The sequence below is a fragment of the Syngnathus floridae genome, chromosome 11 (genome assembly GCF_059516105.1).
Source record: "Syngnathus floridae isolate MCC-2025c chromosome 11, RoL_Sflo_1.0, whole genome shotgun sequence".
Lineage (NCBI taxonomy): Eukaryota > Metazoa > Chordata > Actinopteri > Syngnathiformes > Syngnathidae > Syngnathus > Syngnathus floridae.
Window position 1 is genome coordinate 784,769 of NC_142423.1, and position 141,449 is coordinate 926,217.

General features: G+C 46.0%; 6 protein-coding genes across 32 annotated transcripts; 5 read left to right on the plus strand and 1 right to left on the minus strand.

The window, feature by feature from the left end:
- Nucleotides 1–29,182: 29,182 nt before the first annotated feature.
- LOC148390239 (dedicator of cytokinesis protein 3-like) lies at nt 29,183–63,845 on the minus strand. 20 transcript variants are annotated; one of them, XM_088388816.1, is made up of 53 exons: nt 63,054–63,574; nt 62,891–62,987; nt 51,084–51,238; nt 50,906–50,961; nt 48,570–48,666; nt 48,128–48,276; nt 47,962–48,046; nt 47,844–47,882; nt 47,110–47,252; nt 46,960–47,041; nt 46,828–46,888; nt 46,592–46,739; nt 46,425–46,513; nt 46,005–46,124; nt 45,810–45,934; nt 45,185–45,347; nt 44,992–45,098; nt 44,766–44,931; nt 44,577–44,674; nt 44,290–44,373; nt 44,037–44,137; nt 43,879–43,960; nt 43,475–43,645; nt 42,837–43,032; nt 42,623–42,750; nt 42,304–42,408; nt 41,294–41,392; nt 40,854–40,948; nt 40,704–40,779; nt 40,525–40,625; nt 39,876–39,934; nt 39,660–39,808; nt 39,394–39,479; nt 39,236–39,262; nt 38,948–39,043; nt 37,999–38,059; nt 37,837–37,930; nt 37,602–37,750; nt 37,381–37,467; nt 37,159–37,263; nt 36,915–37,056; nt 36,667–36,833; nt 35,633–35,719; nt 35,236–35,436; nt 35,060–35,143; nt 34,885–35,001; nt 34,656–34,732; nt 33,953–34,016; nt 33,384–33,465; nt 33,224–33,315; nt 33,024–33,099; nt 32,844–32,963; nt 31,185–32,271 (listed from the first exon to the last, which is right to left on the minus strand). In XM_088388816.1, exons 2-53 carry the CDS (start codon nt 62,925–62,927, stop codon nt 32,183–32,185), a joined length of 5,469 nt encoding a protein of 1,822 aa, XP_088244942.1. In that variant the 5' UTR covers nt 62,928–62,987; nt 63,054–63,574; the 3' UTR covers nt 31,185–32,182. The 20 variants fall into 20 exon arrangements, 17 of the variants coding, with proteins under 17 accessions (XP_088244933.1, XP_088244938.1, XP_088244943.1 ...); XR_015861178.1 differs by lacking the exon at nt 31,185–32,271 and adding exons at nt 29,183–30,362; nt 30,990–31,162 and having other exon boundaries at nt 44,766–45,098; nt 46,005–46,513; nt 63,054–63,575; XM_088388806.1 differs by having other exon boundaries at nt 31,184–32,271; nt 46,005–46,513; nt 63,054–63,575.
- A 435-nt stretch (nt 63,846–64,280) lies between these two features.
- LOC148390240 (uncharacterized) lies at nt 64,281–65,930 on the plus strand. Its single transcript, XM_088388820.1, has 2 exons — nt 64,281–65,325; nt 65,680–65,930. The coding sequence occupies exons 1-2, from the start codon at nt 64,781–64,783 to the stop codon at nt 65,834–65,836; spliced, it is 702 nt and encodes a 233-aa protein (XP_088244946.1). The 5' UTR covers nt 64,281–64,780; the 3' UTR covers nt 65,837–65,930.
- A 5,360-nt stretch (nt 65,931–71,290) lies between these two features.
- snrpb (small nuclear ribonucleoprotein polypeptides B and B1) lies at nt 71,291–74,693 on the plus strand. Its single transcript, XM_088390791.1, has 7 exons — nt 71,291–71,451; nt 73,244–73,395; nt 73,462–73,573; nt 73,697–73,849; nt 73,916–74,045; nt 74,362–74,487; nt 74,557–74,693. Exons 1-7 carry the CDS (start codon nt 71,449–71,451, stop codon nt 74,595–74,597), a joined length of 717 nt encoding a protein of 238 aa, XP_088246917.1. The 5' UTR covers nt 71,291–71,448; the 3' UTR covers nt 74,598–74,693.
- Nucleotides 74,694–75,312: 619 nt separating this feature from the next.
- Nucleotides 75,313–80,717, plus strand: ctsa (cathepsin A). 2 transcript variants are annotated; one of them, XM_088390552.1, is made up of 14 exons: nt 75,313–75,437; nt 77,188–77,348; nt 77,414–77,525; nt 77,701–77,751; nt 77,994–78,080; nt 78,178–78,333; nt 78,452–78,628; nt 78,698–78,789; nt 78,887–78,965; nt 79,563–79,711; nt 79,944–80,019; nt 80,101–80,190; nt 80,300–80,401; nt 80,467–80,717. In XM_088390552.1, the coding sequence occupies exons 1-14, from the start codon at nt 75,327–75,329 to the stop codon at nt 80,548–80,550; spliced, it is 1,527 nt and encodes a 508-aa protein (XP_088246678.1). In that variant the 5' UTR covers nt 75,313–75,326; the 3' UTR covers nt 80,551–80,717. The 2 variants fall into 2 exon arrangements, with proteins under 2 accessions (XP_088246678.1, XP_088246680.1); XM_088390554.1 differs by lacking the exon at nt 75,313–75,437 and adding an exon at nt 75,468–75,760.
- Nucleotides 80,718–87,898: 7,181 nt separating this feature from the next.
- Nucleotides 87,899–105,674, plus strand: smpd4 (sphingomyelin phosphodiesterase 4). Of its 6 annotated transcripts, XM_088389669.1 has the most exons (20): nt 87,899–88,059; nt 88,660–88,746; nt 88,821–88,907; nt 90,715–90,851; nt 90,935–91,010; nt 99,551–99,659; nt 99,728–99,780; nt 99,901–100,052; nt 100,131–100,263; nt 100,344–100,415; nt 101,360–101,449; nt 102,068–102,219; nt 102,507–102,597; nt 102,664–102,764; nt 102,861–103,024; nt 104,178–104,383; nt 104,456–104,686; nt 104,854–104,985; nt 105,061–105,189; nt 105,267–105,674. In XM_088389669.1, exons 2-20 carry the CDS (start codon nt 88,708–88,710, stop codon nt 105,582–105,584), a joined length of 2,472 nt encoding a protein of 823 aa, XP_088245795.1. In that variant the 5' UTR covers nt 87,899–88,059; nt 88,660–88,707; the 3' UTR covers nt 105,585–105,674. The 6 variants fall into 6 exon arrangements, with proteins under 6 accessions (XP_088245795.1, XP_088245793.1, XP_088245797.1 ...); XM_088389667.1 differs by having other exon boundaries at nt 99,901–100,263; XM_088389671.1 differs by lacking the exon at nt 101,360–101,449.
- Nucleotides 105,675–130,962: 25,288 nt separating this feature from the next.
- Nucleotides 130,963–134,965, plus strand: LOC148390244 (E3 ubiquitin-protein ligase RNF182). Of its 2 annotated transcripts, XM_088390728.1 has the most exons (6): nt 130,968–131,196; nt 132,128–132,444; nt 133,060–133,127; nt 133,288–133,390; nt 133,478–133,695; nt 134,080–134,965. In XM_088390728.1, the coding sequence occupies exons 2-6, from the start codon at nt 132,204–132,206 to the stop codon at nt 134,290–134,292; spliced, it is 843 nt and encodes a 280-aa protein (XP_088246854.1). In that variant the 5' UTR covers nt 130,968–131,196; nt 132,128–132,203; the 3' UTR covers nt 134,293–134,965. The 2 variants fall into 2 exon arrangements, with proteins under 2 accessions (XP_088246853.1, XP_088246854.1); XM_088390727.1 differs by having other exon boundaries at nt 130,963–131,196; nt 133,288–133,695.
- Nucleotides 134,966–141,449: the final 6,484 nt, after the last annotated feature.

Here is a 141,449-nt window from a genome sequence, read left to right on the forward strand (position 1 = left end):
ACTCTGTTCCTCCTAATAAATATGCCCTTGCAGGAAGGAGGGTTCAGACCACCATTCGAACATCGCTGCACGCACAGCGACGAATGGACTCTCCACCTGCAGGTGTCTAACAGGACTTACTTGTCTCCCGTGTGGTTCTTGCAAAGTAAGTTGGAGTGAGCAAATCTCTAACAGTACTGTCCTTACGGCACGTGACTGGGTGCTGCTAGACACCCAGCGAACCAATACAGAAAAACTCCACTCTTAAGGCTTACTTTTCTTGATTTTCCTTCCATCAAGGATACGGCAACGCAAAGAGAACACCTGTCAACACTTATACACAAATGCTTCAGTTTGCTTGTTTTATTTCTGGTTTGGGTTGTATATGAGTGAGATGAGATGAAATTAATGCACTGAAATAGAATGGAGTGAAATGAAATGGTAACTGTAACAAAGACAAGAAAAATGCATAGAGTATTAACATCTAAACATGACAGACATGCTTATAGTACGAAGCCTACGAAAGCTGCATGCATAATACACACGAGATAAACATGAAGTAAACATGAGGTAGATTCACACACAGCAGCAGCTGGCGAAGACACACATTTCACACTAAAATCACTATGAAAGTCAAATCAAATAAAAAATATTTACAAAGACGAATGCTTCTTAAGACTTAAGTGTTATGAAGCACAAACTGCATATTATGAAGTTTGTTTACACTGCAACGTTCGAGGTTTCCCTTTTCCTCCCAGTTGCGTCCAAGACCCGCTATTACAAAAACGATGCTCTTGCCTTGCTGAAAACCTACGCGAACTATAGGGCAGAGGTCTCCCTCCGATTAATTTTTATTTATATGTATAAAACACACTGAGAACGTCACACTAACAGACATGCGCCTTAATAAATTCTATTGTACAACAAATTTGTAAAATATAAACTTCGCATTTTCAGGCTGCGCTGAGCACCATGGACAACTCCGCACAGTGTGCGGATCACGACCGCGGAAAGATCTGCGCTGTATATAGTGCAGCACCATGGACAACGCCACAACGTGTGCGACTCAATGCCATTGATAGACCTGTGCCGTAGATAGTGCAGCATCGTGGATAGCTCTCACACGCTTTCGGCTATAGGGAAGTGTTCTCGCAATACAGCACCGTACAGCGCTCATGAACTTTTTGATTGTATCATTGCGCTATGATAAATTAAAAATATTACAAAATATCAAACGCTACAAACATATATTCCACCCTCCTGCGTTTTGACTTAGTTCCGAGTCTGACCCTTTTTCAGTGACTGACCAGCTAAAACAACGACAAACTCATACCAATCTGCTTCATCACAGCGCTGGGTTAAATCTTTGTAAGTTTTTTTCATATCAGCATAACTTTAGTGTGTGGTGTATTTGTTTTTGTTTCATTACAATTTACCACATTTTTGACTATACTTATTTTTACGAGTGAAACTCGCGGTGAATACTGTTCATCTTGCCGACGCAATATTCAGTTTGCCCAGTTTGCTGTAGAGCTATACTATAGAATCCAGGTTGATACATATTCATGTGTGTATGACTCTACGTATAACTTTATGTTTTATTTTTGTAAAGAGACAACAAATCGTTACATTTTATAATGCTTATTTTTATTTTGCCATCACTGATTATCTTGCAAATGGACGTTTGTCTTGAACTGGGAAGGGGCGGAGGAGACGTGCTCGCAACTGATCATGAAAGCTGGGTCATGTGCGCGTTTCCGTTAGGATGTGTTTCATTTCTGCAGCTCACTGTGGGACGTGCAGGTCCCCGTGACAGTGCCAGTTTTATGACACAATGCTTCGGGACAATTTCAATGTAGACGCGGGCCAATTTAGACATGAGCATTCCGACAACGCGGCCCAGCGAATCAAGGCAAGTTGTTTTTTTCTGCAGCTGACGGATGGCATCCTCAAACTGACACACTGCCTTCTTCATAAAAAGCAGCATGCTCCCAGGTACCACCAGGTTTTCTGTATAAAATAAGATAAACTCATCATTAACATCAGAGTTTAAGTGAAACAATCATTCCAATGTGTTTTTGCACTAAAACACACCGAATGTATGCTGTTTATAAGCCATTCTCTGTTTGGCAATTTGCAATTATTTCACCAGTTGCCAAAGCATTAAACTGGTTTTTACTGGACCACAGTTCATAATTTTAAATGGCATTATAACAATGTATAAACCTTTGATGTCTATTGTTATGCAAATGTATATGCCAATGAGTTTGGTGCCAGTCTCGAGACGGCGCCATCTTGGCTGACGCCATCTTGGATGGGGTATTGTTATGCTAATGTATATGCTAATGTCAGCCGAGGCGGCGCCATCTTGGTTGGCTGGCGCCATTTTGGCTTGCCGGCGCCATCTTGGATGGGGACATGTATGGAGCCTGTATTATAGTAGCCGGATGTTGGTGCACCTAATTTGACATTCAATAGTGAGTGGGGTCCGTTCAATAGTTTGAGTTTGCGGGGTCTTAGTCGTCTCCGAGAGTCGAGTCATTAAAGTGCCGTCAAAATCATTAGCTATAGCAGAGCGAGGCGGTGCCATCTTGGCTGGCTGGCACCATTATGGCTTGCTGGCGCCATCTTTGATGGGATCATGTATGGGGCATGTATTATAGCAGCCGGATGTTGGTGCATCTAATTTGACATTCAATAGTTAGTGGGGTCCGTTCAATAGTTTGAGTTTGCGTTTTACTATTCCGTGTTGCTTCTGTTATGTTTTGTAAAAAAGAAATATAATGGGTCATTCTAACCTCTCGTCAGCGGAGTCAGATTTCCTAACAAACATTGATGAAATAGATTTGCAACCATTTTTGTGAAACGGTTACAAACCAAAGAAGTGATACATCTGAGCTAGATTTTCTATCAACCAATGCGTCTAGGGGTCAAGGGGGGAGAAAAACCGGGGTCGTAGTCATCTCCAGGAGTCGAGTCGAGTCGTTAAAGAGCCAGCATTTATTGCCTCCGAGGCGTCTGTGTAATTTTTGTTGAAAAAACAAAGCATCTGAAGGAGATAGGCAAGGTATTGGTGCACCTAATTTGACATACAATAGTTTGAGCTGAGGTCGTAGCCGTCTCCGAGAGTCGAGTAGTTAAAACGTCGTCAATATGCTGATGAAGTTATCTGAAAGAAAGAGACTAGGTGTTGGGGGCATTTAATTTTGGAGGGAGACAGAAGAAGGCCTCTGAAGGCCTTATATTTCAGTATATTTGATGTGCCTCCAGCATATTTTGTATGTTACAATTTGTTTAGATAGTTTTATGAAAGTTCCCGTTAAGTGTTAAGTTAAAAACATGTCCTGACTAAAAACACGTGATACACAGAGGTGTGGTTTGAGAGAGGGGCTGGACCTGCTCCGGCTATATTACGGCAGAGTGTCGAGCGGCTAGTTCACAGAAAAGAGCTAAGCGAAAGCTTTGGTGTTAAACTGCAAACCTGAAGCTGAAATCATGATAGCGGAAACACCGGTCAGTATTCATCTTTGCCGTAAAGGCCCTGATGGGTTGTTAGATGCGCCTAGGAAAATACATATGTATCTTAAGCGTATGCAACAGCATCCTACAGAAAAACTTGAGCAAAACTGGTATCTAACACCGGAGACTCTGTGGGGATTTAAATTTTTTTATGAGGTCAGCGAGCTATCTTTCTTCATAAGAAACGAAGGGGACCGTGAGGCAGCCAGCACGTATGGTTCGTTGAACTCAAATGACTGGGGTGTTTTACATCAACTCCTACCCGAGGTTTTGACTGAATATCTCGATGAACACGGATTACAAGGTGAGCCGAACATAACGTGGGTTTCAAGAATTACAGCGAGCGGGAGATGTTTTTTCCGGCTTAAAGTTTCTCCTCAAACTGTTGATGGAACAGAAGATGGAGAGCTAATCGCTCTCCTGATCTGACGCTAGAAGTGTTTAATAGTGAATGTGGAGTTTTTCAAACAATAGTGAATGTACCGCTTCAGAATGGTATAAATGGATGCAAGCATTTGGTGACAGTATTACGGGACTCTTTCTATCTAGCCGTGTCTGGACAAACATCATCGGAGTGAAACGTAAATTGACTTTAGATTAACCCTTACTAAAAAAATAACTTTAAACTCCCCCCACCCTGCCCTCCTCACACCTCAACAGTACAACCATTCTTAGCCCCCCTCCTTTTACCTAGTGTCACAGAAAGGTGGGGTTGTAGTCATTAGCATACCCATTTAACTGTACAAGAGTGGGCTTTCGGACCCCTGACAACTCTGGCACAGAGCCAAACCTGGGCGACACAGCTTTCATCGCATCTCCACGACCAAACGCGCCGGCTGAGGGGTCGAGATCCGCCTTATCATCGGCTGCAACAGAATCACCACCACCACCACCAGCGGCGGCTACAACGTGGTCATCATCAGCGACAGCGTGGTCACCACCCCCGGCGATAACAGCGTGGTCAGCACCAGAGGGGTTTGACATCTTACCGACGCCTACAGCCGGACCGAGCGTCACGACGTCACAGACAGCTGAGGGTGTGAGCGCCCTTTTATAACCGATGCTACAGCTACCATTACTGTGCTTCGACGATCAGCGGTTCGACCGTCTCTTCAGAGGTTCGTCTCAACGTTTGAGGTGTTTGAGAGTCCTGCAACCCTTCCTGTGTGCCCAGGGTATGGCGGAGAGAGCTGCTTAGCAACCGGGATGGAGAAGCATGAACATTGGTCCTCGTCTCCTGCCATCGATGCCATCGAGCCGTTTGACGGCGCATGCGCGCCATACCCTGAAAACGGTATGGACTTGCCACCATTAACGCTCGATGACGTTGCTCACATGCTCAATCCAGAGCCAGAGCCAGAGGTCATGGCAACCGGTGACTGGATCTGTTGATGACACTATCCTAGAAGGCTACCCGAATCTCGTTGTCAACTATCCCACACCGACCGCTGAAAACAACATTCCAATGCAGGACTCCCCGCTGATTGACATGGATTTTGAACTAATACCGCCGCTGACATCAACGCCTGCGAGAGTCGACGCTGATCAAGATGAATACGCTATGAAAGTAGAGTCGCTATCATGGCTAGTGGTCGAAGATTACATACGTGTAAAACTAATGGTCGTTCATCTTTTGTACGATGCACTAATTAAACATGCAAAAATGACACGTGACGGATGTACCCTTGACGACCTTAGCCAGTTGCATCACACATGCCTGTTTTTTGAGGACCGCTGCTTTTATTTTTATGCAAATTATGAAGCAGTAATGGCTGAGTTGTGCAATGCTAACTTCCTCCACACTTTATCAACCATGCTTTTCTATTTTAAGACATCCACCTCTCTTGAAAACATCCGCAACACGGCTGCTGCCATTTTGTACGAACTCGCTCACGAATGCAAGGTCTTTGCTCGTCTCAGGTCTATCAAACAAGAATTTAGTGATATTGTGGTGTTGAGCAACATTGAAATCGATCTATTTAGAACTTTTGGAAAGAAACAATGGGAAATATTGTGAGAAAAATGTAGGCCCAAATTGGTGTCAGCCAATTGGCGACTGTTCTAACATTAAATACCATTTGCCAATCAATATAACTGGGGAGCTAAAGAGATTTAAAACCCTAATTGAGTCTAAAGTAGCACCGTCTGTGTTATATTCACTGATGTGTTATGTTAAATCTTAGGAGTTGTAGAAAAACATTGTTTTTTACCATGTTGAATTTCTTTTTCACCATGTTTTTTAGTTTGATTTTTACTGCTGCGTGTTTTATACTGATTTTTTCTACTCATTAGTAATGTTTTTAATGTGTATCTTGTTTTTTTCTACTCAGTAGTGTTTTTAAGAACTAGCTGAATTTTCTTTTTTATAAACTATTGTGACCAACGAAGTGATTGTTTTTCTATGTTCATTCAATTAAAAAAAAATCACAAAATCTCATACCTGTATGCTTCATTAACCGCGCCACACTCCGATATGCACCAGACCACATCTAACAAGGGGTGGGGAGAGATGTCTTGAAAAGCTCTATTATCATGCTAAAAATCCAGCGAGTTTTGGGGGAGAGGCATGCTTACACAGACCTGTAAGCTGTTAGCTGTAAAAACACTAATATTAAAAAAGTGAAGGAGTTTCTGTCAGAACAAGACGCTTATAGTTTACACACACCAGCCAAAATATTTTTTCCTAGAAATAAAGATTTTGTTCGAGGTCCTATGAGATAATTTCAAGCAGATTTACGTGATATGCAATCATTAGCACACTACAATGACGTTTATAAATATCTTCTGACCGTGATTGATATTTTCACAAAACGTGTATATGCACGAGTTTTGAAAGCTAAAACAGGTATGCAGGTTACCAAAGCATTTGAAGATGTCTTATCAGTTAGAGGTGCTCCATTACGGCTCCAGACAGATAAGGGGAAAGAATTTTTTAACAAACATTTCCAGAAATTAATGAGGCAGCACAATATTTGCAATATTTAACAATAATATTTGCATTTTTCAACGTCTTCCGATACAAAGACGCAGACTGTTGAGCGATTCAACAAAACATTGAAGTCACGCATGTGGAGGTATTTTACAGCTAAGAACACAGATGGATACGTCGACGTAATTCAGGATTTTATTGTCAGCTATAATGACAGTTTTCATGCTAGTATAAAAATGACACCAAATGCCGTAAACGAGGATAATAAAGACATTGTTTTCACCAACCTGTATGCAAGCAATGCTTTCCACCGGGGGAACGAGTTCCGTTTCGCTCCAGGTGAAACTGTGCGGATTTCTAAACTAAGAGGAGTTTTTGAGAAGGTTTTTTTGCAAAGCTATACGGATGAAGTATTCAGAATAACACAACGTCTCCATCATGTTCCACCCGTTTACAAAATATCGGACTAGGACGGTATGCCTATAGAAGACAGCTTTTACGAAGCGGAATTACAGAAAGTAAAAATTAAAAAAATAAAAATTTTCTGCATACAAAAAATTCTTAAATCACGCACCGTGTCAGGCAGACGCAAGTTCCTCGTCCACTGGGTCGGCTGGCCGGCCAAATTCGACAGCTGGGTATCCGAGTGTTAAAAGCATTTAAAGTTTGGTAGAATGGTCATTCTGTGAAAATTACAAGACGGGTGAAGTCCAGAGAGAATTCTACGTCAAATGCTAGTATGCACATTTTCAGTGAAAATACCCTTTCAGAATTCAAGGTGGAATTTTAAGCATCGACTTAAAAGGTTCATTGGAGGTCGGATGATGTGAAATTTAATACATCAACTCAATTCTTGACGTGCTTGAGAAAAAACAGAATTTCTATCTCAAACAGCCGAAGGTTTCTGCCAACAGAGGGGACGTCATATATATATATGTTAAAGGCAGAAGTCATATTGAGATATTAGGATCAGTCTACGGACAGACCAGAACACCCCTGTATATTTTGAATACGGGAAAGTTATTCTCATTCTGCATTTTAGATCGAAATAATAAAAATAATGGTGAACCACGCATCCTGACCTGTATCATTTTGTCAATTATTATGAAACACAAGTAGAGGGGTCATTTCTGGGGTTCCAAGGAAGCCCCGTTCAAAATGGGCGCGGTCTGGGCTCTATTTTCACAAAACTCTTCCGCTTCGTGGCGCTGATGTTCAAAAACGGCTTTAACTTGGTGAAGCCACACCTTCAAGCCACTGCTAAAAACATAGCAACGGATGTAGCAGGGCAGGTCATAGAGAGGATTCAGCGGAAACCGGAAACCACTCAAGAAGGTTCGGGACTTGTAGTTTTATCACGCAGAGGGCTGCAGCCTGGTGGGCGGAGAAAAACGGGGCGTTAAAAGGAAAAGGCACTCGGCCAATCTCAGATCAGTTGTCAAGAAAAGACGGAGGAGATGGAAGACAGATATTTTCTCTTGAAATGGCCCTTCTACATTTTAAAAGTCAAGAGTGCGTCTTAACAAGTTTAAACTTGTTTTGCGCTCCCTTGACGCAACTCTCCATCGAAGACAGTTCTTATGTGAAATTTCTCCCTTTATCCGCCATTTTGGATCAGGGTCCAATTGAATTTTTTGTACCCAGGGACAGCTGAAAATATTTAGATTTATCCACCTGCATTTAAAAGTAACACGTAGAGATGGAAGTAATCTATCGCCACACGAGCAAGTTGGTATTATAAATTTTCCAATAAACACAATTTTTAGTCAATTAGCTGTTTTGCTGGGCGGGCGGCTAATCTCACAATTTAGCACCACGCACGCCTATCGGTCCATAATTGAGTTATTGTTAAACTTTTCAAACGATTCTTTGGAGTCACAATTCACAGCAGGAATGTTTGCTAAGGATACAAGAGGTCGTATGGATTCCATAACATTCGAAGGGGCGGAGGTCAATGAGGGTTTACTTAGACGCGCGCAGCTGATAGCAGGGTCACGTGAATTCCATCTAACGGGTCCACTTAATGGAGATATTTTTTTTTCTGAACGCCATCTATTGAATAATGTGGATCTGCGCCTGAAGTTAACTAGAGCTCCTGATGATTTTTGTCTCATGAGCGCTCCAGACAGTGATTCGTGTCTCAAGATACTCGGAGCATCACTGTTTGTGAAAAAAGTAACAGTCTCACCAGCCGTAGCAATAGGCCACGCCGCAGCTTTACAGAAAGGTAACACATTGTATCCATTAACCAGAATCAATATGAAGACATTCTCCATATCTCAAAACTCGCGGATTTGTCATCAAGACAATCTCTTTCTAGAACATATCCCTAAACAAATTGTATTAGCTTTGGTAAATCATAACAGCTTCATGGGACGGAGAGATTTAAATCCGTTTAATTTTTTTCATCATAACAGAGTACTTAGCTCTTAGCCACGAAGGTCGACAAATACCTGCCAAAGCTTTTCAGCCCCATTTCAAAGCTGGGATATGTACACGTGAATTTCATAATTTATACAGGGCGTTTTTAGAAAGATTTACCTCGATGTATTGATCAACAAGACTTTAATCACGGCTACTCACTTTTTGTTTTCAATCTAAGTCAGGCAGGCCCCCGCACACAGCCACGCTTATTGTATATGCAGCATATGATTCCCTTATTGATATTAATGCCAAGAGGGAAGTATTGATGGAGTATTATGAACGCTATGAACGGCCGTGAATTGGATTTGATTATGACTGGGATGCAAAGAGCATTGTTTGGAGGTGTTTTTGCATCATACAAGGTCGCTGACGTCAAAGACACACCCCCTAGACACTACATTGTAAACACGCATCCGAGGCACCTAGAAGAGGACGGTTCGGCCACATTCTTTGACCCTTTTGGTCTGCCACCGGACAATCTATATTACTCATCAAGTACTATATACAGATTTCTGAAGAAGCATTCTCGTTGGGTAGAATACCAGAACAGCCAGCTGCAACACGAGCTACGGTCAGCACTGCGTGTATTATTTGTGCTAACGTGGAAGGGGGTCTTACTTACCAAGAATTGTTGATTACACTCTTGATCCTCTGAATAACGACGCAATGGTTAGTGAGTTTGTCAAAAAATGTCGGAGGCCAGACCAGATCTGTGGCGAACAAACATCATGTTCATTGCATAAATTTTAGAAAATGTCATTGTCTGAAACCGTGTTAATGTTTAAATCTCTTTTATTCAATAAACATTGTTAAAGAGAGTTAGAGTCATGTTTTTTTTTCAGTAACAGGAGCAACAATAGTATCTAACATCTAATAACTAACCCACTTTACCACCAGCGAGGTCTTCTTTCTTTTTCTTTTATTTATCACGCTTACATCTTTTGCGTAGGAAACATCCTCATCTTCATCACTAGCATATTTTAAATGTTTAAAATCAGCACGAGCCAAGGGATTCGAGACACTTGATTCAGGTAGATTAAGCTGTGCTAATGTACGCAGAAATTCGGTCCATCCTACCGGTTGACCGGCTAGTTTTTTTCCACTCACGACTAGATGTTTTAACAAATCGCTCCTATGTGAACCTTTGACAGTTTTTCCTTTAAAAATAAATTCACTTAGTGGTGTCCAACTTACATTCTTTGCCGATAATCTTTTCAACACATAGATGGCGTTGCAGCGATAACGTGGTCCGACGGCATCCAAAATATCCCCCCATTCTTCACCGGTCACCTTATCTGTCGTCTTTCTTTCACCCGCCTCATTGCCTTCATCGCGAATCACGATAGGGATTTGTTCGGAGTCTTTTTGTTTGACCAACCCTATGTAACATTGCATCAGGGCTTGATAAATTTTGATCTTTTCATATTGATTTAAATTTTTATTTTCCAAAACCTGCTTCATCTCTTCATCCAAAGAATACTCGGCTGTATCGCGAATGGTCGAGGCAGGCTGATAAGGGGAGACCAGGTGCATATTCTGCACCGTTTTCAAACTCATTTTATTATTTGTTCATAAAACCACTAACAATGTTTCCCAGAACAGGTGCGAATGCGGCTAGTAAAGGCAATATAAAACTTTCTGAACTAACACAGCACTTTTCTTCTTCAAAGTATTTTTCTTATCAGCCAAAAAGCGGATATTTTTCTTTTGCTTTTTAAGTTTCTTGTAGAGTTTTGATTTTAGGGGCACATATCCTTTAAGAAGATTTAGAGCAATCTCACACAATGCTTTCACTAAACTAGTAGGACCTCTGAGTAGTAAATGTGTTTGGCCGGTTTGGATGTAAACAAAGACTTGAGTAACGGAGCATTTGTTTTAAAAAGCTTCGTCATCGTTTTATTGTTTGGGGATATAAACTACAGGCCACTGGTTATGTAGTACACCTGTACGTAGTCTATATTGTTCTGGGCACGAAGGTGTCAAATCTATCACTAAATCACTAAATACACGTGCGGCTACCTTGTAGCATCCTCAAAACACTCCAGGAAAAACTTCTGGTTGTTGGGAGAAATTTGATTCGCCAAAAGATTCACTTGCAATTTATCTGGGGTTTTTGAACAAAATCAAATATCTATGTATGTGTATTGATATTTTTGACGCGGGTATCTCATTGTTTATGTTGAAACAATACTGTACGTTCGAACGCTTTTGGCTAATGAGGTGGAAGAATTTCACATCGCACAGACCTGAAAACAGAAGTTAAAAAAATTCTTCAGATTTTGTCACAATTTTTGTGTTTGTCATGTTCTCACGCTGCGCGAGTTTCCCCCATAGATTGTTAAGACAGAGTTTTGAAACTTGTCTTTTTCCCTGGTTTACAGCAATTTTAGAAGGGTCTAGTTGGATATCATTGTATCCATCACTTGCGAGGCATTTTCGATGGTCAAATCATCAACTTTTTGTAAAACATGCTCGGCTAAACAGCATCTACGCAATCTACGTTTCGCAACACATTATAGTCATCACATGCGTCATGTGTGAGAAGTTGTATTTGCAATTGTGCTACGATAGAAGACACAACCCTCGTCACAGCAGACTTCAAACATGGGATAACACAACAAGCACAACAATACCAGCACAACAAGCACAGGAACCACAAGTTTCAACAGCAGTTGCCAGAGAATAGCCATGAAAAGAAATCCCATTGATGTGGGAATTTGTCGTTTGACATGGCCTGCTGTAAATTCCTCAGTGAGTTCATGGCATCCTTGATGTGCGTGTCGTTATCTCCTGGAATGTATGTGCAACAGGAAGTCCCAATGATGTGGCACACACCACCTTGTGCTGCCGTCATCAAATCCAGAACCATCCTGTTTTGCAAGACCATCAGTCTAATAGCCTGAATCTCTCTATTTTGTCCATCGTTAACTTGCAGTGAGCGATTCACAAAGGATTGAAAATGATAGTTCAGTGTCTCGATGAAGAGTGATTGTTTTCCAACTCCAATCCAAGGAAAAGGCGCATGAACAATTTTGTCAGACGGACACTTTTTGCCCCACATGGGATCATGTGGTTCAAAGGTCGCAACAGCCCTGCGTCGACATCCAGAAGAGTTGTGTGCTGTCGTCAGCTGATGATGTTGTATCCTGTAGGTGTGGTCGGTCACCCACACAGGTGCACACACCGCTGTCCAGTTCGCGGGCAGCATTGGATAAACCTTGTGACCACAAAGCCACAAGCTATTCTGTATGAAGTATGTTCCGTTTGATGGTGAAGCCATGTTGGTCGGAGAGCCCTCACCACTTGAAATGGCTCTCTTATCCTTACACTCAACGGTGATGTCCAAAGCTCCCATCCAGTTTCTTCCTGAAGAGCAGTCGCCGTCAATTTGTGGGTCTTATTTCCTTGGATGTAACACATATAGTTCACTCCAGGTGGCTTCTGTGTAGGCCACCTGCGGCAATGTTCGTCCTTGAACAGTCACATTGAGATTTGTCCAGAAAAGCCGATCACAGGTACTTCCTGCAAGTCCAGGCCTGAAAGGGTTGGCTTCACTGACTGTGACAGCACGGTGTTGATATCGAACTCGACCCGTGGAGACCATGCATTTTGCTCTGGCCTCCAGGTGAACTTGTGTGGAGGAAGGGGGACGTGTGGAACACGCATAGCAACCCTCCTGTGTGTATGATCTCACAGTGAACTTAACGTACCGGTACCAAGTGTTAGTTTCGCATGGGTTTCTGGGGTCCCATGACCAGTCCTCAAAGTTCTCATCATGTGACCATCTTTTTCCACAGTCAACATTGTCACTTGGTCTGTTCAGATGAGTCCATAGACGATAGCACGGTCCAACCACAACGCAGCAGAGGATCCACCTGGCATGTGGAGCCCCATTGCTACTAGGATGACAGGGACACCGAGACATACCCTCGCCTAGCGGAGTGGGGATCGTTGTTCGCTTTATCAACATTGAGACGCCCCACCCTAAACGATGAGGCCCCTTTGTAGTGAGACTTCCCCACCACTCCGAAATGAGGGCTCCAGCACTCCCTGCAGCTTGCAGTGGCTGAGGTGAATCCAGCTGGGCCGTTCAGCAATTTTCACTGTGGTAAGGGTAGTCAGCAAGACTTGGAATGGTCCCTCCCACCGTGGACTGGCCCAGTTCTTTCTTTAGATGACTTTGATGTAGACCCAGTCAAAGTCAAAGTCAAAGTCTCCTTTATTGTCAATTCCTCCGCATGTCAAGACACACAAAGAGATCGAAATTACGTTTCCCACTATCCCAGGGTGACAAGACAGAGTTCACAACGCACATACAAGTAAACAACACAGGAAAAATAAAACAAGAAGATGAACATATAAGAGTGATAGCACGCTAGCCGCTCCCGATGCACAGCAGAGTCCAGAAAGATGACAGTCAACCACGCTACTGTGAACAGGAGCACACAGCAGGCACGCACTGTCCGGTTCGTGGATCCTATCAGGCGAACGCAACCCATCTTGTCATCCCACGAACGAACGTACGCCAGGAGAATGGAAGGCACGGCTGGGCAAGCTGGGTTGGCCGCAAGCCTGGCCCGACGTCTTCGCGCTGGCCCCTCTTCCGCTGCCTCGCAGACCCGCTGCCGACGCATCCCAACAATGCTCCAGGACGGAGCAGTCCGAGCTCACAACGCAGTCCAACCGGGGGAGGAAGAGCAGGCCAGTCCGGCGTCGCTCCATGACGAAGCAGTCCGAGCGCCCTTAATCTCTCCGCACCAAAGTCCAGAACGCCATAAAACCCACTTCCGCCGATGTTGAGCAGAACATGCCCGCCGCACTAGTAGCACGACGTATCACACGAGACGAACACACACAAAACTGCCGGACAAAGACTCAGTAAACACTCACAAAACACCGAACGGGACAGAGAGTGGCCGCTGCGTGTGCACGCGCTGCCATCCTGAACTCAAGTCTTCTGGCTTGATGGGGTTGTCGACCTGTGAGGATGAAAGATCAGGCGGCAGTAAATTTGCATTTGACACATCTGTCAGTCTGAGTGTTCTGATCATGTAATCTGCTAAGGACTGTTCTTATCTGCCTTTTGTAAATCTGCAGGGAACACAGGTAGTCTATATGGTCTCCCGTGGATGATTTCAAAAGGTGTTAACCCTTCTGAAGTGGGAGTGATTCTCATATAGAGCTTCACGAAGTCTATACACTCTGGCCAAGATCTGCCTGTTGTTTCCATTCATTTTTTCAACCTGCTTTTGATAGTGGCGTTCGCGCGTTCAACCAAGCCAGCACTCGAAGGGTGCCAAGCGCAGTCGTTTTTTAATGTTATCCCAAGGTGTACAGCCATGTTCTGTACAACTTGCTTCACAAAGTGTTGTCACTGTAAATGATTTGGGGGATGCCATGAGTCGGTATGATGGCTTTGCAGATGGCTTTTGCCACTGTTAACGCATCTTCACGTTTAGATGTAACTATTTTCACCCATTTGGGAAATGCATCAATCATCACTAGGCAGTATTTGTGAGGTGCACTTTGTGTGAGTTCAATATAATCCATATGCATGATTTGAAATGGGTAAGAGAGTTTTGGAAATGAGCCTCTCTTGGGTCTCATGTTTCCCCGTGGATTATGTTTCACACAAACAGGACATGCTTTACAAAAAAATTTCAAGTAAGCATCTAAACCAAAGGTAGTGAATTGTTGATGTACGATGGACCTCATCCCTCCTGTCGACACATGGCAAGGTCCATGTGTCGCAATTGCTGCTGCCTTAAAAAGTGGTTTTGGTAAAACAGTTTGTCATTGATGTGGTGGATATTATCTATATCCAGTATTGCACCTTTTGTTGTCCACATTCGTTTTTCCACCATTGGAGCATTGCTTTGCATGTCTGTCAGTATAGTTTCATCTATGAACTGCATGTCCTCTGAATCTATTTTTAAAAATCATGGCCATGTTTCCCTGCTGCTGCTTCTTTAGCTATTTTGTCTTCTAATCTGTTTCCACTTGAGACTTCATCTGTGCCTGTGGTGTGAGCAGCACTTTTACACACAGCTAGTTTAGCAGGTAAAAGGATGGCCTGCAACAAGTCTTTTAACAAGGAGGCATGGGTAACCGGCTTACCGGTTGATGTCATCCCTCTGCGCTCCCGTTGTTTTACAAAATAGAACAAGAGTAGAGAACGCATACTGACTCTGTGTATACAGTGACTTCTTTATCTTCTGCCAATTGACAAGCAGATTAGCTTGTTAGTGCAATTAGCTCAGCAGCCTGTGCTGACCTGTTGTATGGAAGCTTCTCTGCTTCAACAATCTGGTCTGGCAATTTCACAATTGCATAACCATTTTGATTGTTTCCTTTAGGATCCTTTGAACATGATCCATCCACAAACCACTTTTCCCCCTCGTCAAGCGGTGTGTCACCTAAATCTTGTCTGGGCAGCTGTAGATGTTCTGTAGCATCTAAAATGTTATGTGGGGTTCCATCCCCTGGCAACGGGATCAATGTTGCTGGGTTAAGAACTGTGCACCTCTATATCACAATGTGCGGTTGCGACAGAAGTGTAGCAGTGTAGGATAGGTGTCTGGCAGGTGACAAAAAGTTCATTTTGCTTTGCAGTAGCAACACGTCTACAGCATGTGGAACTAGCAGCTCCATTTTGTGAAAGAGGACCACATCTGCAGATTGTCTCACTGCAAGAGCTGCCGTGCATACTACTTGGACACAGTCTGGTAAGAATTGAGCCACTGGATCCAGTTTTTTTGAATAAAATGCAATTGGTCTTAGTTTACTGCCATGACTCTGCAGCAACACTGAGGTCATAAAACCATTCTTGCAGTCTGCTGTTTGAACAAAGGTTTTATTGTAGTCTGGCAAGATAAGAGTTGTAGTTTCCATCAGAGCCTGTTTCAGTACTACAAAAGCATCATCCGCTACTGGTGTCCACATTATTTTTTCTATCATTGCCATGGGGACTCCATGCACAATATTCAGCAGCGGTTGCGTCTTTTCTGCATAATGTGGGATCCATGCTCTGCAGAGCCCCAAATATGACATTTGTTTTTTTGTCCCCGGTTTTGGTGCATCTAGAACAGTGGTTCCCAAAGTGGGCGGTGGAAAGATCTGGGGGGGCGGTGAGGACGAAGGGGGCGGTAGGGGGGCGGTGAGGACGCAGGGGGCGGTAGGGGGCGGTAGTCCAAAGTCAGAAGTTGAAGGGGGCGGTAGGGGGTGGCAGTCAGAAGTCAGAAGTTCGAACGTTTGTTTGACGACACATGTGCAGTAGGACGAGTCAGTCGACGGGGGGGGGGGGGGGGGGGGGGGGTTGACGGACGACGATTTGTACACAACATGTGCGGTAGGACGAGTCAGTTGATGGGGGGGGCGCTAGGAATTCACTGGGGAGCCAAGTGAATTCAGCTAGTCTGAAAAAGTTTGGGAACCACTGATCTAGAATGATTTGCTTTCTGGTTTTCTGTATCAGTCTTCCAGAAGCTGTCAACGTGTGACCTAAATAGTTCACTTCCTGTCTGACCCATTGTAGTTTGTTCTTGCTTACTTTATTCCCTGTTTTGCAGAGATAGTGTAACAATTCTAACGAGTCTTCCTTGCAAGCAGCTTCAGTTTCAGAGGCTATCAGGAGATCATCTACATAACTAGAAGTAGGCTTTTGTTTGACATCAGAAAATCAGCCAAACAGGCCATGATAGCTTGAATGAAAATGGTTGGACTATCAGCAAATCCCTGTAGCAATCTGGTGTACGTATAACTCTGTCCTTTAAAGGTAAACGCAAACCAAAACTGTGAATCTGGGTGAATTGGCACTGAGAAAACTGCATTGCTAAGATCAATTACTGTGAAAAACTTCTGGTTAGGTTTCAAAGTGTTCAGAAGTGTGTGTGGGTCAGGCACATTAGGTGCTCTTGTCTGCACTGCATCATTCACTGCTCGTAAATCTTGTATCCTTCGCCAATCAATTTTATTGGCCTTTCAAACTGGAAAAATAGGAGTGTTACAAGGAGAATCCGAGCACTTCCTAATGATTATTCCTGACAAAAGATCATTTATAACAGGGGCAATACCATTTATTGCCTCCTGTTTTAAAGGATATCGCTTAACTCTTGGACGCCACTCTGATCTTGGTTTGATCTGCAATGGACGTTAAAAGTCCTCCATCACAACTGGTACTGTAGCTCCACCCATCACCTTTGTCCTCATAATCAGTGACAGATCTAGCAAGTTTTATTCGGCAACCCACATCTGCCCATGTTACACTGTGAGGTTTAAATAATGAAATGTGGGGTACAGGCGACAACTTGTATTTGTCTTTCTGAGGAGCGGGCAGGAGCACAGCAGCAGCTGCAAATGACCTGCGATCAGTGTACAGAGTAGTGATTGTTAAAGTGACTTCTGTGTCACTGAGAAAACTTTCAATATATTCATCTTGTGGATCACTGAGAATATTCATGGTGACATGTAATTCATTCCAAGTCATTTCTGATTCAGATCGTGACAATTGTTTTCGGGCTTCATTCAGTAAATTGTTTGGTAGCTTGGGATTCTGTTCAGCATAAGAACAGCAAACCTGCTCCCCTGCTTGTGCAGTATATGAGTCAACATCTCTCACTCTACATGCTCGGATGCCATGCTTTTTCTGGAATTATTGCTATTCCCAATCTAGTCATCAGATCTCGTCCCAGCAGGGCCATTTTGGGGATAGGACAATCGAGACTGAAGCCATGTTTCCAGTTTCATCATCTCTTACTTCAACTGGACTGGAGATACTCTCCTTGTGTACCTTCCCATCAGCGGATTTCACCCAAATAGTATTTTGGGAGGCCTTTAGATTTGGGACTTTAGTTTTTATTACGGTTTTACAAGCCCCGGTATCACACAAAAACTCTACTTCACTTCCTCCAATGTTTAAGGTGACATATGGTTTTTCTTTTAATGCATTCAAAATGTCCCATGCTGCATGGACATCTACTATTTCTTCCTCTGTAGGAGCACAAGAGATCAAAGGGGAGGAATCTAGTCATGCTGAGAATTTGCCTTTTCCTCTGCCTCTTCCTCCGCCCCTTGATTTTTTTTTTATTTTTATAACACTCTTTTGACCAGTGACCACGTTTCCCACAGTTCTAACAGTTGTCTGAATCGGATGGGGATTTTGAATTGTATGGCGGCCCGCGACCTTATTAGCCTCTACCTTTTCCTCTGCCCTGTTGGGACCGTTGGAAGTAGACTGTTGTATCTTCATCTAGTTCATCATCATCATCATTGTCTAGACGAAATACATCATAACTTTTGCCTTTTTTGATCACTTTTTCAGCATGTCCGGCCCACTGCATGGTTGTTGTAACACTAGTAGTGTCCACTTTCACCAAGTGTTTCCTCACCCAGTTGCCTATTTCAGGGCGGAAACCAGTGAGGAGCGCATTTTTAAGCTGTTTCTGATAAGCACTCTCAGCTGCATCATTGAATGGGATGCCACTATGCACCCTGAATTCTTTTTCAAATCTTAAGCTAAAATCATCAGTACCTTCCTCAGGCTTCTGTTTTATTCCTGCCAAATGACCATAATTCGCTCGTCTTTGAAATATAGTTCTCACTCTTTGCACAAGATCATTCCATTGTGCTGCATGTTCTCCTCCCAGTTGATTTCCCTCAACGAGATAGGGGAAAGGCCCTTGGTTATTTCTACCTGTATAATTCCCTCTAACCTTTGCCCAGTCTTTTCCCAAAGAAAACATTGCAGCTTCTCCTGCCTCATGCCCATTTAGTCTGTAGGAATGTATGATTCCATCCATGTCTTCTGCCCATTTATCTGGGTCTTCAGCAACAGGGGGAACCCCTTCAACTGCTTTTCTTGCCTCCTCCAAAGTCCATGGCCGAAAAACATATGTATGTGGAGGGTGGCCTTCCCCTACAATAGGGTTTGGCACCTGTGTCATTGGGCACATATCAACATTGTCTAAATTTTGGGAAAATCTAGCAACAGTGGTCAAACCTCTTGTTTGTACAGGACTTCTAATAATGTGACACTGACCTTTTTTGCTATTGTATGGGGGAGGGTGTAGGTCTGTTAAATTTGAATACAAGTTTTGCATAGGAGCGGAAGGCCCCTCTTGCTCCTCTGTTTGAGCTGCGCCTTGAGCTGCGCCTTGAGCTGCGCCTTGAGCTGCGCCTTGAGCTGCGCCTTGAGCTGCGCCTTGAGCTGCGCCTTGAGCTGCGCCTTGAGCTGCGCCTTGAGCTGCGCCTTGAGCTGCGCCTTGAGCTGCGCCTTGAGCGCCTGCGCACTGTTGCCTCATTGTCTTCTGGCCTGACAGACATACTCGCGGCCTCATCACTTTTCACCTTTCTATCTATTGTCTTTTGGATTTGTTCTCTTCTCTCTTTTGTCGCTTTCAACCACACTCTAGCACAATTCAATTCTCTCTCTTTTCTTTCCTTTTTCAGTCCCTTTGTCTTCCTACCCACACTCTCCTCCAAAACTTCAACCACTATCTTCCACATTTCAACTTTCAACTTCCCTTCGACTCCATACTTTTTCTTCCACTTCGGCATGTATCGCATACAATTAAGAAATCGACTCGCCATGTACTTCTCCTCTCGAGCTAGAGATTTACCCTTTTTATTTCCCATCTTAATTTGGTATTTTAGGTTTATAAAATGTTTTCAAAATGTTTCTTTCTTTGAGGATCCTCAAGGCAGGTTTAAATTGACCTTTCAACAAATTCTCTTTGTAGTCAATTTATCCTACCAGTCACACTCTCAACCACACAAGTTTCTTATCCCTGCCTACGCGAGGTCCTCTTTTCTTTTTAAATAAAAAAAGAGCTGCTTCATCCAGAGGGGCGACTCTACAAGACCCCCTCCTTCCCCGGGAACTAAAGACAACAGTCCTGTTACCCAGCCCTGCCAACGTGAAGTAGTACTATTTAGAACAGTGGTTGTCAAATGGGGGTACACGGAGGTATTCTAGGGGGTACATGATGTTAGGGTTGATAGATTAGTTTGATCCTATGCCTATGTTGGAATGTAACCTGTATTAATTAAACTCGCTTGTCCTGTCCTAACAAAAGTAGTTGAACAAAGTGCTAAGATCTTTTGAACTGATTGACGAGCTGCAGAGGAAGCAATCAAAGTTGTTTTGTTTACACAACATCGTGAAAGACCCCCTGCTGTGCTTTGATCAGCAGACCAGGGGCTTCGGCCCCATCCTGTCAACTCTCACCCCCACTCTCAACCCCCACTCTGTTTCTCCTGATAAAAATGCTCCTACAAGAGGCCTGAGTCAGACTTCATTCGATCATCGCTGTCCACACAGCAACGAATGGACTCTCCACCTGCAGGTGCTTAAAAGGACTTAATTGTTTCCTGTTTGGTTCTTGCAAATTAAGTTGGAGTGAGCACAACTCTAACATTTTGGTGACGTGACCCGGATCCCTCATACCCGCGATCTGGCTGACGGAGGAGGACGTGCTGCATTGTCGACAAGCCAGCGTCCATTAGGAGGACCTGGAAAAGGAAGTCCTGGGAAGAGAATTCTTCGCTGGGCCAGCATCTTAGGTCTGCCTTCGTCTGACAGAGGTGGATTGACGGGATCCGGCAGTGCAACGAACCAGGGGATAAGTAAGTTAAAGCTCTAAAGATACGGCTTTGGTTTGTCCGAGCTATGAAATACGGCTTTGGTTTGTCCGAGCTATGAGATACGGCTTTGGTTTGTCCGAGCTATGAGATACGGCTTTGGTTTGTCCGGGGTATGAGAATACGGCTTTGATTTGTCCGGGCAATGAGAATACGGCTTTGGTTTTTCCAAGCCATGAAACAGTTGGGATTCTAGTCCCAGTGGAAGGAACAGGCTAAGAAAAAACAGAGCTTCTTTTTCCTAATTGAAGAAGGGCGTAGATTCTTTTTTTGTCCGTTTTTCTAAGCTGTTTGGAAGGGTTTTACACCCATCCTGAATAGGCCTAAAAATACAAAGCGGTTGAGTTTGTGTGGTTGAGAGTGTGACTGGTAGGATAAATTGACTAAAAAGCAGTTCTATCATTGATCAACGGCAATAACACAGGCTAATAAGTTGTTGAAAGGTCAATTTAAACCTGCATTGAGGATCCTCAAAGAAAAAAAAAAAATAAATCATAATATTTTTGGAAAAAAAATCTGGGTGCATAGTGGCATCCCATTCAATGATGCAGATGAGAGTGCTTATCAGCAACATTTTAAAATTGCGCTCCTCACTGGTTTCCCCCCTGACTTAGGCAATTGGGTGAGGAAATACTTGGTGGAAGCGGACACTGCGTGGTTTACAAAAAACATGCAGTGGCCCAGAGACGCTGACAAAGGGATTGAGAAAGGCAAAAGTTGTGATGTATTTCATCTAGATGATGATAATGATCTAAATGGAGATACAACGATCTTCTTCTTTTTCAAGATGGCGGCGCGTGCACACGCAGCGGCCACTCTCTGTCCCGTCAGTACGGTGATTTGTTCGTCTAATGAGTGTTCGTCCGACAGTCTTGTGTGTTCGTCTCGTCCGTGCTACAAGTACAGCAGGCAGGTTCTGCTTGACATCGGCAGAAGTGGGTTTTGCGGCGTTCTGGACTTTGAAGCGTCGACATTAAAGGCGCTCGGACTGCTACGTCCTGAAACGTCGCCGACCTCACCCGCTATTCCTCCCCCGGTTGGGAGCCGTCGGAAACGGTGTGCGAGGAGGCAGAAGAGGGGCAAGCGCGGAGGCGTCCAGGCCAGGCTGGCGGCCAACCCAGCGCGACCGGCGGCGCCCTCCATTCTTCTGGCGAATGTTCGATCGCTGGACAACAAAATGGATTACGTTCGCCTGCTGAGGTCTACGGACGGTGCGGAACTGCTGTGTGCTCGTGTTCACCAAGACCTGGTTGAGTGACAACATTCCGGACTCTGCCGTGCATCTGGAGCGGCTAGCGTGCTATCGGGCGGACCGCGCCATTGTACGAGGGGGAAAGTCGCGAGGAGGTGGAATATGCGTCTACATCCGAGAAGAATGGTGCCGGGACTCTGTGGTGGTATGTAAGCACTGCTCTCCGCTTGTGGAGTTTGTGATCATTAAGTGCCGTCCTTTTTATCTGCCGAGGGAATTTACCGCGATTCTGCTAGTCGCGGTATACATCCCGCCTTCCAACATCGAAGGAGACAGGATCGCGGCGCTTGGTGAACTGTACCAGGCTGTCAGTGAACAGCAAACAGCGCACCCTGACGGTTTCACCATCTTCGCTGGAGACTTCAATCATGCCAACCTGAAGTCTGTTTTCCCGAGGCTTCACCAGCATGTTCCTTTTCCGACACGTGGAGACAGCTTCCTGGACCTAGTCTACTCGGCGCAAAAGGGAGCTTTCAAAGCCACCCCCCTCCCCCATCTGGGGCTTTCCGACCATCTCACCGTTTTGCTTTTGCCCGCATACAGACAATTGGTAAAGGCATCCAGGCCGGTTCGGAGGCAGGTTCGAGTGTGGCCTGAGGGTGCCTCCGATGCACTTCGTGACTGCTTCGACACCACTGACTGGGACTTGTTTAAGCAGGCAGCCACCTACAACGATTGGACGGACATAGAGGAGTATACTGACTCTGTTACCTCTTACATCACGAAGTGCATCGATGATGTGACTTGCTCGAAATCCGTCGTCACTCGCGCGAACTGGAAGCCGTGGCTGACGGGGGCTGTCCTCAGACTGTTGAGGGCCAGGGACAAGGCTTTCAGAGCGGGGGATGAGGCTGGCTTGAGGAGAGCGAGGGCCGACCTGTCCCGAGGCATCAAAGAAGCGAAGACGGCGTTCTCGTGCAAGGTCTCCACCCTCTTCAAGGACAGCAAGCCTTTGGCGGGGCATTCAGACCATCACGGACTACAAGCCCGCGCCGAGGAGCTGTGAGGGCGACGTCCGTTTGCTGAACGATCTGAACCGCTTCTTTGCTCGCTTCGACGCCCAGAACAGCACTTGCCCGCTGAAGACCACTCCCCCCCCCACACGAGCAGCCCCTGCGCCTCTCTGCCGACGGTGTGAGGAGGGCGCTTGCCGCTATTGACACCCGTAAGGCGGCGGGCCCTGACAACATCCCGGGTCGAGCGCTGAAGGACTGCGCTGGGGAGCTGTCGGGTGTCTTCACGGACATCTTTAACGTTTCCCTGCAGCAGGCCATCGTCCCCTCGTGTTTCAAGGCTGCCACCATCGTTCCTGTGCCGAAGAAACCTGCACCGTCCTGCTTCAATGACTACCGCCCTGTGGCACTGACGCCCATCATCATGAAGTGCTTTGAGCGGCTGGTCATGGAGCACATCAAGTCCGTTCTCCCCCCCACCATTGACCCTTTCCAGTTTGCGTACCGTGCCAAGCGGTCCTCTGAGGATGCCATCTGCTCTGCCCTCCACTCGGCCCTCACCCACCTGGAGAGAAAGGGCTCATATGTGAGGTTGCTGTTTGTAGACTTCAGCTCTGCCTTCAACACCATTGTGCCGCAGCGACTCATCTGCAAACTCGACGAGCTGGGCCTCAGTACCTCCCTCTGCAACTGGCTACTGGACTTCCTCTGTCAGAGGCCTCAGGTGGTGCGTGTTGGCGACAAAATCTCCGCCAGCATCACGCTGAGCACGGGGGCCCCCCAGGGCTGCGTGCTCAGTCCATTGCTCTTCACCCTGCTGACGCATGACTGCACTGCGACCTACAGCGACAACCGCATAGTGAAGTTTGCTGGCGACACGACTCTGGTGGGTCTCATCACGAAGGGCGACGAGACTCGGTACAGGTCGGAAGTTGACCTTCTGACCACGTGGTGCAGGGACAACAACCTCCTGCTGAACGTCAATAAGACCAAGGAAATCACTGTTGACTTCCGGAAGGGTCACACAACACACCTGCCGCTGATCATCGACGGTGCTGTGGTGGAGAGGGTGAGCTGCACCAAGTTCTGGGGGTGCACATCAGTGAGGACCTCTCCTGGTCCGCAAACACCTCGTCACTGGCAAAGAAAGCTCAGCGCCGCCTGTACTTCCTGCGGAAGCTCAGGCGTGCATGTGCTCCTCAGGCAGTCCTGTCTACATTCTACCATGGCACCATTGAGAGCGTCCTCACCAGTTGCATAGCTGTCTGGGGTGGTAACTGCACTGAACAGAACTTGAAGGCCCTGCAGCGCATAGTGAATACGGCTGGTAAGATTATTGGTGCTTCGCTCCCCTCCCTGAAGGACATTTACACCTCCCATCTCGCCCGCAAGGCAACCTCGATTGCCAGAGATGTGAGTCACCCGGCTCACTCTTTGTTTGACCTTCTGCCCTCTGGGAAGAGGTACAGGAGCCTGCGCTCCCGCACCACCAGACTCGCCAACAGCTTCTTTCTCCAGGCTGTTAGGGCCCTGAACTCGCTACCCCCTTCTGCGTAGCATGCGGCACTGTTGCGCTATTTTCGGGAATGTCTGCTGTACGCGCACTTGCTCCTTTTTTTTTTCCTGCTCCTCTTATTTATTTATTTATTGTTGTGTTATTTATTCATTATTTAGTCAGCACGCTTTTGTTATACTTGTTTACTTGTTTGTCTGTTGTGAGCCATGTCTTGTCACCGTGGGATAGGGGGGAACGAAATTTCGGTTTCTTTGTGTGTCTTTGGCATGTGGAGAAATTGACAATAAAGCTGACTTTGACTTTTCTTCCAAAGTTCCCAAAGGGGCAGAGGAAGAGTTAGATACCAACAAGGTCGCAAGCCACCATTCAAATCAAAACCCCCATCAGATTCGGACAACTGTTGGAACTGTGGGAGACCAGGACACTTTGCACGAGGGTATTGTTTTGCAAAACAATACCGATCAAAGGGTGGAGGAAGGGGCAGAGGAAAAACCAAATTTTCAGCATGACTAGATTCCCCCCCTTTGATCTCCTGTGCTCCCACAGAGGAAGAGATAGTGGATATCCATGCAGCATGGGACATTTTGAATGCATTAAAAGAAAAAACATATGTTACCTTAAACATTGGAGGAAGTGAAGTAGAGTTTTTGTGTGATACTGGGGTTTGTAAAACAGTAATATAATTATTAGAGCTCCTGTCCATACAAGAAGTATGACAATGCTGTTTGTATGCCCAATGGCAAATGACCAGAGATCAAATTGTGTGTGTACACTAAAGTTAAAATTTGCAGATCAAGTGGTTGGTGCTGGGACCTACCTTTCGCGCGCGAGAGCTGTGCATGTGTGTGCGTATGTGTTAGAATGTTGAAATTGGCTAAACTTTTAGTGCAAAGAAATTGCTCATCTTTTGTCTATCCAATTTGCACCGCAGAACAGAAACAAAAGAAAGATAAAAATATGAGAAAAAGAGAGAAATCTGTTTGCGAGCAAAAACTGATCCACACTAGTGCATGTTAGTGTCGAGCCCTCATGAGAAATTCGAGGGAAAAAAAAAAAAACGACAGAACATGCTTTCAGGAATTGGAAGAAGCAAAATTGTGAATTTAAGACATTGTAATGCTAAATTTAATAGGAATAATTGATTGGTTGTGTTATAAGATTATACAAACTTCTATATGTGAGTTAAATCCGAGAGATTGCGCTGAAAATGATATATGTTGTGTGGAGATCTTGGATAAATTCAGACCAATCTGATAGAAAGACTCCTTTTTGGAGACTGTGAGGTGCATATGGGCAAGGATGAATGATTGCCTGAATGAAAAGAAAATACAGGTTGAATGGTTGAAGTTGTTGGAGACTACTATGGAAAATTAGTTGAGCAACTTTGAAGAAAGAGTGATTTTGAGTAAGTTAAATGCTAAGGAAAAACAAAAAAAAAGTTGTTTTTGGATTAATAATTACAGACAAAAAACTGGAGAACCAGTAACACATGCAGAAGATGTGTGAACCGGGAAATTGAGAAGCGTTTTGGAAAGAAAGTCAAATTAAATGATGATAGAATCATATATAGTAAAGAACACATCCTCCCAAAAAGTTTGTCAAGGTGAGGCATGGGTGTTGCCAAGCCTCAGAAGGAGGGAGGGAGTAGGACAGATCGTGAAAGATAGTAATAATACAACATTTTACGACATATGGATTCTCTAATACATTTGGCGTTATACCATTAAGTTAAAATTTTCTCAAGCTTTTCAAACTTTTGCTTGAAGCAATCGCAAGATGATTGAAAAGTGACTAAATGAGCTATGAGGAAGTGGTGCAGCTGTTGGAAGGGCACGTGCTTATGCGCTTCCCTGGCTAATCAACACTTGTTTGAATGAAAAGGAGGAGTGGGAATTGGCTGGTCTTCCTGAAAAACTGTGGACAAAGGGCCCATCTGATGTAGGACTTTTAACATCCATTCCCCCAGTACAGATCAACCCAAGATCAGAGTGGCGTCCAAAAGTTAAGCAATATCCTTTGAAACAGGAGGCAATAAATGAGATAGCGCCTGTCATAAATGGTCTTTGGTCAGGAGGAATCATTAGGAAGTGCTCAAACTCTTCTCGCAAACACTCCTATTTGCCCAGTTCAAAAGGGCAATAAAATTGACTAGTGAATGATACGTTTGAAAAAAGTAGACGAAGAACAGTCCTTGGCAGATAGCATGATCAGAGTACTCAAACTGAAAGATGTGTCAAATGCAAATCTACTGCCGCCTGATCTTTCTTTCCCACAGTTCAACAACCGCTCCAAGCCAGGAGACTGAGACGACATAAAGGTCGTCAAAAAGGACAAACTGGGCCAGCCATGGTGGGAGAGACCATTCCAAGTCTTGCTGACTACCCCCACTGCACTGAACATTGCTGGAAGGCCCAGCTGTTTTCACCTCAGCCACTGGACGCAACAGAGAGTGCTTGACCCCATTTGCGGAGTGGGGGGAAGTCTGACTACAAAGGGGCCTCGTCGTTTAGGGTGGGGCATCTCAATGTTGGTGAAGAATCCATAAGATCCCCACTCTGACTAGGCAATGGGAAATATCGGTGTCTCTGTCATCCTAGTAGCAACGGGGCTCTACATGCCAGGTGGATCCTCTGCTGCGTTGTGGGGAGCGTGCTATGGTCTATGGGCTTGTCTGAATAGACCAAGTGACAATGTCGACCGAGGAAAAAGATGGTCACATGATGAGAACTTTGAGGACTGGTCATGGGACCCCAGAAACCCACACGAAACCAACAATTGGTACCGCTGTGTGACCTTCACTGTGAGATCCCACACACAGGAGGGATGCTGTGTGTTCCAACCCCCCCCCCCCACCCCCCTTCCTCCACGCAAGTTCACCTGGAGGCCAGAACAATGACTGTCACCGAAGCAAAATGCATGACATCTGTGGGAGGAGTTGGATTTCAACTCCGTGCTGTCAGAGTCAGTTTCGACCGCCCTGGACTCACAGAAAAGAACCTGTGATCGAACTCATTTGGATTAGTCCCAATGTGACTGTTTAAGGACGATAGATGCCACAAGTGGCCTAAACAAAAAGGCTACCTGGAATGGACTACTCGTGTTTCATCCAAGAGAATGAGACCCACAAATGCATTGACGGCGAGTGCTCTCCAGGAGGAAACTGGATGGGAGCTTTGGACATCACTGCTGAGTGCCAGGATGGGAGAGCCATTTCAAGGCGTAAGGGCTCTCCTACCAACATGGCTGCACCATCAGACGGGACCTACTTCATTCAGAACGGATCGTGGCTTTGTGGTCACAAGAGTTGTCCGATGCCGCCCGCCAACTGGAATGGGAAATATCGGTGTCTCTGCCACTGTAGTTGCAACGGGGCTCCACATGCCAGGTGGATCCTCTGCTGCGTTGTGGTTGAAGTGTGCTATGGTCTATGGGCTCATCTGAATATGACCGAGGAAAAAGATGGTCACATGATGAGAACTTTGAGGACTGGTCATGGGACCCCAGAAACCCACACAAAACCAACACTTGGTACCCACACACAGGAGGGATGCTATGTGTATTCCAAACTCCCCCCACACACCTTCTTCCACGCAAGTTCACCTGGAGGCCAGAACAATGACTGTCACTGAGGCGAAATGCATGGCCTCTGTGGGAGGGGTTGGATTTTAACACCGTGCTGTCACAGTCAGTGATGCTACCCCTACCGCCCTGGACTCACAGAAAAGAACCCGTGATCAAATTATTTTGGATTAATCCCAATGTGACTGTTGAAGGACGACAGATGCCACAAGTGGCCGAAACAAAAAGGCTACCTGGAATGGACTACACGTGTTTCATCCAAGAAAATGAAACCCACGAATGCATTAACGACTCATCTCCAGGGGGAAACTGGATGGGAGCTTTGGACATCCCCGCTGAGTGCTAGGATGGGAGAGCCATTTCAAGGCGTCAGGGCTCTCCTACCAACATGGCTGCACCATTGGACGGGACCTGCTTCAACCAGAATGGCTCGTGGCTTAGTGGTTAGAAGAGTTGTCCGATGCTGCCCGCCAAATGGACACGGGTGTGTGCACCAGTGTGGGTGACCGACAACACCGACAGGATACAACATCATCAGCTGACGACAGCACACAACTCTTCTGGATGTAGACGCAGGGCTGTTGCAGCCTTTGAACCACATTACCCCCATCTGGGGTGCGAATGTCCCTGACAGCCACAAAGTGTGGACTGTCGGAGACAAAGTTGTTCATGCGCTTTTTCCTTGGATCGGAGTTGGAAAACAATCACTCTTCATCGAGACACTGAACTATCGTTTCCAATCTTTTCTGAATCTCTCTCGCTGCAAGTCAATGATGGACAAAACAGAGAGATTCAGGCTATTGGCCTGATGGTCTTGCAAAACAGGATGGTTCTGGACTTGATGACTGCAGAACAAGGTGGCGTGTACCACATCGTTGAGACTTCCTGTTGCACATAGATTCCAGGAGTTAATGACACATCAACGACGCCATGAACTCACTGAGGAATTCTCTGGCGCTAGACAGAGAGCTTTGTTGAAGCAAGGGAGTCCAACTCGTAAATTATAAGGCCCTTGGTAAGGCTGACCATCCAATTATTCCAACAAACTCCAAATCATTAAATTCATCGAACTCTTCGTCCTGTATGTCAATCTCTGTCCTCTGTGTTATGAACAACTCCTTACTCCGGAAGTCAGTGAATGGATTCAGACTCATCATCAGTGGCGGCTCCATGCGGTTTAAAGTGAAAATGACTTGAAGTGATCAACTATAATAGTAAGTAATGCGTTAATTATCAAGTAATAACGTGTTAATAATTTCATATATGATTATAAATCGCACCCTCGGCCAAACTACGAAAAAAACCTGCGACTTATCGTCCGGAAAATACAGTATATCATGAATACACATACAAATTCATATAGGATAATTATAAATACACCATTTCAAATCATGTTGCTAATTCTTCAGGGGTCAATTTAATTCAACATGTCGCGGGTGATTTAAATTATAAAATATAACATGCAATTCAATTAAAATCATTGATGTAAACCTGAAATAATACGGACATTTGGTTTCATTCATCATTTAGGAGATAAAACTGAAAGTACTGAAAAACATAAAAAGCGTAGAAAGGGGAGGGTACAAAAGGAGGAGACTGCAGAAATTGATAATTCTGCTTTCAGCTCTCAAACTGACAGCAGCTCTCTCATTGCAGCCAGCCAGCTCTAGTTTTCAGTGTGTTTTACCTGAAGAAGATGCAAAAAGAAACTAAAAATGTGATAAAAATAAATAATAAATACATAAATTGTAAATAGAAAATAACTTAAAAATGGAAGCGTGGTAGTGTGCCATGGACGAAAGCGGCCATGACACCGTCAGGGGTTTTGGACAGTGAGGGTACCTGGAATGGGAGGTCCTTGCACAGCCCCCCGCTCTTTCCAAATTGGGTTTAAATACTCACAACCTAACCCTAATGTTTCACCCCAAATTTTACCCTAATCCCAACCCTTACCTTAACCCCAACCCTACCCCACCCAAATCGTCAACCTAATCCCAACTGTAATTCTTCCTCCTCCCTCCCATCCTCATTTTCTCCTGATTAAAACATACGCCCTGAAACGAAATTCCCCCAAAACATTCCTTCCTCCTCTATCTTTCTTACTGTTTTGATTAATGTTTTGTTATTGTTTGATGTATGGAGAGGATCTCTAGATGTGGTCGACACATTTAAAATTGAGAAAATATATATTTTTCAAGGAAGAACCCGCCCTTTTTAATAAAAAAAAAAAGTAACCCTAACCTCACCCAGCCAGTGCCCGAATTCTCCTTTATTTAACCCTCCCCCTCTTGTTTTTTAAGGTGGAGATCCACACCCTAATTTTAAAACTTTAGGGAGGGGTGTACTTGAGGAGGCAGCCAAACACGGGGAGAGCTCTGCAATCATACAAACATGTAAGTCTAAGCCATAAACATCATCAACATCGCAAGACAGCCGCCCTGAGATGATGTTGCTTCATTCCGCGGCACATTGTTTTGGTGCTGGTGGTGGTGCTGCGCTGCTCCTGCTGCTACTGCCTGACAGGGTGATGCCATCCAGGATGGACGCTGGACTGATGGGCAAGTCAAGGAAACACTGCAGGCGAGATGGAAAACAGCGTTCATGGCCACTTTAATCACAAAGAGTCTATTGCTGGAAAGGTGGGGATGCTATAAAATGTCCAGTATATAGCAGTAAATGGGAAGGTGAGATACATCTCAAATGCTGTAGGCTGTAGGGATCAGAATCAACAACCTTTGACATTTCCTATTTTTGCATCCATAAGCTGGTTTACATACAACTAGCTGTATGGCTTCAAGACGGTGGCACTAACAAAAAGAGAAGGAGGCGCAGCAGCAGGTGGCAGAGATTAAAATGTTGCCATTCTCTTTGGGAGCAACCAGGACAGATGGGATTAGGAATGAATCTATCAGAGGGACAACTCGGGTGGGAGGGTTGGGAGCCAAAGTCAGAGAGGCGGGATTGAGGTGGTTTGGACATGTGCTGAGCAGAGACCGGCGGCTACATAGGGAGGAGGGTGGAGGAGAAGAGGGAGGCCAAAGAGGAAGTTTATGGGCATTGTAAGGGAGGGCATGCAGGTGGTGGCTGTGTCAGAGGAAGAGACAGAGGTGAATTGGAAAACATTGATCTGCTTGACGACCCCTAACGGGAGCAGCCCAAAGAAGAAGAAGCAGCAGCTTGTTTATGTGCCGTTTCACTCACGTTCAATGCATCCCAGAGGGGATGAGGAGGAGGGGTTGGTGGGAGAAATGGGAAGGAGAGTAACTTTGCTCGGGAGCACACAGCGAGAGCAGGAGGAGGTCACCTAATAGGTGGTGGAAAACATCGTCGACAGGTGGGGGCGACAGGGGGGGGCGTGACGGAGAGGCAAGAGGCTGCAAAGAGAAGACTATAGGTTGGGGGTGTTCATCTGTGACTTGATCCAACTACACTGCTCAAAAAAATTAAAGAAACAGTTTTTTATCAGGGTATGGCATGAATTCAATTAGACTTTTCTGATAAGGTTTTGGTCAGGTACGCGGCAGAGGGGGTTGTGAATCAGTTTCAGCTGCATTGGTGTTGATGGAATTAACAACAGGTGCACTAGAGGGGCAACAACAAGATGGTCCCCAAAACAGGACTGGTTTTGCAGGTGGAGGCCATTTCAAGTTCCTCTCTCCATCTTCTTTAACTGGTTTTCCACAAGTGTTGGCTTTGGCTAGAGTCATTATCACGACTGGGAGCATGAGGCAATTTCTTAACCCTACTGAAGTTGAGCAGATTGTCCAACTCCTCCAGGATGGCACATCCATGCGTGCTGTTGCAAGAAGATTTGATGTGTCTCCCGATACAATCTCCAGAGCATGGAGGAGATTCCAGGAGGCAGGCAGTTACACTAGGAGAGCTGGACAGGGCCGTAGACGGTCCTCATCCCATCAGCAGGACCGACATCTGCTGCTTTGTGCAAGGAGAAACAGGTTGAGCACTGCCCAAGCCCTACAGAATGACCTCCAGCAGGCTACTGGTGTGAATGTCTCTTTCCAAACAGTCAGAAACAGACTTCACAGGGGTGGCCTGAGGGCATGACGTCCTGTAGTATACCCTATGCACACTGCTCAGCACTGTGGAGCTCAATTGGCATTTGCCATAGAACACCAGAATCGGCAAGTCCGCCACTGGCGCCCTGTGCTTTTCACAGATGAGAGCGGGTTTACCCTGAGCACCTGTGATAGACGTGAAAGGGTCTGGAGAAGCCAAGGAGAGCGCTATACTGCCTGCAACATCATTCAGCATGACCGGTTCGGTGGTGGGTCAGTGATGGTCTGGGGAGGCATTTCCATGGAGGGAAGAACAGACCTCTACAAGGTAGAGAACGGCAGTCTGACAGTTATTAGGTATCGGGATGAAATCCTTGGTCAGACCCTACGCTGGTGCAGTAGGTCCTGGGTTCCTCCTGATCCATGACAATGCCCGGCCTCATGTGGCAGGAGTATGCAGACAGTATCTGGAGGATGAAGGAATTTACACAATTGAATGGCCCTCACGATCACCTGATCTAAACCCGATAGAACACCTCTGGGACATAATGTTTCAGTCCAATAGGCCAGGTTGCTCCTCAGACTTTACAGGTTGTAGGCATCTGATGCCCTTAGACAGATCTGGGAGGACATCCCACAAGACACCATCCGTCGTCTCATTAGGAGCATGCCACAAAGTTGTCAAGCATGCATACAAGCACGTGGGGGCCGCACAAGATATTGAAAATAATTTTGAGTTGCAGAAATTGAATTTAGGCAAAATGGACGAGCCTGCCACATCATTTTTTCACTTTGATTTTTGGGGTGTCTATATACTGAGCCCTCTGTAGGCTGCAAACTTTTATTTCCATCAAAAGATGTGGCATCTTTTTGTTCCTGAGACATTAAACTGTCCATATCAGTGTAGATATCAAACATTTTTGTAGTCACCATTGAAATCTGATGTATTTTCAAAGTGTTCCTTTAATTTTTTTGAGCAGTGTATTTTGCCAACTGCTCGACCAACTCAAAGGAAAGGGGCATTTGCACGCAGCCGTACCGTGCGCTTGCGTATTCCGTGGGGGAACGGGAGGTGCGGCGCCAACGTGGGCAGACAGAACAGGGATGACTTTTCTGGTCACGCAGTCCAAACTCCAACTGCCAGCCACCACGGTCACAACTGCCAAAGCAAGGCCAGTTTAGGAGGGTTTGTTAAACATGAATCGGAAGACTTACCGACCTTTGTCAGAGGAGGACAGGTAGGGGTCACTGCAGGGTTTCCAAGCCGGACTCATCAGCTGATGAAGGAACACTCTCTGGAAGAAGAAAGGAGCGAAATTTTAAGTGAGAGGCTGAGGGCCTTTTCAGACTCCAGCATGCGAGCGAACACAGCATGTCCCCTTGGTCGTTTCTATTCTGCGTGCGTGCCTGCGTGCTAACCTGTCCGTCCTCACTCAAGTTTCGGTACATGATGCTGATGGGGTGCTCTCGCTGCAACGGAATAAGCAGCATCGTTTCGTCTGTGCTCTTTTCTGACACGGACGAAGGCGGGAAGGCGAGTGAGGTTGCTAGGTGTTTTTCAGGCATGCGCGGTCATTACCTACGTGCGTTGGCAGAACCGAGCTGACAGCGTGAAAGGGAGCAGGGTAGGTGCAGCTAAAGTTGGAGCAGGAGCGGCTTGCCTGGAGTCCAACATTTGACATGTCAACATTCTGCTGGTAGCGATGGACCTGCTCTGCTTGGCTTGCAGTTCTGTTCAATCTTTGATTCGACTTGGATTTGAAGAAAATACATCATTCCATTTTGTATGACTTGATAAAAATGTTTTTGTGTTGTTGATCGAACTTAGGCCCAGCCTCCATCCTATTTCAAAGAACGAGGCAGAATCCAAAGACTGCGGTGAACGCAAGCTATACAGTAGTACGGTCGAGCCACCCAGCGGAGCCCAACGGGCAAAAGGTTTCCTTGCCGGAGGTGCCAACCCAATGGTGGAGGCAATTTTAGTAGCTGGCGAGCGGTTGCCTTTCAGATCTGTGTTTGGGCACCGTAAACGTGTTCACTATGTTAGGTAGAAAAATAATAGTGTCTGCTTGATTTCCTAAGGCTGGCAGCAGAGCAATGAGACACTATTTGCTCAGACTCATGCTTCTCCCGATTTGCTTGCCTCACCTGAATGCCGTCGAGGTCTTGGCCGTCGGCCAGAATGGGCACATTTCCAACATTTGCCGCCTCACTGGAGATGTGGTGAGAGAAGAAGCCAAGTGGGGAGATGACAAAGGCCCAGACGACGTCAACCGCAGTGGGAGGGAACAGAGAGAAACGGAAGGAAGCAAACAAAATGCCAGATGAATGCACTTGGCACGATCTGAGGAGGCGAGAAAGGTAGACAGGGAACGGAGACGCCAAGACTCCACACGAGTGGGACTGAAGGAAAAAAGGAAAAGACAAGTTGACACACCACACCGCTCTTTGCTCCTTTAAGCAAAAGACACAAGACGAGATAAGGGCTGGGTCGCGTGCCATCGTCTGCGATTGAGACAATTAACTTTGATATAGGCATGCAATTCGCTTTCGGCAAGTTTCAGCAGTAAAAAGTTGCCAACTTAATTTTTTTCATGTTTGAAAATACATTTTACCACTTGCTGTCCACTGACATTGATGTCCAGCGTAATAAGCAGTCACGACTTAGCTTGTCAATGTTAGGAGAGCCGTGACGGGTTGTTACCCGACTCCCAAGTGCCTGGAATGCCATTTCCGGTCCATGGCAAGTGCAAAAAGGCTAGTTTCAAATGCACAAAGGACTTTTCAAATTTATTCGAGACAAATCTATTCACTGCCGCATCGATTTCCCTTCAAGACAAAGGACCCTGACCTGTGTCGGTGCACCGTGAAGCCCTCGGGACCCGCAATTCCTCCAGCAGTGTTGGCTTGGCTTGCAGCGCATGGCGCCTGCAACACGGGCACAATGGCAACTTCAATCAACGGTGGCAAATCACCACGACAATACTTCAGCGTCCCAGCCCAGAGCGCGCATGGTGACATTTGCAGCAAAAGTCAACGGGGTCGCAACAAAAAGGATTCTTGCTGTCCTGAGTTCTTACCCGGCAGAGGCTGCTTCTGATCACCTGGAACCGATCCATCAGCTTCTTGTGCAGCGGCCGCATTTCAGGATGCACCAGTCTGCCGTGCACGGCCAGGCCAGCTCCCAGCACCTCAAGCTGGAAGGAAGCTTTTGACATCATCCGGCTGGACGAGGGTGGCACTCGCGCTTCTCACCTGCTCCTGCATCAAATCTTTCAGCTGCGAGATTTTGTCACCATCCTGAGGGTGGCTGCCGATGTAATCCTCGTCGAAGAAAGCCTGAAACGGTGAAATGGCAGAGAGGCTCAGGAAGTGGCGTCTTGGTTAGTAAAAGCAGGGCGTGCGCGACAAAAGCCCATCACCGTGCCCACCTCTTGGTAACGAGCGATGCCGCCGTTGACAGCAGCGTCCACCACGCCATTGAGCGTCATGCTGAGCAGGTTGACATCGTCACCGGCGACATTGTTGACACCGTGCGGCCGCATGAGGTGATAGCGGCTGATGAGCGAACGCAGCTCCTGGTTCTTGTTCTCCACCACACTGACAGCATTTTCCAGCGGACTCACCTCCACCTGAAAGGGTTGGCCTTGACACTTGTATCAGTTCCCTCTTTAGGGCAGACCTGGCTGCGAAGGGATCTTCTTGTGAGGATCCATTAAGCCACTTTGAGATCAGCCTCGGGATTTGTGCCTCGGCCGTCGGTTTGGACGGGTGCGAACCACTGTCGCTTTGTCGTCCAGTCACTCATTCACTCTCTCATTCACTCACCAGCTCTTGCTCCTCCACCTCAAACCAGGGTGAAATTCCAGGCAAGGGGTGAGCCAGGACCAGAGTTGTCCGCTCGATCCATAGACTCTGCAACAGCAAAGCGGCCGACATCATCAAAATTAGTTCTTGCGGGTTTTTTTTCAACATTGCAGACTTTCCATGTGTTGATCGGCTGATCCGCCCTTGACTTTTGCACGAACTATCCGGCGGTGAAAACACATTCAGTAGAACCTTGAACTCCAGGTTCAAACAAATCGGAATTCGAAAAAATTCGAAGCTTTTGAACCCCCCAAAACCGAACAAAACACCGAACTCCGAACAGCTTTTCGAGCTGGGTCGAGGCTCATCAACATTCCCGAATCAACGTTCGGTTCGGCTCGACAAGCTAAATTGCGTCTTGAGAGCATAAAGCCATGAAATGAAGACATGACCTGGAACAAAAATTCTGAAAGGGATGATGCAACAAGATGTCATCAACAATAGCCCAGTGCCCTCTAGTGGCCAGATGAAACCTCTCCAGTAGCAGCTCTATTTTCTTCATTAAGAGCCAAATCGACTGCTTTTAACTGAAACACGGCATCATATTTTGTCCCCCATAATGAGGGTTTGTGTATAAAAGCTTCCTTTCTCCAGTAATGTACGTCTTGATGTTGTTGTGTCTCGTTCGTGTCAATTTAGCGCCACTATTTGCCTGGCGAACCGACATGCCACACAAAAATCTGTAATTATTACACAAAAGGGTCAAATGCTGCTACGTCAGAACGGATTAATCCGTTTCCCATTATTTCTTATGGGAAAATTTTAATTAAATCAGTGTCCGACCAGTTTTCTGGAACGAATTATGGTCGAAGTCAGAGATTCTACTGTACACACTATTCTCGCATGATGTACATACACCCCTGGCAGAGTGAAGGGAAATTAGTTTTCAGTGGTTTGAAGGATGCCGTGGCAAATTGGCAAGGTGCACTTTGGGACAATCAAAGCAGGTGTGCTTTTTCACCTATTTGGTAGGACAATGCAAGTAAGCCAATAACCTTGAACTCATTATCTGGATCTTTGGGTCCTTTATGGAATGGTCGGTCGTGCCGGAAACGGTGAACATTGTTAACCCGGTAAAAACTCTTGATTCGGTCAGGGACTCGGTGTGACCGGAGGATGCCGTCAGCTTCAGGAACTGGTGTGACGGCGTAAATCTGAAGGTCTGGACGCTGCCGGTCAAAGAATAGAAGACAAGCTGCCCACCGCGGCGGCTGCAGCGGGCGCGCACACCAAAGCAGGATACACTGAGCGTTGGACTGCAGAATGGCTTCATCGGGCTGGTTGGGGTGCCGCATGGCGATGGCTTGCGGGAACTCTGCCAGCATCCTCTGCTGAAAGGCCTCCAGGCGTTCATAGTCGTGACCGCGGCACACAAACTCTTTGTTCTGGCAGAGACACGTGCAACTTATTTGTGCACTGTGCGACATCTATTGCTCTACGCCTCCAGAGGCTTCATTGCGCAAGCATTGCAAAAAGCTTCCACTGACCCTGAGGAAGAAGGGGAACATCCTGCCGTAGAATCCCACCCTGAAGAATTTGGGTTCCAAACGTTGTTGCTCCATGATGTCATCAAAGTAGGCCGCCTCCAATTTCTGTGCAGCCAAAGAAATCACAGCAGACGAGATGAGAGTGCGAGCCATTCTCTTGGAATTGTGCGGCGACATTACGGAAGCGACCGGCGGCGTGTGGAAGGTCTTTGTCATACTGACCCGAATCCAGCTGAGACTTTGATAGTCGTACAAGGATTCATACTGGAAAGCCAGTTCCCTGCACAGAGGGATGCCAAACTCCCAACACTGTACGCAGGCAGGCAGTACTGATAAGTTTAGCAACTCATTTGACTGACCTGAAACCTAACTTGAGTCACTTGCGCTGTTCAAAGGTGCACTTTGACACAAATTTGGCAAAATAGTGGATGAGCTTTCTTTACCTTCCCCTTGGCAAAATAGTGGATGAGCTTGCGGGAAAGCGCTTCCTTGCGCTGCCACTCAGACTGAGAGGGATAACGCAGAAGCTCTTTTGTTGGCCGCTCGTCCCAGTGCAGCAACTCCCAGTACAACAAAAGCGTGAAAGCTGCCTCTGTGAGTCGGCGTCACAAACAAATGTCGCCAAAGTGCCTGCCTGCCTTCGTCCCGCGTGTGCGCGCGTGTGTGCCTGCGCTGTACCAGTGTAGTTGCCCGCCCCCACATGCAAGTCGCACAGTTTGTGGATGTAGCGGATATACATTTCCTCCTTGTTGAGCTCCGATTTGTAGAAGGTCTGAGCATCAACATTGTCTTAATGGCGGAATGCATCATCGGTCGTTCATCCGTCGTCATTTGTCTCACCAAGAGATTGACGGTGCACCCTGTGCTCTTGCTCTCTGTCTCATCTCCTCTCATGCCATCCCTAAGGACGAGATGGACAAAGCTCATCACTTCTCCATTGCAGCTTTTGGGCATGGTCAATCATGTCCAACAAAATCCTCTTTTACAAATGGGCACAGCGTTTCACTTAGATCAAACCTGGGCAAATTACGGCCCGCGGGCCACATCCGGCCCTTTGTGCGTCCCTGTCCGGCCCGCATGAGGCCAATCGTAATTAAAAAAAAAAATATATATATTTGTGTCGTGCATACAATACAACTGTTTCGCTTTTATTTTGAAAGGCGTCGCACTTCCGTGTAGCGTACGTGTATGTGAGCTGTGCGTGAAGGTGAACAGTGCGAAGTAAAGTTGACAAGGAGCGCTGTGTTTTCAACAGGACATGGACTGCCAAGTATTTCTTTACAGAAATGAAAGATAAAGCCATGTGCCTGATTTGTGGTACACAGGTCGCTGTGTTTAAAGAATATAATTTGAGTCGCCACTACACGACCAAGCATGAGAAAAAATACATCTGTCTGATAAACAGAGCGCATCAGAGGCTGATGCGTTGCTAGCAAAACTGCAAGCCCAACAAGGACTTTTTATCAAACTTCACACCCAGAGATGGAGCGGCTATGTCATTTGAGGAAACGTTAAAGAAGTTAAGAATAAATTGTACTGATTAATAATTGTTTTTTATTTGACCTTTACACCACAATTTCACATAGCTTAATATAAATATAAACAGAATAATTGTATTCTTCTAATTACCAGTACCAACTATTTAAAATAAATAATTTAGTGCATTTTACAATGGAAGACAATTGAGCAGGTTTAAGTTATCGTAGGTGTGGCCCTGTGACACGACTCAGGTTTTTCATGTGGCCCCTTGAAAAAATTAATTGCCCACCCCTGACTTAGATCAACCCACCTGTAGTCCAAAAGACGTTCCATCAGGCGAGTGACTGACGTAACCAATGAGGTGCCCGTCTCTCTCCAAGTTTGCTGCTCAATCTTCTCCAACAGACTTAAAGAAAACAACAAATCAATGGACGAATTAAATCCTTGCATCTCCTCTTTGGGTCAGTCATAAGCAACACACACAAGACTCAAAATGGCATCTTTGGACAGAATATCGCTGCATTTGAATTCTTGCATAGATCCATACAAGTCACTTTCAGGGAGACGAGGCGGCAAGACGGAGCGAGTGCCTGCATACCTGGGGTATGGCTCCAACAGAAGAGTTCTAATCCCCATCGCACAGAGCAAACAGGCCACAGCAGCGGTCGTGCACAAAACAAAAGGTTCAATCAAGGAATGAGTTGAAATACAGCCATGTAACCCAGGCTTCTCAGGACACTAAACGTTTGGGTTTACAGCAAACTGAGGAGTTCTCTGTAGTCATCGTCGCCTTTGCCTTCGGAAACCAAAGCATCCAGCTTGTCAATCAGCTCGGCCTCCACCTACACCACCACAATAAGCACAAATCAAGTCCACCGGCACTGTGTTTGAGAACACTCTCCAGACACCCGGGGCAAAGCTTGGGCTCGGGTTCAAACGTGCAAACAATACCAGCCTATGAAGACTAGGTGCCTTGTGGATGCAGGGGAAAGCATGTCGCTCAGTGGCGAAGGAGGGCTAACCTGTTTCAAGCTGCCCTCTTTGCGCTGCTCCCAGTCCATCATGTCGTGGAAGATGGGGACCATGACATTGCGGATCTCTGCCTGAGGCACCAGAGTGACGCCCAGGAACGGGCCGATCATCCCAGGAATCAAGTGTCTCTTGTTTTCACCTGCGGCGCACGGCAGACCTTTGACACTGCTGCCAATGTAAGGAAGCCTTGAGCACTGGGTTCTTACTCAGGTTCTGCCACATGCTGAAGAGTTCATATGCCATTGTCACCCTCATGTCCCCGTACCTGCAGTTACAGTGCACATCAGGGGAGAAAGTGACCCGAGGGAACAGGCTCTTTTTTTTTCCGGCTGTCGTTGCCGTACTCGAAAGAAGCAGAATTGCGCATCCGCACTTCAGTGTGTACCAGTGGGGTTCTCCTTCGCGTGAGCTGGTCGTATCAGCCCCAAGGGGATATTTGGCGTGCGCAGCACAGAGTAGGCAAGGAGATAAAGTCCGTGACTTTAAATAATTTAGGAGCACTCATTAGAAAGGACACAGGAATGAAGCATCGACCAAAAGTTCAGATTGTTTTGGATACAAAGATAGTGAGAGAAGTGGGATGCTTCCTGTAGCTGATTTCAGAAACGCAGCTGCACAGATTTTCTGCATACAGGTTCAAACCACAGTGTCGCTGGCCCTTTTGATCTCGAAAAGTTTGGATGTGTGCCCCCGCTAAATTGGTGTGGCGTGAGATGCTCCAAATGGCTCTTTGATGTAACCAAGCTCTGCTCTCCTCAGAGCAGCAGCCCTATGACAGCCCAAGTCAGCGAGCGTGTCTCTTGAAAATTATGCAGACTCCATTTTGCAACGAGGATGACAGAAACAGGTCCTTACTTGTCAAAGATCTTCTTCCTCTTAGCTGCACTCATGCTCTCCAGCTGCAAGCTGGGCTGGTTGATGTACAAAACTGCTAGACTGAAGTAGGCGCTCCACACCTGCGCACAGTCATAGAAATGATCGCCAGGAGACGAAGCACTCACATGGCGGTGGACGAGCGGCGGCACCACAAACACCTTGAAGTCAAAGTCGGCTCCGACAAAGTTTTCTAGCTGAAAGGGTGCCAGACGCTGCACCGTGCGCAGGATGATGCTGCATGAGGAGCACAAAGTTAATGGCAGGCCCGTCCTCCCCTTGCGGTTGTCCATCACGCCCCGGTGCCTTACTGGCTGCTGAGGAGCCTCATCACAGTCCAATCCCGCGGAAAAATACTCAGCTTCATCAAGTTTCGGAGCACGCACCAAATTTTCATCATGAACTCCTGACGAGACAAAAGCGCAGTCACCTGGGCACGTCATCTAGCCTGGAACTCAGACGGCGTGTCTACTTCCAAAGCAGAGGTGTGAAGTTGCCCTGTTTAGGCCCGGTGGATGCGAACGACAATATGCAATGGGTGGGGTGGTTAGGGTTGCCTGACCTGCCCTTTTGGATTCAATGTGAAACCCAATCAATCCCTTTTCAAGTCAAAGGAGCTAATCATCTGACGGTCTTGGAAAGGGTTGTGTGTTACTCAAACTCCAACCGCTGTTCTTTTCTCTGGCATATTTCTGACTGACACTTCTTATTGTGCGTCTTCACAGCCCGACGCTTGAACCCTCGGACTTACCTTGAGTACCTCTTTGCTCTGAAAGTTCTCCATCAGGTGTTGGAAGTGGACGTCAGTCATGTGACGAAGGAGGGACAGAAGGCAGGACACAAACTCCCCCTGGCAAAAAGAATCAGAGCTGTGCTAAGGTCAGCTGAGGGCTCAGAGGCAGGCGGGACGACGGGAGCCCATGTGGGAAACATGACCGAGTCCATCAGTCTTCCTGGTGTCTCAAAGAGGAACTTTCAAATGAACAGCACGGACAGGTGCAAAAGCAGTTTCTGTGAATATTCACCCGACGGCTTCAAGACGTGGCTGACAAACACGAGATAGGCGAGGGGCAAATGTAGCGGGCGGGGCAAAATGTGCCACATCCTCATTTGAAACAGAGGAAAGTCACAAGGTTTAGAAGAGGTTTTAGCACGTACCCAAAGAAGGCCCAAATGTGCTTAGCTGACGGGCTGATTGTCACGTGCCGTGCCAGAGACGCTCGGCCGGCAACTTCCCTCAGCCACACCCCTTCGTTACCGTAATGTCTGTCACCTGCTTCCTCTTGTTACCTTGTGCATTTAAACCCTGCCAGTGTGTTTCTCCCTGTCGGTGTCTACTGTTGTCTTTCCGTCCCTGTCCGCGCCCAGTGTTCCTGTCCTGTCGTCTAGTTTTCCCCCCGGTCTTGTCTGGAGGCTTACAGTCAGAATTTTATCCGTGTCCAAGTGGACTTCTGTCTGTCTGTTTGTTTGCTGGCTGTGAGTCTCTGTCCCCTACGTGTCTTCGTTTTCCCACCTGACTCCCAACTCCCTTTCCCTTCAATAAACCCTGGTTCAAGCTGCATTTGGTCGCCCTGGCTCCAATAACTCCTAAGACTGATTGAGTTATTCCACAACACGCTCCTACTCCCACAAGGCAAAGTTGGAGTGGATGCGTTTGACACACTCCTGCAGAGTCGCATCTTGCCCCGCCTGAGAGAGCTTTGATTGTTGGGTACTAACAGAGGTCTCGGCGGTGCACTGCGGATAGCGATGACCTCTTACCGCCTCCTGCGATTGGCCGCTGCTTGTGATTGACAGCAAGGTCTGCAGCAGAACGTCCAACAAAGACTCCACCATCAGCTCCACCTCCACCTGTACGGATGCATCCTGGCAAAGGAGGAGGGAAAGCAGAGGGGTCGGGGCAAACCTTTTCTTTCACACACAGATGCGAGCTCACCTTTGGACTTTTTTTTGAATAGGGTGAAACTGAATTACATCTCGCGGTGATACAACCGGCGATAAGCGTCTGATCGTCTGACAAAGTCAGACCTCAATAGAGTTGAAAAAGAATTACATGAAAAGATCTGTGTGCGACTGTTACCAACGAGCTGGCCTTGATGATTGAGAAAAGAGAAGTGAGGATTCTAGAACACGTTGGCAGCTCTTTCTGATGCCTGAGGTGGAGATGAATGTGATGAAGAACCAAAGGGAGTAGGATCCTTCGAGACTCTGAGCAACCACACACAGCCATGTCCCCGAACATCATTAATCCGTGCTCTCCCACTTGTGAGTTCGGCTTCCAGTAAGCCCTTCACCTGGTAAAGCAAACAGGCTGCTCTCCACAGTGCGAGCGATGGACTGTAACCTGACGACATCCATGGAATGTCCCACAGTGGCAAGCACGGATGGAAAACTTGCCAAAGTGCTGCGCACAAATTCCGCCACTTCTTGCACTGAAAATATGTGCAGCAGCTCATCAAAAATAGCTGTAAAGGAGCGCAATGCGGCCACCTGCACAAAAGGTCACAGCAACATTCATTGTCAGACGCAAGCTTTCAAGGTCTTGCGGAACTCAAGACAAATCATCTCAGCCGTCTCCGTCCATTGATAGCAAATGCATGACAAATTCCATTGTTTCAGGTTGTGGATTTGATGATCGCGCAGGCGAGTGATTCGGCTGATGTGCATGCGCTGTCGTCATGTTTCAACCGCTCGGAGGAAATCTTTGCAGGTAATGTATCATTATTGAAAAGAAGCCCACTGACAGCGGTGTCGAGACAAGCAGGGAGTGGCGGGACTTCCCCTCTCCCGTCCATCTGTGGGCTTGGCCCGGGGGACCTCGGGATATACAAAGGGGTAACCCCGCCCTAACCCTATACCCCCCCTGGCAACAAGTTGTAAAATATTGATGGCATGGCACAGGTCTCTAAATGGTTCACTTTGGTCCACACACCTGAGTCATGATGAGGCTCTCACAGGTGGGCCAGTCCAGACCGAGAACAAAGTGAATGGACTCAAAGAGTTCCTGAAAGCTGCTCCGAAATTGTTCCTCCTCCATCCCGCAGGTAGCGCCAGAATAAAGACTCCGAGACTGAATGATGAACTTGAACAGATACTCCAGTGCCTGGCGGTTAAATTGGGACATATTGCTCGTCAGCACCTTGATATCGGTTCTTGTTCCGCTGGGCCACCCCAGCTCTCCTGCCTCCCACCCCAGCCCTCCTGCCTCCCACCCCAGCCCTCCTGCCTCCCACCCCAGCCCTCCTGCTTCCCACCTCATCCCTCCTGCATCCCACCACAGCCCTACTGCCCCCCCTCCCATTGTCCTCCTCAGAGTCACGTCGAACCAAGTCTTACCCGCATTACGTCCTGTGTGTGATCTTGCCACACCGCCTCAGGCAAGCTCTCCATGGCCCACCTAAGGCACCGGATCAGCTCCCTGGCGTACAAGTCAAACAGGTCAAAACACAACGCATATGCGAACACAAGCACAACATGCGCACGCCTCCACTCACTTGTAGGCCAAAGCGCCAGCAAAGTGTTTGCGAATGTATGTGTCCATGACCGCTCGGAAATGGAAATATTTGCTGTCCCCCAGTAAATTGATGACGAAAACCTGAAGTGGAATTTGGTGGTTAGCATTCCATTAGCAAACTTAGGAGATCTTCCCTGAACAATTCACACCTTGGCTGTGCAAGGGACTGCAGACGACTCCTCTTCTTACAAATGAGCCAACATGCGAGCAAATACTTTTGGTTTGCATCTTACCAGAGACTGAAAGACCAGGGGGCCATATTTGTGGGCGTCGTCATCCAGGATGGCAAATAGCGTGTCCAGGATGTCTTGAAGAAACTGGGAAAAAGCCAAGGGTATGCATTCACGTCGCTGCCGGACAGTGGCGTCAAGTCCATCTCGTTCCAAACTCGTCATGCCTCACTACCGTATGAGCGGGATTATTTATTATAAACAGTACATCAGCCATCACTGTTTGTGATCACAAACACTCGCATCCCGTGATGTCAGCAAATCTCAGCAATGGAGCAGAAGAGCTCAACCTTGACAATTTCCTCTCCGGTGACGTGCCGCAGACGACCCAGGATGTTGCCCACTCGGTCAGGATGAGCTTTCCACTTGAGCAGAGCCAGCAGGTTGGCTAGTAGACCGGGGGAGACACACATGTAACTGGGCCCATTTGGGACCTCAACCAGTTCTTGGCTGGCTGACATCCAACAATTTTCAGATACCGTTCTGGGTGAGCTTGGTGGACGAGAGCTGGGTGGAGATCCAGAAAGTTTCTCTGGCGCTACGCTGAAAGGCCGAAGCGGCGGGAAGGACCGGGCTGGAGCCGTCTTGGCAGCAGGGTAGGACCAGATAGAGGCCGGGTTGACGCAAGTCGCCGCTCTCGTCGCACTGAGGGCGAGAAAGAAGAGATAACTGGGAACAAACAAAAGACAAAATTCGAGTGGCCACCTTGTAAACATAGAGTTGGTGGCTCTGATCGGACAGCATGGATCCATCTTCCCTCATCAGCGGCGTGAAGGAAAAAGCAAAGAGTTTCTTCTCTCCTTTGTCCTTGGCTTCACGGAGCAGAGAGAAGACAAGGTGACAAGGGAGATGCAGGCAGGGGCGGGAGTCGGTGCTAAAGCGAGTAAGCAAGCCTCACTAGAGCAATGTCGGAAGTCGAAGCGGAGGTGAGTGCCTTGGAATCTGTCGAGGGGGACGCCAAGCTTGACTGCCTCATTCCATCGCGGGCTGTTGTTGTGGTAGAGCACCACAGAGCGATGCTGCGTCCTGTTGGGCTCACCGCAAGCCTTGCCGATGCAGTCCTACGCCACCAACAGGAGGATAGTCAGTCGCTCTGGCTTTTCACCTGCTTTTTATGCTAAGACGACGACAGCGGGTGGCCCGGCGACGCCACCAGACGGGGCGCTGATCAGAAGGCTGCCTGTGGAGAGAAGAGCCGTGTGGCCCATTGGCTATTACTTGCGCTTCGACCGGGTCGCCTCTCAGTCCTCGCCTCACTATTGGGGGGGCCACGCTTGACAATGTCAGTTGGGCATCTACCCGCAGCCCTTCTCGCTCCACCCCTTCAGTGGGGAACCCGCCTGTTGATTTGAATTTGGGTACCCTTTGGCATTAAAGGGCCCTTTTTTTCCTGCTGGACAATTTGGGGTATATGTGGGTGCATTTGAGTGAGCCCAAACTCTCAATCAACCGCTAGATTTGTCAAGACGCTCGGCAGCTTGTGTCCTTGAAGACGCCGCCGCAACCAGCATTAGCTACGCCACCTGTACGAGTTCCCCATCGGCCAAGAGTAGTGAGACAGTGACTTCGATGTTCTTCTGGACGCTTTTTCCTCCTCGCTCAAAGTCGCCCCGCTCCAGCGTCAAGTAGAAATCATTGCGCACGTCGCCTGGAAAGGCACGCCACAATTGCCGCCGCATTGTTTTTGGGGCAAAGGCAAAAAAGACGCACACGCTCACCTGGCACCATGACGTCGGGGAAGCCGAGCTTGTGCGTCACGCTCGCCCTCGACAGCCATTTGTTTTCACGCCGCAGCGCCTCCACGTCGCCATGCAACAGCTGCAATGAGATGACTAGGCCTGCGGGAGCACAAGCACCAACGTTGGCAACAGGAGCTGGTTGAGGACGCACGTTGGGAGTCAAGATGGACATGCCAATCAAATGACCATGAAGAAGATACACCAGGTTGTTCAATGGGGAGAGATTTTTGTGGGGGGGTAGAAACAGAGTCGTCCTTCCGACCAGCTGGGACTTTTCTCCCCTTGGCCACTTGGATGAGTGCATTCCTGGGCCGGATGGGAGACGTGAGGGGCACCGCCCACAAGGGATGGCCCCAGAACTGACACAGTGATCACTACATCCCAAGAAAACTGCCCTACCGGAGTTGTTTGCGGGCGCAGAGTATTTGCTACTGCACTTGCGAATGATGTTCTCGTGGATTTGGTACCATTCGCTCTCGTTGTTGCACCTGAAGATTCAATTTTCAATAAAATGTCTCAAGTCTGCCAATGTTGTGAGAGAGAGAAGTCATGCAAGAGAAACTCACATGTACACTTTGAGTACAAAGTCTTTTTCCTCTTTGAGCTCAGCGATGGTTTGCAGGATGTCGCTCATGGCTAGAACAGCGCAGCCATACGGCCGGCGGTATTGACCATGCCGGAGCCCTTTTTTGTGCTCGTTCAGCAGCATTCTCCCTGCAACGAGAGGAAGTCTTTGTTGAACATTGTTGACACCCACTGACAGTCAGTCACAAAGGCTCCGCTTGCCGTCTCGTGGTTTTACCTGAGCGGATCACCTGTGAGACAATGTAGAGATCTCTCTTCAGATCTTTGTTGCTCAAGTCCTGCACGCAATTTGTTACAATACAATGGCGGAGAGTGGAACGACACTAGCAGGGGGAAGCGACTAACCTACAGTGAAAAGAGCACACAGCCCGTCCACCTCACGGGACTTTTTGGGTTCTCCGTTTTTGTTGAATCTGACCATGAACTTTTCACTGAAAGACAAGCGGGAGGCCAAGATTCAAGCTGGCCTACTGTGTTTGTCGCAGGGCCAAAAACCAACCTGATGCTTTTGGCCTCCCTCGAGTCGTAGAGCCAGAAGAAGATGTCGCTGTCTTCTCCGATCCTGTTACAGGTGGAAGTCTTCATGTTGAGCAGCAAGTGGTGCGCGACTGGAGCTCTACACGGCTGGACGCTGTCGTACCTCTGTGGAGAATTGAGGATGGGCCATTACAAAGACCACGGCGCTCATTATGTCCTTAATCCTACATCAAGTCAGTGTGGATGGCAGAAAGGCAATTTCTTCATTGCATGCTATCAAACAAGAAACAATAGAGATACAGCTTATGAGGAGGAAGTGGAGCTGGATTGGACATACCCTGAGAAAAAACACGGCTATGACTAAACAGGCGTTAACATGGAACCCACAAGGCAAAAGAAGCAGAGGGAGACCCAAAAACAACTGGAGAAGGAGCACAGAGCTGGATGTCAAGAAGGGGGGACTGTCGTGGAAACAGCTGGAGAAAATGGCACAAGACAGATGAGGGTGGAAACTCTTCATCAATGGCCTATGTTCCGAAAGGAATGTAAAGGCCTAAGTATGTAAGTAAGTAAGTAAGTATGCTATCAATTGTCATTTGTTCATGTTGACATCAGGGCAAGAGTCGTTTCCTTTTGCTGGAAAGGCCGTGTTGTTTTGCCCTGTGGGCAATGGGCTTATGAGACGTGACAAATGAAGGTGTTGCACTTGGCTGAGCTCTGCCCCATTCTCAGACGAGTCAAACAAAGCTGGCAAACCTGTGAGCCGTGCCGAACGTCGTTTCTGCTGCCGAGATGCTGAGAAGACGAGAGCAGAAATGCATGAGTGGCAAAACAACACTTGCGTTTGAAGAGAAAGCCACAGACTCAAACTCACTATCTTGTAAAGATCCGAGACGCTGACCTTATCTTCATCCACCATCTCAAAGTCTTTTCTTGGCACCAAGTCCAATCCCAAATGTCTGGGGAGAGAGCGAGACAGCGAAAGCGAGAGATAGGACGCCAGCCAGACGGATGAGCAATGCGGGGGCGGGAGCTCTCACTCATTTCCCCAGTCCAGTCTGGTGGCCACGTGGCGTTTGATGTCTCGTTTGTCTCGCTCCGCCAGCTGCGCTGTCACCAGCTGCTTCCTCAGCTCCATCAATTCCGACATCACGTGAGCCACTTGGAAGAACACTTCCACCTTGCGTTTCTGATAGGGACGTTCATTCCAATTTCCTTTGGATGTGGCATTTATCTAGTCTACTTCATCACATCATCACCATGCTAAGGGGCAAAATGTCAAGTCGATTGCGTAGGTGCCTTAAATTTTTCGAGGGCAGACCTTCGTCAGGAAGCGTACCACGCCGTCGGTGCTTCTCAATGGGTCAAAAGAGTTTGCATGTGACATGCTCAGGTTCGCATGAGACGTGCTCGTGGGAAAGCTTACTGTTTAGCACTCAGATGAGGACGTTTTGGTGCATTTAAAAAAAAAAAGGCCCTCACCACGTAGAGTTGCTTCCACAGCGGCGCCCATTCCCGAAGCGTGGACGTCACCTCAGCAACAAGCGCGTCTTCAACAGGCGTCGCCGTACCGTTGAGCCTGCGGGTGACGAAATGAAGCCTGACGAGTGGTTTTCCCCGTATACACAAAAGACGGCAACGCGGTGGTGATGGAATGTCGGAGCGATGGTGCCATGCACCTGCAATGTCATTTGTTGCAACATCGCTCGCTTGGTTCATTGCGCTTTCTCAAGATGACCAACAGAAGTTCAAATACTCTCTCCTGCTGTGCCACGTTTGCATTTGCATGCGCTCAAGTCACAGAGCAGTCCTGCTCGCAGTACCGTAATTTTCGGACTACAAGTCGCGTTTTTTTTCCATAGTTTGGGTGGGGGGGGGGCGACTTATACTCAGGAGCAACTTATATGTGAATCTTTTTACAAATTTTCAAAATTCAAAAATCCGCGATGCAGTGAAACCGCGATAAACGAACCGCGATGTAGCAAGGGATTACTGTCATTTGAACTGAAAGTGACGTAAGCAGCGAGGCGGTTGTTTACATAAAGGACAAAGGATTCAATCACGGGATGACGAAGATGACGAAGGGCCCCACGTTTGAAGGATTTAATGATTTGCAGTGACACAAGGTTTGAAAAACCTATTTATGTTATAGTTATTTGATATATTTTATTTCGTGTAGCAACTTGTATATGTTTTTATCGTTACAGTTCAGTAGTTGTTGGCTCATTGAACTCTTGTTTTGTTAAATAAAGAGCCGTATACCAAGCCCACGTCTTTCCTGGTACTTTGTTAATGCTACAATATAGTTATATAATAGATACTTGCGGCGCGCGCGCAGCGTTGTTGACATAAAGGACGAGGAAGATGATCGATAGATTTAATGATTTGGAGTGACACAGATGGTTTGATAATATTGTTGTAATATGATAGTTATTTGAAATATACTTTATATATCGTTATATGGGTCTGTGGAATAATTAGAAATGCAACTTACAACGAGTCCGATGTCAGCGGCGCGGCGCATATCCGGCGCATACGCGGCATTGTTTACATAAAGGACGATCAATGGATTTAATGAATTGGAGTTCTTCTTATCGTGGCTACAAGGCAGTTAGTTACAAGCAGGGCTGTGGACTCGGTCGGATTTTTGCACCGAGTCCGAGTCCGGCCTCTTGACCACCGAGTCCGAGTCCGTGTCCGAGTCCGAGTCCTGCTGTCCATTTTTTCTGTTAATTCATGTGACTGCTTAGTCTTTATTCAAGGCTAATTTAGATCAAAATCAAAATAATGATATAAGCTGGGTGACATAATCATCCTTGACATTGGTACATCGTAAGCAGGGCTGTGGACAGTATTCCTACGCGCATTCTCAGCAGAATGATGAAAATAAAATTGAACGTATTTTTTTTTATTGTCGGACTCGGTGGACTCGGTCAAAATCAGCACCGAGTCCGAGTCCGGCAAAAATGACCGAGTCCGACCGAGTCCGAGTCCCCGAGTCCGAGTCCGGCAAAAATGACCGAGTCCGACCGAGTCCGAGTCCCCGAGTCCGAGTCCACAGCCCTGGTTACAAGGCTTGGCTAGATGTGGTTCAGCCACAATAAAGTCCCTTCTCAATAAACTCTGCTAGGTCCAGTGCTGTGCAGGGCGGCTAAGATTGTTTGTTTTGCAGAGTAGAACCCTTCGATGTTCACAGATAGAATTGTCAATGCTGGTCGTAAGGAGGTTCCTCGTTTCCAAGATTGACCTTTGTGTCTATCTCCAGGCATGATGTTGTTTTCTGTTCTGCAGCTTGTCACTTGCAGCTTTCGGCGTAGCTTGTAGCGTAGCTTGCAGCGTAGCTTGTAGCGTAGCTTTGTAGCGTAGCTTATAGCTGTGTTGTAGCTTGTAACTTTGCTTAGCTTCATGAATTGGAGTGACACCGATGGTTTGATAAACGTGTTATTTATGTAATAGTTATTTGAATAACTTTGAATGTTACGGCAGGCCCATTCTCAGCTCCTCATTTGTATATATGTCACGTTAGCGTACCGCATCCTTTAGCCTGTTGTTGCTGGTTCATGTCTGTTCTTGGTGTTGGATTTTGACAAATGAATTTGCCCCAAAAGTGCGACTTATACTCCCGTGCGACTTATATATGTTTTTTTTCACTTTATTGTGCATTTTATGGCTGGTGCGACTTATACTCCAGAGCGACTTATAGTCAGAAAAATACGGTAGTTTTGCTCGCAGTCCTGTGAACAGGACTTCACGTTGCTCGGTGAAGCCAGTCAGTCGAGGAGCACTACTTGATTTGGATTTCATCGGGGTGGTCGTACCCGTCGCTGCTGAGGGCGTATTTCATCACGTGAATGTAGCTGCATGGAAAAATTCCCTGTAGCAAGAGAAACAAAAAGTCTGATTAATAAAGACAAGGACTTCCGTTGAATGGGAAAGACAAGGACGAAAGGGCGCGTGGGGGGGGCAAGGGAAGGCAGGCAGGCATCACTTTCTTACTTTGACATCGGTCTTCTTGCAGGAAAATCCTCTGAACCACCCTAAAAAGGCGCAAAAAAGGGACGGTTTACAAGTGGAACGCCACATGGAGCACTGTCTTCTTTCCAGTTGGAGATCATTCCATAGCAGGAACGGACAATCGATGGACTCACTTACTACAGGAGAGGAACAAAAATTGGAACGTCTGACTTCACAACTCAAAGTTACCTTGGCATTTCTCCAGGATGCCAACGCTCTCGCCGAGATCCAATTTCAACGCATGAGGCAGGCCACTCTGGAACCTGAAGATGGCTGCGTAGGGAATACAAGGCCCAGTCGGTGAGGCAAGGCGAGTGCTTGTCCACATTTCAGGGGGTTTGTTGGGCTTGTCGTTTTTCGTTCATCCCACGTTACAAAGGTTGGCTTCGTCCCAGCTTTTAAATCAGCAATCCTGCTCAAATTGTTTGGGCTTACTCAGCTCTTGGTTTCGCCCACTCGCGTGTGCGATGCGCTATCATTCTCACAAAAAGAGGGCAAGGCAAAAGACGCTAGCATCTGAATGCCAATTCATTTCTAAAACAGACCTCACGTGTCGCATCCCTGCCATCCGTCCGCATCCCCGCTGGAAAGGCTCAGCGGGCGTGACTGGGAGCAGCACTAATTGGTGGCCTACAAAGCTCGGGGTAGAAGCCTGAGCTGAGACGGCACCTATGTGCCCAAGAAGAGTTTGGAGTCCGACGAGCCATTTGAGTGGGTTTTTTGCTGGGCGACGCAAATGCACTGCCCCTTGACCTGAGTCAGCCGAGACTCGCTCATGCTCGCTCGCCACCACAATCACCACTCGAGTTGTACAAAAGGAAGAGAGTTCTTTCCACCGGGACAGTGGTAGAGGCGGGATGATGAAGGTTGTTAGGGTTGATAGATTAGTTTGATATTATGATTATGTTGGAATGTAACCTGTAATAATTAACCAAACTTGTCCTGTCTTAACAAAGTAGTAGAACAAAGTGATAAGATCCTTTGAACTGATTGACCAGCAGCTGAGGAAGTAAGTTGTTCTGTTTACACAACATCGTAAAACACCCCCTGCCATGATTTGACCAGAGGCCAGGGGTTCAGCCCCATCCTGTCCACTCTCACCCCCACCCTGTTTCTCTCAATAAATATGCTCTTGCAAGAGGCCTAGGTCAGACTTGCATAGTGACGAACGAATTCTCCATTTGCAAGTGCTCAAAGGGCATACTGTCTCCCGTGTGGTTCTTGCAAATAAGTTAGAGTGAGCCCCACTCTAACAATGGTGATGGTAATGGCAATGATGATGATGGTGGCGACCATGAGGATGAGGCCATGAGCAAAACATCTGCGCATTGTATGGCAGCAGGATGCTATGAAAATTTTTGCGCGTTGTATAGCAGCAGGATGCTTTGGAATGAATTTTAAGAGGGCGTGTCCAGCAGCAGCTGGTGTTTGGACAAAAGAAGGATTAAAAACCAAGTAAACACCAGTGCTAGGAAAATGGCCCTAGTATGGACTGTTGCTCAAATATATAGAACAGAATGCCTTTATTGACATTGTGCAACAGGTACAACGAAATTGGACAAACGATAGGATATAAAGCATGTGGCATCCGTTGGTACAGGTTCCGTAACACGTTGCAAATGTGCAACAATGAAGCAATGAATGCACTGAATGTATGCACATATCTTCATGATTCATCTTGTGCTGTATTGGTTTCAAAATAAAGGAGCTTGGTAGTGAGACTTGCATGAAATTAAGAACCAATTTCAGTGAAAGCAAAATGGCAGACATGACAGAAAGTAAGCAAGCTGGCCATCTAGTGGGAAACCATTTGTTGATCTGCAATGATACTTCTGAGGAAGAAAATATGACTGTGGGTTCATTAGAATTTTTTGTTGCAAAGAAAAAATAATTTCCTACTCAGAAGCTGCTAAGCCAATGAGTAAAAAAAGAGCGCTTCAGGCGACTGTTGTAAATGTAATCACATAAAATTTACTGACCTGGATATGCCTGTATGTGCACGTGTCAACACGCGTTTGTGTACTAGCTTACAAAAAAGTGAATTCCTTCATTTTCACCCTTTCAAGCCTTGTCATCATCTCAAGAACAAAATAAAGATATTAGTGTCAGCATTCTTTTTCATTTTTGTTTCATGGGCACGTTCCACAAGACGTACAAACAAGGGATACACCCACACCATGTGTGTTCAAGTGGCTTAGCCCAGTGCTCTACTTTCTGAGTGTATGACCATCTGGACACACGCACAAAGGAAAAGACACACCGCATGCTGTTGCAGGCAAGTTGTAAATCGAAATCCAAGGAACAATTAAGCACAAGTCAGTTCGTTGGTGGAGCTTCACCACGAAACTGTTTGAGCTCATGAAGATCTTGCCGACAATTGAGGTTGCATGGTCATTGGGTGCATGTGCATGACACAGGATCATTGTTGTGCTGAGTGTTTGCAATTATTGACATGATCATTACTGTTAGGGTTTTCCAGGTTATCTTTATCATAGGATTATGTTGGAATGCAACAGGTAATAAATACCTTACCTTGTCCTCCTTATCACAAAGTCGTAAAACATCCCCTGACATGTTTAGACTAGAGGACAAGGGCTTTAGCCAGTTTACCCAAACCCCCACTCTGTTTCTCTTAATAAATATCCCATCGCAGGAACGAGGGTTCAGACTTCATTCTGGAGTGAGTGAACTCTCCACCTGCAGGTGTCTAAAAGAACTTGCTTGTCTACCGTGTGGTTCTTGCAAAATATTGTTTGAGTGAGAAAATCTCTAACATTTTGGTGCCGAAACCCGGGATCTCTCATACCCATCATCTGGCTGACGGAGGACGACGCGCTGCACACCGTCGACGGGCCAGCGTCCACTAGCCGGACCTGGTAAAGAAAGACCTGGGAAGGAAATTCTTCGCTGGGCCAGCATCTTAGGTCTGCCTTCGTCTGACAGAGGTGGATTGACGGGACCCGGCAGTGCAACGAACCAGGGGACAAGTAAGTTAAGGGCCTGAAGTTGTGTGATTGTGTTGTTGTTTGTGATTGTGTTGTTGTTTGTGAAACGCGTAAAAAGGTAGAAGTGCACAGGAATAAGTAAATTTTGTGGAAGGAGGGGGTGTTGTAGAGTCCCCCTCTGGATGAGGTGTCTCTTTTGGAGCAGTGGTTCTCAAACTGTTATAAAATCTCAGTACCTCCGTGGTTCATTATTTGACGACCACTATTCTAAAGAGTACAACCTCGCGTTGGCAGGGCTGGGGACAAGGACTTTTGTCTTTAGTTCCCAGGGAAGGTGGGGGGTGTTGTAGAGTCCCCTCACTGGATGAAGCAGCTCCCTTTTCATGCAGAAAGGGAGGACTTCGCGTAGGCAGGGATAACTTGTGTGATTGAGTGTGTGACTGATAGGATAAATTGACTAAATAGCAGTTCTAGCATTGATCCACGGCAATAATACAGGCTAGTAATTTGTTGAAAGGTCAATTTAAACCTGCATTGAGGATCCTCAAATAAATAAATAAATAAATAAATAATAATAATAATATTTTTGAGAAAAAATAAATTGTATAACCTAAAACTACTAGAATTAATATGGGAAATAAAAACGGTAAATCTCTACCTCTTGACGGAGATGAGAAGTACATGGCGAGTAGATTTCTTAATTGTATGCAATATATGCCAAAGTGGAAGAAAAAGTATGGAGTAGAAGGGAAGTTGAGAGTTGAAGTGTGGAAGATAGTAGTTGATGTTTTGGAAGAGAGTGTGGATAAAAAGAAAAATGGACTGAAAAAGAAAAGAAAAGAGAGAGAATTGGATTGTGCTAAAATGTGGTTAAAAGCTTCACAAGAGAGAAGAGAACAAATCCAAAAGACAAAAGATAGAAAGATGAAAGGTGATGAGGCTGAGACTATGTTTGTCAGGCCGGAAGACAATGAGGCCACAGTGCGCAGGCGCACTGCCGCGGCCACGGCTCCAGCCGAAGCTCAAGTAGAGGAGCAAGAGGGGCCTTCCGCTCGTACACAAAACTTGTATCCAAGCTTAACAAACCTGCAGCCCCCCCCCATATAACAGCAAAAGAAGTCAGGGTCACATTAGTAGGAGTCCTGTACAAACAAGAAGTTTGACCACTGCTGCTAGATTTTCTCAAAATTTAGACAAGGTTGATGTATGCCCAATGATACAGGTGCCAAACCCTAATGTAGGGGAAGGCCAACTCCCACATACATATGTTTTCCGGCCATGGACTTTGGAAGAGGCAAGAAAAGCAGTTGAAGGGGTTACCCCTGTTGCTGAAGACCCAGATAAATGGGCAGAGGACATGGCTGGAATTATACATTCCTATAGACTGAATGGACATGAGGCAGGAGAAGCTGCAATGTCCTCCTTGGGAAAAGACTGGGCGAAGGTTAGAGGAAATTATACAGGTAGAAATATTCAAGGGCCTTTTCCCTATCCCATTGAGGAAAATCAATTGGGAGGGGAGTATGCAGCACAATGGAATGGTCTTGTGCAAAGAGTGCGAACTATATTTCAAAGACGAGCGAATTATGGTCATTTGGCAGGAATAAAACAGAAGCCTGGCGAAGATACTGATGATTTTCGTTTGAGATTTGAAAAAGAATTCAGGGTGCATAGTGGCATCCCATTCAATGATACAGCTGAGAGTGCTTATCAACAACAGCTTAAAAACGCGCTCCTCACTAATTTCCGCCCTGAAATAGGCAACTGGGTGAGGAAACATTTGGTGGAAGTGGACGTTGCAAGTGTGACAACAACTATGCAATGGGCCAGACATGCTGAAAAAGTGATCAAAAAAGGCAAAAGTTCTGATGTATTTCATCTAGATAATGATGATGATGAACTAGATGAAGATACAACAGTCTTCTTCCAAGGGTCCCAGCAAGGCAGAGGAAGAGGTAGAGGCCAACAAGGTCACAGGCCGCCATATAATTCATAACCCCCACGAGATACTGACAACTGTTGGAACTGTGGGAAACGTGGCCACTGGTCAAAGGAATGTTTTAGAAAAAAACAATATCAATCAAAGGGTGCAGGAAGGGGCAGAGGAAAGCCCAAATTCTCAGCATGACTAGATCCCCCCCCTTTGACCTCTGGTGCTCCTATAGAGGAAGAAATAGTAGATGTCCATACAGCATGGGACATTCTGAGTGCATTAAAAGAAAAACCATATGTTACTCTAAACATTGGAGGCAGTGATGTCGAGTTTTTGTGTGATACCGGGGCTTGTAAAACCGTGATAAAAACTAAAGTCCCAAATCTAAAAGCCTCCCAAAATACTATTTGGGTGAAATCTGCTGATGGGCAGGTACACAAGGAGAGTATCTCTAATCCAGTTGAAGTGAGAGATAAGGAAACTGGAAGCATGGTTTCAGTTTCGATTGTCCTATCTCCAAAATGTCCCATAAACCTGCTGGGACGAGATCTGATGACTCGGTTGGGAATTGCAATAATTCCAGTAAAGGATGGCATGCGAGCATGTAGAGTGAGAGATGTGGACTCATATGCTGCACAAGCAGGTGAACAGATTTGCTGCTCCTATGCCATCCCTCCTGAACGAAATCCTAAACTCCCAAGCAGATTGCTGAGTGAAGCTCGAAAACAATTGTCCCAACCTGAATCAGAAATGACTTGTACTGAATTACATGTCACCATGAATATTCTCACTGATCCACAAGATGACTATATTGGAAGTTTTCTCAGTGACACAGAAGTAACTTTAACAATCACTGCTCTGTACACTGATCGCAGGTCATTTGCGGCTGCTGCTGTACTCTTGCCCGCTCCTCAGAAAGACAGATACAAATTGTCAGCTGTACCCCACATCTCATTGTTTAAACCTCACAGTATAACGTGGGCAGATGTGGGTTCCCGAATTAAACTTGCTGGATCTGTGACTGATTATGAGGACAGAGGTGATGGGTGGAGCTACAGTACCAGTTGTGACGTGTGGAAGCAAACAGTGTGTGAAGTGGCTGTGGGCAGAACAGGCGCTTGTGCGCTTCCCTGACTAGTTGACATTTGTTTGAATGAAAAGGAGGAGGGGGAATTGGATGGGCTTCCTGAAAAACTGTGGACCAAGGGCCCATCTGATGTAGGACTTTTAAAATCCATTTCCCCAGTACAGATCAAACCAAGATCAGAGTGGCGTCCGAGAGTTAAGCAATATCCTTTAAAACAGGAGGCAATAAATGGGATTGCCCCTGTTATAAATGATCTTTTGGCAGGAGGAATCATTAGGGAATGCTCGGATTCTCCTTGCAACACTCCCATTTTTCCAGTCCAAAAGGCCGACAAAATTAATTGGCGAATGATACAAGATCTACGAGCAGTAAATGATGCAGTGCAAACAAGAGCACCCAATGTGCCTGACCCACACACACTTCTGAACACTTTGAAACCTAATCAGAAGTTTTTCACAGTAATTGATCTCAGCAATGCATTTTTCTCAGTGCCAATTCACCCAGACTCACAGTTTTGGTTCGCTTTTACCTTTAAAGGACAAAGCTATACATACACCAGATTGCCACAAGGATTTGCTGATAGTCCAACTATTTTCACTCAAGCTATCATGGCCTGTTTGGCTGATTTTCAGATGTCAAACAAAAGCCAACTTCTAGTTTATGTAGATGATCTCCTGGTAGCCTCTGAAACTGAAGCTGCTTGCAAGACAGACTCCTTAGCATTGTTACACTATCTCTGCAAAACAGGGAATAAAGTGAACAAAAATAAGTTACAATGGGTCCGACAGGAAGTGAACTATTTAGGTCACACTTTGTCGGCTTCTGGAAGACAGATACAAAGTACCAGAAAGCAGATTATTTCAGATGCACCGAAACCTGAAACAAAAAAACAAATGATGTCATTTTTGGGGCTCTGCAATTACTGCAGAGCATGGATCCCACATTATGCGGAGAAAACACAACCGCTGCTGGATATTGTGCATGGAGTTCCCATGACAATGACAGAAAAAATCATGTGGACACCAGCAGCGGATGATGCTTTTGTAGTGCTGAAACAGGCTCTGGTAGAAACCACAACTCTTATCTTGCCAGACTACAATAAAACCTTTGTGCAAACAGCAGACTGCAGGAATGGTTTTACGACCTCAGTGTTGCTGCAGGGTCATGGCAACAAACTAAGACCGATTGCATTCTATTCAAAAAAACTGGATCCAGTGGCTCTGTCTTTGCCAGACTGTGTTCAAGCAGTATGCGCGGCAGCGCTTGCAGTGAGACAATCTGCAGATGTGGTGCTCTTTCACAAAATGGAGCTGCTAGTTCCACATGCTGTAGATGTGTTGCTGCTGCAAAGCAAAATGAACTTTTTGTCACCAGCCAGACATCTGTCCTACACTGCTGTACTTCTGTCACAACCACACATCGTGATAAAGAGGTGCACAGTCCTTAACCCAGCAACGTTGATTCCGTTGCCAGGGGATGGAACACCACATAACTGTTTGGATGCTACAGAACATCTACAGCTGCCCAGAGAAGATTTAAGTGACACGCCGCTTGATAAAGGGGAAAAGTGGTTTGTGGATGGATCATGTTCAAAGGATCCTAAAGGAAACAATCAAAGTGGTTATGCAATTGTGAAATTGCCAAACCAGATTGTTGAAGCAGAGAAGCTTCCATACACCAGGTCAGCACAGGCTGCTGAGCTGATTGCTCTAACAAGAGCTTGTCAATTAGCGGAAGATAAGGAAGTCACTGTATACACAGACAGTCAGTATGCGTTTTCTACTTTGTTCTATTTTGCGAAACAATGGGAGCGCAGAGGGATGACAACATCAACCGGTAAGCCGGTTACCCATGCCTCCTTGTTAAAAGACTTGTTGCAGGCCATTCTTTTACCTGCTAAACTAGCTGTGTGTAAATGTGCTGCTCACACCACAGGCAGAGATGAAGTCTCAAATGGAAACAGATTAGCAGACAAAATTGCAAAAGAAGCAGCTGCAGGGAGACATGGCCATGAATTTTTTTTAATGGGTTCAGAGGACACACAACTCATAGATAAGACTATACTGGCAGATATGCAGGGCAATGCTCCAATGGTGGAGAAACGAATGTGGACAACAAAAGGTGCAATAGTGGATACAGATAATATCCACCGCATCAATGACAAACCTGTTTTACCAAAATCACTTTTTAAGGCAGCAGCGCTTGCGACACATGGGCTTTGCCATGTGTCGACAGGAGGGATGAAGACCATCATAGATCAACAATTCACTACCTTTGGTTTAGATGCTTACTTAAAAAATTTTTGTAAAGCATGTCCTGTTTGTGTGAAACATAATCCACAAGGAAACATGAGATCTAAGAGAGGCTCATTTCCAAAACCCTCTTATCCATTTCAAATCATGCATATGGATTTCATTGAACTCACACAAAGTGGACCTCACAAATACTGCCTAGTGATGATTGATGCATTTTCCAAATGGGTGGAAATAGTTCCATCTAAACGTGCAGATGCCTTAACAGTGGCAAAAGCCATCTGCAAAACCATCATACCAACTCATGGCATCCCCCAGACCATTTACAGTGACAATGGTCCACACTTTGTGAACCAAGTTGTGCAGAACATGGCTGTACACCTTGGAATAACGTTAAAAAACCACTGTGCTTGGCATCCTTCGAGCGCAGGCCTGGTTGAACGGGCAAATTTTACCATCAAAAGCAGGTTGAAAAAATGCATGGAAACAACAGGCAGACCTTGGCCAGAGTGCCTCGACTTAGTGAAGCTCTATATGAGAATTACTCCCACTTCAGAAGGACTAACACCTTTTGAAATCATACATGGGAGACCATATAGACTACCAGTGTTCCCTGCAGATTTGCAAAAAGCAGATGAAGAACAGACCTTGGCAGATTATCTTATCAGGACGCTCAAACTGAAAGATGTGTCAAATGCAAATTTACTGCCGCCTGATCTCTCTCCCTCACAGGTGGACAAGCCCATCAATCCAGGAGACTGGGTCTACATCAAGGTCATCAAAAGAAAGAACTGGGCCAGCCCACGGTGGGAGGGACCGTTTCAAGTTTTGCTTGCTACTCCCACGGCGATTAAAATTTCTCAACGGCCCAGTTGGATTCACCTCAGCCACTGCAAGTTGCAGAGAGTGCTGGACCCCTAATTCGGAGTGGTGGGGAAGGCTAACTACAAAGGGGCTTCATCGTTTAGGGTGAGGCGTCTCAATGTTGGTGAAGAATCCATCGATCCCCACTCCGCTAGGCGAGGGGATGTCCCAGTGTCTCTGCCATCCTAGTAGCAACGGGGCTCCATATGCCAGATGGATCCTCTGCTGCGTTGTGGTTGGAGCGTGCTATGGTCTATTGACTCATCTGAACAGACCAAATGACAATGTTGCCCGTGGTAAACGATGGTCACATGATGAGAACTTTGAGGACTGGTCATGGGACCCCAGAAACCCATACGAAACCAACACTTGGTACCGGTATGTCAGGTTCACTGTGAGAGCTCACACACAGGAGGGATGCTATGTGTGTTCGAAACTCCCCCCTTCCTCCACGCAAGTTCGCTTGGAGGCCAGAGCAATGAATGTCACTGAAGCAAAATGTATGGCATCCATGGGAGGAGTTGGATATCAGCACCGTGCCGTCGCAGTCAAGGATGCCGACCCTTACCGCCCTGGGCTTGCTGACGGTGCCTGTGATCAGCTATTCTGGACAAATCTCAATGTGACTGTTAAAGGACGAACAATACCACAAGTGGCCTACACAGAGAGACCAGCTGGAGTGAATTACACATGTTACATCCAAGGTAACAAGACCCACGTCTGCATTAACGACGACTGCTCTCCAGGAGGAAACTGGATGGGAGCTCTGGACATCACCGATGAGTGTCAAGATAAGAGAGCCATTTCAGGTGGTGAGGGCTCTCCCACCAACATGGCTACACCATCGAATGGAACATACTTCATACAGAATGGGTGGTGGCTTTGTGGTCACAAGGTTTATCCGATGCTGCCCGCCAACTGGACAGGAGTGTGTGCACCAGTGTGGGTGACAGACCACACCTACAGGATACGACACCATTTGTTGACAGGAGCACATAACTCTACTGGACGTCGACGCAGGGCTGTTGCAACCTTTGACCCTCATGACCCTGTCTGGGGTGCGAATGTTCCAGATGACCATAAAGTATGGTCCGTCGGAGACAAAGTTGTCCTTGCGCTCTTTCCTCAGATTGGGGTTGGGAAACTATCGCTCTTCATCGAGACACTGAACTATCGTTTTCAATCCTTTGTGAATCGCTCACTGCAAGTTAACGATGGACAAAATAGAGAGATTCAGGCTATTAGACTGATGGTCTTGCAAAACAGGATGGTTCTGGACTTGTTGACGGCAGCACAAGGTGGTGTGTGCCACATCATTGGGACTTCCTGTTGCACATACATACCAGGAGAAAATGACACCCACATAAACGACGCCATGAATTCGCTGAAGAACTTACAGCAGGCCATGTCTAAAGACAAGGTCCCACATCAGTTTGATTTCTTTTCATGGCTATTCTCTGGCAACTGGTGGCAACTGCTGTTGAAATTGCTGTCTCCTGTGCTTGTTGTGCTGGTGGTGTTGTGCTTGTTTACGACCTGCGTTATCCCATGTTTGAAGTCTGCTGTGTCGAAGTTTGTGTCCTCTACTGTAGCCCAGGTTCATATACAACTTCTTAGAGATGACGGATGTGATGACGATAATGAAACGTGGATTGCGTAGATGCTGTTCTGTTGAGCATGTTTTACAGAAACTTGATGATTTGACCATCGAAAATGCTTCGCAAGTGATGGATACAATGATGTACTGTTTCTGTGTTTTTCTTTTTATTTTTTATTATTGATAGCATTCTGGTCACCTGTGGCAACGGGGCCGTGTAAGAATTTTCCTGCTAATAACATCTGGCCAGCAGGTTTTTCGCTTACACAATGAGTTTGATTTGGGGTATTGAGGTAATGCCTCATCTTCACTAGAAAGTGTTGCTATCATTGTTTGTTGTTTTTATTTTTACCATTCTACTTTCTTCGTTATAAGTATATATGTTTTTTTTACTTGTCTTGTTGTTTGGGGTAACATAATCATATGATAAATCAGGAGGGAGATGTTAGGGTTTTCCAGGTTATCTTTATCATAGGATTATGTTGGAATGCAACAGGTAATAAATACCTTACCTTGTCCTCCTTATCACAAAGTCGTAAAACATCCCCTGACATGTTTAGACTAGAGGACAAGGGCTTTAGCCAGTTTACCCAAACCCCCACTCTGTTTCTCTTAATAAATATCCCATCGCAGGAACGAGGGTTCAGACTTCATTCTGGAGTGAGTGAACTCTCCACCTGCAGGTGTCTAAAAGAACTTGCTTGTCTACCGTGTGGTTCTTGCAAAATATTGTTTGAGTGAGAAAATCTCTAACAATTACCACAAGAGTTATCATTCTCATTTTATTGCAGTGACTCCAAGCTCTCTCGTTTGCATTCTCTCGAGGAATGCATAGAGAAAATGTGAAAAGCTTTTTTTCTTCGTGCACTACCGCGCAATCGTTGTGCTCACTCATTGAGCTCACTCATTGAGCCTCGTTCCTGGCGTTTTTATGTGCACCAACACAACATTGCAATGGGCCCTCGAGCCATTTGAGTACACTTGCATAATCATTCGGTCAGTCCTTCAGCTGACTCGTCAAAAGATGGCGGCAAAAACATTACATGACATGAAACAAGCATGTTTGTTCTCCATGTCAAACATCAATAATGGGGGGGGGGGGGGCACTTACCTACGCCAGTCTTCTCATCTTCTGTCAGCGTCCACATGACATCACAAGGTTCACCCAGTCACCGTCTTCGTGCAGGCGTTGTCACCACATGATGTCACTAAAGAAAAGGATGAAAAGTCATTAAGACTATCAGCTTTCAAGTTTGATGGATCACCATCAGCACCTCTTTGAACCGTCGTCCTTTTCGCCTTGCATTCGGATAGTTAGCGCGACGCGCGCAGCTGCGCGCACTAAGAGGATTAGCGGTGACGGTACTCTGCGCATGCGCACAAACACAAGCGCACAATCCGAGAGCGCGCGTCAGTGTATGAAATTGAAATGAAAACAACCCAGATCAAAACCAAAGCACCGAGTCAAAATCTTCACCGAACATTTGTTATTAGAAGACATCTTGCGCTGTTTTGTGAGTCCTCGGCTTGCTTTTCTCGTAAAGCCTATAATAGTGGCACGCTTTTTTTTTTTTTAAAGAGCGGCTGGTTTGACCACGAGAAAACGAAAGACGGCTGGCTTGACCGCAGTTGTGCCTCCCCGTGGGAAAAAAATATAGCAATGCATCCAGGCGACTTACAGCTAGTTTTAGCTAACGCGCGTGTGGGAGGATATGATAAAAAGAGTCCCTTGACTATTTATCTACTCGCAGTACTGCATGACAACGGGCGTAATATCGACTTGGCAACTCGGACCTCCCAGTTCAAAGGGATGTTCTTGTGCACCTTTCTTGTCCTCGTTGGAAATCGAAAAAGTCCGACTTCCCACTTAACGCGAACGCAGCATTAAACAACGGGATACGCGAGGCGCCCCCTGCTAGACGTGACCAAAAAGAAAGCACGGTTTCGGGAACGTCACGCGCGTACAATCGGAAGTGAGCTGTTTCCAGTCCTATACAAATGAAAAAGGAGAGAAAGCTGAATGGCGAGAGCTTCCCGACGTAGTTGCTGTCCTATTTCCTTCGCGTGTCGTGTCGCGCGCTCTCTAGTCAGACCAACCCTTGCCTGTCTGCAGCAGAAGGCTCGCCTTATTTAATTGGCTTGGGGTGGATTTAGTATAGTTGTGAATTGGAAAAACAAAATTGGAAATTGTGGATGTCCATCCATGCGCTTATCCTCAGGAGAGGAGCCTATCGCAGCTGATTTCGGCGAGTAGGCGGGGGTGACACCCTGAACCAGTCGACTCCACTTCTGGTAGTCCAATTTTCACAATTACACACGGGGAACTAGTACTAGGATCTTCCTAACCTAAAATAGATAGGGGGTGCATTTTTGGTTAGGTGCAACAAACGCCCCTGTCTTAAAATGCCCCCCCATAACTCCACTTCTGGTAGTCCGATCATTACACAATTTTCACTATACATGGAGGGGGGGGGGGGGGATAGTACAAGTCACCAGGTTGAGTTTCATATCTCCATGTCCTTCCCAGAAATAGGGGGTGCATGTCCTAGCAATGTCTTGGAATGTATCCTCCTTTCCTTGTAGCTCACTATCAGTCACATTTAATTAGGTACTTTTGAAATCAATATTTAACATTCAGCCTTCTATTGTGAGATGGAGTATTGGCCCGAATATAAGACGTTGTTTCTTTGCATTGAAATAAGACTGAAAAAGTGAGGTCGTCTTACAATCGGGGTCTAGATATCATACCCATTCACAACGCTAGATGGCTTCAGAAATCTTTAAAGCGAATGCTGAACTTAAAGTGCTAGGGACATCCCTTTTTTTTTTTTCAATTAGAACGGAATTTGATAGAATGTATAAAGTGAACACATTTGCTCCATTGGAAATTAAAAATGGACACCGATTACTAAGAATAAAGCTGAAATAAAATGCCAGTTTATCGCTCGGGTCCCGCACGAAGGCGGCGCCATTACTGTGACGTCACAAGTTGTACAGCCGGATGTCAACAAACCCAAACAACATGGCAGATGATAGCGACAGCTCCGTTTCTAGCGGCAATATTAGCATCATTTTATCCGATTCAGAAACCTCCTTTGACGCAGAATATGATGAATGTAGCAGTTCAACTGACAGCGATGCCCCAGAAAACAACAGGGGTATTGAACCATACAGGTTTGAACCGTACGAGGAGGAAGAAATTCGGGCACAGGCGTCCTCGTCAGGCGAGGAAGATGGAAATGCCGATGCCGGTGTTATGGCAATGCAAACGGAGGTGCCATGGCCAATACAAGACATAGGCCGTCTACAAAATACAGAGTGGTGTCAGTGTGGCAGTTGCACAAATATGCCAACTGTGGAGGAGTCGATCTGCTGTCACGAGATCGAGGTGATGCGGCAAAAGATGGAAGATCGGCAAACCAATTGCATCACTGAAAGTCCTGGTGGCCGTGGTTTTGATGCAATATGCCTGAATGTGGATGTTCTGGAGGTACCCTATTATGCATACCGTGAACGGCATGGTGCACTTGCACATCCAGTGAATGAGTGAGTTACCCAAAATATTTTTTTGTTATTTTTGCTATTTTTGTCAATGAATTTAGTAAATTTACTGTAAAACCAAAACTGTGTTAATATTTCTAAAATCACCATTCTGAAAAAAAATTGAATCATGGTAATTTCTTTTAGCTTGCGCCCAATAAAATTGGCATTTTATTCTTCATCCTGAAACTTGTGAAATAAAGGCCTTCAAATATTTTTGGTTTTACAGTACTTGTTCATTTCATGAAAAATGAATAACATAATTTGATACAATACTGCTCATAAGATAGGACCACATGGCCTGTATTTTTTATTTAAATCATACTACTAATATATATTTTCTATTTTGTTTCATTTCAGTCGTAACCGGTTCTGTGCATACAGACAACTTGTTAGATGGTGCTGGGGATACCGAGGGCGCCACATTCGCGTCCCATTACCATCATGTGCAGTACATAAAATAAGACAGACATTCCCTGGTATGGACTACGTTGGATTTCAACTAGCAAACATGTAATCTAAAAAACATGTGTTTTTTAGCTAAGAAAGCATTAAACGTACAGATAAGTTTGTGTAAGAATAAAATAATTCCATGTGACAATAATATGCGAGTCATTGTATATGTGTCTTTATTATGACTTGCCACTCCATGGCCGGATGTAGACTGGGTAATCCTGGTTGATGCTGCAGATAAAGTGTCCTGGTCACTTACATAAACCTGCTGCAATGTTCTTGAATTGCAGCTTCCTTGTCAGGTTTCTTGAAGTCAGCAGATAAAAATGGTGGTAGATCTCCAGGTGGAACGCGATCCGCTGGTGCAGTGTTACACAACTTGATGACTTCTTCAATCAGTTCTGTCACATAGCCTGTATGTGATATGAACTTGAAAGGTCAAATCATCTCCGACATAAAATATAATCTCTATGTAATCCACATACACCCTATGGGCCCAAATTTTGCTAATTTTTGCTCTACGACCAGCCGTTTGCAAGATATAGGCAATTTTAGCATTCCCATTATAAGTATATAAAAATTTCAAAAATTAATTAAAACATTTTAAAGTGGAATTTCAAAATTGTGGATACAAGTTTGATGGAAGAACACCTAAAGTTGCTGGACAAATAATTTGGTTTCAATCCATGAATATATGTGATTAACTTGAAATATTACCGTAAGTTGCATTGTTCATGATCTTCCTTACAACATGTCCTCCACGTTTATATTTTGGATATTGGATAAGAAAGCGTTTCTTCCCTTCTTTTGTGGTGGCCTGAGCAAAAGCGAACCCGTCGCGAAGAATACAAATAAAAATAGCGGTAGCACGAAGAAGAAAAACAAAAAATAGCGGTAAGAAAGAAAAAAGAAAATAAGAGAACGGAAAATGGAGAAACGTAGCGACAACCTGGCAAAAAGTGGGTTAAGAGATTAAACCAGTTTGCATTATTTTATTGGAATGTTTTTCCTTATTCAGATTTGTTTTGAGACTAGTTATAGTTAGACTTTACTTTGATGGTTAATGCAGTTATTGCCAACCCCCTATACAGTCCTCAGGCTCCCCAACAATAGCGGTAGCAGTTTGCATTATTTTATTGCAATGTTTTTCCATTTTCAGATTTGTTTCAACAAGTACAGTTACAGTTAGACTTCACTGTGATGGTTAATGCAGTTATTGCAATTTTGTTGTTTTATCACAGTAGATTGGTTTATTTTCATTTCAAAAACAAGAAGCCATTCATTTACAAATGTGATTGCACTTTAGTTTACATATTTAAATGTTCAGCTATTAAGATGTGATAGACAGTTTTTGCATGATTTGAGGCAAAATAACATGCTTTTTCTCTCGAATATATTGTTATAATCTTTTTGTTTTCAGATGTACTGTAATTATTTTCTGTATAAAAGTTAAATGTGGTGTTCAAAAAGTATGTTTTCAAACTTGAGTCTTGAACAAGAAGGGGTCGTCTTATATTCGGGCCAATACAGTATTTCCACCTCAATTTCTTGTCAAAGTTCAGATGTGAAAAATAGACACATTTTGAGGACGAAAAATGTTTAAACAGGCAGTGGCGGTTCTTCACTGAATTACTCCCTGGGAGACTACTTCCAAGCCCCCCCCCCAAAAAAAGTTTTTTTTTATTAGAACAGAATATGCGTCAAAATATTTTAAGATTGTTGCGAAGTTGCGATTGAACTTGATTTACCACGATATAACGCTTATACAAAACATCCCTCCACACCCCTAACCCTATAAATTTAAATAAACATGCCTTTACATGCGATATATCATTAATGTAAATATCATGAAGTAGAATTTAATAAATAATCAAATAAATATTAATAAAAAAAAAAAATAAATAATGAAATGAATGTCATAAATGACAATCTATCTTTCAAGGAAGGAGGAACGATTAGATCCTTGGTAACCGCCCCAAATTCTATGCTTGGCATACTTTCAGTTAAATTCATCAACATATGTTGATACCGCCACTTTGAAAATGATTACTATCCTGAGCAATGTTCCCTCTAATTGTTCAAGTGTCTGTGCAAACACACAAGCTCCCTGTGCACACTCTGCAACACTAGATTGAATGAATGAATGAATGAATGAATGAATGAATGAATGAATGAATGAATGAATGAATGAATGAGATAAAAATTAAATATTGCCGAGGAGAACTTTAACTTGCTCGGGGTCAGATTTTGTTTTGTGTGACAGCTCGTTCCTTTTCTGTCAGTCTTTTGCGCTCTCTCGCAATAATGTACAATTCCAACAGATTTCAAATGACATTTCTGCTGAATGTGACGCTTGAGGGAGCCAAACTTCCGTTCAGTCCATGTTTTTCCCTCCGTAAACTCGCCTGCCACTTTGGCTTCACTGCATGTTTCGCATCGTAGACCTTTCTCACTCGAAAAAGAGAAAATCTCACCCAGTTTCACCGTTTCCTCTTGTATTTGCACACACTCCGACAGCCATTCAATCTTAAAAGAACTGCTGCATCTCTTATTTATTTTGGCTCGGCGAGTGGATGTGTCGCTGCTCATTCGTTTCGCCATGATTAGCTAATTTAGCATTTGCATCGCTTGACTGTTGTGAGAGAGCAAACCTGCGCGGCACGGATGGGCAGGTGTCCTGTTCTTTTAAGTGAACTGAATCTTTAGAATCAGTTCACTCAAAAAATTCGTCCAAACGAAACGTTCAACGAATCGTACACCCCGTTTTTTATTTTTTTATTTTTATTTTTACTTCAATAACACACACAACTAAGCAATACACCTCACAATACACCAGACAAAAAGCAATCAAGTAAACCACGGTAATGTCGACAATGGCGATGCACACATTTTTCTCTATATTACAACATCCCGTGGAAACAAACAATACAACTACACACCACCCCCCAAAAAAATAATTACATAAAAATGTAGTATATATAATAATAATTGGCTTGGGTAATTCACCTACACACTGATCCGTTGGCAACTATTTCTCACCCGGTCGTGAACGGGAAGTTGCGTCACTGACTCGTTCGTGAACGGGAAATTATGTCACTGACTCGTAAAGTCCCTCCTCCATCTATTGCTCGCTGCTGATTGGTCGTTCGTGAAGCTTCACGAGTGAGTGACAGACTGCATTGCTGCTATGCCAGCCGACACACGTCCAGTGCTTCTCATTTTCTGTGATGCCCCCCCTAGGGAGAAGAAAACATTTCGCCCCCCATGTTATTAACATGAAAGAAAAACAAAAACTAAATAAACAAGAAAGATCAACTTACAATAAATAACTTTATTAATAATATTGTTTTTTTAGTCTGTAACAGAACAGGTTCAATGTGCATCACTGCCTGAAATGAAAAATAAATTATAATTATTTGAACTATAAACATTCTTGACCAATTGCCATTTTATGCTGAAAAGATACAATAAAATAATAATAAACATACATAATATTAAATTAAATAACAGCGATACAGTAATCCCACGTTTATCGCGGATAATTGGTTCCAAAAACCACCCGCAATAAGTCAAATCCGAGAAGTACGGTCACCAACAATAAGTACTTGGACAGGCTAACAAGTTAGATGCTAATTCGGGATCGTGCTAACATGCGAAAACGGACGTCTAAAGGAATATAAACGAACATTTGGAGCAATACTACATTGTCCTAAAGGTTTCCTCAATTTAGAAGTTTTATATAGGCTTTTAAATGTTTTTTTAATTTGGAAAAAAAATCAGCAATGTAGTGAAGCCGCGATAAACGAAACGCGAAGTAGCGAGGGATCACTGTAAATAATGTTCAATTCAAAGTAATTAGCAACATTAATTCAGGAGCACAATATATAAAACATTTTAACCTACAAAACAAAAATGAATACAACAATTTCTGCTGTTTTTTCAATCAAAATGAGGCAGCATGACGGAGACCATATCCACGGCTGCAGGTAGTATCAGCTCTTCTGCAATAGTGTGGGGTTTTTTTTTTTGCACTGAGCAGTTTGGTACCCTGCTTTATATGATGCTTCCAGTGCTTGCTGATTGACAGAAGTAGCATTCACAAAGTGGGATGATTGTTGGCAATATTCAGCCCGTTTTCGCTGGAAAATCTCAAGTATCTTGTCAGCATGATTGGGGTGCAATGACTTTAAAGTGCCGCCTTAATTTACTTGACTTCATACTGTCCGCTGCCAACATTGTAAGGCACAGTAAACACACTGGTCTTTCCTCGTCTCCCATCGTAGTCACACTGAAGCCGAGCGCTACTACGCTTCGTCATATATCCTTGTCTTAGCTTTCGTGTGACTCTCAATTCTCTTATCTCCGTCTCCCTCCGCTATTCTTTTCAACCCTGTCAAATATTTTTCCATGGTGTCCCACTGCACTTTTTATCACCTGCTCTGTGCAGTGTGTGCGTATGTTCCGTGCGCTCTACACTGTAGAGCAAATACTCCTTGCGCACACTCTTACAGTGATACCGCCACTCCCACCTACTGCAGTGGATGTCTAATTACCCTTTAATCGAGTACAGCCAAATGAAAAGCATGTTCCCTGGTGTCATACGCGCCCCCTTGGTAACGCACCATGCCCCCCCAGGCATAGCGGTTATGCCGACATTGATGTTTTAATTTTGTATTTCTTGGGTTGTAGTTGATGGTGTTATTATACCGTATGTGTTTGTGTTTGAATAAAAAGTTTGAAAAAAAAAACCGTTATGCCGACATTTGTTATTTTGGGGGACACCAACTCATATAGCAACGTAAAACACGTTGTTATATTGTCATATAAAGCAGTTAACCAAATGTCTGATTTTTATGTTTTCATTGGCGAATATAAAAACAAAGAATAAAACACCAGACAAGTTTTATAAATGTTTATAATAATAATAATAATAATAATAATAATAATAATAATAATAATAAAAGTACATTTCAAACCAGCAATCTAATGTGAAATTGCAGTAGCTATATTGGATAACAATACTTAGGCGTATGTATGCATACACGTTATTTAAAAACTAGTAAACTAGTAAGTAAATCGTAAATCTACATTCTGGCTTACTTAGTTCACGCCAGGCGACGCAAATGTTCACTGACTGATCCGTTGATGCACGGGAAGGCAGTTCACTCATTGACTCGTTCGCGAACGGGAAAGTCAGGACTCGTTCCCTCACTGATCTGTTCTCGCAATGAACTGGAAATGCAAATCACTCACTCGCTCACTGACTCATTCACTCACAGATCCGTTCATTGGTGAACGGGAAATGCAATTTAGAGAAGGTACGTCATTTCTTCTTCGTTTTGTTATACGGCGAGGTGGCACGAGCTTCAATGCGCATTTCTGACACCTACTGTGTGGGATAAATTACGTTATTGCATGTTGGTTGAAGTCATGCGAACTGAAAAAAGAACGAATCACTTCAGGAAGTGATCCGTTCACTCACGTTCACTGAAAAGATTCATTCTTTTGAGCGAATCGTTCACTCACCTGCCAACACTAGTCATTAGATGACGTCATTTCCGGCGAGGCTCTTTCATTCAGACTTGGGCGGCCGTTACCAGCGTCTCGAGTAGGAGCGTTTTGCATTTTTGGGGTACTCGGAATCCGGGGTCAATCAGAGCCATCTAAACCGCAAACATGGTGAGTGCGTTCGCACATTCAAGTGAAGCCGACGAAGTCTTCAACGCAACGGCCATTGCCGTCATTTTGCCCACAGTTTGCCACTCAATTGACCGAGGGACGCCGCATAATGGCGACTTGGTGCGGCAAGCCGGAAGGCTCGCTCGGTCCGTCAAACTTGGGCACGTGGGCTTGCGTTCTAAACACATTCACCCGTAGTCTTCACCAAGGGAAGACGATGACGATTTGCGTCCAATTCCGGACTTGTCTCGTGATTTGTGCGTGCTAACATGTCTAGCATGGCGGCTAGTCGGCCAAATGTCTTCGTCCTGCAAATGCGAAGTTTGCAAGAGAACGGGTCAAAATGTCTTCCGATGAAACCAACAAGGACTTGCTCATTGCTCCTAACTGCTCGGTCAAGGTGACGCTCGAAACGCAAGCAAACATCTCCCAGTGCTCTCCCCTACTGAGGGTTCAACTATTCCCTATCCATACTGCGCAGAGATATGGGGAAACAACTACAAAAGCTCAGGAGAAATCACGCGTTTACAAAAAAAGGCCATTAGAATTATAAACAAATCCGATTACCTTGAACATACTAACAAGCAATTTTTTAAATCACAAATTCTTAAATTCAAATATTTGGTAGCTTATCAAACTATTCAAATCATGCTCAAAGTGAAGAAGAATTTTCCCTAAAAAAAATTCAAAAGCAGTTTAACCTACAAAACAGTGATGAAAAACTAAGGGATAATGACAGCAAGTTTACTCTAGCCAAACATAAATTAACTAGGAAAAGCTTTTGTATCTCCATTGCAGGTGTTAAACTCTGGAACAATATGAGTCAAAACCTAAAACAATGCTCAAGTATGGTGATGTATAAAAAGAAATTTAAAGAATTGACACTTCTGAGCTACGAACACATTGAAATTTCATAAATTAATGGCATTTTTTTACTTTAATTTTTAAGTTTTTTCTCCTTCCTTTTTATTCATGGGAAAGTCACGGACAACAATAAAGTAACAACGCTGTTAGAGGTAACTACAAATTTTGTTTTTTGTCTTAAATTGGATAGGGGGTGGGATTAAGTAAATCTGTCTTCTTCCCAGTCCTTTTCAAACAAGTAAACTTTGCCCATTTTGTGCAGTAGATCGTTCTCTGTTTATACGTAGTCTTTATGCAAAGTCATAATTCAAATGACTTTCCCCTTGTTTTTGCTTTTTATTTTATTTGTCTTCATTTGATTGATGTATATTTTATATGTTTGAAACAACTAAAATTCAATGATTCATTTTCTGAACCGCTCATCCTCACGGTCACAAGTTTCGATATCTGTTTTGATAGTCATTTCAAGCTACGAAGTGCTCTCAGAATTTCATCATCAGACTTTCAGCCTCATTTGAATCTCCAGTTTGTCATCATTCATAAAAGCAGCGTTGGTTTTATTTGTCATGATAGACTTTCTGATAATTTTCTGACAGACTGAACCAAGAAGTCCGTCGTCATCATCGAATGTACGTTTTCTGTGCTGGCAATTTCAAAGAAGGTCCTGTTGTTGGTTAAAAGGGATGTAAATATATTATCATCCAATTAATTGAATTCTACGTGCCAACTAATGAAAGCGTCCATAGATTGAGGTGCAATGATCAATTGATCGATGGCTGGATTTTTTAATTGGACTTAATTTTATTTATTAATTTTGACGTACATCGAATTGTGATTTTATTTTCTTCTCTGGCTACTGACGAAATGAGAAACTCAAAAGTTTACTGCGTGCATGCGAGTGATGCGGTTGTTTTTTTGTTTTGTTCAGACGGTGGGCAAGAGCAGCAAGATGCTGCAGCACATCGACTTCCGCATGAGGTGCATCCTGCAGGACGGCCGCATCTTCATTGGCACCTTCAAGGCCTTCGACAAGCACATGAACCTCATCCTATGCGACTGTGACGAATTCCGCAAGATCAAGTAAGCGCTGCCCCGCCTCTGAACGTGCGTGATAAGCTACGCACAAACATGCGTGTGCCTGCACAGGCCCAAGAACTCCAAGCAGCCCGAGAGGGAGGAGAAGCGTGTCCTGGGCTTGGTCCTGCTGAGAGGGGAGAACCTGGTCTCCATGACTGTGGAGGGCCCGCCACCCAAAGACGTAAGGAAGTGCTGCCCGCCTGCCCACCGCACTTGACCCAGATGCCACACGTTTGCACTTCATTCTCAGCATTTGCACCTTCGACTTTGTTTCCATTGACTGTCCTTTGCCTTTACCCCGCAGACAGGCATCGCCCGCGTCCCTCTGGCAGGCGTGGCCGGCGGCCCTGGTGTGGGACGGGCGGCGGGCCGCGGCGTCCCGGCTGGCGCACCGATGCCCCAGGCCCCTGCCGGGCTGGCGGGACCAGTCAGAGGAGTTGGTGGTCCTTCGCAGCAGGTAAGGCACCTGCGACGGCGTCCGCTGGAACTCGCTTGCTGATCGAGTTGGGGGTTTGTCTCGCAGGTGATGACGCCACAGGGCCGAGGGACAGTTGCCGCCGCTGCCGTAGGCGCTAGCATTGCGGGGGCGCCCACGCAGTATCCGCCCGGACGAGGTGCCCCGCCTCCGATGGGGCGCGGGGCCCCGCCTCCTGGTAAGTGTGGCTTTCGTTTGGTGTCTTTGCTTGGTTTTGAAGAGGGACCCCTGCACCCCCACCAGAGAATTGTAATACTTTGCTAATTAAATCATAAAACGATGAAGGCTGCTCAGTCAAGTCGGTGATGTGCAGTCAACAAAGCCCAGCTCGACAGTAGTTTGGTTTTCTGGATTTTGTTTTTAAGCAGATTTAGTGTAAATGGACAACACGAACATTCAGAACAGGGTGCATGGTGTTATGAGCATTTGAGTTGATGTGTCCTTATATGGGACCCTGATAGGGTAGCTAAGATGTGCTTGGTTCTTGTGCGCAGGTATGATGGGTCCTCCCCCTGGCATGCGGCCCCCAATGGGTCCTCCCATGGGTATGCCCCCGGGCAGAGGGGCTCCCATGGGCATGCCTCCCCCGGGCATGAGGCCGCCTCCTCCCGGCATGAGAGGTACGCGCCTCTGCGGCAGAATCCCAAAGCGGAATCCTTCATTTGCTGTCTGTTTTGTTTTTGTGGCAGGACCACCCCCTCCCGGCCTGAGACCGCCCCCACGTCCTTAAAAGATGCATGCTGTACAATGTTCCTGTTTTCTTGCTGGTTTTGACTCTTACGCTTTTTTTTAAAATTATTTTTAATAAAGGTGAACGTTCTCTCCATGATTGTTGCTCTGCTTACCACTTGAATTGAAACAGCCAAGAAATTTTATGGAATGATCACACTGCAATTTAAAGTCTAGTGTCATCATGAAACAAATATAATAACCAGTAATCGGCATAAAATGCTAACCTTAAATGTGTGGAATTACCAAAAGTTATTACTGGCTGAATCAAATTACAAACGAAAAATCTGGTACGATTAAAAAAACTGAATGCATAAAACCAAACTTGAATGACTGAAGAGCAGGAAATGCAAGAATGAATACTACACAAAAGTACCAGAAACAGCTATACTTATCTCCCACAATACCACTGTGCTATATGTCCATGAAATATCAACAATTATCTGGATACCTGAATTTTAGTGAGGTTGATACAAATATTCCGTTTAGTATATATTCCATAGATTGTTTATCTCACAAAATACACACAATAAAACAGACAAGACGAAATAAAATCCTGTGAAGTCCCATGAGTTGCATAGATTTTTACAGGCAGTACCAAACATGAATGGCGGGGAACACTTTCAAATGATACATGCGTACTGCATTCAAAACAACAACAAACTATATAATAGGCAAACTAAAGAAAGGAAAGTAACAAGACAATGAAAGAAAATGTACATCAACTCAAATGGGAAAGTTTGGTCATCGCCCAATCACACCCTCTAAAAATAAGCCAATCACACGCGCGTGGTCGGGCGGTCATGTGACCCGGAAGCAGGAGCAGAAGCAACAGAAGAAGGTAAGACGGTACTTGTTTCATGATGTTAAGAAGGGCATGAAACGATTACAAACGTATTTACCCGGTGACACGTAGCGAAGGCATTTGATTGTGACTGTGCTAAAATTCTCTAATTTTGCACTGAGGTAATGCACTTAGCCAATCCGTTGGCAACCACTGCATCCGAGTTTCTTTGAAACAAACTCAGATGCTTTAAAATATAGAAGACAACCTGCACGTCCTAGTACATGCAAAGAACATCAACACACGCTGAGTACCGTAAATGAGACGGCAAATGCAGCTCAACTAAGCTGGGCAATGTTGGTGCCCCCCTTCTCCCCATTGTATGTTTATTGAACTTTTGTATTGTTACTGTTGTCATTCTTGTTTAGGGTAAAGTTCAAATGGAATTGTGGGGTAGGTTATTCGTAAGGGCACACACTGTACTCTCAGGGCACAGTTTATTGAGTGAGTGAGAAGTGGGTTAGTATCGTCACAAAGTTTGAACGAGTCATCTGACTGGGATAGAAGGACATAATTGACCACTGTAGCTAGTGTACACTTTACTCAAAATGGCAGAAAAAAAGATTCAGCATAAACAGTAAAACTTGTAGCACAAAAACCCTCTTTTTGCAGAATCCCCTCACACGCTGTGCTCAAGGGTGGCTTTGGTTCGCTCACACTGCTGGCAAGTGAGAGGAATGTGTTATACTAAAATCCCTGCTCAAATAAATTACCTGTACACACTTAAAATCAATTAAAGCCAAAAGGAAGTATGAAAAAAAACCTAAAGAATTCCAAAAAATGTTGTGACTATGTAGTATTACAAGTAAAGAGGTTAAAAAAAGCTTGGTTCTTGGGCCACATTTCTCGTGCTCGTCACAAGCCGACCCGATATTGTTCTGTGGGAGTTATGGCCAGCTCCTTTTGCCAGCAAACAAGCAGAGAAGCTTCTAAATGACGTGATGTCACAAGCCCAAACACGCAATGACTTCAAAACTTACAATGATTGTAGGGCTCCTGATGTCACGTAACGACTTCAAATGTGTTTGAAGAAACAAACAAAAGCTCAATGTTGAGGAGGCTGGCTGCGCTCATTTTGTGCAAGTCACAGGTCCCAATCTCGTGCATATTTTCCGAAGTGTTTCTTGAGCTCTTCGACGATGAGTAGAAGAATGGGCTTCAAACGAGCTGGAATATGTGGTTCAACGAAGCGTCATCAAGCTTCAATCTAAGAACCTGCTTTCCTTCAAATTGTGCCCGAACCTACTTGTGGCTTTGGGGCTTCAGTGCAAGTAACATGCGCGGCATCGAGTGCAAGACAAACTTCTAAGCCACTCCGGTCACTCAAGAATACCTTCACACACTCTTCTTATCTTTAAGCAATAAATGTTCAATTAAATGTGAAGTAATTACAGAAAATTGTGTGATTCTAATTTAAATTGACAAATCTTTCCTGAAAACTGCCACTTTTTTTTCAAAATGATATGGCTGGTTTCATAATATTTACCGGTTTGTTCCGTAACATGTCGAAAAATGTTGTTCATTGGTTCCCAAAGAAAGGCCAATATTTGAATATTTACTGTTCAGAAGCTGCACTTCAGAGCAGTTTCAAATTCAAAAAGGTATCGAAACAATTCAGCTGTGATAAAAAATAATCCTCAATGAATTGGATCATTGGTTAGTTGTTGATTCATGGTTGGAGGTCGACATGGATTGAGCACAAGCGTGCGGGCAGCCTGTGTGGTCTAACCATGTCACTTCCTGTCAGATGGCAGCAGCGGTGCTGTTGTACTTGCTCTTGGCGAGAATGAGCGAAGCAGCGCCGACCCACGATGAGGTAGTCAACCTTCCTGGGCTTCCCAAGCAGCCGGGCTTCCGGCACTTCTCGGGCTACCTCAATGTGGCGGGCGGCAAGCATCTGCACTACTGGTGAGCGCACGCGCATGACGAGGATAGGCACGCCGCATGCTCAGCCGCCGACTTCCTTCCGGCAGGTTCGTCGAGTCTCAGAACTCTCCGGCGTCCGACCCGGTCGTGCTTTGGCTCAACGGCGGTCCCGGCTGCAGCTCGCTGGACGGGTTGCTGACGGAGCACGGACCCTTCCTGGTAGGTGGCCAATTTTAACTTGGGAATGTTTCCACGGGCCGGCCGTCGCTTGAGCAAGCAATCTTGTCGTCTCAAGTGATGTGATAGACTGGAGCCAGATGCTCCGTGATATTTGAACGGGCTGTTTCTGACCCTTCTGACGTGTAACACGGACGTCCTGCGGCTTGTTGTGTAGGTGGAGGGTGATGGCGCCACGCTGAGAGAAAACACACAATCCTGGAACAAGGTCACGACCCTTCTTGCACGTCTGGCTCGACTTGGTTTGCGTCCTCCCTAGTCCCTCTCCAGAAAACGTTAAAATTGTCATCCAACACATCGCTCCCCCTCCGATCTATTTAGCGCTTTTTAATTTGGCTGGCTTTGCCGACTGTTTTTGTTTTTTTCTCCCCATGACCACAATTCAGCTTAAGACAAAGATAAAGACAAATCTGGAATCTGTCGATTTTGTTGTGTTGCTGTTGCTTTCAGATTGCCAACATGCTGTACCTGGAGTCTCCGGCGGGGGTGGGCTTCTCCTACTCTGATGATGGCACCTACGCCACCAATGACACAGAGGTCTCGGGGGGGTGCTCACCACAGGCCGCCTGCACGCCTCCCACCGGTCCTGGCGACTTGCTGATGGCTGTCGTTTTTCCGATCCTGCGTGTCTCAGGTGTCCATGCTCAACTACTTGGCGCTGAAAGAGTTCTTCCGTCTTTTCCCCGAGCTGAGCGCCAACCCGCTTTTCCTGATGGGAGAAAGCTACGGCGGCATTTACGTGCCCACGTTGGCCGAGAGAGTCATGGAGGACACTGCTCTCAACCTTCAGGTGAGGTTGCCGGCGATTGACGGGCTCTGCTTTCAGCACCTGGGAAAGCTTGTCTGAAGACAGATGGCTCTGGGAAGCGCGAGCAGAACTTAACCACCCTTTTGCCGGTGCACACCAGGGCATGGCGGTGGGCAATGGGATGTCGAGCTACAAGCTGAACGACAACTCGCTGGTGTACTTTGCGTACTACCACGGCCTGCTGGGAAGCCATCTGTGGAGCCGCCTGCAGGCGTGGTGCTGCCACCGAGGCAGATGCGACTTCCACCAAAATCCCGACGTCAACTGCTCGGCTGCCGTGAGTCCGGCCGCAAAGGTCCGGCCAAGATGCCATGGCTGGCGTGACGCCTCTTTGCTTTGCTCACAGCTGGTCGAGGTTCAGGACATCATCTACGGCTCGGGGCTCAACATGTACAACCTCTATGCGCCTTGTCCGGGGGGCGCTGCCCACAGGTTCAGGTCAGATGGCCACCGACCCGGCTTGCTCCGCTCAATGTCAGCATCGGCGCCTCTGATTGTATCTGCCGTTCCTGATCGGCCTCTTGCCTCTTTTCAGTGCGGAGCGAGGCGAGCTGTTGGTGCGGGACCTGGGCAATGTCTTCATCCATCTCGAGTGGACGCAGATGTGGAAGAAGGTATTTTAGACTGAGATTAAAATCACAGTGAATTAAATGTAATTCTTCAGAGAGTCCTCTTGCTTTAACTTGTACAGCGAGACCACTTCAAAGTGTCACGGTAGCCTGATTTGACGACTTTTTGTGTGGCTATCGGGGAAATTGGAGCCTGTTCGCCATCAGTGTCGTGCCGTAGTCACATCGACTCCTTTGCGGCCCCCTGGTGCACATTCAAAGCGTCAATGTCTTTGGCCGCTCTCTCATGCGTTTGATCTTGAGTTCTCTGCACTTGCGAGACAAACTGGAGAGCTCGGCTTTCTATTTTCTCCCGCATCACGTGGAAATTTCTCCAGAAAAGTCCCCGGATCTGTGTATTCTTGAATTTTTGTCACAAAGGCTTTGAATTTTTCTAATATCACCAGAATAAACGAACGAGTAAAGAAGTCACCTAGGACAACAATAAAAGAAGAGCTAGCACAAAACAATCAATTCCAACAGAAGGCATCTGTTGCTGGCCTCTAAGGGGGAGGTGCAGCATATGGAGAGATCAGAACCAAGTGTAAGACATTCAAGTTTTCTTCACACAACTCTCCCACCAACACATTTGCTCCATTTCAGAAGCTGCAAGGCCTGGCGTCCGCCAAGACACATGTGCACCTGGAGCCACACTGCACCAACTCCACACCCGCCACTCGCTTCCTCAACGACCTGCATGTGCGACGCGCCCTGCACATCAGCCCCAATGCACCCGACTGGACCATCTGCAGGTGACTCCGATGTTCTTGGAACGCTAAGTGGCCACCTTGGGACAGATGAGGCTAAATATGTCATGTTGCAAGACAAAAATGTCCGATTTCAATCCTCAAAACAATTCAAAGGTTTTAGCCCGGCACGCACGTGTGAATGCTTCTTCAGAGTACACCCCCCCACACACTGCAATATGCATCGCCCATCCGCAATAATCCCCAGGCTAAACGTTCACACTTTTGTCTTTATCAGTTCCGAGGTGTACCTCAACTATGGCCGGCTGTATCTGGACGTCAGCAAGCAATACCTCAAGCTTCTGGCAGCGCTGGTACGACGACGGTGTGCTCACTGCATTCCGCTTGACGTTGATATTCCTCAACAGAAGTTCTGCGTGTGTGCATGTGTGTAGAAGTACCGCGTGCTGGTGTACAATGGCGATGTGGACATGGCTTGTAACTTCATGGGCGACGAATGGTTCGTGGAGTCCTTGAACCAGGAGGTTAGTGGACTCGAGCAAAAACGACCCACGGTCGTCAGGCGAATGTGCAAGGAAGGACATTAGCATGAATGTGACGCTAATTGGGAGCCTCTCGCTCGCTCGCACACAGGTGCAGGTGAGCCGGCGCCCGTGGCTGTACGAGGATGAGGACGGCCGTCAGGTGGGCGGCTTCGTCAAAGAGTTCAACAACTTGGCCTTCCTCACTGTTAAGGTAAATGCCGGAAATGACATTGCCTTTCGCGCCCGTCGGCCCAACCATAAACTCTACCCCCGCAGGGTTCGGGTCACATGGTGCCGACGGACAAACCTGTGGCAGCGTTCGCTGTCTTCTCCAGATTCGTCAACAAGCAACCTTTCTGAGCATCAGCCTCGTTCCCATGGTACTGAGCAATGCTGTGTGATTGGCTGCCTGTTACCATGGTGACTCGCACTGCCCACCTGATCCCTAGACTTGGGTTCCTACTGCTGATTGTTGTTGTTTTTACTTCAAAGGGAAATCACAAATAAAAGCTTCATCTTAACTGCGACCGTTGGAATTTTTGACAAATGTTTCAAACTTTGATTTAAATGAAAGTATTTCTCGATGTGATGAAAACAAAAATCAACCTTGTTCATTAATTGTCCAATGGTGATAATTGTCACAATTGTGTTGTTAAATGTATTGTCCTAACTTGCTTTTCTGTGGTGTCCTGCCGCTTGGCAAACAGGCATGATGTCAAGGAAAGTGTTAGTGCTAGAAAGGAACTGATGGCTTTTGCCTTCTCGTGATGGGGCTTTGTAGTGCACTCGCACCTCTAATTTTTGCAAGACAAAAATGAAAACGCTCAAGTGATAGTAATAGAAGTCAAAACATGACTAAGTCAATTCACCGCCGTGTTAATTTTTTGTTTGTTTATGGAGGAAGTAAATCCTCTGGTTTTCCTCCCTGATTGTGTGAAGGCGACGGCCTTCACACATGTTATTCTACACCACAGTTGTCAAACTCAAGGCCCGGGGGCCAGATATGGCCCGCAACATAATTTTATGTGGCCCGTGAAGACAAATTGTGCATCAAATTCGTGTGTCATTACTAGAGTTGCAAATTGTCTTCACTTTTAATAATACCTGTTTTTTTAAATGTTTGACCAGTTTTTACTGGTCTGATTTGAAAATGAGTTATTTGTCAGTTTGTTTTGTAGCTTTTACTGTATATAATATGAGGTACTCATACATTTATTTGGGTTGACAGTCATAATGGCCCGCCTTCACACATATGTTATTCTACACCATTCACTTTATTATTATTGTGTGAAGGCGATGGCCTTCACACATATGTTATTCTACACTATTCACTTTATTGTGTAAAGGCGATGGCCTTCACACATATAATATTGTACTTTATTGTGTGAAGGCCTTATTGTGGTTTATTATTATTATTATTATTGTGTGAAGGTGAAGGCCTTCACACATACGTATGTTATTGTGCTTTTTATTGTGTGAAGGCGATGGCCTTCACACATATAATATTGTACTTTATTAGTGTGAAGGTGAAGACCTTCACACTATTGTTATTCCTGTCCTTTATTATTGTGTGAAGGCGAAGGCCTTTGTGTCCTTTATTATTATGTGAAGGCGAAGGCCTTCTGTCAGGTTCAGAATCAGCAAAAGGATCAGCAGACAAAACCAGTGAGGCAGAATGTTGAGTCTTTTCTCGCGAGGAGTGCAATCAGACTTACAGCAGTCCCGAAATACACTAAAAATCTGTTTTACACTCCTCGCTCTTTTTAATTGGAAATGCCCTACCCACAGTGTGAGACGATTAGCCCTTAAGGGGGGGGAAAAGAGATTGTGGCTTCGTCTCGTAAGAAAAGAAACAAAAAGTAATGCACAAAGTGTTGCGTGCAGATATGGCTATATCAGCAAAACAGTTTAAGCGATATTCCGAGAGATAAAAAGAGAAAGTGACGTTCTTTAAGGAAGATCAGAAGGTTCATGACGCATCGTTTGACGTGTTGTTTTCACGATCTGTTCTGGTGGACGCTGAGCTGTCAGCAGCATCTTGTTTGACACAACCGTCATCTCGCCCCTGACCCAGCCGTAATCCTTCTGTTCTGTTGTACAAGATAAGAATAAGCAAGGCAAAGCAGCAAGCATACTGAACAGTAACATTGTGAATAAGTACTCATTAGAGAACGCATGATACAATTTTTCTAACAATTCCCCCCTGTTTATCATAAGTTCTCGGGGACTAACTTATCACCCATATGGCCACTTCAAAAGATTTTCAGCCAAGGGATCACATTTCGCAAGAACTAACTTACACGTGGGAGGAAATTGAGTCTTAATCGTCAAAGCCAGAGTTACGAAACAAATCGGACAGGTTTACCACAATGGATTCGCTGACAGAGTCGTCACTAGAGAAAGAACTCCCGTCGATCGAAAGGTCATCCCTTTGGAGCAACGGAAAAGTCTCAGCTGGTGGAGAGATAGCAGTTGTAATTAGCTTATTAATTAAGGATCGGAGATAAGGAATGCAGCAACATCCACACAGGGTCAAAATAGCAGAGAAAACGGCAATGGAGACCAGGACCGAGGAAACCAGGGTGCAGTACTTTCCGAACACGTTCAACCAGTCGGTCCAAACCTCCGTGTTCACCCCACTGTGTTCCTTCATCCTCCCATTCAAGGTCCTCAGACCCTCAAGGGCCTGGGACAGGCTTCCGTCGGCTGCAGTATTATTTGGAATAAATGTGCAACATTGCTCACCAAACATGGCGCAGACACCGCCCTCTTTTGAGAGTAGCATGTCAAGGGCCATTCGATTCTGGAAGGCCATGAGGGAAGTAGCGGCCAGTTGGGAGTGGACCGCCTTGAAACCCGCCTCGGTCCAGTTTCCAAGCCTCTGCACGCTGTAGTGGATGTAGTTAATCCTGTCAACATTTTTGTTAAGAGTACACCACCAACACAGGGCGGATTCAAAACCAGCTGCTATCTGATTCACCAGCTTATACTCATCCGGTACTCCTCTAGGAACACCAATGGCGTCTATGTAAATTGGATTAACTGCGCCCTGCCATTCGGCGTTTCGCTTCGTTCTCGGCCAGTATTCGGGCACTACAGACTTAGCAAAAGATGTTAGATCATAAGAGGACATTGGTATCAAATGAACAGGAAACAATAGGGTTACCAAAGCGCAAATTCCAGAGCTGTTTAAAGGCAACCTATCATAAAGTTTGTTACTATTACACCAAAACCAAATATCACTACGAGCAATGGGCAAAAAAGGGGCAGTGACATTGGTCATGGACTCACACCATGGAGTAGGTAGGGCGCCGAGCTTCTCACCAGTACCAGGTAATCTAATGCATGTAAAATTACCCTTAGCTACATCGGACGAAAAAAGGGGTTTATATTTTGTCATAGAGGCAACAGGGTAAACCTTATCCCATTTAAAACAATCATGAGTGGGTGAAATGGATGAGTTTAACATTAAAACAACAGCACACTTAGGAACTTCGGACGAATTTGACCATCAGGGAGTGTAAGAGTCAAAAGGAGGCTATTGTCATTCGATAATTTTATTCCCCCCACTTTTTTGACGCTTAACCAGTTCCACGTACTTCAACTGATTCACTCCGTTCCACTTTTAACTTATTCGAAATATTCACACCGTTGCTTACATTTTTTTCATTCCAAAAATTTTCTGTTTTCACAAAATTCCCAAATTTCCGGCAAATTTTCCCCCATTCATTCTTAATGGCACATTCAACATTTCACATTTACGTCGTTCCAGTTTGAAATTCACATCATTCAGCACATTCAAATCACATTCGGAAAGATTCTCGACATTCCCAAAATTACCTAATTCAAAAATTTCACGTTTTCACGTTTAAAATTTTTCAACCGATTCAACCCATTCCAACTCATTTACATCTTTCTAGTTTGAAATTCACATCATTCAGCACATTCAAATCACATTGGGGACATTCCCAAGATTGACAAATTCAAAAATTTCACATTTCACGTTTAAAATTTTGCAAAATTTCTCAAAATTTCATTTTTCACTTCTACTTTCTAAATTTTTCAACTGATTCAATTCGTTCCAACTTTCAACTGTTCATCTTTTGCCTACCTATTCCACACCTTCACACTTAACAAAAATTCAAAATTTTCAATTTTGAAATTCACACCAAATTTTCCCAAATTTAGTTTTTCCCTTCTAATTTCTACATTTTTCAACCGGTTCAACCCATTCCAACTTTATTCACTTTGTTCACCTTATGCCTACCATATTCACCCCCTTCACCCCCATTTCCACTATGCTTACCCAATTCACCCTTTCACACCCACTTCCACAGTGTGGCGGCCATCTTGGATTGACCCTCAAGTGACCCCAAATGACCTCAAGGTGAACCGGACGTGTCCCAAATCAAACCGGAAGTGACCTAAATTAAACCGGAAGTGCCCCAAATAAACCAGAAGTGACCTCTTTAAACCAAAAGTGACACCAAATAAACCGGAAGTGACATAAATAAAACCGGAAGTGCTCCAAATAAACTGGAAGTGGCCCAATTTAAACCAAAAGTGCCCCAAATCAAACCGTAACTTACCCAAATAAACCATAAGTGACCTAAAGTAAACCGTAAGTGACGCAAATAAACCGGAAGTGACCTAAATTAAACCGGAAGTGCCCAAATAAACCAGATGTGACCTTTTTAAACCGGAAGTGACCCCTAAAAAACGTAAGTGACCTCAGCTAAACCGGAAGTGGCCTAAATTAAACCGGAAGTGCCCCAGAAGTGGCCTCAACTAAACCGGAAGTGACTCCAAACAAACAGGAAGTGCCCCAAATTAACCGGAAGTGACCTTTTTAAACCGGAAGTGATCCCAAATAAACTGGAAGTGACCTCAGCTAAACTGGAAATGCCCTAAATTAAACTGGAAGTGCCGCAAATAAACCAGAAGTGACCTAAATGAAACCGGAAGTGACCTAAATGAAACAGGAAGTGACCTACATCAAACTGGAAGTGACCCTTATAAACCGGAAGTGACCTAAATTAAACCAGAAGTGCCACAAATAAACCAGAAGTGACCTTTTTAAACTGGAAGTGATCCTAAATAAACCAGAAGTGACCTCCGCCAAACCGGAAGTGACCTAAATTAAACCAGAAGTGCCCCAAATAAACCGGAAGTGACTTCAACTAAACCGGAAGTGACTCCAAAAAAAACGGAAGTGCACCAAATAAACCGGAAGTGACTTCTTAAACCAGAAGTAACCCCAAATAGACCGGAAGTGACCTCAGCTAAACCGGAAGTGGCCTAAACAAACCGGAAGTGCCCCAAATAAACCGGAAGTGACCTCATTTCAACCAGAAGTAACCAAAATAAAACCATAAGTGACCCAAATTATAATTTGCTCTAACTTTTACAATTTTTGTCCTATTCAACCAGTTTCAACCGTAGAACTCCGAACTGAACCTATTAAACCCGTAGTTTTTGTTTTGTTCCAAATTAAAAAAAAATTGGGTGCAATTTTCTTTTAAATTCCTATTCATTCTCTATGGGGCATTCAACATTTGCTCTAACTTTTACAAGTTTCGTCCGATTCGACCCGTTTCAACTTTTGTACTCCAAAATGAACCTCTTGAACCTGTAGTTTTCGTTTCGTTCCAAATTTCAAAACTTTCTGGCGCAATTTATTTTAAAATTCCCATTTCTTTCCTATGGGGATTCAACATTTGCTCTAACTTTTACACTTTTTGTCCGATTCAACTCTTTTTAACTTTTGAACTACAAAGTGAACCTCTTGACCTTTTGTTTCATTCTAAATTTTCGTAAAACATTTTTGGCGCAATTTTTTTTTAAAATTCCCATTCATTCTCTAAGTGGATTGAACATTTGCTCTCACTTCTACATTTTTCAACCGATTAAACTCGTTCCAACTTTCAACTGTTTATCTTTTGCCTACCTATTCCACACCTTCCCGCTTACCAAAAATTTCGAATTTTCAATTTTGAATTTCACACCAAATTTTCCCAAAATTTAGTTTTTTCCGTCTAATTTCTACATTTTTCAACCAATTCAACCCATTCTAAACCTATTCACTTAGTTCACCTTATGCTTGCCATATTCACCCCCTTCACCCCCACTTCCACTATGCTTACACAATTCAACCCTTGACCACCACTTCCAGTGTGGCGGCCATCTTGGATTGACCCTGAAGTGCCCCCAATGAACCCAGAATGAACTGGAAGTGCTCCAAATCAAACCGGAAGTGACCCCAATAAAACCGGAAGTGACCTCAGGTAAACCAGAAGTGACCCCCTAATAAACCGGAAATGACCTCTGCTAAATCAGAAGTGCACTAAATTAAACCGGAAGTGCCCCAAATAAACCGGAAGTGACCTTATTTCAACAATAAGTGCCCTAAATGAAACCAGAAGTGACCTAAATTTAACATTTGCTCTAACTTTTACAATTTTTGTCCGATTCAACCCGTTTCAACTTTTGAACTCCAAAGTATACCTCTTGAACCTGTAGTTTTCGTTTTGTTCGAAATTTCAAACATTTTTGGAGCAATTTTTTTTTTCAAATTCCCATTCATTCTCTATGAGGCATTCAACATTTCAAAGTCAAAGTCAAACTCTGCTTTATTGTCAATTTCTTCACATGCCAAGACACACAAAGAGATCGAAATTACGTTCTCACTATCCACGGTGCCAAGACATAGTACACAATATACAAACAAGTAAACAACACAAAAAATAAAAACAAGAAGGCACAAACGATGAATAAATAGGAGTGATTAATAAATAATAAATAAACAAATAACATAATAAATAAGAGGAGCAAAAATGGAGCAAGTGTGCATACAGCAGACAGTCAGAATATAGCGCAAAAGTACAGGATGCTACGAAGAAAGGGGGAGAGTGTTCAGCATCCTAACAGCCTGGAGTATGAAGCTGTTTGAGAGTCTGGTGGTGTGGGAACGCAGGCTCCTGTACCTCTTCTTAGAGGGCAGAAGATCAAACAAAGAGTGAGGGGGATGACTCACATCACTCACAATCGTGGTCGCCTTGCAGGTGAGATGAATCGGTGTAAATGTCCTTCAGGGAGGGGAGTGAAGCACCAATAATCTGACCAGCCGTGTTCACTATGCGCTGCAGGGCCTTCATGTTGTATTCAGTGCAGCTACCACCCCAAACAGCGATACATTTGCTCTAACTTCTACATTTTTTAACCGATTCAACCCGTTCCAACTTTCAACTGTTCATCTTTTTCCTACCTATTCCACAACTTTCCACTTATCAAAAATTCAAAATTTTTAATTTTGAAATTTAAGCCAAATTCTCAAAAATTTCGTTTTACAACTCTAATTTCTACATCTCTCACCCGATTCAACCCGTTCCAACTTTCAACTGTTCATCATTTTCCTACCTATTCCCCAACTTCCCAAATTACCAAAAATTTGAAATTCACCACAAATTCTCCAAAATTTCGTTTTACACTTCTATTTTCTACATTTCTGAAGTAATTAAACTCGTTTCGACATCATTCAGCAGCATTTCCCATGAGGTTATTCAAAGTCTTCGCCTTCACACGCAATTTCTCCAGAAATTGCATTCTAGTTGCACGTACTAATGTGTTTTTGTTAGCTAAGGACTTGGTGCGATATTTGTCGCGTGAGCGGCAGGTGGCGGAAGAGGCCGCAATTTGGTGGGACGCCAGCTCAGTTAATAGAAGAAAAAGAAAGTGGAAGAGGTGACGTCAGGCAGACAAGCGGGAGAGAGGAAAGTACCCTCAAACAAACCTAAGCTTGACTGGAATACACGACAAAAAAATCGGTCAAACATTTTTCTTTTTATATCTGTGCGGGCATCTGGAACGAAGGTCAGTCACTGGGCCAGCGTTCAGTTTGTAATTATGTGGTGTGCGCATTGTGGGTTATTTTTGCTCGCCAAGCTAAGCTAACCATAGTTTGACATCCCAGAGTCTGATCCGAAACACCGATAGATGACTTGAACGACAAGAAAATCGGTCCAACATTTTTCGTTTAAAATCTGTGCAGGCATCTGGAACGAAGGTCAGTCACTGGGACAGCGTTCAGTTTGCAGTTATGTGGTGTGTGCATTGTGGGTTATTTATGCCCGCCAAGCTAGCTAGCTGGAGTCTGATGTCCCAGAGTCTGATCCAAAACACCGGTAGTGAACCAATTGAAAAGAAAATACTTATTTGCGGTCATCAGCACAACGTGTCGAAAGTGTTTTACTGAAATGTGCTGAGGTTATTACAAAGCCTTACAGGGTGAAGAAACAGTGGTTAGCTTGTTTGCCTCTCAGTTCCGAGTTTGAATCTGGGCTCGATTTTCTCGGTGCTCCCAAATCGCGTGTTATTCGTCACGCTTTATTCAGAAGTCGGTCATTGTTTGCCTCACTCTCTCCTGACGTCGCCCAGCGACCAGTCATTGTCTGTGCCGTGCGATTGATTCAGGAGCGAAGGAGGCTTTGGAAGAGCAACCGGGGTTCCAGCTTCTGTTTGATGGCAGCTCCAAGCTTACAGCACCCTGGCTTCCTCCTGGTGAGGCCCGATTGATTTGACAGATTGGCTGTTTGATTGGTTGCAAGAAGTTAAGGCTCGTGTGCTGCTTTCAGGCCAACCTCAAAGTGGACTCACCCAACAAAACTTTGGCTCAGCGATGCCAGGACCTCATCAAGATCATCAATGATTATCATGCAAAGGTACGAATGCAAAAAGGCACTCTCCACGTGACCTTTTCTGGCCGTTGGTGCAGTGGTGAAGCCGGTCGTTTGATATTCGCAAGCTTAACTCTTTGGCTGGCTACACTCACAAGGCTTTTTCAAATCTTACCAATAGATCCCCACGTATAAAGATTCAAATAAGTCCGTCATTTGACAGTTTGGGTCCTATTGTGTGTGTCGGGTGCTCTGGTTCATCCCAACACAGAGCTCCATTCACAAAAAGTGGGACAATGGGAAATTCCTTATGACGCCCGTGCACTTCTCCGACATGAACGGCTGTGTCGAAAGGGGGAGTGCGTTGCGCTGCCCTTCCTTTGAGAACCCAACCAGCACTGGCGCAAACACAACCAGCACGGTGTCCCCGGCCGGAGCGCTGAGGGCACGTGCCAGAACTCGGTCTTTGATGCCCTCTGAATAATCCGACGTCAAATTTGAACAATGGTCTGCGTTTCTGAACACTCGCTGAGAACCGGTTGGCAATTAGGAGCGTATTTTTCACGTCCACGGTTGACCACCTCTGACACAAAAATGCTGCCTGATCGCAAGCTCTCCAAAAGGAAGAAGAGGAGACGCTTCGGATATAGTCTAATGCAGTGTTTCCCAACCACTGTGCCGCGGCACACTGGTGTGCCGTGAGAGACGTTCAGCTGTGCCGTGGGATTGTCCAATATTAATTACGGAGCGCATTGTAAACAGGATCGCCAAACCACTGGTCAGTTCGCGCAAGGCCTGGTCAGCCACTTGCTAATCGTGCATGCGTGGAGAATCGGATAATCTTGAGATTTCATATTGTGTCGGTCTGATTGTATTGCATCGGCACATATTCAGTTTATGTGTGTGTTGCCGTGTGCTTTTGCTAACAGTGACAGACACTATGACGGTTGTGGTGTGTTTGTGGTCCAATGGAAATGAGAGCATGCGGTTCAACCGGAGAACCTGGATTGGTTATTTTTCACATACATAAAATAAACAGTCAAGTCGAGACACCTCGATTGTGATAACCACTCAGCTGCTGTCAGAACAGCAGAGCGTCTTTAAAAGTGACTTTGTTCTTATTGTTGCAATATTTATTGACCTAGTCTAAAACAGTAAACAAAATCACGTTGATTCTTCTATTTTAATCACAATCACTTTAAATAGTTTATTTCTTACACCGTCTAAAACCTTTTTAAAAAAGTGTCACTTTTATTTAAAAAAAGGAATACAATTTAAAGAATATTTAGTATTTATTTCTATTAAATTATTCGACTCTCCATACATATATAGGAATAGGACTTTACGTCTTTCATTGTAATATAACTAATTTTAATATAGGAATTTAACAGATTTTTGTTGGCGGTGTGCCACGAGATTTTTTTCAAATGAAAAGGTGTGCCGTGAATGAAAAAAGGTTGGGAAACACTGGTCTAATGTATATAGTAGTTTTGAGAAGGAGCGGAGGCGGAGCCATTGGAAAAAAGGAGCCCAAATGCTACACTGCGTGGCTTTTCAATGTCGTTTTCAACTTGAGGGTAGTTAATGAAGTCAGGCCTTCAAAGCTTTGGCAGGAGGAGCCGGTCGGAAGAGTCAGCCTCGGGCGTCTAGCTCCAAACGGCAGTGAAAAGCAAATGCGCTGCCACCGGCCGGCATATTTGCTCACACCGAGCCAATGCGACCCCGAGTGGCGAGCAAAAAGATGTGTGTGCTTATCCCAGCAGATTGCCTTTTCCGCTCTCAGTGGGCAAAAAAAAAGTCCCTTTACACGAGAAGCAATGGAGTTGTTGTTTTGCTTTGCCGGCTGCTTCAGGAGCTGCACGCCATCTTCTCCTGGCTGGTGGAGAGCGTCTTTGGAAGTCTGGACGGCGTCCTGGGAGGATGGAACCTTCGCCTTCTCCATTCGCGATGCGGCGACTTTGCACCAATCGTGGACTTCCTGAAGCCGAGGTGACTCATTTGACGCATTTGATGGCAATGTGTGCGTACTTGCGTATAAACACGGATGAGGAGCTTCTGCTTGCTTTCCCCAGTGGGCCCATGATGAAACTGGTCTACAAACTTCAAGCAGAGGAATACAAATACGAAGTGCCCGTCAATTATCTGCCGGTAAGACTTTGTCGTCGTGGCTTGTTGGGTGGCTCTGTGGCCGCTCCATCTGCCCGCTTGTTTTGGATGGGTTTTTTGGAAGTACAGTAATCCCTCGTTTATTGCGGATAACTGGTTCCAAGACCACCTGCAATATGTGAAAATCCGTGAAGTCGTGTCACCCTTTTTTTTAACAAATATGCATTGTTTGCGTATCAATAAGTGTATATTAAACCATATAAGTGCATATGTTATCATTAGAACATTAAATAATAGTTTCAAACATGTAAATACTATATTAATACTTAGTATAAATCAGTGGTCCTCAACCACCGGGCCGTGGACCTTGGTACCTCACTTGTTACAGTTTCAAACATGTAAATACTATATTAATACTTAGTATAGTTCAGTGGTCCCCAACCACCGGGCCGTGGACCTTGGTACCTCACTTGTTACAGTTTCAAACATGTAAATACTATATTAATACTTAGTATAAATCAGTGGTCGCCAACCACCGGGCCGCGGACCTTGGTACCTCACTTGGTACTGGGCTGCCAAGCCGCACAGAAAAAAAATACATATTTTTTTTATCGAGAATCAATTAATTCAGGTCAAGACGCTCGTCCCGGTCACGTGACATGATTCCCCAGTCGAGCCCGCAAAGCTAGCAAAAATGAGTAAGAATCCATCCATCCATCCATTTTCTGAACCGCTTAATTCCCACAGGGGTCGCGGGTGCGCTGGAGCCTATCCCAGCGTCACCGGGCAGTAGGCGGGGGACACCCTGAACCGGTTGCCAGCCAATCGCAGGGCACACAGAGACAACCAAGCACTCGCACTCACACCTAGGGACAATTTGGAGTCTTCAATCGGCCTACCAAGCATGTCTTTGGGATGTGGGAGGAAACCAGAGTGCCCGGAGAAAACCCACGCGGGTTGCGTAAGAATTTATTTTGAAAAATATGAAAAAAATTGGCGATTCTCTCCCAATTACATCCGTCAGTTCAGGTCAAGACGCCTCGTCTCGGTCACGTGACATGTCACGAGCCCGCGAAGCAAGCAAAAATGAGCAAGAAACAGATGTTTGGAAAGGGAAAAAAATCCCAATGAGGAGACGGAAGAAGAGGCTACGACTTCTAAGAAAAGGAAAGCTGCATTTAAAAGAGTCCTACTTAAAATACGGATTTATCGCCATAGGTGACTCTGACGCGCCAACCTTACTCTGCATAATATGTGGTGACAGGCTAGCTAACGAGGCAATGAAGCCTTCAAATCTGCTTCGGCACATGGAGACCAAGCATCCTGCATTAAAAGACAAACCCTAACCACTTTGGGTGTCATCGTCTCCGATTACACCTAGATGGCACCGGCTCGTTTCTGAGAAACAAGCTCAGTGCCCCCACTAATGCAACGTAATGGTGAGTTTTATTTTGATGTCGTTTGTACTTGTTTTTATGCCAGTTGTATCATTTTATTTCATAGTATTTATATATTTGTTATAAATGTATTATTTATTTATATAAATATTATTTATATAAAGGCCGGTCTGCGAAAATATTCCTGATACTTAACTGATCTCATCCATCCATCCATCCATCTTCTTCCGCTTATCGGGGTCGGGTCGCGGGGGCAGCAGCTTTAGGAGGGACTCCCAGACTTGCCTCTCCCCAGCCACTTCGTCCAGCTCATCCCGGGGGATCCCAAGGCGTTCCCAGGCCAGCTGAGAGACATAGTCTCTCCAGCGCGTCCTGGGTCGTCCCCGGGGTCTCCTACCGGTGGGACGTTGCCCGGAACACCTCCCCAGGGAGGCGTCCAGGAGGCATCCTGATAAGATGCCCGAGCCACCTCATCTCGCTCCTCTCAACGTGGAGGAGTAGCGACTCTACTCCGAGTCTCTCCCGGATGACCGAGCTTCTCACCCTATCTCTAAGGGAGAGCCCGGACATCCTGCGGAGAAAACTCATTTCGGCCGCTTGTATCCGGGATCTCGTTCTTTCGGTCACGACCCATAGCTCGTGACCATAGGGGAGGGTAGGAGTGTAAATCGACCGGTAAATTGAGAGCTTCGCCTTTTGGCTCAGCTCTCTCTTCACCACGACGGACCGGGACAGAGTCCGCATTACTGCTAACGCTGCACCGATCCGCCTGTTGATCTCGCGCTCCATCCTCCCCTCACTCGTGAACAAGACTCCAAGATACTTGAACTCCTCCACTTGGGGCAGGATCTCATCCCCGATCCGGAGAGGGCATTCCACCCTTTTCCGACCGAGGACCATGGACTCGGATTTGGAGGTGCTGACCCTCATCCTGACCGCTTCACACTCGGCTGCGAACTGTTCCAGTGAGAGCTGGAGATCACGGCCTGAAGAAGCCAACAGCACCACGTCATCTGCAAAAAGCAGAGACGCGATGCTGAGATCCCCAAACCGGACCCCCTCAACGCCTCGGCTGCGCCTAGAAATTCTGTCCATAAAGATTATGAACAGAATCGGTGACAGAATCAAGCGGAACGCGGCTTCGGTGGTTGCTGAGGCAAAAACCCGGTCGTGGGAGGAGTTTGGTGAGGCCATGGAGAATGACTTCCGGACGGCTTCGAGGAAATTCTGGTCCACCATCCGGTGTCTCAGGAGGGGAAGCAGTGCAACGTCAACACTGTTTACAGTGGGGATGGCGTGCTGCTGACCTCGACCCGGGACGTCGTGAGTCGGTGGGGAGAATACTTCGAAGACCTCCTCAATTCCACCTACATGCCTTCCATTGAGGAAGCAGGGCCTGGAGCAGGGGTGGGCAATTAAATTTTACAAGGGGCCACATGAAAAACCTGAGTTGTGTCAGAGGGCCACACCTACGTATGATAACTTAAACCTGCTCAATTTTCTTCCATTGTAAAATGCACTAAATTATTTATTTTATATAGTTGGTACTGGTAATTAGAAGAATACAATTATTCTGTTTATATTTATATTAAGCTATGTGAAATTGTGGTGTACAGGTCAAAAAACAATCATTAATCAGCACAATTTATTCTTAACTTCTTTAAGTTTTCCTCAAATGACAAAGCCGCTGCATTTCTGGGTGTGAAGTTTGATAAAAAGTCCTTGTTGGGCTTGCAGTTTTGCTAGCAATGCATCAGCCTCTGATGCGCCCTGTTTATCAGACAGATGTATTTTTTCTCATGCTTGGTCGTGTAGTGGCGACTCAAATTATATTCTTTAAACACAGCGACCTGTGTACCACAAATCAGGCACACGGCTTTACCTTTCATTTCTGTAAAGTCCATGTCTTGTTGAAAACACGGCGCTCCTTGTCAAATTTTCTTTTCTGAGGGTCAGCACACATTTCTCGGGCAGCATTACTTCGCACTGTTGACTTTCGCGCACAGCTCACATACACGTACGCTACACGGAAGTGCGACGCCTTTCAAAATAAAAACAAAACAGTTGTATTGCACGCACGACACATTTTTTTTTTTTAATTAAGTAGGAATCAAATATAATTTACGATTGGCCTCATGCGGGCCGGACAGGGACGCACAAAGTGTGGCCCGCGGGCCGTAATTTGCCCAGGTTTGGCCTGGAGACTCTGAGGCGGACTCTCCAATCTCTGGGGTCAAAGTCACTGAGGTAGTTAAAAAACTCCTCGGTGGCAAGGCCCCGGGGCTGGATGAGATCCGCCCGGAGTTCTTAAAGGCTCTGGATGTTGTGGGGCTGTCATGGCTGACACGCCTCTGCAACATTGGTGGACATCGGGGATAGTGCCTCTGGATTGGCAGACTGGGGTGGTGGTTCCCCTCTTTAAGAAGGGGGACCGGAGGGTGTGTTCCAATTACAGGGGAATCACACTCCTCAGCCTCCCTGGTAAGGTCTATTCAGGGGTGCTGGAGAGGAGGGTCCGTCGGGAGGTCGAACCTCAGATTCAGGAGGAGCAGTGTGGCTTTCGTCCTGGCCGTGGAACAGTGGACCAGCTCTACACCCTTGGCAGGATCCTCGAAGGTGCATGGGAGTTCGCCCAACCAGTCCACATGTGTTTTGTGGATTTGGAGAAGGCGTTCGACCATGTCCCTCGGGAGGTTCTGTGGAGGGTGCTTCTGGAGTACGGGGTGCTGAGCTAACTGATAACGGCGGTTCGGTCCCTGTATCACGATGCCAGAGTTTGGTCCGCATTTCCGGCAGTAAGTCAGATTCGTTCCCAGTGAGGGTTGGACTCCGCCAAGGCTGCCCTTTGTCACCGAATCATTTCTGTTGTCACCAAGGTGATCCAACTTGTAAATTACAAGGCCCTTGGCCAGACTGACCAGTGCCTCATCCAATTATTCCAACTGTGAATTTGAAGCTTAACAAAGACAAATGTGAGTTCGGAGTGAAATCACTTACCTTTGTGGAAGACATCAGTGAATGAAGAGGGAGTGAAGCCCGACCCGAGAAAAACGTCAGCAATCAACAACATAGAAAGACCAAAAAACAAAGATGAACTCAGACGATTTCTAGGGATGGTCACCTATCTTGCCGTGTGTGTGTGTGTGTGTGTGTGTGTGTGTGTGTGTGTGTGTGTGTGTGTGTGCGTGCGTGCGTGCGTGCGTGCGTGCGTGCGTGCGTGCGTGCGTGCGTGCGTGCGTGCGCGCGCGCGCGTGTGTGTGCGTGTGTGTGCGCGTGTGTGTGTGTGCGCGTGTGTGCGCGTGTGTGTGTGTGCGCGTGTGTGTGTGTGCGCGTGTGTGTGTGTGCGCGTGTGTGTGTGTGTGCGCGTGCGCGTGTATACATACTAGTGATGGGTCGATGAGGTGTCGTGAAGCGTTTTGACACATTGCCAAACTATTGATACTGTGTCGATACTGTGGAATTCAGTGCTCACACCTGCTGGACCTTAAAAATACTACAAGCAACCGAGTTGATAGACTCAACTGATTCAGATTTGATGACCTAGTATATACATTCATTAATTTAAGTAATTATATTTTATATTGTATTCTTTCGCATATTCATTTAAATTTAAAATGTATTTTCTTTTTTCGTTAGTCAATCAATAATGTAAACATGTATCATAACATGAAAATCTAAGTGAACATGTTATGAAAGAGGATGCTTGTGCACTGGAATGAGTTTTTTACAAATTTTTATTTAAAACGATACATTTTTCCAATGTTTTGAAATTCAGCCGGTTGCGCTTTTTGGACACAATTTCTCCAGCTGTTGAAAACACCTGCTCACACTGCACAGATGAGGCTGGAATGCAGTGTAATGAGTCTTGATCGTCCAAGTATCTGACTTGCAGGGATGAGAACGGCAAATGAAAAAAAACTGCTAAGTAGCCGGGTCCTGGAGGCCGCATGCCTGTGCCTGTAACACCCCCAACACACACACACACACACACACTTGCTACAGGGGGCCAGGGGCCGCCCCCCCAATGGTGGCAGCAGTGGGCCGGGGGCAACGCCCCGGAGGGGTCTCAGGGGGAAAAGCTCCCTGGAGACTCCTGGATTTTGGCAGTATAGCATTCCCAAAACCATTAATTTCATCACTCAACTTCATCAGTTTTGTTAAAAAAAGATTCCTGCTTGGTGGGCTACCAAGGTGAATATAATAGTCAAGCCTTGGTTTTCGACCACAATCCGTTCCAGAAGGCGGTTCGAGAAGCGAATTGGTCGAATTCCCAATCTATTTTTCCCATTACAAATAATGGAATTTTTTTTAATCCGTTCCAAGGCTTTAAGCATTTTTTCATTTGCGCATTTTTGTCCGATCGCGCAACTGCACCGTGCTGGTTGCATTATTGTGACAGAGCCGTCCCTGAAATTTAGAAAATATTTTTAAACTCCTGATGTACTTTCCAAAATTCAAGTGGACTTACAGTTAAGGACAAAATTATTAGCCCCCCTTTGAAAATGTCATTATTTTTTGAATATTTCCTGACTGCTACTTCCTATAGCAATGACATTTTTTCACAGCATTTATGAGCATATCAGATTTATCAAATCATTATACATAATTTTGCTCAGAAGCAGAACATTACATACAAAACCAAAAAATACCATGGTCAAAATTATTAGCCCTTTGGGAGTAATGGTTGACCTGTTGAGTTATATTCCAAAACACTGGTCTAACAAGTTGTTAAAACTTTGCCAAGCTCTCAATGATTGACCTGAAATCAAATCTAGAGGTTGCTTTCAATATTACGCTTGGCTAAAGTTTACCTGTGGTTCACATTAGTCTGCAATCATGGTGAAAGGAAAAGAAATTAGTCTTGACTTAAGAAAAATAATTATTGATGCTCACAAGGAATGAGAAGGTTATACAAGTATATCAAAGCAATTCAAAGTCTCAAGAACTGCAGTCAGAAGCAATATAAAGAAGTTCAAGGAAATTCACACAGTACAGAACAACAAAGGCAGAGGCAGGAAGCGAAAGATTTCAAAATCTTTGGAAAGAAAGGTAGTCAGAGATGTATCGAAAGATCCACGAACAACTGCCAAGACACTAGTTCATGACTTGGGGAAGTCTGGAATAGGAAGACAGTCACAAGAGCCCTGCACAGAAATGGTCTGCGAGGGTGCAGACCAAGAAGAACTCCACTCCTTCAAAAGAGACACCTTTAAGCGAGATTGCAGTATGCTCGGGACAACATGGAGAAAGGCGATCAATATTGGAAGCGTGTTCTGTGGTCAGATGAGACTAAACTGGAGCTGTTTGGTCACCGAGATGTAGCCTTTGTTTGGAGGAAGAAGGGAGAAGCATACAACCCTAAGAACACTGTCCTAACTGTGAAACACGGAGGTGGGAGCATTATGCTTTGGGGGGGCTTCAGTGCAGCTGGCACTTGGAATCTTGTCAGGATAGAAGGAATCATGAGGAAAGAAGATTATGTGAAGATTTTGAAGGAAAACCTTAAACAGTCTGCTTCGAAGCTGGGTTTTTGTCGTCGTTTTGTGTTTCAGCATGACAATGACCCGAAACATACATCGATAATGGTGAAGGAATACCTTCAGAAGAGCAAAGTCAATGTTCTGAAGTGGCCTGCACAAAGCCCAGATTTAAACCCCATCGAAAACTTATGGAAACAACTGAAGACCAGAGTTCACGCCAGACGACCATCAAACCTGGAGGAACTTGAGAGAGTTGCCAAGGAAAAATGGGTTGCAATTCCTCAGGAGACCTGTCTTAAGCTTGTTGAGAACTATACAAAACAACTGCAAGCTGTTGTCCAGCGAAAAGGATACACAATTGACTATTGATGTTAGGGGGGCTAATAATTTTGACCATGGTATTTTTTGGTTTTGTATGTAATGCTCTGCCTCTGAGCAAAATTATGTGTAATAAAGGTTTCCTAATAAATCTGATATGGTCATAAATGATGTGCTAAAATGTCATTGCTCTAGTAATTAGCAGTCAGGAAATATTCAAAAAATAATGAAATTTTCAAAGGGGGGCTAATAATTTTGTCCTTAACTGTAAGTGCGCAGGGAGCTTAATTTTGTCCGATCGCGCAACTGCAGCGCACCGCCGAACGCGCAAACGTAGCGCGTTGCCGACCGCGCAACTGCACCGCGCCGATCGCATTATTGTGACAGAGCCGTTGCTGAAATTTAGAAAATATTTTTAAAGTCCTGATGTACTTTCTGAAATTTACGTGGACCTCAGTGCGCAGGGAGCTTAATTTAGTCCGATCGTGCAACCGCAGCGCGCCGGGCGCTCACTGTTGCATTGCTTTAAGAGCGTCTTTGTGTTCCGAGTTGTAAGATGACGCTGCTCTCGAGCCATGCCCATCTGAAGCAGTTCCTGATCCCGTTCGACTTGTCTATTTCCCTGGCACGATCCTCGTCTTTTTTCTCTAAATCTTTCGCCATGCTGGTTAAAACTTTTGCTAATTAGGCAAATGAGTTGGCAAATGATGTGACAAAAGTAGCACCAAAATGCTGCCGAAAATAAGGCGGCTGTTGTCGCAATACTGCTGCGAGCCGCCCCCCATACATAAAAACAATTTTCTCAACGGATCTACACCATTTCACGAAAATGATACTCCCGACGGAAAAAAACACGGAAATCTGCGGATCCGCGGAAGATTCTCATCCCTGGACTTGGGGCTGCTCCATAATTCCTGATAACTTCGAGGATGAACCGCAAAAGATCCTATATTGTTTTGGCAGATCCATCCCGTTGACCGGCTTTCCTTGACAGGCGATACTGCTGTTGTTTCGGTCACGTGACTTTCGATACGCGATACACGCACCGACACGGGCTTCGCTCTATGAGCTCGACACATGCGCCGCGCATCGGTGTTGCCATTACATACTGTAAATATGTTTTTAGAACTCTTTTATTATTATATTTATTTTTATAACAGGGTACAATAATGTAAATATGTTTTTAGAACTCTTATTTTAAAAACTTTTTAAAATAAAAACGTACAAGTACTGCAATTGTGTGGACACTCCGTCTTCTGCTGGCATGTGGGCAACTTTCGTGCCATAATTCCTCAATTTAGAAGGTTTATTTTGAATAACCAAACCGCAATGTAGCAAGGGATTACTGTAGTAGATGGCATGCTCTGTCCTTGGTTTGCACACGCAGGCGCCGGTGAAGACGTCCATCCAGGAAGGTGTCCTTCCCGACTGCCCGCTCTTTCACAACCGGCCACACTTTCCCATGTCTGGCATACTGACTCTCAACATGGCGCTGAGTATCCTTCTCGCCGCTTGATGCTCAGCTCTCACGCGCCACTTGAACTTATTCCTCAATGTAGTGCAGATCCGTTTGAGTTCTTCATCTTCTACTTTGCCTCCTGCCTTATTACGCCTAAGGTGAGAGGTGTGCACGCGCGTGCGCGCGTGTGTGTGTGTGCGTCTGTGTGTGTGAGTGCACGCGCGTGCGCGCGCGCGCGTGCGTGCGTGGAGTTGTATTAAGGTTGGATGATGTTCCAGAACTTGCCTGGGAGCCAACATGGCGGGACAACTGACAGCGCCTACTTTGTGCTGGCGGACATGTACCTCAAGTACTTCCTGCCTACCGAAGGAAGCGTGCCCCCCTCACCCTTTTCAGACAGCAAGGGCTCCGTCAGCACGCCGGCTCAGAGGCACGTTGCGCCTGATTGTCTCACAGCATGCATGCGTCAAGCTCGCGGTGTCAAGTGCTCTGTCCAACGCGTGCACAGGTCAGCCAACATCTCGCTGGCGGGACACGGCCTCCACAGTCCCAGTCTGCTGAAGCATCATATCTTCCTTCAGCCTTCCGTCAACGCCGACCCTGCCGCCCAGGAAATCTGGAGGTCTGAAACGCTGCTGCAGGTGCGTCGCCTTTGCCCAGAGCAGCCGCTGGACAAAAAGGGACTCCTGAAAATGTGTGCTGTCGTGCGCCTGTGCCACAGATGCTGGTAGAGGTGTGGCTGCATCACTATTCTTTAAAGATGTACCAGAAGCTGCAGTCACCCCAGGTGAAGGTAAGAGCAGCAACTGGCTCCAAGAGTCCTATTGCTTGTGCGCCTCGCTCGTCCTCACCTGCCTCTTGAGGTAGCTTGAGCTCCACCAAAGGGGAGTCGTCACTTTGACTCCTGCCTTCCTTCCTGCCTGCCTGCGTACGTCTCTTTCTTGCGTGCGCTGCTGACGGCCTTGTGCCCATTGCCATGCATGCCACATGTGAGGCCAAGTAGTAGCCGGGAGCGCCGGCGGGCGGGCTCGTACCCCCCACCCCCGGATGCCAACCTTTCGTCTGGCTCCTTGGCCTCCTTGCGTGCCATGCCCAACGTGTAGTTCAAAGGTTGGCCAGAAGTCATGCTGAGGCTTCTTTCGACAACAAAAGGGTGCCGACGAACACAAAACAAAAACTACAGTATGAAAAAGCCCTGAATGACAAACTGGATTTGTTAAATAAAATGCCGCTACTGCGTCTCTCCGTGTCTAAGCCGTGAAAGTAACATGCATGAAACCTTTCTCGTTGGATGGCTTGAAGAGTTTCTGCTGTTAAGTTTACTTGAGGGTTTTCGATTGAATGTCGGTGTGAGACTTGCGAAGGCTGGTGGCAAAAAAATCATGCGATGAGCAAATGTGACAGTTTTCCAGTGTTGTATCATTTTAGTGCTCCTCTAAATGTTATGATGGGAGTTGAAACACAAGAGATGGGGATCATTGACCCATGCGAATTGTCCATTGTTGTGTGTGGTCTTGTGGGTGAAAAACCAGGAGAAGAAAAATGTGTGGCAGTCAGTAATTGATTGTTATCTCCTCTCTTCTTTCTCATGCTATATTTTTCATCTGTTGGTGTTTCCTCTTTGTTCTCCTCTGGTTGTCACCTTTCTCCTGACTGATGCACCTTTTTGTCCTTCTTCGGTTACTCTTTGTGCTGTTCCCCTTCCCCTCTCTTGGTCGGTGGTTTATGGGTCAACAGCTGGCGCTGCTCCAGTACCGCCTCAGTATGTCCAGCATGCCGTGCCAACCGCATATCCCGCCAAGCCCGGGGAGCCTCCACACCTACCAAGTACTTAAACCCTCTTGCGCCCGCCCGCTGCGCCGTCACCTCTGCTCCTGCTTAGGGGTACTTGGCGGAGACCTGAAGGTCCTGCTTGGTCGGAGCACTTGTTAGAGACATGGCCTCGTTTCCTTCCCTTTGGAACTCCAGCTCCTCCCAAGTACTCTTGCTGGCTTGAATGTGCTTTGGCTTATGACTTTGTCTGGCTGCAGTGGTATGGAAAGCAAACGCTGAAAAGATGTGCAAAAAGGCATCGTCCACGTGCATTCCTAACTTGGAGTGAATACAGTTTGGGGTGTGGCGTTTGCTGGTGTTTGAGTTTAAGAGTTGCTGTGGCCTGTCGTGGAGCGCTGAGGTCCCGCCTTGAAGGAAGGAGAAAACCACTTTTGTTGTCTTGTATTTGAGTTCCGCACAAAGTCAAGCTGGACTAATCGAGCCCAGCACGGGAGGGCCCGCTCCTCCCCTCCCCAAAGCTGCTTCCCAAATTTGGATTATGCGGGACCTCCGTTCTCCAGCGCACAGCCTTTGCTGCTCGATTGGCTGCATCGGGCCCGGAAGTGTGGCGACTGGCTGCGGGACGACGGGCGTTGCGGAGCGCAGCTTGACTTTGCTCCGCTTGCCTCGTAGGAACCATTCAGTCCGAGCGAGGAGCACGTCTTGGCCGTGCGTCTGCTGGTCAAACACCTGCACGCCTTCTCCAACAGCCTGAAGCCGGAGCAGCCGTCAGCCTCCCCGACCCACTCGCATGCCCAGGCCGGCCCCTTGGAGGAGTTTAAGAGGTAGGCTTGCTTACTCGCTCCAACCCTTGTCGAGGTCCGTCCGTCCGTTTTTGGCAAGCAAGCTCGCGCCAAGCGCTTCTCGTGTGGTGAAAGGTGTACTGACGATGGTGGCACAAAGCAAGGTGGGATGGCTTGGCGTGTCTGGCCAAGAACTGAGCGGGTCAGTTGTGAGGCAAAGCGGGACGGACAGATGCCTGCGCTCAGCACTTCATTCAAAAAAGCCTGCTGCGTGTCCCATGTTGTCAGGCGGGACGTGTGTGTCACGTGTACTGTGCGGGTCTGTGCAGAGTTGCGCTGCAGCGTTTTGTACAGCAGAAGCTCTTCTTGTTCCTGCAGCACTGCTTCGGCCACTGGCCTCTGGACGCTTCCTTCCGAGCGGTATGTCTCCGTGGGCTTCGGGCTTTTTAGCCAGCGCGGCCGCTAACCTCCTTGTCATGGTGCTAGGTGCTGGAAACGTGGCTGAGCTTCATCCAGCCGTGGAGGTACGCTGGTGACAAGAGGGCCCTCCTGCCGGCGGGCAGCGGCCGATGTGACCCTGACAAATGGTGCGTCATGTGACTTGCGCCGTGCCACGCAGTACCGCCCGTGGATCTGCGTCATGGTCGATGCTAACTGCCGGCTTCCTTGTTGCAAACGGGCAGGGAGTCCTTTGTTCAGGAGAACCTGCTGGTTTACACCAAACTATTCCAGGTGTTCCTCAACAGAGCCGTGCGCATGGACCTGGTCAACGCTAAGAACGCACTGATGCTCTTCCGAGTGGCCAAAGTCTTCTGTCAGCCGGACCTCGCGGACATGATCCACAAGGGTAAGATGAGTGCCGCCACTTGCAAAACCGGGAAGAGATGGAAATGAAAACCATTTTTTAAAACTAGATTGATCAATTAAGGAGCAAAATTGCTCGATTGATTGTCAAAGAAAAATAACACAGGTCAACAACAAATTTGTTTTCTGGGTTTTTTCAGCTGATTTAGGACGAATCTGATGCGCTGAATCCAAAAATCACATTGGTTTTGCTCAATCAGGTCAAGTTTTTGAGCTATAGCCACGTGTCATTTTCTACGTTTTTGTTCACATATACGCACGTGTGGAGCATTTTAGAAGAATACAACAAAAAATCTTCTGGCTGAAGTCATCTCATTCATCTGCAAACAAAAGTAGGTAGAAATCATAAATTGGCGCATGTGGGTATTGTATAGTCGACTAAAGTAGAAAGTTTCTTAATGCAGTGCAATAGCTACGAGTTAAGCGTCCTAACTGGAAACTTTCCACTGTACATCCTTCAGTGTTTGTCATCTTAAGAAATACAAATTTTTTGTTGTATTCTTCTAAAATGCTCCACACAAATTTGTTGTTGACCTGTGGACTCTGAAGAGAGACCTCCCTGCCGCTGAGCATTCCAGGCGTTCGAAGAAACGGAAGTTCAAGCCCTAAAGTTTGAACAATTGTGAAACAACATGCAATTTATGTGTACTTACCTTTATCATTGCACACCATTCAGTTTAACTTAGTCAATGTTTCTATTAGGTAATTAATAAATGTTGTTGAAGAAAGTTTTTTTTCTTAAAAACATATTTATGATGATGTGTTGACAAAAATCTGCTCATTATGGCAGAAAAATGTAATCGATTTTGTCACAAGATCTGATTTTTTCAAATCAACTTGGCACAAAAACCTGACCTGATGGAGACAAATGGATGTTATTTCCTGATTCAGCAGCGCAAAGCTACCCTAAGTCACTTGTAAAAATCAAGACAACATTCAAAAAGTAAAAAATTGTTGCCCAGTGTAATCAATTGCAGCCCTAAACGAAACTCGCTTAATGGGGACGTGAAACAACAGGGACAGACAGTCTCACGTAGCAGTCAGAGCCATTGAGAGCTTCCAGCACGAGCGAAAGGCAGAACAAATGATCAGGCGGGCGGGCGCTTTAGGGCTCACCGTATCAGCCGCTCTTGCAGCCGAACAGCTCTTCCTGGAGCCGGAGCTGGTCCCCCATCACCGACAGACGCGAGGCTACCTGACTCCCGGGCAGGGAGGCGGCTTCCTGTCGTCACGGCAACGCATCACCACCGATGCTGTGTTCCGGGTCAAGAGTCATGTGTACGCCTTGGAAGGCCAGGACTGCCAGTACAAGCAGATGTTCGGCCCCGAGCTGCGGGCTGCGGTGAGGCGCCGTCCCCTCGCAGCTTTGCGGTGCCGTGACTTTGGTCCTGGAGGTCACCCTTGTGTTTGTCAGGTGGTGAGATTGATCCAGGTGGTCGCACAAGCCAGACACACGGCCAAACGGATCTCGGACCGCTCCTGCCAAGCGGCGGCTAGCAAGTCTTTGCTGTCATGGTTGACTGCGGCGTCCTCAGATTCCAGCATCGGTCTTTGTGGCGTCGAGGCGGACGAGAGCAACGAGTGTCTGCGCAAGACTCACGAATTCTTGGACCGAGCGCTGGAGAACCTGTGCACTGTCTTCAAGGTCTGTCCCACGGAGCACACTTGACTCTGCTCAGTCCCATTCAGTCCTGTTTGCTGCAGCATAGAAGGCTGTGATCCGGGTGGTTGCCGAGTGCGTCAAAGGGCCTGCGTTATGCCCGGTCAGCTTCTGGCACCTGCTCCCTTAAGCCCCCTTTTCTTATCTGGCAGCTCAACCAGGGTCAGCTGACTCAGCTCACGGCCAACTCCACATCTTCTGAGGATGACGGCCAGTCCGAGCGGTTGCCCGACTGCGTTGTGGGAGAGCGTGGCCTGGTCCTCACTGATTTGGGAAGGATGCAGGTGTACACTTGAGCTTATCCTTCCATCGTTGACTGCGCGCGCTCCTATCGCATTGACCGCTGTGCTCTCGTGCAGATCATCAATGGACTGCGCAGGTTCGACATTCAGTTCCAAGGTGACCCGGAGCTGCAGCCCATCAGGAGCTACGAGAACGCACTGCTGGTCAGGTTCTTGTACTGGATGTCGTCACTGCTCAACGCCCAAGTAAATCACCGCCACACGAAAGTCCAGAGTGGGTGCAGATGCACATCTAACCTGGCGGGTGTGGTCCGCATCCCCAGTTCGAAGGCCCCTTGACTGAGCTGTGCTCACGGACGGACTTTGCCGGTCGCCTGTGTCAGCACTACCTGACCAGCCCCGACCCCGCAGTCCTGGCGAGGACTCCTGCGTCCCCTCGGTTCTGGGACACGAATCGGCGAGTTGGCGTCAGCTTGCGTTCGCTGGCCAGCTACAGGACCATCCTGCTCCTGGCCTTCGCCTACGCTGCCGGGGCCTTCTTGTCCTTCGGCCCCGTGTCTAGCACCCTCCTCATCCTTGCTGCCGTCTTCCTGCACGGGGTGGCCGTGACGTTGTGGGCGGGGAAATGGAAGCGACACTAGCCCGACTGGTACACAGGATACCGGAGTCAGCCCCTTTCAAAGTGGTGGCCATTTTCATCACAAACACTCAATAAAATGCAGCATTTTGGAGCCAGTGTATTCTCTGTCTGTCCGGTTACAGTCAAGCTGCTCACGCTTGCCTTCAATTTGCCTGATAGAAACATTTCAGTTTTTGGAAGGTGTCAGAAACAAACGGAGCTGGTTGATTGACAAGTAACACCCTATTTACTTTTCCTGTTTACAGTAGCAGTTTTTAGTATGGGCAACATGGGCAGGGTGGCATTTTTTGTCATGTGGGGGCGGCTCCCCCCCAAAAAGCTAAATATTGCGCCGCAAAGCAGTTTCATCGCTGTTTATCAGTGTAGAGAATTGGCAATTTAGCGCCCCCTTCAGCTGCAAGCCGGATGGACGAGCCTGAGGCGAGTCAGGAGTTTCTGGGTTAACGTAACAAGTCAGTGAGCGATTGGCTAAGGCAGGGTTATGGTAGCAAATCGGAGCCAGTGTTTTTCACGGATGCCGACCGATACACTTTCATTGGGAATCACACTCTACAGGCAGAAATTGTGACTCAGGACCAGTGTTCCCTCAAAGCTGCGCAATTGCGCATTGGTCGCGCAGTCTCGACGCACAAGAAACTCCAACCTGCGTGAAGCTGGCCCCCCCACCCACGCATCCTTAAATTTTGCGTGGGTGGGGGGGCCATCTTCACGCAGGTGAAACACCATGCTGCGCACAAAATAAAATTCAGCATAAACTGATTGATTAATATCTATTGTTAAACCTAATCTAATCTAATTAAGTGGATGAATCCTTTCCCCCTGTGCCCTTTTGTAGTGTAAATCAGTGATTGACAGCAAGTGTCCAGCCAATGATATGATATGGTTCAGTTACGCTACGTAGCCAATCATAGGATTGTTAGTGCCTGAAATAGTGTTGGTTCATGAGTGAACGACTCGTCCAAAGGAACGAATCTTTTCAGTGAAGTGATTCATTCTTTTTTTCAGTTCATATGACTTCAACCAGTAGGTGTCAGTAATGCGCATTGAAGCTGGTGCCACCTCGCCGTAAAACAAGATGAAGAAGAAAATGACGTAACTTCCCGTTCACGAACAAGTCGTGAATTGCATTTCCCGGTCACCAACTGAATGGATCTGTGAGTGAACGAGTCAGTGAGTATATTTGCATTTCCAGTTCATCGTGAGAACGGATCAGCGAGGGAACGAATCCTAACTTTCCATTTCGTGAATGAGTCAATGGGTGAACTTCTAAAGTCCTTTTAAAGTCCCAATGATCGTCACACACACATTTGGGTGTAGTGAAATTTGTCCTCTGCATTTAACCCATCCCCGCGAGTCAATGAGTGAACTGCCTTCCCGTTGTTGGATTTTGTCTACAATTTAGGGAGCGCGCTATCTGCGCCTCATGGCAAAAGCCATTGCCAATCACCTGTTATCCAATTTACTCACTTTGATTTCTTCAGATTTAGGAAAATGCTAAGACACTGAATCAGAAATTAGACTTACACAGGTTGGTTGAGTTCAATCACAATTCTTGTTCAGAAAGCTCTGTTTTCAGGAACGTACAATACAGCGCTGGGCCTTTCAAGAGCATTCCATTCAGAAAAGGCAATGTTCAAGGTTCTTTGTTCAGCTTATATTAAGTTGCACATTGTGGGCCGAGATTGATGGGTGATGAGTCTTTGGGGTGGGGCGTTCGCCATGGGAGTGGGTGCTGGTTATGGGCGATTCGGTGTATGTGGGGGCTGTTGTCTTCCATCCCGTCTTTCGGCCTTGGCGATCATCTTTGGCCGAGTCCTTGGCTGGCTCCCTCTGGCACCTGCTGGTTTTATCTCCACGTGACCTTCCTGTGAACATTCTTCTCCAATCTTGGACATATACCTCATTCTTTCAATTTTGTCATTTTGTATGAAATTATGTTAGCGTTTGGCTGTGACATCATTAATCTATTGCTGTTCCCTGACTATGTAAAGTTTGTTCTTTTGATACGTCATGTCTTTGCTTACTTCCCCTTCCCATGGGCTCACCACCTGTGGGAGGGGCCGAAGGGGTCGGGTGCAATGTGAGCTGGGCGGCAACCAAAGGCAGGGACCTTGGCGGTCTGATCCCCGGCTGCAGAAGCTGGCTCTTGGGACATGGAATGTCACCTCTCTGGCTGGAAAGGAGCCCGAGCTGGTGTGCGAGGCAGAAAAATTCCGACTAGATATAGTCGGACTAGCCTCCACGCACAGTTTGGGTTCCGGTACAAGCCCTCTCGAGAGGGGCTGGACTCTCTTCCACTCTGGAGTTGCCCACGGTGAGAGGCGTCGAGCAGGTGTGGGTATACTTATTGCCCCCCGGCTGGGTGCCTGCACATTGGGGTTCACCCCGGTGAACGAGAGGGTAGCCTCCCTCCGCCTTCGGGTGGGGGGAGGGGTCCTGACTGTTGTTTGTGTCTATGCACCAAACGGCAGCTCAGAGTACCCACCCTTCTTGGGGCCCCTGGAGGAAGTGCTGGAGAGCGCTCCTTCTGGGGACTCCATCGTTCTACTGGGTGACTTCAATGCTCACATGGGCAATGACAGTGAGACCTGGAAGGGCGTGATTGGGAGGAACGGCTCCCCCGATCTGAACCCGAGCGGTGTTCTATTGTTGGACTTCTGTGCTCGTCACAGATTTTCAATAATGAACACCATGTTCAAGCATAAGGGTGTCCATGTGTGCACTTGGCACCAGGACACCCTAGGCCGCAGTTCGATGATCGACTTTGTAGTCGTGTCGTCGGATTTGCGGCCGCATGTTTTGGACACTCGGGTGAAGAGAGGGGCGGAGCTGTCAACTGATCACCACCTGCTGGTGGGTTGGCTGCGATGGTGGGGGAAGATGCCGGTCCGACCTGGCAGACCCAAACGCTCTGTGAGGCTCTGCTGGGAACGTCTGGCAGAATCTCCTGTCAGGAAGAGCTTCAACTCCCACCTCCGGCAGAGCTTTTCCCACGTCCCGGGGGAGGCGGGGGACATTGAGTCTGAGTGGACCATGTTCCGCGCCTCCATTGTTGAGGCGGCCGACCGGAACTGTGGCCGTAAGGTCGTTGGTGCCTGTCGTGGCGGCAATCCCCGAACCCGCTGGTGGACACCTGCGGTAAGGGATGCCGTCAAGCTGAAGAAGGAGTCCTATCGGGCCGTTTTGGCCTGCGGGACTCCGGAGGCAGCTGACAGGTACCGGATGGCCAAGCGGAACGCGGCTTCGGCGGTTGCTGAGGCAAAAACCCGGGCGTGGGAGGAGTTTGGTGAGGAGAATGACTTTCAGACGGCTTCGAGGAAATTCTGGTCCACCATCCGGCGTCTCAGGAGGGGGAAGCAGTGCAACGTCAACACTGTTTACAGTGGGGATGGCGTGCTGCTGACCTCGACTCGGGACGTCGTGAGTCGGTGGGGAGAATACTTCGAAGACCTCCTCAATTCCACCTACACGCCTTCCATTGAGGAAGCAGGGCCTGGAGACTCTGAGGCGGATTCTCCAATCTCTGGGGTCGAAGTCACTGAGGTAGTTAAAAAACTCCTCTGTGGCAAGGCCCCGGGGGTGGATGAGATCCGCCCGGAGTTCTTAAAGGCTCTGGATGTTGTGGGGCTGTCATGGCTGACACGCCTCTACAGCGTGGACATCGGGGACAGTGCCTCTGGATTGGCAGACTGGGGTGGTGGTTCCCCTCTTTAAGAAGGGGGACCGGAGGGTGTGTTCCAATTACAGGGGAATCACACTCCTCAGCCTCCCTGGTAAGGTCTATTCAGGGGTGCTGGAGAGGAGGGTCCGTCGGGAGGTCGAACCTCGGATTCAGGAGGAGCAGTGTGGCTTTCGTCCTGACCGTGGAACAGTGGACCAGCTCTACACCCTTGGCAGGATCCTCGAGGGTGCATGGGAGTTCGCCCAACCAGTCCACATGTGTTTTGTGGACTTGGAGAAGGCGTTCGACCGTGTCCCTCGGGAGGTTCTGTGGAGGGTGCTTCGGGAGTACGGGGTGCCAAGCCAACTGATAAGGGCGGTTCGGTCCCTGTATCACCGATGCCAGAGTCTGGTCCGCATTTCCGGCAGTAAGTCGGATTCGTTCCCAGTGAGGGTTGGACTCCGCCAAGGCTGCCCTTTATCACCGATTCTGTTCATAATTTTTATGGACAGAATTTCTAGGCGCAGCCGAGGCGTTGAGGGGGTCCGGTTTGGGGACCTCAGCATCGTGTCTCTGCTTTTTGCAGATGATGTGGTGCTGTTGGCTTCTTCAGGCCGTGATCTCCAGCTCTCGCTGGAACGGTTCGCAGCCGAATGTGAAGCGGTCGGGATGAGGGTCAGCACCTCCAAATCTGAGTTCATGGTCCTTGATCGGAAAAGGGTGGAATGCCCTCTCCGGATCGGGGATGAGATCCTGCCCCAAGTGGAGGAGTTCAAGTATCTTGGAGTCTTGTTCACGAGTGAGGGGAGGATGGAGCGTGAGATCGACAGGCGGATCGGTGCAGCGTCGGCAGTAATGCGGACCCTGTACCGGTCCGTTGTGGTGAAGAGAGAGCTGAGCCAAAAGGCAAAGCTCTCAATTTACCGGTCGATTTACGCTCCTACCCTCACCTATGGTCACGAGCTATGGGTCGTGACCGAAAGAACGAGATCTCGGATACAAGCGGCCGAAATGAGTTTTCTCCGCAGCATGTCCGGGCTCTCCCTTAGAGATAGGGTGAGAAGCTCGGTCATCCGGGAGAGACTCGGAGTAGAGTCGCTACTCCTCCACGTTGAGAGGAGCCAGATGAGGTGGCTCGGACATTTTATCAGGATGCCTCCTGGACGCCTCCCTGGGGAGGTGTTCCGGGCATGTCCCACCGGTAGGAGACCCCGGGGACGACCCAGGACGCGCTGGAGAGACTATGTCTCTCAGCTGGCCTGGGAACGCCTTGGGATCCCCCGGGATGAGCTGGATGAAGTGGCTGGGGAGAGGGAAGTCTGGGAGTCCCTCCTAAAGCTGCTGCCCCCGCGACCCGACTCCGGATAAGCGGAAGAAGATGGATGGATGGATGGATGGACTTCGCGTAGACAGGGATAAAAAACTTGTGTGGTTGAGAGTGTGACTGATAGGATAATTTGATTAAAAAGAGAATCTGTTGAAAGGTCAATTTATACCTGCATTGAGGATCCTCAAAGAAAAAAAACTTGAAAAAAATTGTTAAAACTACTAAAATTAAGATGGGAAATAAGAACGGTAAATCTCTAGCTCTTGAAGGAGATAAGTACATGGCGAGTCGATTTTCTAATTGTATGCAATACATGCCGAAGTGGAAGAAAAAGTATGGAGTACAAGGAAAGTTGAAAGTTGAAATGTGGAACGTTGTAGTAGAACTTTTGGAGGAGAGTGTGGCTAGGAAGCCAAAGGGATTGAGAAAGGAAAGAAAAGAGAGAGAAGTGCATTGTGCTAGAACAGGGGCAGGAGCCTGATCATTGAATCAGGTGTGTTTAACGAGGGAAACTTGGAAAACATGGAGGAATGCGGCCCTCGGGGACTGGACTTGGACACCCCTGTGCTAGAGTGTGGTTGAAAGCGTGAGGAGCGCAATTTTAAAATGTTGCTGATAAGCACTCTCATCTGCATCATTGAATGGGATGCCACTATGCACCCAGATTTTTTTTCCAAAAATATTATGATTTTTTTTTTTTTTTCTTTGAGGATCCTCAATGCAGGTTTAAATTGACCTTTCAACAACTTATTAGCCTGTGTTATTGCCGTTGATCAATGCTAGAACTGCTTTTTAGTCAATTTATCCTACCAGTCACACTCTCAACCACACAAACTCAACCGCTTTGTATTTTTAGGCCTATTCAGGATGGGTGTAAAACCCTTCCAAACAGCTTAGAAAACGGACAAAAAAAAGAATCTACGCCCTTCTTCAATTAGGAAAAAGAAGCTCTGTTTTTTCTTAGCCTTTTCCTTCCACTGGGACTAGAATCCCAACTGTTTCATGGCTTGGAAAAACCAAAGCCGTATTCTCATTGCCCGGACAAATCAAAGCCGTATTCTCATAGCCCGGACAAACCAAAGCCGTATCTCATAGCTCGGACAAACCAAAGCCGTATCTCATAGCTCGGACAAACCAAAGCCGTATTTCATAGCTCGGACAAACCAAAGCCGTATCTTTAGAGCTTTAACTTACTTATCCCCTGGTTCGTTGCACTGCCGGATCCCGTCAATCCACCTCTGTCAGACGAAGGCAGACCTAAGATGCTGGCCCAGCGAAGAATTCTCTTCCCAGGACTTCCTTTTCCAGGTCCTCCAAATGGACGCTGGCTTGTCGACAATGCAGCACGTCCTCCTCCGTCAGCCAGATCGCGGGTATGAGGGATCCGGGTCACGTCACCAAAATGTTAGAGTTGTGCTCACTCCAACTTATTTTGCAAGAACCAAACAGGAAACAATTAAGTCCTTTTAAGCACCTGCAGGTGGAGAGTCCATTCGTTGCTGTGTGGACAGCGATGATCGAATGAAGTCTGACTCAGGCCTCTTGTAGGAGCATTTTTATCGAGAGAAACAGAGTGGGGGTTGAGAGTGGGGGTGAGAGTTGACAGGATGGGGCCGAAGCCCCTGGTCTGCTGATCAAAGCACAGCAGGGGTCTTTCACGATGTTGTGTAAACAAAACAACTTTGATTGCTTCCTCTGCAGCTCGTCAATCAGTTCAAAAGATCTTAGCACTTTGTTCAACTACTTTTGTTAGGACAGGACAAGCGAGTTTAATTATTACAGGTTACATTCCAACATAGGCATAGGATCAAACTAATCTATCAACCCTAACATCATGTACCCCCTAGAATACCTCCGTGTACCCCCATTTGACAACCACTGTTCTAAATAGTACTACTTCACGTTGGCAGGGCTGGGTAACAGGACTGTTGTCTTTAGTTCCCAGGGAAGGAGGGGGTCTTGTAGAGTCGCCCCTCTGGATAAAGCAGCTCTTTTTTTATTTAAAAAGAAAAGAGGACCTCGCGTAGGCAGGGATAAGAAACTTGTGTGGTTGAGAGTGTGACTGGTAGGATAAAATGACTACAAAGAGAATTTGTTGAAAGGTCAATTTAAACCTGCCTTGAGGATCCTCAAAGAAAGAAACATTTTGAAAACATTTTATAAACCTAAAATACCAAATTAAGATGGGAAATAAAAAGGGTAAATCTCTAGCTCGAGAGGAGAAGTACATGGCGAGTCGATTTCTTAATTGTATGCGATACATGCCGAAGTGGAAGAAAAAGTATGGAGTCGAAGGGAAGTTGAAAGTTGAAATGTGGAAGATAGTGGTTGAAGTTTTGGAGGAGAGTGTGGGTAGGAAGACAAAGGGACTGAAAAAGGAAAGAAAAGAGAGAGAATTGAATTGTGCTAGAGTGTGGTTGAAAGCGACACAAGAGAGAAGAGAACAAATTCAAAAGACAAAAAATAGAAAGCTAAAAAGTGATGAGGTCGCCATTCAATTAAGATTTGAAAAACAATTCAGGTTGCACAGTGGCATCCCATTCAATGATGCAGCTGAGAGTGCTTATCAGCAACATCTTAAAAACGCGATCCTCACTGGTTTCCCTCCTGAATTAGGCAACTGGGTGAGGAAACACTTGGTGGAAGCGGACACTGCTTGTGTTACAACAACCATGCAGTGGGCCAGAGACGCCGACAAAGTGATTGAGAAAGGTAAAAGTTATGATATATTTCTAGATGATGATGATAATGATCTAAATGAAGATACAACAGTCTTCTTCCAAAGTTCCCCAAGGGGCAGAGGAAGAGGTAGAGGCCAACAAGGCCGCAGGCTGCCATTCAATTCAAACTCCACATCAAATTTGGACTGTTGGAACTGTGGGAAACGGGGACACTTGGCAAGAGTGTGTCGTCATGTAAAACAAAACCAATCAAAGGGTGGAGGAGGAGGCAGAGAAAAAGTCAAATTTTCAGCATGACAAGCTTCCTACCCTTTGACTGCTCATGTTCATACAGAGAAAGAAATAATAGATGTCCATACACCAAAACATTGTCAGATTATTAGAAATTCTTGTAGATTATTAGAGCTCCTGTCCATACAAGAAGTATGACAATGCTGTTTGTATGCCCAATGACAAATGACCAGAGATCAAATTGTGTGCACACTAAAGTTAAAATTTGCAAATCAAGTGGTAAAGAAATGCAAATTAAATAAAAATTAGAATGTGCTGTCCTCGTGTGCGTGGGCGGGACCAGCTCATGATCGACTACAGGAAATGGCTAGCCTGTGACGAATTATTGGTGCTGGGACTTACCTGTGCATGTGTGTGCGTATGTGTTAAAAAGATGAAAATTGGCTAAACTTTTAGTGTAAAGAAATTAGCTAGACTGTGGTCTATACAATTTGCACCGCAGAACAGAAACGATTTTGGAAAATAAAAATGAGAGGAAAAGAGAGAAATCTGTTTGCAAGCAGAAACTGATCCACACTAGTGCATGTTAGTGTCAAGCCCTCATGAGAAATTCTAAAAAAGAAACGACAGAACATGCTTTCAGGAATTGGAAGAAGCAAAATTGTGAATTTAAGACATCGCAATGCTACATTTAATAGGAATAACTTATTGGTTGTGTTATAAGATTATACAAACTTCTATATGTGAGCTAAATCTGAGAGATTGAGTTCTTTAAATTAAAAAACAAAGAAAAATTCTGATTAATTTGCCAGCAGTTGTTTTTGTGTTGAGTTTTTTTGGGATTGGTGGATTGTTCTATCCGGAACCTTGAGTTGAAAATGGTATATGAATGTTGTGTGGAGAGCTTGGATAAATTGTGATAGAAAGACTCCTTTTTGGAGACTGTGTGTGAGATGCAAATGAGCATTGATGAATGATTGCCCGAATGAAAGGAAAATACAGGCTGAATGGTTGAAGTTGTTGGAGACTACTGTGGAAAATTAGTATTGTGACTTTGAAGAAAGAGTGATTTTGAGTAAGTTGAATGCTAAGAGAAAAAAAAAAGTTGCTTTTGGATTGATAATTAACTAGAAAAAAAACTGGAGAACCAGTAACACATGCAGAAGATGTGTGAACTGGGAAATTGAGAAGCGTTTTGGAAAGAAAGTCAAATTAAATGATGATAGAATCATATGTAGTAAAGAACACATTTTCCCAAAAAGTTTGGCATGAGCGTTGCCAAGTCTCAGAAGGAAGGAGGGAGTAGGACAGATAGTGAAAGATAATAATAATACAACACTTTACGACATATGGATTCTCTAATACATTTGGCGTCATACCATTAAGTTACAATTTTCTCAAGCCTTTCAAACTTTTGCTTGAAGCAATCGGAAGATTATTGAAAAGTGACGAAATAAGCTATGAGGAAGCGGTGTAGCTGTTAAGGGCACGTGCTTATGCGCTTCCCTGGCTAATCAACACTTGTTTGAATGAAAAGGAGGAGGGGGAATTGGCTGGGCTTCCTGAAAAACTGTGGACAAAGGGCCCATCTGATGTAGGACTTTTAATGTCCATTACCCCAGTACAAATTCAACCAAGATCAGAGAATCTCCTTTAAAACAGGAGGCAATAATTGGGATAGCCCCTGTCATAAATGGTCTTTGGTTAGGAGGAATCATTAGGAAGCGCTCAAACTCTTATCGCAAACACTCCTATCTACCAAGTTCAAAAGGGCAATAAAATTGACTACAAGAGGTGCAAAGAACAGACGAAGAACAGTCCTTGGCAGATAGCATGATCAGAGCACTCAAACTGAAAGATGTGTCAAATGCAAATTTACTGCCGCCTGATCTTTCTTCCCCACAGGTCAACAACCGCTCCAAGCCAGGAGACTGCGACGGCATAAAGGTCGTCAAAAAGGACAAACTGGGCCAGCCATGGTGGGAGGGGCCATTCCAAGTCTTGCTGACTACCCCCACTGCGCTGAACATTGCTGGAAGGCCCAGCAAAGTTTCACCTCAACCACTGGACGTTACAGAGAGTGCTGTGCCCCATTTTCGGAGTGGGGGGTAGCCTGACTTCAATGTCTCTGCCATCCTAGTAGCAACGGGGCTCCACATCCCAGGTGGATTCTCTGCTGCGTTGTGGTTGGAGCGTGCTATGGTCTATGGCAGGGGTGGGCAAACCTTTTGACTTGCGGGCCAAATTGGGTTCTAAATTTTGACCGGGGGGCTGAACCAGGAGCAGATGGATGTAGTGTTTGTGTGAAGTAATATAAATGACATGTAAAAGTCATTGCATAAAAGGTTTTTACTTTTAGTAGATACTAAAGCATGGATATTAAAAAAAACGTTTTGAAAACAAATGCATTTATTAACAGCATTAAAAAAATATTTCACCAAAAAACTACTATCAGTGATTCATTTTAAATACGACACTGTTATGGTGAATAACATTTTCCATCACTTCAGCGCCTGCAGGTCAGATTTATGAAATATGTTTATCGAATGAGGCGAAATCACATCCAACGGCAAACATTCTGACCAAATACATCATCTTGAAGAATCAGTGAAAGAATACATCTAAATAAAGTAATAAAGAAATCAATAGTTGGTTTCGCTTTTTTGCTAGTGCATCATAGTTTGGAGTAAAATTTGTTGTGGTAATTCTTAGGGTAGAGCCGAGGTGTCGGTCCGTTAACCTAGATCTGTGACGGGCTTTGTTGACGTTCATGTGGCTGAACGTCTTCTCACGCACGTAGGTCGAGCCAAATTGTCCACTCTTTTTTAACATTCGGCACTCAGTGTCCACCTTTCTTCGGGCCACTCATTTTAATGGAAGGATTCCAGGGGAAGGTTTGTGGGTGGCATTAGCGTGAAACTGTATCTGAAAGCTCAGCGCGCGAATTACGAGAATACTGACGTCACAGCCTACGCTCGAAATTCGGCACTGATAGATGAGATAGAGCGCGGAGTGCGCCGCGTCCGTACTACTGAGTACGCACACGCACTTGTGAGTGTGCACCGAGCTTTCTGACACGGCTCCCGGGAGTAAATGCGCGGGTGGGCGCTTCCCCATCTACTGGGGAAACATAGTAATTGCAGGGAAAATGACCCCCCCAAAAAATTAATAATACAATTTATTCAGGTTTGGCGGGCTGGATTAAACGGCCCCGTGGGCCAGATGTTGCCCGCGGGCTGTAGTTTGCCCATGTCTGGTCTATGGGCTCGTCTGAATAGACCAAGTGACAATGTTGACCGAGGAAAATGATGGTCACATGATGAGAACTTTGACGACTGGTCATGGGACCCCAGAAACCCATGCGAAACCAACACTTGGTACCAGTGTGTGACGTTCACTGTGCGATCCCACACACAGGAGGGTTGCTGTGTGTTCCAAACTACCCCCCTCCCTCCACGCAAGTTCACCTGGAGGCCAGAACAATGACTGTCACCGAAGCGAAATGCATGACCTCTGTGGGAGGAGTTGGATTTCAATTCCGTGCTGTCACAGTCAGTGACCCTACCCCTACCGCCCTGGACTCACAGAAAATAACCTGTGATGGAACTCTTTTGGATTAATCTCAATGTGACTGTTGAAGGACGACAGATGCCATAAGTGGCCGAAACAAAAGGCTACCTGGAATGGACTACAGGTGTTTCATCCAAGAAAATGAAACCCACGAATGCATTAACGACTGCTCTCCAGGAGGAAACTGGATGGGAGCTTTGGACATCACCGCTGAGTGCCAGGATGGGAGAGTCATTTCAAGGCGTAAGGGCTCTCCTACCAACATGGCTGAACCATCGGACGGGACCTACTTCATTCAGAATGGCTCGTGGCTTTGTGGTCACATGAGTTGTCCGATGCTGCCCGCCAACTGGACACGGGTGTGTGCACCAGTGTGGGGGACCGACCACACCTACAGGATACATCATTAGCTGATGACAGCACACAACTCTTCTGAACGTCGACACAGGGCTGTTGCAGCCTTTGAACCACATTACCCCGTCTGGGGTGCGAATGTCCCTGACAGCCACAAAGTGTGGTCCGCCGGAGACAAAGTCGTTCATGCGCCTTTTTCCTTGGATCGGAGTTGGAAAACAATCACTCTTCATCGAGACATTGAACTATCATTTTCAATCCTTTGTGAATCTCTCACGGCAAGTCAAGGATGGACAAAACAGAGAGATTCAGGCTATTGGATAATGGTCTTGCAAAACAAGATGGTTCTGGACTTGATGACTGCAGAGTAAGGTGGTGTGTGCCACATCATTCGGACTTCCTGTTGCACATACATTCCAGGAGTTAATGACACTCATATCAACGACGCCGTGAACTCACTGAAGAACTTACAGCAGGCCATGTCAAAAGACAAAGTCCCACATGAATGGGATTTCTTTTCGTGACTATTCTCCGGGGCCTGGTGGCAACTGCTGTTGACACTTGTGATTCCTATGCTTGTTGTGCTGGTATTGTTGTGCTTGTTTACGACCTGTGTTATCTCATGTTTGAAGTCAGCTGTATCAAGATCTGTGTCTTCTACCGTAGCTAGTGCGAATGCAACATCTCAGGCATGTTGAATGTGATGATTTTAATGCGCTGCGGACAAAAGATTGCGATAATGCCGATTAGCTGAACGTTTTTCACAGTAACTTGATAATCTCACCGTCGGAAATGCCCCGCAAGTGATGAATACGTTGATGTACTGTTTCTGTGTTTTTGTTTTTCTATCTTCATTATATTTTCTTGCTTATGTTTGTTAATCGGGGTGACACAATCATATGATAAACAGGAGGGATATGTTAGGGTTGATAGATTAGTTTGATCCTATGCATACGTTGGAATGTAACCTGTAATAATTAACCTAGCTTGTCCTGTCTTAACAAAAGTAGTAGAACAAAGTGCTAAGATCCTTTGAACTGATTGACCAGCTGCAGAGGACGCAATCAAAGTTTACACATCGTAAAATACCCCCTGCTATGCTTTGACTAGCAGGCCAGGGGCTTCAACCCCATCCTGTCCACTCTATCCCTACTCTCACCCCAACCCTGTTTCTCTCAATAAAAATGCTCTTGCAAGAGGCCTGAGTCAGACCTCATTTGATCATCGCTGTATGCACAAGGACGAATGACTCTACACTTGTAAGTGCTTAAAAAGGGCATACTGTCTCCTATGTGGTTCTTGCAAAAATAAGTTTGTGAGCACCACTCTAACACAATGCAACTAGACTTTCTTGCTAAGTTTCACACAATAATACAGAGTAAATAATTGGATACCTTTTGTGCAAACATTTCAACAGATATTAAGTAAATGTGAGATAACTTGTATGGAGTTACTTAAACAAACATCGAGTACCTTATTGGCCTAAATATAAGACGACCCTGATTATAAGACGACCCCCTCTTTTTCAAGACTCAAGTTTGAAAAAATAATTTTTGAACACCAAATTTAATTTTTATACAGAAAATGATTACATCTGAAACAAACGATTATAACAATATATTCGAAAGAAAAAGCATGTTATTTTGCCTCATTCAAATCTGGCAAAAACTGTCTATCACATCTTAATATCCGAACATTTAAATATGTAAACTAAAGTGCAATCACATTTGTAAATTAATGGCTTCTGGTTCTTTAAATGTAAATAAACCAATCTACTGTGATAAAAACAACAAAATTGCAATAACTGCATTAACCATCACAGTGAAGTCTAACTGTAACTGTAGTTGTTGAAACAAATCTGAAAATGGAAAAACATTGCAATAAAATAATGCAAACTGCTACCGCTATTGTTGGGGAGCCTGAGGACTGTATAGGTGGTTGGCTCTGATGTTTATGCTCTTTTCACCCCCGGGTGTCGGTCAGAACACAGGAGGGAAGACGTGGTTCAGTTTTGATTATTTTACTGAATTATTGACAAAAAAGTAACAGGCACTGTGGCTCATACAGGCAAACTGGCAAACGGGTATAGGCCAGGGGTCGGCAACCCGCGGCTCCAGAGCCGCATGCGGCTCTTTAGCACACCCCTAGCGACTCCCTGGAGCTCTTGCAAAAATGTGTGAAAATGGAAAAAGATGGGGTTTTTTTTGGTTTTGTTGTTTTAAATATGGTTTGTAGATGGTACTCATGAGACAAACATTCTTATGCTGTAGAATATGTACGTATTTGTAAATATAGTGGAGCCTCGGTTTTCAACCACAATCTGTTCCAGACACTCCTTGTTTGACCTTCTGCCCTCTGGGAAGAGGTACAGGAGCCTGCGCTCCCGCACCACCAGACTCGCCAACAGCTTCTTTCTCCAGGCTGTTAGGGCCCTGAACTCGCTACCCCCTTCTGCGTAGCGTGCGGCACTGTTGCGCTATTTTCGGGAATGTCTGCTGTACGCGTTTTTACGCTCCTCTTAATTAATTATTTATTTATTTATTGTTGTGTTATTTATTCATTATTTATTCAGCACGCTTTTGTTATACTTGTTTACTGTTTGTCTGTTGTGAGCCATGTCTTGTCACCGTGGGATAGGGGGGAACGAAATTTCGGTTTCTTTGTGTGTCTTTGGCATGTGGAGAAATTGACAATAAAGCTGACTTTGACTTTGACTTTGAGAAGGCTGTTCAAGAAGTGAATCGTTCGAATTCCGAATCATGTTTTCCCATTACAAATAATTGGAAAAGACTCATCCGTCCAAGCAAAATAAAAACGCCTTCTTTAAGCATTTTTTCATTTGCGCATTTTTGTCCGATCGCGCAACTGCAGCTCACCAACGAACGCGCAACCGTAGCATGTCGCCGACCGCGCAACTGCACCGCGCTGGTCGCATTATTGTGACAGAGCCGTCGCTGAACTTTAGAAAATATTTTTAAAGTCCTGATGTACTTTCCAAAATTAAAGTGGACATCAGTGTTAGGGTTTTCTGGTTAGTTTGATCCTATGATTATGTTGGAATGTAACCTGTAATAATTAAACTCGCTTGTCCTGTCTTAACAAAAATAGTAGAACAAAGTGCTAAGATCTTTTGAACTGATTGACTAGCTGCAGAGGAAGCAACCAAAGTGTTTTGTTCACACAACATCGTGAAGGACCCCCTGCTGTGCTTTGATCAGTCAGGGGCTTCGACCATTTGTCTACTCTGTCCCCCACTCTGTGCTTTGATCAGCCAGGGGCTTCGGCCATTTGCCCACTCTCAACCCCCACTCTGTTTCTCTTAATAAATATCCCCTCGCAGGAACAAGGGTTCAGACTTCATTCTGGAGTGAGTGAACTCTCCACCTGCAGGTGTCAAAAAGGACTTACTTGTCTCCCGTGTGGTTCTTGCAAGATATTGTTTGAGTGAACAAATCTCTAACAATCAGTGCGCAGGGAGCTTAATTTTGTCCGATCGCGGAACTGCAGCGCACCGCCGAACGCGCAACCGTAGCGCGCCGCCGAACGCGCAACTGCACCACGCTGGTCGCATTATTGTGACAGAGCGGTCGCTAAAATCTAGAAAATATTTTTAAAGTCCTAATAGACTTTCCAAAATTTTAGTGGATGTCAGGGCGTGTCGAGCTTAATTTGGTCCGATCGCCCAACCCCAGCGCGCCGGGCGCTCACTGTCGCATTGCTTTAGGAGCGTGTTTGTGTTTTGGGATGGCTTTACTGCTCCCACTTGCTTCCTTTGGAGGCATGATTAGAGTTGATGCAATCATCAGAGTAACGAGAACGTAATAACGAACGGAGTCAGTTGGCATGCGGGTCCTCTCGGCTCATCTTGCGAGGTTCGACAACCGAATTTCGTTCGACATCCGAAACAAAAAAATCTCGAATTTTTGGTTCGAATACCGATTTGTTCGAGAACCGGGACGTTCGAAAACCGAGGCTCCACTGTATATTAAAAATACCGACTTTCAGAATAGCGCAAAATTGCGTCATAGCGAGCGGCACAGCACAGGCGAGTTGTAAACAGGTGTGTGAGTGACGGGCCATGGATTCAAAAGGCAAAAAGAGAAAGTTTGCTGATGAGAACAGAGGGTTTAAGAAAGAATGGACTCAACTATTTGCTTTCATTGTCAATGCTGAAGGATTGCCTGAATGTTTGATTTCAGTGAGAAGTTGTCAAATGTAACAAGAAGAGCAATTTGGAGCGACATTTTCAGCTAAAGCATGCTAAATTTGCTGCCGATCACCCAGTTGGAACTGAGAGGAAAGGTGCAATTTGAGGAACGAAAAAACAGTTTCAAGAAGTCTCCAAACTCTACTACTGCTGCAAGTTTTGTTGCAGCCCGGGAGATAATAAAACTCAGAAAACCATTCACTGATGGCGAGTACATGAAGGATTCATTCGTGAAAATATCAGAGTGCCTATTTTCGGACTTCAATAACAAAACCGAGATCATTCCGAAAATTAAAGACATGCCTCTCGCAAAAACAGTGAAGGAAATGGTAATTTGAATGGCAAACAATATCACCAATCAGCAAGTCAAGGACATCAATTGAGAAAGCTGGAGCCGAAGCTTTCTCAATTGCCTGTGATGGGTGAGTCATGTGATGTGACCGATATCGAACAGACAGCTCTGCTATGCAGGTACATGAACTCTAATGGGCCGCAAGAAGAAACTGATAAAACTAAAAGGCCAAACACGGAGGGAGGACATCTGCGAGCCTCTGCCTTTAAATGACAGAGATACACACTGGCCAGCTGATTTCAGTCGCTACAAACGCCGCACGGAGTATGAGAGGGTTGCAAAAGTTTGTGACTTTACGACAGACAGCATTGGATCAAAATTCGCTTGCATTCCATCGCATATTGCACCAAGAGGCACTGTGTGCGTAAACATTCCCACCGGAGTGTATGGAGGTAATGAACCTTGTCATCCATATTGTGAACAGAATAATCGCAAAAGCATTAAACCACCGTCAGTTCCGTGAATTGCTATATGAAGTTGACAGCGAATATGCCGATCTCCTGCTGCACAACAAAGTCCGCTGGCTATCAGGGGTGACGTTTTGCGTCACTTTGTTGCTTTGTATTTGTAGTCTACTTAATTATTTTAATAGTGGGCATACAGCTCAAGTATTGACAGTCTATGTTGCCTTATAAAAAGCTTTTAGATTTTTGCGTCTCCAGATAGGTATGTTTTTTTGGGGGGGGGGTCAATATGATCCTTTGAAAATTTTGGGTTGCCAACTGATATAGGCACACGTTTGGTTGTAAGGATGTGAGAGCAGGTGTGTGTAGTGTACATGGGTAAGTCTTTGGGTGTGTGAATGTGATTCTTGTGTGTGTGATTATTGTATGAAGTGTGCGAAGGGTTGTGGTGTGTGTGTGTGCGTGTGTGTGTGTGTGTGTGTGTGTGTGTGTGTGTCTGTGTGTGTGTGTGTGTGTGTGTGTGCACGTGTGTATGTGTGTGTCTGTGTGGTTCTGCAACAGACAGAAATACAGCACGTAAGTCAACGCTCAACTTCTGACGTCACACAACACTAGCAGACGGCACACATTACATAACTAACTGCGCGTAACGGTTCCGCTATACTAAATAACCATAAATGAAATACTCTCGGCAACACACCAAACATAAGTCATCGATCAAGACAACAAAATACATTTGCTGGTAACCGTTAGTCGCCATGCTGCTGCATAACGGCTACTCGTACGATGCAAGGCAAACTTAAAGGAGTGCGCCAGAGCTGTCAATCAAACGGCGCACACACGAAGCAAACTACGATCGGACAAACGGCACAACAGTGGACATTAGTAACAATGAAATGTATATACTCACTTTGTGTCAAAGACGCACATGATCACAACAACATAGTCAATACCAGCAACCTTTAACTTACCGCTGTGCACAAGTGAATGTATATAATGTCTAGACCCCGAATGTAAAACGACCCCCACTTTTTCAGTCTTTTTTTCAATGCAAAAAAACATCATCTTATATTCGGGCCAATACGGTAAATATGGAATACTTTATATGCAACTACTTCAACGTGTATGTCTTTTCTATAACACTTAACAAGAAAAAACAGTCCCGATCAACAACAATCTATGGATAAAAGCTACAGGGTTAAATAAAAGTGAAAGAAGTTCTTCTGTGCTAAACAGAGAGCTTTTTACTGGTATAAGAGAGTTCTGCTCATGACTGAAAAAGGAAAGGAGTAAAGACCACACAGGATTGAGAGATAAGGAGTTCCCTCAAGACAGACCTCTGTCTTTAGAGAACTATGCTGGACCAAGGTGATCCAACTTGTAAATTATGACCAGTGCTTCATCCAATTATTCCAACTGTGAATTTGAAGCTTAACAAAAACAAATGTGAGTTCGGAGTGAAATCACTTACCTTTGTGGAAGACATCAGTGAAGTGGGAGTGAAGCCAGACCCAAGAAAAACGTCAGCAATCAACAACATAGAAAGACCAAAAAACAAAGATGAAGTCAGACGACTTCTAGGGTTAGGGTTCTTGCCAAGTCTGTCCCACAACTGGCAGCACAGTCAGCACCTCTCAGGAGTCTTCTTGAACAAAAAAATGAATGGAACTGGTCCCATGAACAGGAACAATGTGCCACAACTCATCTCCAGTCGTTCCCTCATGTGTTGATATTGTCATAGTTTTCATTTGCGTCTCTGTGCAATCGCCTCTCCCCTCCTACCCAAATCAGTGTAATCAACATCACCTGCCTCTCGTTACCCATCGTTTATTTAAGTCTTGTGTGTGTCAATCCCCTGTCGGATTGTTCTCTGTCTCTGTTAGTCTGGGAGTTTGTTCTGTCAGTTTGTCTGTTCGTCTTTCGGCTTCTCTACCTCTGTAAATTCCGTTTCTGTTAGCCAGTCCTGTCGGTCAGTCAGTCCCCGTATCGGTCCGTTAGCTATTAGTTTGCCTCCCTGTTTGTTTCTGCCTGTTACTGCATGTTTGTTCCCCTCATCCTCTCCTCCAACACACTTTTCCCTCAATAAACCCTGGTCCAAGCAGTATTTGGTCACCCTGCTCCATTCCTGCCCGTGACACAATACTTTGTGAAACTGTAAGAGATTCTGACACAAGAACCCGTGTTAAAATTCTATGACCCAGAGAGAAGTACAAGGATCTCAGCAGATGTGTCACAATTCGGCCTGGGAGCAGTGCTGTTGCAGCAACATGATGAGCAGTGGCTTTCTGTCGCCTACACATCTCGAGCCTTGACAAGTGCAGAATCCAGCTACGCTCAAATTGAAAAGGAGCTGTTAGCGAGCTTGTATGTATGTGAGCGTTTCCACCAATACGTTTATGGTCAAGTTTTTTAAGTTGAAACTGATGATAAACCTCTGGTGTCCATCATGTCCAAACCTCTGAACGACTGTCTTGTATGGATACAGTGCATGCTAATCAGGCTGCAAAAATACAACGTGCACATGATATACACACCTAGGGAAATACATGTACACCGCCGACACCTTTTCTAGAGCAGTGGATAAGGAGGAACGTACAGACAGTGAGAAAAGTGCAAATACAGGCATATGTGGACATGATCGTGACGTCTCTGCCAGGAGCAGCTGGCAAGAACAGAAGAAATACAGAGGGAGACAAATGCAGATGAAACAACGACAGAACTCAAGAGCATAATACAGAAAGGATGGCCATAAAATGAAAAGTATAGTCCCACAAAAGTACAAGACTACTGGAACTGCAGAGTAGAGCTCTCTGTGGTGGATGACATCGTGATGAAGGGGAGCACATTCGTTATTCCATCCTCCCTACGTCAACAAATGCTCCAAACGATACATGAAGGTCACTGTGGACAAGTCAAACATAAACGCCGAGCCAGAGAAGTAATTTACTGGCTGAAAATCAATCAAGACATCAGCCAGACAACAGCGTCATGTGAACTTTGTCGCACACGCAGGCCAAAACAACAAACTGAGCTGTGATGACTCATCCGGTGCCCCACAGACCTTACTAAAAGGTTGGGACTGATCTATTTGACTGTGATGGAAAGAGTTACATAGTGGTCACCGACTACTTTTCTAACTATACAGAAGTCGAAGCGCTGCAGTCTACATCAAGCTAGGCAGTCATCAGCTACCTCAAGACTGTCATAGTCAGACATGGTGTCCCATGTGAACTGTTTTCGGACAACAGACCCCAATTTGCCAGCTCTGAGTTTGAGGCCTTTGCCAAAGAATGGGGGTTTCAACACTCTACGTCGAGTCCAACCTATTCAAAGTCCGACGGCTTGGCAGAAAGTTCTGTGAAAATAGTAAAAAACATGATGAAAAAAGCACAGGACAGAGATGACTTCCAGAAAAGTTTACTGATCTACAGAAGTGCGCCTCTACAGAATTGCCTGTCAACAGCCCAATTGCTGATGGGTCAACACATTTGCTCCAACCTACCAGTGAATGAGGACTTGCTGATGCCCAAAAGAGCACACTAAGTCAGAAAAGTAAAGGAGGAACAAAAAGCAAAATAGTAACACCTGCCAATGGTGAAGCTTGGCGATACGGTGTGTCTCAGGGACATCTCTACAGGCACATGGAGACAAGAGGGACAAGTGGAGGAGGAAGTTGCTCCACGCTCCTTCAGGGTCCAAATGGAGAATGGAACATCTCTTGGGAGGAATCGCACAGATGTTCTACTACAGCCGACTGGAAAAGACACTGCAGCTCAGGAGATCGTTCAGCAGGACACAACTGAATCTTAAGAGTTAACTAACAGTGGTCTGACAGCAGCGTCTGCATCACAGGCTGCTGCGTCACTAGACCTAAGCGGTTGATTGAGAGTTGCTAAGGAGTTGCTTTAGTATTGCAAGTTGCTGAACACCTAGGACCTTTAAGTTAATGTTTATGCACAAAAAGTAAAAAAAAGAAAGAAAAATGTGTTTAAAGTGAAAAGTTGTTGACAAGAAAAGGCACTGTAAGGTGGCTATTTTTATGGGGTGAATATTGTTTCTAGTGTATGTGTGCTTGCACACAGGGCGCTGTGATGCGAAATGCAGTGGTGTTGGAGTAGTAGTGCTCGTAGTTAGTGCATGTTGCATGCTTCTTCCTGCTTGCTACCTTCTGCTTTCAGCTACTGCCGCCGGCTAGCCCCCTGTTTCTGGGGGCGAAAAAAGGAGCCGAGTGCGTAAGTCTCCTCACCCGGTACATAGCCTCTCCACCGTCAAGACGTCTGCATGCCTCTTCGTGGCCACACATGGTAACTGGGTGCCTCACAGCTCCAGGCCAAATTGGAGGGGATCGACCGGGGGAGCAACAGTGGGCCCCTAGGCGTGATGTACAGGCCCACCGGCGCGTGGATGTCCTGGTGCCCGCTAACCACTGTCCCAGCTATGGGTGAAATAGCACCCCCGCTGCCTTGTGGGTATCGTCTGGAACGAAAAGGCTAAGGGAGCAAACCCCGAGAGAAAACCCGGCTCGGTCTCCGTGAGGCAGACTCATGCTTCAAAAAAGCATTGTTCTGGTAACTCCTGCAGCCAACCTGATGCCAAATGTATCGATTCACCGTTCCTTTGGATGACAACAGGAAGGCCGAGAGAGGAGCCCTGATGCCTGGGAAACTCAAGGCTTCCAAAAAACTTGCCCAGGCTTCTTGTGCACTGGAGAGGAAACTTCAGCTAACCAGTGGAGACACAACACGGGAGGTTAGCATTTACCGGTTATAAGCCCTTTCTTATTAGCGTAGAGTATGGGTGCCAGGGGCTACCTCCGACGGTGGGAGAGATGTTCGGTCTCATTGGACAGCTACCGCCCGCTTCAAGCTGGGCAGCCCCCAGCCAATAAGGTGCTTTCCGGCCACAGCTTGCCTGCTTCATTGGGTGCTTGGAGCTCAGGGATCTATCCTAACAAGTGGGCTGTAAATTTACGCACCAAGCAGCACAAGGAAATTACAGAAGATTCCAGCACTACGCCTGGGGTGCTGGAATGTCAGGACTATGACACCCGGGCTCAGTGACAACCTACAAGAAATTAGTGATGTCCGTAAAACTGCAGTTATAAACAACGAACTCCTGAAGCTCAGAATTGACATCTCGACCCTCCAGGAAACACGACTCCATGGATCTGGCTCACTCAAGGAAAAGGACTATACCTTTTTTTGACGGGGGAAGCCCCCTGAGGAAACCAGGGAATACGGAGTAGGGTTCGCTGTCAGGAACACACTCCTGGGAGCAGTGGTACCACCCACAGGTGGCTCTGAGAGAATCCTGGATCTCTGCCTCAATACATCCATGGGACCTGTCCACCTAGTGAGTGTGTACGCTCCAACACTTAGCTCCCCCCAGGAAATAAACGACAGGTTTTATGATGAACTCGAAGCGACTCTTAAAAACATTCCCAGCCGTGAACAGCTCTACCTACTTGGTGACTTTAATGCTAGAGTCGGAGCCGATCGTGACTCCTGGCCATCCTGCTTGGGACACCATGGCATCGGTAGGATAAACGAAAATGGGCAGCGATTTCTGGAGATCTGCACATATCACCACCTCTGCATCACCAACACATACTTCCAGACCAAACCCATTCACAAAGTCTCTTGGAGACATCCACGCTCAGGTCACTGGCACCAGTTAGACCTGATCATAACACGCACTTCTGATCTCAGAGGCATCCTTCAAACACGCAGTCTCCACAGTGCAGTCTGCGACACAGACCACTCCCTTGTGCTCTGTAGAGTCAAGCTACAGGCAAAAAACCTACACAGTAGCCCCACGCATCGACAGCAGCAAAACAACTGACCCAACCAAAGCTACAGCCTTCCTCTGTGCCTTAGAGGTCTCCCTCCACGGCCCACCCCTGTCCAGCTCCGCCCAGCGGTACTGGGATGGTTTGAGGGATGCCATACACAGCACGGCCCTGTCGGTCTTTGGCAAAAAGCAGGGAAAACCAAACGACTGGTTCAATGCCAATTTAACATCATTGGCACCAATCCTTGAATAAAAACGCGTCACACTCACAAATTAAAAGCACACTCCAAACACCAAAACTCTACAGACCCTCCGATCTTCTAGGGGGAAACTCCAACAAGCCGCTAGACGTTGTGCCAATACTTATTGGCTACAGCTCTGCAGCAACATTCAAACAGCTGCTGACACAGGCAACATCAGACTCATATTCGATGGCATCAAAAAGGCACTTGGACCATCACCCCGCAAAATCATCCCGCTGAAATCAGCTTCGGGAGAAACCATCGTTGAACGCTCTAAGCAGCTGGACCGCTGGGTGGAACACTACTCAGAGCTCTATGCCAGGGACAACAGTGTCTCTGATGCAGCCCTCAGGCATGTAGGGCACCTACCTGTCATGGAAGAGCTCGACAAGGAACCAACAACTGAGGAGCTAAGCAAAGCAATAAACAGCCTGCCCAGCGGAAAAGCTCCAGGCGCCAATGGGATAACAGCCGAAGTCCTCAAGTGTGGGAAGCCTGGTCTTCTGCATAGACTGCACAAGCTCTTATGCCTGTGCTGGAAAGAAGGCTCTGTCCCACAGGACATGAGAAATGATAACATCGTCACCTACCGTGGCATCTCCCTACTCAGCATTACCGGTAAGCTCTTTGCTCGAGTTGTACTAAACAGACTCCAAGTCCTCGCAGAGAAGCTCTACCCAGAGTCACAGGCAGGGTTCAGAGCAGGAAGATCAACTCTGGATATGATCTTCACCCTGAGACAGCTGCAGGAGAAGTGCAGAGAACAACACAAACCTCTCTACATGGCCTTCATTGACCTTACCAAGGCTTTTGACCTGGTGAGCAGGAGCGGCCTTTTCCAACTGGTGGAACGGATAGGCTGCCCGCCAAAACTCCTCAGCATCCTCCAGTCCTTCCACACTGACATGAAAGGTACTGTCCAGTACGATGGGTGCACTTCTGAGTCTTTTAACATCCGCTGTGGTGTCAAACAGGGATGCGTGCTGGCACCCACTCTGTTTGGGATATTCTTCTCTCTCCTCCTGCGCCAAGCCTTCGGAACATCAACTGAGGGAGTTTACTTACACACCAGGACAGACGGCAAATTATTCAACCTATCCCGACTGAGAGCAAAAACCAAGATCAGACCACTCACCATTAGGGACATGTTGTTTGCTGATGATGCAGCATTGGCAACACACACTAAGGAACACCTGCAGATTCTCCTAGACCAGTTCAGCCAAGCATGTCAGGACTTCAACCTGACCATCAGTCTAAACAAAACCAAGACAATGGGCCAAGGGACCACTGTCCCACCCTCCATCACCATCAACAACTACACACTGGAAGCTGTAAGCAGCTTTATCTATCTTGGGTCTACCATCACCAGCAATTTGTCACTCGATGCCGAGGTCAGCAGCCGGATTGGGAAAACAGCTTCTACCTTTGGAAAACTGACACCCAGAGTATGGCAGAACAGCAAGCTCACCATCCATACAAAGGTGCAAGTGTACAGGGCCCGTGTCATCAGTACACTCTTGTATGGCAGCGAAGCCTGGACTCTTTATGCACATCAAGAGAGAAGGCTAAACTCTTTCCATCTGCGTTGCCTGAGACGCATACTGGGCATCACCTGGCGGGACAGGATCACAGACAGTGCAGTCCTGGAGAGTGCATAGCTCCCCACTATCCTCTCCCTGCTGAAGCAGCGGCGTCTCCGTTGGCTGGGCCATGTCTGTCGGATGGAAGACGGTCGTATGCCAAAGGACATCTTATATGCAGAGCTAAAATCAGGCAAAAGGCAAGTAGGCTGCCCATTGCTCCGCTACAAGGATGTCTGCAAACAAGACCTCAAATCCTTCAACATCAACCCAGCCACCTGGGAAGACGTCACCCAGGATCGCCACAAATGGCAACAGGCTCTCCGAAACGGGCTGCAGACCTACAAAATCACCCTGGCTCAACATCGAGAAACGAAAAGGAAGTTGAGGAAGCAGCAAGCCACCATGCCCCCACCTTCACCGGCTCCGGCCCACACCTGTAACATCTGCGGCCGTGTCTGTCTCTCATGGTTAGGACTCATCAGCCACAGCAGACGCTGTGCAAAGAACACCTAACCTCCAGACACAAGAAATCTATGGTCTTTCGAGACTGTGATGCCAATGATGATGATTGTTTCTTTATAGGGAGAAGGATGTGATGTTGTGAGTATGGTAGTGCTAAAACCCCATTACCCAGCATGCAATTGTGTTCCGAGGAAGCGATGAACGTAGCTCTGTACTGTTGGTATGCCGGTGCTGTTAAGTAAACATGCAAACTGAGTAATCACGCCTCGTCTGATTATTATAAAATAAGGAAGACAACACACCTTTAACCTGTGATCCTTACCTTTGTTTAGTTCCAGGATGTTGTGAAAATGCATTTGACTTGTGATCCTTACCTTGATGTTAAAGAAAAATAATAAATGCCGTTATTTATCCATTTATTATTTTTCTTTTTGCAAAATGATTATAATAAAACAACAAACGCAAAGATAACGTCATCACCGCAGGACAAACGTTCTTGTGTGGTCACGTTTTGATGATTTGACGGTGTCGTAATCCCTCCCCCTGTGGGCCAATTGTCATGGTAACTCGGGATTCCGCGCGCGCTGCCGCCACCGCCGCAGTGATTTACCGCAACGAACGCGGGCACGAGCGAACGCACGCCTCAGCGCTGGCGTACCGGACGACACCGGCGAGGGATTGATTACGGACTTGCATTCAGAAGTGATTGGTTGACAGCTGTCAACAAGTCGACCGTGCACGGGCATCAGGTGAGCGCGCGAACTCGCCGCGTTGTCCCGAGATGCGCGGCCTGTTGTTCCCGCCGCACGGTAACGTCGCTGTGATCTTTTCTTGTGGAGCGTTGAGTGAACGACGGCGCACATGCACTTTGAGAGGGGCATCAAGGTTTTTTTGGCGGGAGGGTGTGCTCACATATCTACTGAACAATGAACACGCAACACATCACGCTGTTTGTTTGTTTTCTTTAACTTTTTCTTTATCTTTATGTCACATACAACCACATGAACCGAACTCATGGTGCCTGCACACAAGACAGGCGAGTGAACCGCTCCACTATCAGCGACCCACACATCGCGCTAGTTGGACCACTCGGCTCGGTTGCTGATGACGTAACAGCTCATGTCTGGTAGACGTGAACGTGAGGGAACACGTTGAACGCTGTGCAGCCACGTTATTTTATTTATATTCCATTCATAACAATGATTATTTTTTCATTGACTAGCAAATCAGATTCAAACACACTTGTTTCATTTTAATCCCATTTTCAAGACTAAACATGATTTGATATTGACAGAAATTATGATGAATCTGTGAGTGGAAATTGCCAGTTCAACAAACCCTGAATGGATTATGAAATGAGAAATCCCAATCGATGAGTTGGTAGTTGACCCGATCGCTGAAGTATCTCCCCTCCAAGGTACTGTAAGCATGAACACCAGGTACATAATGGCACATCACCAAATTTGTTGTTGTCCATTGCCTCGTCTGCCACTCAAGCTGGAGCTGTTACCATAACAAAGAGCTCATGTGCCGCTCAAGGTGGAGCTATTGCCAGAGCAACGAGCGCTGTCCCCCTTCAATGTGCCTGCCGGTGTGTGTGTTGTTATGTGAGGCCAGGTGGCCCAATGTGATGCACACACGCGAGGATGCTCATGCGCCACTGTCACCGATGTCTTGCAGATTTCCATGGGACTAGACCTTGGATCCCATCGCCGGGAAGCAACATTGCCCCCTTCTGCCTCAGACAACCCACAGGATGACCCGGCGCGCCAAAAAGACAGAGTTGAGCCGGGAACGGCAGGACCAGGAGAGATCAGCCGTCAGTGCTAGCGTGCGGGCCAACTGCCCGCCGATGGCGAGGTTGGCCGAGTCACCGCCGGACGGGCTAGAGTGTAAAATCTGCTACAATCGCTTCGACACTGGCAGCCGCGAGCCCAAAGTTCTGGCGTGTCTGCACCGCCTGTGCGCCAAGTGTCTCAAGAGGATGCTGGACGTGGGTGAGTCGAGTTCATGATCTCATCACATCACAAGTTATCGACCACTCGCCCATCAGCCTAGCAAGCGACAGCTACTTTGCTCTTTGTTGAATTGTTTGGAGAAAATTATTGAATTGTGCCTTTTCAGCCTCTCAAACAAAACCGACCAATGATCTTGGACCGGGGAGTGGGGATGGGGTGTTGAGGGAAGTCAGCATCCGAAGGAGAGAAAGTCCAGCCTTTGCTCTCCCCGGCTGATTTCGTGGCGGATTCTCATTTCCAAATACACAAGTTGGGGCCAGCCGAGCAAATGGTGGCAAAGGAAGGAAAGGAAATCAAAGTTGTAGATGGAAGTCAGCGCTCGCGATGGCGCCCTGGACAGCAGAGGAACCCCACCCGTCCGCCGCTGGATTCATGTCCTACTTCCAAAAGAATTCGTCAAAGGCGTTCAACCCTTGCTACGCTCGCTTTCGTATCGAGCCGACTTAAGACAAGTGATGATCATGTAACATCATCTGACAACCAAATGGATGCTTACAGGCTAGCAATTGCTATGCTAAAAGACAGATGAGTAGCAAAGTGAAAAAAAGTCAGATGTTTAAGTCTCACGTGAAAATGTTTGGTGTTGTCATTCAGGCGAGTCGTCCCCGTACATCCTCACTTGTCCCTTCTGCCGTCACCAGACTTGCCTCCGGCAAGAAGAGGTGACGCCCGCTCCTCCTCTTCCCTTTTCTTCCTTCTTCCTGTTCTTCTAGCATCCTTCTTTTTTCCGTTTCCTTTCCTCCTCCTTCCCGTGTCTTCCTTTTCATCCCGCGTTTCCTTTTCCTCCCTGTTCTCCTTGGCACTTGTTTGCCCTGCGCGGAGGTGTGGCTGATGGAGGACGACCGCCACATCCTGGCAGTACTGTCGTGTGGTGAAGGAGCTCGGCGAGGAGGAGAAGTTGTGCTCTGCCCCGACTCACTCACAGGTGACATCGTCCGCCTTCACATACATACGAGTCATCGGCCATCGCCTATGTATGCCACGCAATCCAAACTACGTTTGGCGTGTACAGGCACAGAGCAGGCGCCCCGCCATTCGGACTGCCTGGTGATCACCATCATGGAGCTGCCGGCCGAGTCGCCAGCTTCAGACTCCCTGAGCGCGCTCAACACCACGGCAGTCACTTTGTACCGGCAACGGGACTCGCTGGCCTGCGACCTTCCTGCCCACAAATGTGACTCTTGGACATCTGGCCCCTTGCCCCACTGCCTGCTGGGGTCACTGTGTCTGGTCAGTCGCCCGGCGTACCGTCAAGGCAGTGCTGGCACACGAAAATCTGAGCCTGACCCATTTGAGTTTTTGGACAGATTACCAAATAATTTGCAATTTCTTTAGATTTCCACAAATGTCATCATTAGTCATTAGTGTTATTGTAGGCAAAAGAACGGTGACAGCAGTCGGTCACAATAAAACAATGAAGCGATTCATTAGTCAGGTCTGAGTGCAAAAACCTGAGTCAATTTTTGACTTTGTGTTTTATTTGGTCTGTAGTTTGACTTAATTGCACACTAAAGTGTTTTCTGTGCACTGGTACTTATGGCCTACGTGTGTGTACTGTGCGTGTGTGTGTGTGTGTGCGTGTGCATGTGTGTGCGTGTGCGTGCGCACATTCAGGTGTATTTCAGCTCGCTTCCGGTGGGCATCTACCTGCTGATGATGGCTCATATGTGGCCGGGCGTGCTTCTGGTCAGCCTGGTCCCTTCCACGCTGCTTCTGCTGGTCCTCTACGGCTTTTGCCAGTGCTTATGCCACAAGCTCCTGGAGGCGCTCGCCACCCATTGCCACGACAACGCGACCATCGCCATCACGTCCGAGGAAGACGAGTAGCACTTGCTGCGACCGCCCGGGAAAATATTGACATTGTTGCTGTGACAGATAGGACACGCGCACAAAATTTGCAGTTTCACAAAATTTGAATGTCGCCAGACTTCATCTCATCCGTCACACCTTGGTTGTCGTTTCTAAAACAAAGAAAGAAAAAAAACGGAAAATATCTCTTTGTCGTATAATGTGCGTGGAAATGACCGATTTCTGGAAAGCTTGCTCACTCGGACGACCCAGTTGTTCATGGCAATGCTATGAAAGCAACAAATAGTCAAAGTATTTTGACTGCATGTTATATCTTGATTGGCTTGGCGTTAACTTTTGGGATAACTGCAGTGTCAGAGTGTCACGTGTGATTGGCTTAGTGTCAACTTTTGTTATGACTGCAGTGTTAGTGCTACATGTCTCCTGATCACATCCGTCCGAACGTGCCACCAATATGGCGGCCGTGCTGCTAGCCTGGCTTAGCATGGAGATGGGAGGCGGCAAAGAACTAAATGAGTTTTCACTCAACACCCGCCTGGCTGAGAATAGCTAAAAGTCACAAATGATTGACGCTCAATAGCATTGCCACGATCTTTGTCAAAGGGAGGGAAAAAGAAAAAATCTGCTGGGGATGGAGTGGGGTGACCAGATTTGGGTTTCTGAAAAAGAGGACACCTTTGTATTTGGGGGGTTGGGGGTCATTTTTTTGGAGGGGGGGGGGGGGGTCATTTCTGTCATATGTTATGACACAAATGACATGGTGTCTGTGTAGTGCTGCGTGTTGCTTGAGATGTCCATTGTCGAGCAAGGAAAACAAAGATGTGGAGTAACAGTTGGTTCTTTATTGGCAAGATCTTGGGTTGTTTAATGGCGGCCAGTACACGAGGCACGGCAGCAGATGAAATAACAACCCCCATTTGCCAGGTCAGAAGGTTTTATACTGTCCGGGAAAGGTGGGAAAGCATCACCTGACCATTTGGTATCTTTGTGTATTGGAGAGTTACTGCTGTGTGTCTGTGCCTATGTGTATTTGAAGGTTACTAAGCTCTGGCTGCTGTATCCGTGTTCTGATTGAGCAGTTAGGTTTGTATACAATAATAAGAGGATTTGCACATATTTGAACATGAAATAGTATATGAGTTTGTCTAACCTAATAAAATATGTACACGTTGTTGTTTCTCCCACTTAAATAGCAATTGCATTTATTGGCCCGAATAACACAAAACAACATATATACAATGACAAAAACACATTTACACTAACAAAAACACATGTGTACACTGACATTTTCTAGTTTTATAGTGGTACACTAAGTAAAAAAAGGCAAAAGAAAAACGGCCATCGGTGCAACATTTGAAGAAAAAAAAGTGCTCTTCTTCAGTCCTCCTCTTGCGGGGTGTGTTGGCACCTTTATTTGTCATAGACACGTAAGTGCCTGCCTTGCATGTCAAGCAGTCAGCTTCATAAGGATCACGACCCTGGCGAAAGTACAGGAATTATTTTATTCAACTCCTCTGTGAACTTGCATTTTTGTTTTGGCATTACTTGTAAACACTCGGTGTAGGCTGGTCAGCCCACCCTATTTCATAGCGAAGTGACTAGATTTGAGGAGAAGGGCGTGACTTATTTGCGAATGATACAGAAAAACCTGGAATTGAGTTCCGTTGGTCTGTTCCCTGTGCTATTCTGTTAAGCCTCTGTTAGTCTACCTCTGTTAAGTCTTTGTCTCTGGTAGCCCGTCCTGTTAGTTCCTGCCGGTTAGTCCTACCATGCTCTCCTGCTTGTTTGTTCCCCTCCTCCTCTCATCCACCACCCTTTTCCCTCAATAAACTCTGCTCCAAGCTGCAATTGGTCGCCCTGCTCCATTCCGCACGTGACACCATCTCTAATGATCTAGTTTAGGACAGTCCATATCCCCTTAATATTAGTTTTGTTATCCTCTCATTTATTTTTATAGTATTCTTTTTTGCTTAATCTTATAATATTACAGTAATCCCTCGTTTATCGCGGATAATTTGTTCCAAAACCACCCCGCGTTAAGTGAAATCCACTAAGTAGAGTCACTCTCTCGTCTGGAATTCTTTTGTGTCACTAAATGTATATGAAACCATTTAAGTGCATATGTTATTATTAGAACATTAAATAATAGTTTCAAACATGTAAATAATACATTTATAATAAAAATAACATACAGAAAATATTGTATAAATATTGAAAAGATAAATATTATGTCTGTGTGTGGGGGTGTGTGTGTAACATATGTAAATGTGACGTTCTGTTGATAACCTTGGTTAAACAGGGAACTCTAGTTACCATAGCAGCGCTATGCGCATTTTGTAGATGTAGTATATGTAGATGTAGCTAAAGTACAGATACTGTAAATATGATTTTAGGACTAGAGTGGTGCTCACTCTAACTTATTTGCAAGAACCACACGGTAAATACTGTAAATATGATTTTAGGACTCTTTTATTATTATAACAACTTTTTATAACAAGGTACTATTAGAGTGGTGCTCACTAACTTATTTGCAAGAACCACACGGGAGACAGTATGCCTTTTGAACACTTGCAAGTGGAGAAATCATTCGTCACTGTGCATACAGCGATGTTCGAACAAAGTCTGACTTAGGGCTCTTGCAAGAGCATATTTATTGAGAGAAGCAGGGTGGGGGTGACAAGTTTGGTGAACCCCCGGCGTCTGGTGAGATCAGAGCAGGGGGTGTTTTACGATCTAATGTAAACAGAAACTCGTGGAGCATTGTTGATGACTAAGGAAGAATGTTTCCACACTATTTGGAAAGTTTCAACAACTGAATGGTAAAACTTTCCAGAGTCAAGGAAAGGTGAAAGGTTTAAACAAAGTTAATAATTCTAGTCTACATTCTAACATAATCATACGATCAAGACAATTTGTCAACCTGTTGGATTTTGTCCACAATTTAGGGACCGCGCTATCTGCGCCTCATGACAAAAGCCATTGCCAATCACCTGTTATCCAATTTACTCACTGCGTGCTCGTTTGATTTCTTCAGATTAAGGAAAATGTTAAGACACTGAAGCAGAAATTAGACTTACACAGGTTGGTTGAGTTCAATCACAATTCTTGTCAAGAAAGCTCTGTTTTCAGGAAAGTACAATACAGCGCTGGGCCTTTCAAGAGCGGAAAGTCTCCATTCAGAAAAGGCAACGTTCAAGGTTCTTCGGTCAGTTTATATTCAGTCGGCCAGTGTGGGCCGAGTTTGATGGGTGATGAGTCTTTGGGGTGGGGCAAGTTCGCAGGAGAGTTTGATTCCATGGGAGTGGGTGCTGGTTCGGTGAGAGCTGGTTCTGTGGTGTTGGGTGCTGATTATGGGGGATTCGATGTGTGGGGGCTGTTGTTTTCCTTTCCGTCTTTCAGCCTTGACGATCATCTTTGGCTGGGCTGTCTTCCTCTGGCACCTGCTGGTTGTATCTCCAAGTGACCTTCCTGTAAACATTCTCCTCCATTCTTGCACATACACTGTTCCACCTCATCCATTCATCATTCTTTCAATTTTGTCATTTTGAATGGAATTATGTGAGCTTTTGGCTGTGACATCATCTACGTATTTATTAATGTTCCCTGACTATGCAAAGTTTGTACTCACCACTTACCATGTTTTTGTTTGTTTGTTCTTTTGATCTCCATGTACTTGCTTACGTCATCATATTCTTAGTTTAACCATGCTTTCAACCATATCTTTTCTTTGTTAGGCAAAATATTTCCCTCTGTCCAGAACGTTCAGTAGTAATCGAAAACTGGCATCTAGCATTAGTCAAAACATAAGATACAATCAAGTACTGAACATTTTTAGACGACTTTGGCAGTGTCCGTGATTTAGAAAATCATCAGGCATGCATTAAACAGTTCCTTAAGGGTCATTAAGCTATTCAGGCAATATATCAAAAAACATTTGTTATTTCAAAGTGCTCAGAAATATATATCAGATCATAAAGTTATAAAAACCTTTCTCATTACCACTTATCAAAAATGTCTAGTTATGTCTTCTTTATTGATTTGGTGTGTAGGTGTAATTATATGCTTAAAATGTTTCTTTTATTTATTTAATATGTGAATATATTTGTCTGCTTATGTACTTTATTCAATGAGGTTTGAGCATATCTGTTTTTGTAGCTAGGCAGGACTTTTTGTATTTCGACCCCATTCCTTCAAACCCTAACATATCTCTCCTGTTTATCATATGATTATGTCACCCCGATCAACAAACACAAGCAAGAAAATATAATGAAGAAAGAAGAATAGTAAAAATAAAAAGAATAAAAAAGACAGAAACCGTACATCATTGTATCCATCACTTGCGAGGCATTTTCGATGGTCAAATCATCAAGTTTCTGTAAAACATGCTTGGCTCTAAACAGCATTATCGCAACCCTCGTCACAGCAGACTTCAAACATGGGATAACACAGGTTGTAAACAAGCACAACAATACACCAGCACAACAAGCACAGGAATCACACGTTTCAACAGCAGTTGCCACCAGGCGCCAGAGAATAGCCATGAAAAGAAATCCCATTGATGTGGGACCTTGTCCTCCGACATTGCCTGCTGTAAATTCTTCAGTGAGTTTGTGGCGTCCTTGATGTGCGTGTCGTTATCTCCTGGAATGCATGTGCAACAGGAATTCCCAATAACGTGCCACACGCCACCTTGTGCTGCAGTCATCAAGTCCAGATCCATCCTGTTTTGCAAGACTATTAGTCTAATAGCCTGAATCTCTCTGTTTTGTCCATCATTGACTTGCAGTGAAAGATTCACAAAGGATTGAAAGCGATAGTTCAGTGTCTCGATGAAGAGTGATTATTTTCCAACTCCGATCTAAGGAAAAAGCACATGAAGCTTTGACACCGACGGACCATACTTTATGGCCGTCTGGGACATTCGTACCCCAGACGGTCATGAATGTCAAAGGTCGCAATAGCCCTGCGTCAACGTCCAGGAGAGTTGTGTGCCGTGTTCATCTGATGATGCTGTATCTTCAGGTGTGGTCTGTTACCCACACTGGTGCACACACTCCTGTCGAGTTGGCGGGCAGCATCGGACAACCCTTGTGACCACAAAGCCACCAGCCATTCTGTACGAAGTAGGTTCCGTTTGATGGTGCAGCCAAGTTGTTCGGAGAGTCCTCACCACTTGAAATAGCACTCCTATCCAGGCACTCAGCAGTGATGTCCAAAGCTCCCATCCAGTTTCCTCCTGGAGAGCAGTTGTCATCAATGCATTTGTTGGTTGCATTTTCTTGGATGTAACACGTGCAGTTCACTCCAGGTGGCCTCTTTGTTTAGGCCACTTGTGGCATCTTTTGTCCTTCAATAGTCACATTGAGATTTGCCCAGAAAAGCTGATCACAGGTACCTTCTGCAAGTCCAAGGCGGAAAGGGTCGGCATCACCGACTGTGACAGCACGGTATCACCGACTGTGACATCACGGTATTGATACCCAACTCCTCCCATAGAGGCCATGCATTTCACTTCAGTGACAGTCATTGCCTTGGCCTCCAGGTGAATGTGCGTGGAGAGAGGTGGGAATTTGGAACACACATAGCAATCCCTACTTTGTGTGGGATCTCAGAGTGAACTTTACATACCGGTACCAAGTGTTGGTTTTGTATGGGTTTCTGGGGTCCCATGACCAGGCCTCAAAGTTCTGATCATGTGACCATCTTTTTCCTCAGTTGACATTGTCAATCGGTCTATTCAGATGAGCCCAGAGACCATAGCACGCTACAACCACAACGCAGCAGAGGATCCACCTGGCATGTGGAGTCCCATTGCTACTAGGATGGCAGAGACACCGGGACATCCCCTTGCCTGTCAGAGTGGGGATTGTTGAATTCTTCACCAACATTGAGACGCCCCACCCTAAATGATAGACCCCCTTTGTAGTCAGGCTTCCCCACAACTCCGAAATTAGGGGTCCAAAACTCTCTGCAACTTGCAGTGGCTGAGATGAATCCAGCTGGGCCTTTCAGCAATTTTTACTGCGGTGGGGGTAGTCAGCAACTTGGAACGGTCCCACCCACCGTGGCTGGCCCAGTTTGTCCTTTTTGACGACCTTTATGTCGTCGCAATCTCCTGGCTTGGAGCAGTTGTTGACCTGTGGGGAAGAAAGATCAGGCAGCAGTAAATTTGCATTTCACACATCTTTCAGTTTGAGTGCTCTGATCATGCTATCTGCCAAGGACTGTTCTTTGTCTGCTTTTTGCAAATCTTATATCATTCACCAGTCAATTTTATTGTCCTTTTGAACTAGGCAAATAGGAGTGTTTGCTAGGAGAGTCTGAGCACTTCCTAATGATTCCTCCTGACCAGAGACTATTTATGACAGGGGCTATCCCATTTAATGCCTCCTGTTTTAAATGAGATTCTCTGATCTTGGTTGTATTTGGACGGGGGGAATGGACGTTAAGTCCTGTAGCATTTGGTTCCTTTGCCCACCTCCTTATCAGTCAAAGAAATGTTGATTAGTCAGGAAGCACATAAGCGTGTGCCCTTCCAACAGCTACACCACTTCCTCATAGCTACTTTAGTCACTTTTCAATCATTTTCCGATTGCTTACAGCAAAAGTTTGAAAAGTTTGAAAAGTTTGAGAAAATTTTAACTTAATGGTATGACTCCATATGTATTATTGAATCTATATGTAGTAAAGTGTTAAATTATACTATCTTCCACTATCTGTACCACCCTCTCCCTCCTTCTGAGGCTAGGCGACGCCCATGCCTCACACCTTGACAAACGTTTTGGGAGGATGTGTTCTTTACTACACAGGATTCCGGCATCACTTAATTCGACTTTCTTTCCAAAATGCTACTCAGTTTCCCTGTTCACACATCTGCCTGTGTTACTGGTTCTCCAGTTTTTTTCTAGTTAAAGGGCATGTAAAGACACTATGGGGTCCCAAAATGTATTTGATAAAGATGGACTTGTATTTTAGGAAACTGTTGTTAATTTTTGAATAAAATTGCGAATTGAGGAGTAATCGATGATAAATCAAGGGTTTGTATGTGATCGTTGAAGTTCATCCCGGAAATTGCCGAAGTGACTGTGACGTAGATTATAGGACGCCGAGCGTTGCCGAGTTACTTAGCCCATGTAAACCTAATGGCGGATACAGCAGCGGAAGCGATGTCGTCT

Bases quoted from the DNA above. Each gene is read 5' to 3' on its own strand.
- LOC148390239 (XM_088388802.1), bottom strand. From the start codon at position 62,927: ATGTGGACGCTGACAGAAGATGAGAAGACTGGCGTAG. The intron at 37,751-37,836 runs GTACAGCGCAGG...GCCGACTCACAG, and splicing joins GGGGGCGGGCAACTACACTG to AGGCAGCTTTCACGCTTTTG. The intron at 37,057-37,158 runs GTCAGTGGAAGC...TGTCTCTGCCAG, and splicing joins TGTTCCCCTTCTTCCTCAGG to AACAAAGAGTTTGTGTGCCG.
- LOC148390240 (XM_088388820.1), top strand. From the start codon at position 64,781: ATGTCAACAAACCCAAACAACATGGCAGATGATAGCGACAGCTCCGTT. The intron at 65,326-65,679 runs GTGAGTTACCCA...GTTTCATTTCAG, and splicing joins CTTGCACATCCAGTGAATGA to TCGTAACCGGTTCTGTGCAT.
- snrpb (XM_088390791.1), top strand. The intron at 73,850-73,915 runs GTAAGGCACCTG...TTTGTCTCGCAG, and splicing joins TTGGTGGTCCTTCGCAGCAG to GTGATGACGCCACAGGGCCG. The intron at 74,488-74,556 runs GTACGCGCCTCT...TTTTTGTGGCAG, and splicing joins GCCTCCTCCCGGCATGAGAG to GACCACCCCCTCCCGGCCTG.
- ctsa (XM_088390552.1), top strand. From the start codon at position 75,327: ATGGGAAAGTTTGGTCATCGCCCAATCACACCCTCTAAAAATAAGCCA. The intron at 78,081-78,177 runs GTCTCGGGGGGG...TGCGTGTCTCAG, and splicing joins ACGCCACCAATGACACAGAG to GTGTCCATGCTCAACTACTT. The intron at 80,191-80,299 runs GTTAGTGGACTC...GCTCGCACACAG, and splicing joins TGGAGTCCTTGAACCAGGAG to GTGCAGGTGAGCCGGCGCCC.
- smpd4 (XM_088389667.1), top strand. From the start codon at position 88,708: ATGGCAGCTCCAAGCTTACAGCACCCTGGCTTCCTCCTG. The intron at 90,852-90,934 runs GTGACTCATTTG...TGCTTTCCCCAG, and splicing joins GTGGACTTCCTGAAGCCGAG to TGGGCCCATGATGAAACTGG. The intron at 104,384-104,455 runs GTGAGGCGCCGT...TGTGTTTGTCAG, and splicing joins GCCCCGAGCTGCGGGCTGCG to GTGGTGAGATTGATCCAGGT.
- LOC148390244 (XM_088390727.1), top strand. From the start codon at position 132,204: ATGACCCGGCGCGCCAAAAAGACAGAGTTGAGCCGGGAACGGCAGGAC. The intron at 133,128-133,287 runs GTGACGCCCGCT...CCCTGCGCGGAG, and splicing joins CTTGCCTCCGGCAAGAAGAG to GTGTGGCTGATGGAGGACGA. The intron at 133,696-134,079 runs GTCAGTCGCCCG...GCGCACATTCAG, and splicing joins TGCTGGGGTCACTGTGTCTG to GTGTATTTCAGCTCGCTTCC.